Source organism: Ziziphus jujuba, chromosome 6 (genome assembly GCF_031755915.1).
Source record: "Ziziphus jujuba cultivar Dongzao chromosome 6, ASM3175591v1".
NCBI classification, from domain to species: Eukaryota; Viridiplantae; Streptophyta; class Magnoliopsida; order Rosales; family Rhamnaceae; genus Ziziphus; species Ziziphus jujuba.
In genome coordinates, this window is record NC_083384.1 from 9,466,629 (window position 1) to 9,595,828 (window position 129,200).

Sequence of the window (129,200 nt, forward strand, 5' to 3'; positions counted from 1 at the left end):
ATTTATTTTATAGTCCAAAAATATTAAACATATTTCAGATTTATTTTATATATATATATATATATATATAAAATAAAGGTGGAGAAATTGAATCGAAGACCGGTCTAAAGAACCCAGAAAATTCCAGGCTAGTAAGGTAAAACAAGGTTTAAAATAAGAATAACCAACTATTTCCGCGTACGAAAAGCATCATCGTCATCATCTTCCTCGCACATGCATAAACGAGGCTCACCCCCATTTTCTCCGCATATAAAATGTCTCTCTACTCTCTACTCTCTTAGCTCCTCTTAATCTTATAAATAATAAACTACCCATTTGAGAAAAACACGCAAACAAAAATGGAGGGTTTTTGGCCTGAAAACCTAGTCAGTACCAATTTCATTCAAAAAAAGGTGAATGATGAGCTTGTCGCAGGCCAAGAACTCGCGAAGCAGCTCCGAAATGTTCTTGCTAAATCTGATGATGATCCAAGATCTGCGGAAGATCTAATGATGCAGATAGTGAAATCTTTCTCCAACACCCTTTCCATATTGAATTTCGAAGAGGGTCATGATGTTGCCTCTGTGATATCTCAAATCCAAACTGATTTACCATGTTTGGATGCTCGGAAAATGAAAGATCATTCTCGAGAAAGTTTTAGGAGGAGTACTACCACTCCCACTAAAAAGGATCGAAGGGCTTTCTATGATAGAAGGTTGATATATTTTAAAAATTACTCTTCTTTATCTTCTTCTTTGTTGATTAGTAGAGGTAGCAAGATGTTTATTATACAGAGTGCACCTGCTAAATCCCAATTAGTCAAAAATTAGTATAAATGGATTAAACATGAAGAGAAGTGCTTGATCTTTAGCATTATTATTTGAATTTAGACATTTATTACTTTTTGTGGAGCCCAATTTAATTTATATATACATAAACATAGTTAATAAGCTCCTTAAGTACTTATAATTACAATTTTGTTCCTTGCAGAAGAACCAGTTCCTTAAGGACATGGAATATAGATACTCCAACTCTCATCAACGATGGTCAAACGTGGAGGAAGTATGGACAAAAAGTGATTCTCAACGCCAAATACCCCAGGTATATATTTTTAATTATTTCTTTGAATGATAAATTTTTAGTCATCTGTTCTGCATATAAGAAAGTGACACACAAAAGTAGTACTATATATGGTTAAACATCTAATTTTTGCCAAAAGAGTAATATTATTAAGTTTATTGGTAATATATAATTAATCAAAACGAAATCCTTAAAGCTTCATAATTGCTTCAAAATTTCCGAAACAAGATTTATGTTTACTACTGATCATTTCAATCTTAATAGATAATTTTACCAAAACTCGGGGAGGATTCGTTGTATAAAGGGATTTAACAAATTTTTTTGACAAATCATTCTAGTCTTTAATTTTTTTATCCAATGGGGTAATCCTCTATTTATGGTGGATTTAAATCCTCGATCTCCATATTCCATGAATAAAACCGAGAATCTCAAGTTGTGTTAACTATTTTATATTTTATTATATTGATATCCTATCGATGGTATTTTAGAATTGAGCAAAATTTTTTGTTCAAATATTAAAAATAAATTTGTGATTGTATTAACTGATGAATTAAGTTCATATTATATGTGATACATGCAGGCACTATTTCAGGTGCACATACAAGTATGATCAAGGCTGCAAAGCCACGAAACAAATTCAGAGAATTCAAGTGAATCCCCCACTATACAGGACAACATATTTTGGGAATCACACATGTAGGAATCTCCATCAGGATCCTGAATTGATCTTGGATTGTACCAGTCCTAGTGACACTTCTATTTTCATCAGCTTCGACAGTACCAATCTTATAAACAAACAAGACCATGTTCCCTTTCTGTCATCCTTGTCTTCAATCAAACAGGAAATAAAGGAGGATATCATAACATGTGATGCCAACCATAGCTTCCAAACATTCTCATCGTCGGATAATTTCATGTTCCCTGATCTGGCGGCTTTTCCATCGCCTGCAGAGGCCATGGCGGTTTTGTCATCGACTCTGGATCAGTCTGATTATGGGGATGCAATGTATGGGATGACGGAGTATGATAACTTTTTATCTTGATATTTTCCAGTTTTGATGATGAGTACGTACGTATATGGATTACCGTTGTAAAACACTTTGATATACAAGAGATTTTGTATTGACTTTGGTTCTTGTAATCAAGAAGCTCTGTTTTGGCTAGTAAATTTTGCAAGTGTAGATTTCAATAATTATCCGCTTATCTCATTAATCAGGCTGAATTTTTAATTGAAAAAATAAAATTTAATTTATTTTTAATTTTTATAAAATTTGACACCCACCACGTGGAGAAAAACGACACCCACGCCACCTTACTCACACCTTCTAAACTATAATTAAAGTAATAAATAATTAAAAATGCAATTAATTAATTAAGGGCTTATTTAATTAATCAGAATCAATCAATTACAAAAAAGGAGGAGGAGGAGGAGATACCCTGCTGTTGGAACCATCAAACTGATTCTCACCTCCTAATAAACCTCTCCAAAAATTCAAACAACAAAGAGAAGTGTAAGCTCATTGGCATCCTTGAATCATATAACAAAATGATGGAGCCAAACGCACCAAAATAACACTGTAGCTAGGACACCAATGATATATATTTATATAATTAAAAAAAAAAAAAGGCGATATAAATTTTAAATTTTAAACACCTTACTTCCGATCAAAAATGACTGGCTATCGAAGGTGATTTGTATGGTGGGTGGCATGGTTGTTCTTATGGGAGGTTCGGTGCAGACGAACCGCCACTTCATTCGGATGTTCTGGAAGGTGTCTGAGATCTGTTCGCCCTTGTCGATGAAGAAGGGTTTGGCTGACCCGGTTACAAATCATCGACGAGGAGGGTCATGAAGAGGGAACGGACGTTTCCGCACGTTATTGTCCATGGAGCGAATCAGCATCATGGAGGCCCAGAAGAGGCATAGGACTAAGCGGCCAACACTGCCTGAGCAGTGAGGTGGGAATATCAGAAAGAGAAGGTGGGGATGACGTGTTGTTTTTCCCCACGTGAGACTGCACGTGAGTCTCAAATTTTATATAAATTTGCAATAAATTAAATTAAATATATATATACATATATATATATATATATATATATATATATATTTTTTTTTTTAATTCAAAATTCAGCCTGATCAATGAGATAAGTGGATCGCGTGCAAATCGCGTGGGTATATATATATATATTTTTTTTTTTAATTCAAAATTCAGCCTGATCAATGAGATAAGTGGATCGCGTGCAAATCGCGTGGAGACCCACTAAGCTCAGTTAAAAATTGGATTAAATCGTAGTAAATTAGAAAGTTTAGGTTTAATTCATTCAAATTAAAAATTTAATGTCAAAATCATACAATTTTAAAAGTTTAAATATCAAAATACAATTTATCCTAAATTTTAAAATTTTTTTTTAAAAAATAAAAGGTCACCATTTTAACTTTAGAAATTCAATTTTAGAGGATAATTCAAAGACCGAATGGTTATTCATCCATATAATTTGCTATATAATGTAGAATAAACCAACATAAAAATAATGATTTATACCAAATATGAAAGGGTTGATACTTTTACATTTTTTTATTTTTTTATTTGTTTATTTTTTTTATTTTTTATTTTTGGGCAAGAAAGGATCGACACATGAAGCACAATATTATTGGTTGTTTTCGACATCATCCTACCATCGGAAGTTTGACCCTTTATATTATATTTACTTACCATTTTTTTCTCTGATGTATCCACACTTTTATGCTACACACGTAAACCACAGATAACGAGAGCCGCTCCGATTGTTGGTCTCCTGTCGACCTCAAGCTGTTTGCTTTTCAGTTTTATCTTTTACGAGTTTTGAAGTCTTATTTATTTTCTCACCATCTTAGCTAGAAAAGGGTGCTAACATAAACCAATTGTAAAGTTTCTAGTTGGATCTTGATCTATCAATAAGCTATATGCACAAAGACAAAATAAAGATCACCAATTTCCATCTAGCAGAAAATACTTAGCCAGAAAAACTTTTAGCTACAAGTGAAAAACCGTTACTATAGCTGGGTTCTCATTGATTTTTGTGATATTTTTCCATTTGTAGTTTAGGAGTTTTAGCACTATAGTTTAAATTTTTTTTTTTTTTTTTCTAGTGTTCACTTCATTCCCATCTTTCCTTATTCTATATTTTAATTAGACTGCAATGCTAATGGTATAGAATTAATGCTAACTAATCTTCAGCTTTATGGGCTTTTCATAATCTACAATTTAAATATGATTTTCTTCCCCAAAAAAAATTTGCTGCCGTTGTAGTTATATATATTTGAAGAATTTAATCTCTTATTAGAGATCCATGTTTAAATAGTTTATGCAACAAGTACTTAGCATTTGATATTTGTTATTTGAATTAAAATTTAAACACCTAGATGGATATGGTCCTATATATATAACACTTGCCGCATAAATATATTTACATATTTTTCCTTTTTGTTTCGAAAAGAGGGAAAAAAAAAAAAAAAGACTTGGGCCCTCATTTTGTCAATAAAATAAAAATCAATTTCTTGACTCATTTTCATTTTTATTTCATTTTTAAGCCCATATAGCAATTCCATAGATATTATGTGAATTCATTAAACATTTATATTATATGCAATATTGCACCACCCTCGGAAGAAAGAATATGCAATCAGTTGCTTTTGTTTCTTATTTGAATTGTCTTGGTCCGTATTATATATAATTTTTTGTATGTTTGTCAATAGATATGCATATTATACATTTTGATATGGCGAAAGACTTCTTAAAGATCTTATGGCGAAACTTCCTATGTATCAATCAATGGTAATCCTTATCATTTACGTAGTATCATATTATTTCAATATCTTTTTTAAATAAAATCTAAATAAAAAAATGAACACCCTATAAAATTTGCATAAGACGTGGTTAATTAAGTAACAAGTTTTATACCTCGTCGGAAACATTTTTTTCCTATATAGAACTGTCACGGTTAGTTTCCTCATCCAATCCTCACTATATATATATATATATATATATAGTTTTTACCGTGGATTTTTAATTATATAATCTTATAGGCCTTGTAGAGATGAAGGGAGGAAAGGACAAAGCAAGGTTTCGTCAAGTGAAACCCAACTGAGGAAAGTACGAAAATTGGCATTAAAAAATAAAGATTAAAAATGTAATACAATAAGCAACAACGGACTCTGACGAACTCAATTGAAAATGAAGACAAAGTTACGACCATTTTTTATCCTCAAAATATAGTCATGCACAAATATTGAAAAAAACGAAAATAAATAAATAAATAAATAAATATGTGCTCAAAATTGTTTAACATATCTGCTGCATGTTGAGAAATATATATTCTTTTTTTTTGGGGGGGTTCAACTATACCCTGTAGTTTGAACTTCAAAATTGTTCAAATTTGGATAAGTTTGAACTTTCAAAAACATGATCTATATATTGATTCCTAATTATCGACCGTATCCTTAGATAATACATGTTCTTACTAAATTTGTTGATTTATTTTTATAACAACCATATAGATAACATATATATATATATATATATATATATATATATATATATAATATTATCAATTTCTTATCAGGATGTTTTGATAGTTTTTCTATCAAAATTTTATTTATTAATTTTTAAATTTTTTAAAAAATTAAAATTTAAAAATATATTTTAAATTTATATAAATTTTGATAAAGTTTATTTTCCCTACTAAGATTTTAATATTTTACTAAATTTATATAAAAATTTAAATTTATATTTAAATATCAACTTTAAAAAAAAAAATTAAACATGATAAGTGAAGCCCTAATAAAAATTCTATCAAGAGATACTGAGGAAAGGAATGTTATTTAGATCAGCTTCGCTAGTAAAATTTTTTTTTTTTCTTAATCTTTATTGAAGTTTGCAATTGATGAGAGAATGGAAAATTAAATTTTCTTTTTTTGCCGAAATAAAATGAAGAAAAAAAAAAGTAGAAAAGAGAAAATGTGTAGATCATTAACAAAACAAATCCTCATGATTGCATGAATATTATTAATAACAATGATTAAGAGCGAAACAAATATAATCTAGAAATTAAGTACTGTAATTATATGGAGGCATGGCTGCAAGTTTTTAGGAAAAAGTACTTCAAATCATGCTTTTTTCTTTCAAAAGAAAAAAGAAAAGAAAAGAAAAGAAAAGAAAAACCTTAAAAATGGGGTGTTTTGAATTTGAAACTCCATGAAAATTAGTGGATTTAATTTATGATTAATCTATTCCGAAAGAACTTTAAACATGCACTTCTTCTCTTCCATCGTTCATTGTAGAATTTCTTGTTTATGCTAGATGCCTTTTTTTTCTTTTTTCTTTTTTTTTTCTTTTTTTCTTTTTTTTTTTTGGCCTTTTTTTGGTGCTCTTTGCCTAGCTATTTGAGGAAGAGTACCATGCTCAGTATGATGTTTCCCGTTTAAAGGTAGAACAGAAACCAACAAAAACTTTGGAGATCTAACAACTCACCTCTTGTCGCATTACAAACATTTGTCACCATAAACACGCCTCTTATTCACCTTATTCACAATACAACCCGAGACCGAACACTCCAAACATCATCCATTACCAAGGATATTACAGTCATTTCAAGGATAAGTCATGTGTCTTTAGGATAAGATAAATTATATGAACCACAACTTGGATATATCCAACAATTTTTTTTTTTTTTTGGCTGAAATTGGATATATCCAACAATTAAACTTAAAAAATGAGACGTGGAAATATTTAATTTACAAGCCAGATGGTGACGTCATAGATATGACATAGTACCCTGACTTCATCATATTTATTTTTGTTTTATTTGTTCTTTACAGACGAGAAATTTGACCACTCATCATGTTAACCCAGTCGATATTTTTTTTTTTTTTTGTTAGGGTTATTTATACTATTGCCCCTTGAATTGTATTCCCTTTTGCATTTTATTCCTGAACTTCGTGCTCACCACTAAAACACGGTCCCCAAACTGTACAAATAATGAGTTAAGGACTCGTAGTGTAGCAACAATTTACACAATTTGGGGGTTATAGTGATGTACACAAAGTTGAGGAGGTTTAATGCAAATGCAAAAAATGATAAAATTCAAAGGTGAAATGCAAAATAGTTTAGTTCAGAGGGTAGTGGTGTAAATAATCCTATTTAGTTATAGATTTTTTTTTTTTTTTTTGCCCTTTTTATGGAACAGGCTATCTAGTTATAGATTGGGAATTGAAAGTATATACTATTTCCGCTTGCCAAGTCAAAATAAAATAACGCCGTCATTATTAGAACTTGGATCCTTTTTATTTTTTTTTCCCCCTTGAAGGTAGAAAGAGTGGACAACCACAGCAAGATCCAACAATTTGAGTACAAGGTAAGATCCAGTTTAATTCGTGATAAAGTTTAGTTATAGAGATTTAAGTTTTTATTGGAATTAGTTTAATGGCAACTAATTAGTTTCTAGAAGAACTAGTTTTTCTTTCTAATTTTTGCTTAAAGAAGTTTTATAGGATTTAAATGTAATTAGGAAACCATGGGCATTAAAAATAAGGGCACACGCACACACACACACACACACACACACACACACACACACACACACACATATATTCTGATCAAACCTTTTATAATATTCAAAATCCAAGTTTATATTTAAAATCCAAGTTTCTCATAGCCCACATTTTTCTCTTACAATAATATCTCCAAAAACAAAGAAATGCTTACTGTGATTATTGGTGATTATTATGGAATTTATATAGATATAGATGTCATTTAACAATTTAAATGGTTGTATAAAAATATTTATTTCCTCTATTACAACTTTAAAATGTAAAATTAATGTATAATTAAATATTATTAATTAATAATTATTATATCAATAGTGATCTTACTGATGATCAGTATCGTTGATAACATATAGTAGTGCTTTTTATCCAAACATTTAAAAATTGAATTTTTTGAAAATATTATCATATTTTTGTGAAAATTGGATGTGAATAATAATAAAAAAAATACTAATTTTACATTTGATACGTAATCTATGTTTTCTTTAACTAAAAGAAAAATATTTGGCAAAACAAAATAATTCGACTTTAGTATATTTTGGACAACTTTTAAATCTCCAAATTTTAAAACGTTGCAATTAATTAAAAAAAGGAATTGCAAACAAATAAGTAAAAGCTTTTGTATAAGAATGGCATTCAAGACAAAATATATTAGGATACCTGGCACAACATCAACTCGCGGAGATGATACACCATGGTTGAATATTTCCCACTTAAAACACATCAGCAGCATTCCTAAGGAGGAAAAACACAAAAAAATAAAAATAATAAAATAAAATAAAATTGAAATTACTATTTCCACCCATGAAATACATTTTATTTTCTGCCACAAGCAACAAACTGTTTTTCTATCCTCTTCTCATGTACTAATATAAAAAGCACTAAGTATCATGCCAATCTATAATAATTACCCAATCCATTCACAAAAACACACACACAAAGACAAACAAAACATGGAGGTGGCTTGGCCTGAAAACCTTTCCACCATTAGAGAAAGAATGATTGAGGAGCTGATGATAGGCCTAGAGCTCGCAAACTTGCTTCCGAATGTTGTCGCTGAATCGGATGGTGGGTTCGGATCCGCCAAAGATTTAGCGTCAAAGATAATCAAATCGTTCTCCAACATATTTACCCTTTTGAATATTGTTAGAGAGGGTGATGATGACCAGGTCTCTGTGCTCTCTCAAATCCAAGTTGAAGATTCTTCACCATGTTTGGTTGCTTGGAAATCTGAAGATTATTCTCCAGAAAGTTGTAGGCCTCCTAATAATACTCCCACTAAAAAGAGTCGTCGGGGATGTCATCAGAGAAGGTAAAAATAATACGCATGTATATATTTTTTTTTTTTCACTCTATCATCTTCATCGTCTATTTTAATTTTTTTTCTCCTTAATTAATAAGGTTTTAATTATCAGTTGAAAGAGTAACTGTACAAATGTAGCAAAAATTGCAACTTTAAGATCCTGCATACCCTTTTCCTAAAATCTCAAGTCAAACTGGATTAAGCATGTAGATAAAGCTTTTAGTCTCAGCTATTAAATTTAAATTTCATACTTACAAATGAAATTTTCTTACTTAGAAATTTTCTTACTTAATTGCAGAAGATCCTCACGAACATGGAAAAGAGACACACCAATTCTCATCAATGACGGTCAAGCATGGAGGCAGTATGGACAGAAATCGATTCTCAATTCCAAATTTCCAAGGTTTGAAATGAAAATATTTTCCTTTTTCTTGTGTAAATAAAGTTATATTATTGGTTTCGATTACAAAGCTAATCCATACCTTTTTATTGCTAGCTAGCTCATGACTCTTAGTCACACAACAATTAACAATTTATATATTTACATATATACATTACATTACTAATTAAGCTTTCAATTATAGTAATTTGGTGATCAGTAATATTTTATGGGTAATATGCAGGTACTACTACAGGTGCGCATACAAGTATGATCAAGGCTGCGAAGCAACAAAACAAGTACAAAGAATTCAAGTGAAACCCCCACTTTACCGGACCACATATTTTGGGAATCACACATGCAGCGATCACGATTTAATCTTGGAAGGTACTGGTAATTCTAGTGACACTTCCATGTTAATCAGCTTCGACGGTTCCAACCTCACAAGCAAAAAAGATCAATATCCATTAATTGTCTCTTCAACCAAACAAAAAGTTAACGACGAGATCATAACAAGTGGTCTTGTGAACCATAACGAGTACTCATCGTCGTCGGATTATTTCGTGTCACTTAATCAAGAGGCGATTCCATCATCGAGACCCATGTGCTTGTCAACATCTCATGAGTCTGATTTTGATGATGTAATAAATGGGTTGATGGATTATGTTGACTTGAATCCTGATGTTTTCTAATTTTATTGTTGATGGGTATTATGTATATTTTGAAATTCCTTGCAATTTGAATTCAATAATGGGGCATCCATGTAATGTTGGATTTTCCTGTTTCTTGTAAGATTCATAATTAGGCTATTTTTGAGAGTGCGCATTTAAGAGGAAAAGGTAAAAAAAATCTATATATATAAATAAATAAATATATATATATATATATATTTGGTTAGTAATATGATTTTATTTCTTTTACGGGGTGTTTGGGAACTGTTAAAATTGAGAGGAAAATTGATTTCCGGGAATTAGTTTTCTAGGATTTAGTTTTCTGAAAATTATTTTTTTTCTTGATCTATTTGATGAGTAATGAAAAAGTTGAAATTGATAAGTAATTAAATTTAATATTATATAGTAAATTAAAGGTAAATATGTATTTTAAAAAAATTTAAAACTATTTTTTTTAAGATTTTCAAAATAACACCTATATAGATGGAATAACTTTCCCACATATATTTCTACATTTGTGGGAAACTAATTTTCTGAGCCTACACTTTTCTATTTCACAGTAAATATCCAAACAAAAAAAAATTATCACTTTCGCAAAAAAATTAGATTCCCACTAATTTTATTTTTACCCAAACATACCGTTAGTAGATTTTATTATTACCGACACACAGGGGTAAATTTCTTCGTTTAAAATCACCAAAAACTATAATAGAAAATAATGTAACCTTCCTTTTTTTTTTCTTTTTTTTTTAATCTCAGGTATTATTATTATTATTATTATTTTGCTGGTATAAAGTCAAAAATTTGTTTAATTCTTGTTAGCCGAACATATTTATATTGTTTGATGGATGTACACTAATCAAATTAATATTGTTTAACCAAAATCTAACAAACAATTTAATATTATTTAGTCGGAATCGAACGAATATTTTTGAAACTTTATGTAATGGTCGGTGAAATAAAAATAAAAAAAATGAAACACCCAGAATCTAAACTCGGCCTATTTCCTCAGTAGGTAATCGGATTATGTTCACAAGCCCATTTCCGAAGATGGGCTTGGAGTGGATTTTCACTACCATTAGAGGCCTTAGCTTTTCACTACCCAGAAGTTTCCTTGAAGAAGCCTCTCAACCTTCCTAACCTTAAGACATACTACAGAGTTTCTTTGTTGCTCAAACGCTCAAACGCCTCTGCTTCTTCATCTATGTCATTCACCATCCGATCTTCTTCTTCGTCTCCTTTTAGCAGTTTTTCGGAAATTCAGAGCACGACAAAAATTCGCGAGAAAATCTGTATTTTGCTTCACTCTTCAAGTTCCAAATTTTCTATTTTGTTCAAAGCAGTTTGGAATATTTTTTTATTTAATTTTTGTGGATTCAGTTGAGCGACTTACTTGGGTTTGAAGCTTTGATATTGAAACATTGGGTTATTAAGTTTGGCCTTTAGTGTTCAGAGGGTGTAAAGGTTACGTTTTCAATTGTTTCAGAAAGGATTTTATATCTGGGATTGGCTTACAACGAACAAAACCAAGACTAATCCTTAACAGAATTTGATGCTTGTACTACTACTGATTCACTAATTATTGAAAACCAAAATCTTTAGTAACTTTACCTTCATATTTAATCTACCAATACTAATCCAAAATATCAAACATGCATTTGAATATGATATTCATGTTTCAGAGAAAATCATCATTGATCTCTCCTGTTTTGAGTCCAACTTCTGATATAAAATACTAGCAAAAACACCTTAAAAGGGATAAGGAAGTCTTTAGATGAAGAGGAGAGAATTAATTGTTAATGTAAAGAAAAGAAAAATTATGATAAGGATTAGTCTTTTTAAGACTTTTTCCGATCGTAGAAATAAAAATTCCTCCACCATGCTTTCTGAAACAATTAAACGACCGACCGAGGTGGCAAATGAGAGAGGTTTTCTTTAACCATTATACAAAGCTAATTTATTAACAAATCATACAAGTTTCTTTTTTTGCTTTTTTTGTTTTATTTAATACAGACTAATATATTTATACGCGTATGAATCTGTGTAATTTACCCAAAAAAATCGTACGTGGTTCTGTGGAATTACTCTGTACACGCAGCTACAGTTCTCTAGGAGCCAAAGTACCGTGGACGCGGGATCACGTGTTTCCTACTCACTAAAATAGTGAAATGAGTGGAACGCATGAATGTCACATGTGGATCCCACTTTGTCAATGCTACTTTTCCCATCAGGAAACCCATACTCATAATCCACTTACTTTCCTGGAAAACAATTCTCATCTTCCTTTTTATTATAGTAATTTATTTTTCTTGTTGACCCACACGTTATATCTTTATCAAGCCAACTCGGTACCCAAGAAAAAAAAAAAAATTGACTCGGTCACAGTCTTAATCAAATTTGGCGTTAAGTACAACAGACACGTTTGCTGACCATTTATAATAAGATCGGGATGATGAGGAGAATCGAATAATTCATTCTATCAGACACTATCTTTGAGTGCAAAAAACTAGTAAAGGAAGTTTTACACATATGGCTCTTGTAGCAGCATTCGGATTGCTATTTGATGCAGTTAGAGACGTGAACAACAACACTTCGAAGTTCAAATTCCAGTTGAAGAGAATCAAAGGAAAGCTAGAAGCTTTAGATCCACTGATCAAGCAGATTAAAGAGTTTGACAGTGAATTGGATTTGCAAAAATGGGAAGCAAGAGATTTTGAAGAACAAATGACGGAAGGAGAGAGAGTGGTTCGTTTTTGCCCTCAGCTTCATCTATGGAACATCCGCAAAAAGCACCATTGTACAGAAAAGCTACTTGAATTGGATGAGAGCTTGAAGAGGTTGATGCAGATATTGCAGATCTAGATCATAAGGGATTTGAAGGAGACTCTGATTTTGACAAATGATATCCACAGAAAAATCATGGGAATTAGGAAATAAGGAAAGAAAAAAAAAAAAAAAATGGAGATTCCATCGAAGGAATTATTGATAAGGCTAACCATTGACTGTAGCAGTCTAGCTCAACAGCTTCTGTAGTAATGATGTACATATATTTTAAAAAATTTGTTTTAATGTCAAATTACAATAATACCCTTGCTTTTAAAGATTGTAGTTGGTGTCTCTAGAAAATTTCGATTCGTACATGATTTTATCTTTTTGTGTGAAAGTTCAGTACACATGTCTCAATGATCTTTATTTTTACCCCAAAAAAAAAAAAAAATGTTTTAATCATCTTTGACGGACAGTTTTCTTTAATTTTTTAAATATATTTGACTGATAACGTTCTCTATTTTTTATATATAATATATATATGTATATATTTTATAAGTGTTTTATATATATATATATATATACATATATTTGAATTTTGAATTGAATAGAAAAATTCAACGGGAACCAGATACGTAATCTCTAAATGAACATGATTTGTTGTGAGCAAAATTTTGTGCCACGCGATGCTTAATTACTAATATTATAGAAGGCAAACAAGTGTAAGGATGAAGTTTACGTAAAAAAACAAAACAATTAATCAAGAAAAAAAAACTAAAATTAAGATAAACGAAAACGTGTAACATTTAGCTCATTCTACTGAGAATGACTCATATGCAATGCCGTGGAAGCAATAACCAGGAAACCCTGACGAACTCAACCGAAAGAATCAGACAAAAGTCATTATACATGTTTCTTGTTTATATGACATCCCCCTTGTGTCCCAAAAGATTTTTAAACAAAAATTTTAACCAGATTAATCTTAAGGGGTTCTAAGGCTTTAAAAATATACAAGTAGAATCTATGTTCAGTTTGATACTATTTAATCATGAAAACACATAGGTCCATTTGAAACGCAGAATTTGATTTTCATTACCAAAAAAAGTATTCTGACTTTCATCCCTATCACTTTTTGGAGCACTATGGGCTGCACATAAAATAGCCCTAATCCAATTTATCTCTATATTTCAAAGGGCTCGATTCAAAATAAGGTCTCGATCCAAGTTAGTTCTAGCAAGTACTCGTATTCCAACTTCTTAGCAAAACAACTTTGCCCAAACCAATAGATGGTATGAATTTTGAGAAGTTTAGAAGCATTTTTTAAGGTTTAAAAGAAGTTTTTGAAAATATTGGAATAATTTTTTAAAATACTTCGGCTCTTTAAAAGGATTTTTGACTAAAATTAGCAACGAATGATTTTTTTCAGAAAGCATTTTTAAAAAATAAAAACAAAAACAAAAGCTATGAAAGAGAGTTTTAATATCTCAAACTCGGACATCTTTAGCAAAGGGTATAATATAACAGTCCTTTAAGAAAGTGGGTTTTTATTATTGTTTTTGTGAGCCAACTTGGAAATATCAAAAAATTGAGCTACATACAAGATGCTAGCTTGCAGTAGGGATGCATAATTCCAACTATATATTTAACTTTTTTTTACATATTATTTATAATTTCTTTTATGATGTGCGGACGCCCACAGGACCAATTATGTATAATTACTTACATATATATATATATATATTCAACAGGTTTGATCTTCTATGAATTTTCATTTTTTAAAAATTTCTTATGCACCAAAGACTTCAAACTTCAAATCCTCATTAGATATAAGAATGGTAGACAATCTCCTATAAATATGATGACTTATACAAACTATATCATGTCACCACGTAAGCTTGACATCAGTGGGAAGAAAGTTCCAAAAATATGAAATTTGTATTATATATGTATATATAGACTTAGGTGAGATGTTTTAGGTTTATATTTTTTAGAAACAAATTATTTAATTATAAATTATTTAAATTTTTTTCATATTTTGTATGATTCGAATTTGTATTTTTGTTGGCACAAATAAAAATGTTTAACTACTAAAACTAATTTTTTTAATATATTTTAGGTTTATATTGAATTTCTTGGTCAAAATCCAAACTTCTTTTACCAGTCCAAAAAATGTTGATACCTGCATTCTAGTGGAAGTAATGTTTATGCCTCTACTAATCCAAACTTCTTTTACCAGTCCAAAAAATGTTGATACCTGCATTCTATTGGAAGTAATGTTTATGCCACTTGGTAGAGGTGCTGTATACGTAACGTAGGTAAGGAGTAAAATATGCTTACCAACTCTATATTTTCATTTTTAATTGATACACACGTTTCCAAAAATTTATTATATTTTTTGACGAAATAAATTTATTAATTAAAGAAAATCAAATTTTCACGCGACCTCATATAGTTCTACATCTAGCAATCCTTATTCAAATATCCATATCCATTTGAATTCTCATATTTCTGCTGTACATATCCCGAAACGCACTTCATATATAAAAAGACTAGAAAATACCCTTCAAAAGGATTTAGGAAGTGTTCAGATGATGGTCATTGGTCAGGAAGGAATTTATCAAAATATTGAAAAATTTTGATTTTAAGAACATGTCTAATTCTATGACGACTTTCCGACCATAGAACTTATAAATTTCCCCTACCATACTCTCTGAAACGTCAAAAGACGTAGAGATTATATATTTGAATTAAATATATATAATGTAAGGAATTTTGTGTGTGTGGGAAAATTGTGAAAATGGGAGGTTTTCTCGGCTCTAATTGATAGCTAGACTATATAGTTTTTGAGTCTCTGATCTCAAATTTTTAATTGAGGCTCAATGTCAATGGCTCATCTTTATACGTGTTTGAATGCATGTGATTTTTGATGTGTATATATAGGTAAACCTTTCTAGGAAACACAATGGCTGATAACCCACTCACTTAATTTCCCGGAAAATAATTCTCTTTTTCCATTTTACAAGTTTTATATATTTATGACTCGTTGGTTTTACCAAGAAATTACTCGGTACTAGGAACCCAAAAAAAAAAAAAATTGAAATTACTCGGTGCCCTTGACAAAAGTTTGAATTAAATATAAGACTTGCTTTTTAGTCTAACACGCTGCTGGATACATTAATATACCGGTCCACCTAAGCCTATGAGGCTTATTCTATATAAGATGGCGATAATGAGGTAAGCTGATAGATTCTTTATTTTTGAGCGAGTGCAAGTTAGTAAAGTTCTTTTTCTACACATATGGCTCTTGTAGCAGCGTTCAGATTGCTCTTCGATGCAGTTAAAGAAATAATCGACCACACTTCGATGTTCAAATTCAACTTGAAGAAAATCGAAGGAAAGCTAGAAGCATTAGAGCCACTGATCAAAGAGAGAAAGCAGTTTGATAGTGAATTGGATCTGCAAAAATGGGAAGCAAGCGAATTCGAGGAAAAGATGCTGGAGGGAGAGAAAGTGGTTCGTATTTGCTCTCAGATTCATCCATGGAACATCCGCAAAAAGCATTCTTGCACAGAAAAGCTACAGGAATTGGATGAGACTTTAAAGAGGTTGATGCAGATCTTACAGATCCAGATTGTTAGGGATATGAAGGAGACTCTGGTTTTGACCAAGGATGTGCACAGAAAAATCATGGCTAACAAGGGGAAAATTGGGGATTTTGATCAAGTTTTCGATCCGACCGTATCGACGTTTTGGTACCATGGACCTGATTATGATCATCATCAACTTCCAGAGTTCATCGTTGGATTGGAGACGCCTTTGAAAGAATTGAAGATAAGGTTGATCAAGAACGGATCACCGTTGATTGTAGTGACTGGTCCTGGTGGATGTGGGAAGACCCTCTTAGCACACAGATTCTGTCGGGATAAGCATGTTAAAGGTACATATTTATTTTTTTATTTATTGATTACAACGTTTTTTGTTTTTGTTTGGTTTGTGGTTTACAGCTGGCTTTTGGCAATTTCGCTATCAAAGGTCCCACATAAAAAGATAAAATTACAATACTACCCCTTCTGTTTAAATATTGGTCAAGATATCCATTTTATTTAAATCTCTTCGATTTTCTCCTAAAAAATAGTTAGATTTTATAATTTTTAAAAATTATTATTTAAATTTTATCTGTTAATTTTTAGCAATTAAATATCATAATTATATTTTTGCTATATTATTCAAAATGTTAATTTTTAATTTTTTATTGGTGGCCTTTTAACTGTAAAAATAAACTAATGTGTTAATTTTGATAAATATATATTTCTTTTAAAAGTTATTGGTATTTTCCAAAAATATAGAAGGAAATGATCTAAATAAAATTTGCGCTATATAGAAAATCTGTTAATAATTGTATCTTTTTGTTTAAGAGTTGAACACATGTTTTTATTGATCTTTGACTGACATTTTTCCATTTTTTGGGGGGAAATTTCATTTAGATGAAATATCATTTAGACCCGGAAGTTTAAAAAGTCATCCCTTGCAAACTTGTTAGGTTTGAATAATTATTATTTAGCAACTCCAAAATTGATTTTTGACTAAATTGAATTATGTAATGTCTATTTTACCCTACTATATTAAGATAAACGTGACATTATTAATTTTTCATTTATTCATAATAAGATATATTTAAAAAACATCATTTACGGAAAATTATCACATCAATCCGAATACTGTGTGTGTTGCTGCTCAACATTAGCCCGGCTGCTATGTCACCCAGCAGAAGCAGAAGATTGATTAGACAAATAAATTATATTTTTAATATATTATTGTTATATAATAAAAATAACAAAGTTTTGATATTTATTTTAACACAGAAGGTAAAATAGATTTTTCGTAAATTTATTTGGTTAAAAATCAATTCTAAAAATGGTAAATAATAATTATTCAAATTTTAAAGGGGTTAATAATGATTTTTCAAGCCTCTTGAGGGTCTAAATGATTTTTCATCAAACTCGAGAAGTAATGAAATTTTCCCTTTCTGTCTTTTGCTATATGAATAGAAAAATTCAAGAAGAACATCTACTTTATTCCTGTTACGAAAACGCCACCTAGTCTGAGTCTTATCGTACAAGAACTGTATAAACAAAGGAGGTACGAGATACCTGTTATTATAAACCAAGCAGATGCAGTCAAACTTTTGGAACAATGGTTGAATAAACTAAGACCAAATCCTATATTACTGGTTCTGGATGATGTTTGGCCCGGATCAGAGTCCCTTGTCGAGAAGTTCCTATTCCCAATACCAGAGTACAAGATTTTAGTGACATCAAGATCTCAATTACCTAGATTTGGCCCACCAAAATTTGCCCCTCCATACCATTTGAACCCCCTGAATGATAAAGATGCAATGACTCTCTTCCGTCACTGGGCACCCTTGGAAGATGGGAAATCTCAAATACCTGATGATACTGTGAAAAGGGTATAAAAGTCTACTACATATATATACTATATCCATATATTTGAGTGACAAGAAACGTTGATTAAGATGATGAGTTAGATAACCATAGTGATTGAAATCGCAAATCCTAATTGATAATTTGGTACTTATTCTTGATTGCAGATAGTGAATTACTATAAGGTATTCCCACATGCCCTTATAATAGTGGCCAAGTCATTAGGTGGGAAGCAATCAGACATTTGGCTAAGAAGACTGACAGAATATTCAAGAGGTTCATGTTGTCGTGGTTCTGACATTGATGATGAACTGCTTGAGTATGGCTTAAAATGCAGCTTGGATGATCTAAACGTAACTATCAAAGAGTGTTTTATGGACCTTGGTTCATTTCCTGAAGGCCAAAGAATTCCTGCTCTTGCTCTTATTGATATGTGGTCAGAATTATATGAGCTAGAAGATGATAGTATGGCCATTGCTAACCTTATCGATCTCACTGTTTGGAATCTGGCTAATCTTGTAGTCACAAGGTGTGCTGGTTTTTTGGTTTTTGTTGGTCTGATTTAATCTTTGTTATCTTGAAATGCAGTAAACACAATGATGGCTAATTTGACATGCAATGGCTAAAATATTTCATTCATATATAAGGATGTTGATATAGATGCTAAATTATTTGAAAGAAGTAGCATACAAGTATTATCAAACATTTATTTATTTCCAAGTATTGCTAAGCTTTAACTTTTGGTCTCTCAAATATAAATTTGAATTCCATAAAGATGAAGAATTTGTTCTAAGCAAAATATTCTCTTCTCATGATCAGAAAGGATGTGAAGGAGGTGGATGGCTACTACAGTGAACACTTTGTTACTCAGCATGATCTGCTTAGAGATCTTGCTATCCATCAAAGTAGCTTGGATCCAATCGGGCAGCGGAAAAGAGTGATTGTGGAGTTTAGTGGAGATAATCTTCCAAAGTGGTGGAAAGAACACAAAGAGAAACCAACTAATGCCCGCCTATTGTCTATCTCAACTGGTTTGACCTTCTCTCTCTCTGTCTCTCTGTCTCTAAAAAAACTTGGTTGGAATTTTCCTTCAGGTAGTAACACCATAAATGTTATTGTTTACAGATGAAAAATTCTCGTCAAAATGGTGTGACATGCAACTACCTGAAGCTGAGGTTCTAGTTCTGAATTTTCGGACACGGGATTATGCCTTACCTAAGTTTGTGAAAACCATGGACAAACTAAAGGTTATAATACTTACAAATTACAGCTACTTCCCTGCTGAACTAAGTAATTTTCAATTTCTTGGTCATTTAACCAATTTGAAGAGACTAAGAATGGAGCGCATCTCAATTCCTTCACTAATCACCAAAACCTCCATACCATTGAAGAATCTGCAGAAAATATCTTTGTATATGTGCAACGTTGGTGAGTCTTTCAGCAACAGTAATGTCCAAATTTCTTATCTATTTCCAAATCTAAGAGAGATGAATATAGACTTTTGCAATGATCTTTTGGAACTGCCTATCGGACTCTCTGATATCATTCACCTGAGGAAGCTAAGCATCACATATTGTCCTAAGCTATCTTCAATACCCAAAGAAATTGGAAAGTTGGTGAATCTAGAAGTGCTAAGACTTAGGTCCTGTATTAGTTTGATAGAATTACCGGACTCTATTAGAAACCTACCTAAGTTAAAATTTCTTGATATATCAGACTGTATCAGCATTGAGAACTTGCCTGAACATATGGGTGAGTTAAGCAGTTTGAGAAAGCTCAACATGAATCACTGCTCAAGATTGCAGGAGTTGCCAAAATCTGTTTTGGAGCTTGAGAAGTTGAAAGATCTGATATGTGATGAAGAGGTTAAAGAAATGTGGGAGCCATTTCTTCCATTTCTTACCAACATAGTTTTAAGGTTTCCCAAAGAAGATATAAACTTAAATTGGCTTCCAGAATTTCCAGCATAGATATGCCTGTTTCTCTCCCCGGTGCATGAAACTGAATATAATATTTGTGTGTATGTTTGTTTATATTTAACATTTGCTTTCCTGTGTGTTGGTCCCAGTGAATTGTTTGATTTGTTGTAATAAGTGAAACCGTAGTTAAAATAAGCTTGATATATATAGTTGGATTCACTTTCTATTAGTTTAGGCTTTGGACTAGAAAGTGATTCAACATGGTATCAGAACTTTGGAAACCGACATGTTAAAGGAGTTGTTTGGTATGTGTAAGACCTGATTTCTTGTGAACTACCCTGTACAAATTCTGTTTTTAGAGATAGAAAGTGCAACTAGTATTGATCAGAACTCCGCAAACTGAAAAAAAAATATAAGAAGATTAATGGTTCTATTGATAGTAAGAAGTCATTCTGCAAAGCTGTGTATATTGCAAGAAGAAGATACAGCAAGAATTTCTCAAAACTCCTTCCGTTTGAATAGTGGATGTATGCAAAGCGAATAATCTTGCTTGTAGATTGACTGTCCCGGCCAATTGCCAATTAGCAGTTCTTGGCAACCAACTTTGGAAGGGTCAAAATATCAAATTTTGACTTTCCTTCTAAATGACCAAAAGTGTACATCCACCACGAGTATACATTTGAAAGGTAAAAGTAATTTTTTTGAAAGAAAATGAAAGTAATTAAATATATAATGTTTTTTTAATTAGTAAGGGAAATACTAAAAGAATAGAGAATCATTCAATAGCAACCAAGCCTATTTTAATCAATCTCTTGTTATTTTATTTCTTTTTATTTATATATGCAAGAAAAATAACGGTGTAATGTATATTTCAGGACCACCGGCCGTATACAGACAGAAATACATATATGATATATCTTATACTAAATAGTTATATTATATATAGCATGGACTTTATTGTCTTTATATATTCACCAAGTCCATCAATGCCTCGCATCTTTTGCTTGCCAGAAAAGGACAGATTCTCTCCTCTTCTGACTTTAATTACTATTTTGTTTTCTTAAAAATAACTTTTATATTTTTAGAAAAGTGGAAAAAAACGAAAGGAAAGAAAAGAGAAGAAAAATCCTGTCTCATGGGTAGCTGAAGGGGTTTATTTTGCCCCATCTGGCTTGAGGTTTTTTGGAGTTCGATTTCAATATTACCATTTATATATATTAATATAATAAACTTTTTCTGATATTTTTATTTATTTTTAATATTTCAGCACATGTGGGTTGATCCCACAAAATAGCTACACATGACCCATCCTCGGAAGGATTAAAATTTGTTTCGTTTGCATATGAATTGTTTGATTAAAACTACATTTTTTTAATTGGGTTAATGTTTGATTACAACTACATTAATTATATATTATTGTTCTAAATTTATAAATCATATTGATTCCTATTGTTTATTTATTTATTTATTTTGGGTGAAAGTATAGATTCCTATTGTTTGTGAAACATTCATTGAGGACGGCCATATTCAGTGATGTAGAAGCAACAACAGACCCTGAAGGCCTCGATTGGAAGATTAGAACTAAGTACACGAATTTTTAATGTCATCCCAAAGAATAGATCATTTTCATATTAAAAAAAAAAATACAAAAATAAAAAAATAAAAAAGCATCTAGGTGCCTATTCTTCGTTCATTTATTTTTTAAACTTTTGAAACATTTATTTATTTGATTTTTTATTTATATTTTAAACTTCTCTAGGTGCCTATTCACTTCTTGGAATGTGGATAAGTAGGGAACAATAACCTTGGAGATCTAACTACCACCATCCTGTAACGCATTAGGAAGATCGCTGGTCAGAAATATCCCTAATCTTGTACCTTATTTACAAAATAATTCTTACCGCAAACCCCCCAAATAATATCCTTCCTAAGGGTATTACCGTTCTTTCGCCACAGTTTTAGTGATTGATAAGATAAAACAGTGAGACAAGAAGTTGAAATTTTCTTAAAAATTTGCAACATGGAAATATTAAACCAAATCCAGATGGCATGCAACTAGTAGATGATGTCACGCCAATGACATAATACTATGACATCACCAACTTTTTTATTCTTTTGGTGTTAAATAATACAAATTATTGGGTGTACCGTGGTTTTTTTTTTTTTTGGGGCTAATAATATGGGGTGTACCTTCTAATAATGTTTAATGGGTACAAAATGCGATTGCAGTTTACATTAATATTTGGTTTATATTATATTATCAAAAAAACAAAGTTTATACTGCTTCCCAAAATAATAATAATAATTTGTTTATACCAATCTAAAGAAAATAATAATTGGTTTCTAAAATTTCAAAATTAAAAAAATAACAATTCATAACATCAAAATGTTATTTTACATACATAAGTGGTGATTATCTCTGTGATAATTATAAAAAAATTATTTTTCTTTAATAAGAATATGTATACTATTATGTTAGCTAAAAAATCACATAACAATTTGTTATTATCGTTTTTACTATTACTATCTTTTCAAAATGAATTAACAAAACCAAACTTTTACATTAACAATGGTATGCATACTACTATGCATCCAAATCCACTTTGGTTCTAAAATATTAGCAAACAATGCCTCATAGAAATTAGGAAGCTTTAGTTGAGGAAAGAATTTACCATGATTTGTGGGAATTGAGGTCCTATTGCACCTAAAAAAAACTGAGCGCAGTAAAATAAAATTCTATAACATATATTTCCATTAATGGGTACAATGATGCATTTCCGATAACGTGTATGGTAGCAGATGAGCTTGATGAGATGGTAGACCATTTTATTGAACAATTTCTAACGAACACAGCTCACCAGCAATCGTATTGTAATTATGGACAATTAGAAAGTACATTATCTTCCTCCAAAAATTAGGGAAAAAAGAAAAAAGAAAAAAGAAGAAGCTATTTATTAAACTAGAGAGACCTATATCTCATTTGGTAATTCAAATAACCATAAAAAAATATTTATTTTTTCAAATTAAACTTTTAAATAAAAAATTAACACATATAATTAAAATGTCAGTAATAATCCCACCCATCACAAATAGTGATGTGCTCCTAATTCTATATTAATTTCCTTTTTTTTTAAAAAAAAAAATTACTTTATATTTCTTTACTGAAATCAAATAATAATTATCTCATTAAGACACACACACACAAACACATAATGGACGGTTCTTGGCCTGAAAACCTAGACGCCATTCGGAAAATGGCCATTGAGGAGCTGATGAAAGGCCGGGAACTCGCAAACCAGCTTCGATGTGTTCTCTCCAAGTCTGATGATTCAGCTGGATCTGTGAAAAATCTACTCATGAAGATAATGAAATCGTTTTCCACAACCCTTTCCATTTTGAATGTGAAATCCTCGGTGATCTCTCAAACTCAAGCTGATTTCCAAGTGGGTTTACCGTGTTTGGTTGCTCGGAATTCTGAAGATTCCCAAGAAAGTTGCAAGAGTAATACTATTACTATCCCAAGTAAAAAGAACCGCAGGGGTTGCTATGAGAGAAGGTTAGTTAATATATAGTATATAGCAATTTTTTTAACATCTTCATCTTCTTGATTGTTTCTTATATTAGTATGTAGATCTTTGTTTGAATGATTGTTGGTACATTTCTTTTCCAGTTTCAAGAAAGAATTAGACAAAACGGCAGCGCAACTTGAAACTAATTACTAAGATCGGCATATACGTCAATACCCACTTGCTAATAAATTAATTGAATCCCAAGTCAAACATTAAAATGAAGAAATTAGTTTCTTCATCTTTTGCACGATTTTGAATTTACTCATGGAGGAAATTTTTTGTGTAGTTAAAGCTTTTTAATTTCCTTTATTTGAAATTTACAGAACAAGCCTAAGGACATGGAAAAGAGATACTCCAACTCTCATTAATGATGGTCAAGCATGGAGGAAGTACGGACAAAAAGCGATTCTCAATGCCAAGTATCCCAGGTATGTTATCAGCTATGTATATAATTTCAAGGTTTTTCTACCAGAAAGCGAAAATATACAATATGTTAACTTAATTGGAAAGGAAAATGAAGGTAATCCTTAAAAGTTTCATGTTCCTTTCAGAAAATTTTGAGACATATTTATCCTATCTTCAGTATTTATTATTCTTCTGGTTCTTAATTAGTGAAAAGTACCAAAACTCAATTTTGGTGGATTTGGACTGTTTCTTCAACGATGGGAATCTTAAGTTGTTCTCACAATTTCATATGATGTCAAATATTACGATGAATCCAACATTCAGAATATTGTGTGGAAAAAAAAAATTTATGATTAATTAGCAACAATGTCATATTCTTTATCCCTATTGCAAATTTTACAAGGATACATTTGATATTCGAAATCTGTGTTATTGCGAGTTTGTGTGCCCTGCAGCTAAGCATGGCCTATAGACATTTAAGCACACATACTTAAGGTTTAGAACGGGCTATCTACAGTGACTTGAGCAAATATATTGCTGAAAGAATAAAGATGTTGCGTCTGATCTATTTCTTTTGACAATGCTATTTCTATTAATATATATATATATATATACATATATATTGGTGGAAAATATAAAAAAGATAAAATCCTTTGATAAGGTAAAGAATCAATGAAATAAACTCATTAATTAAAGCTTGCTTAATGGTTTCAACACTAACATCTATAGATTATGGAACTGTAATTGATGATCGTCTTTTGTAATACTACCTAGAATATTCAGGATTGCAATAGATATTTTATATATATATATATATATATATTTTTTTTTTTAACTTTTATTTTTATTCTTTAAAACGTAAAAATATTGAATCTTTACCTTTAGAACAAGTTAAATAACCTTATAAAATAAGGTATTGAAAAACCATGTCAGATAAAGACACCTACTTTTACAACTCCTAAGTCCTAGCTACAATTAGGATAGTTTTCTGGTACATAGCTATCACTAGTAGTTTTATATTTAAGGTTCAACCTAAAGAAAGAACAATTCTCCAGGCAGAAATCCAGTCAAGTAGCAAAGTCTGTCTGTCAATTGGTTAAAAATCCAGCATTTTAAGGTTAAGAACGAAAAAAATTTAGAACCAAGAAGTAAGAAAGGACCAGGAAAAGAATCCATGCAAAAGAAAATAACACGTCGTTTATTATGTGTATATTATATTCTTTCAATTTTAAGCAGTAGGAACAATTGTAAGTTGTAATTGATCAAGTTCATGATGGTTTCAATTGCAGGCACTACTTCAGGTGCGAGTACAAGAATGATCAAGGCTGCAAAGCAACCAAACAAGTTCAAAGAATCCAAATGAATCCCCCACTGTACCGGACCATATATTATGGGCATCACACATGCGAGGACCTCAAAAACCCTGAAATGATCTTGGAATGCAACACTAGTACTAATCCTACTGAGAACACTTCCTCGATTTTCATCAGCTTTGACACTTCTAGCCTCACAAACCTCAAAAACGTACAACACCATCCATTTTTCTCATCGATCAAACAAGAGTGTAAGGAAGAGAAAACATCATGTGACAATGAGGATCACAACCAGCCACCGTCATTGTCGTCGTCTGATTATTTTGTGTCTCCTGATTTGATGGCGGCAGCTGGATCGCCTGAGCAGCCAATGAAGGTGTTGCCATCGACTCAGGACTTTGATCATGAGGGTTTAGTAAGTGGGATGATGGAGTATGTTGGCTTGGATCTCGATGATCTCCATGTTGAATGTTGATATCGGTACGTATATGCATCTTTGTAATTTCCATTTAGTAAAGAAATGTGCCTTTACTTTAATTTTTTTTTTCTTTTTTTAATTTTTAAAAAGGAAATACTTAGACTATATAGCTAAGATAATTTGGGATGGTGGATCTTAGTCGAAATGGAAAAAAAAAAAAATTTGTGAAAAATTATTGCTTTTTATTGTTTACGATAAAATTATGTAAACACATATAAAAAAAAATAAAAATGTAAATGTTCTCTAGAAATGGAAGGATTAAATTTCTGTTTTCTATCTTAATTATTATCATATCTTTAATAGATAGAGTTAAGAAATTACTAGTGTTACTAATATTATATGTGGTGACAGCATTATTCATTAATTTCACTATTATATCACTGGACTTTTTGTTCTACACATATACAATAGCGATGAAAATTAGATGAAGGTGAAAATCAATGAGTACTGAAATGTTGGTGAAACTGAGAAGAATTAATTGGAAAATGAGACCTAATACGTGGATTAGAAAGACTTTTTAGGAGTTGGCAAAGTAAGAATTTGAAAACAGTACCTAAACAGGGATACCATATATGTTAAAGTCTAATTTGCAGATCTTTAACTAAGTTAATATTCATATTTACTTTATCAAATAAAATTTCTAAGAATATGTTCTATTTATAAAATCAGAAGTCACCTAAACTTAGAAATTTAACTTTGGATGAGTACTAGAGATAGTTATAGTAACATTTTTTACTTTTAATTAAAACCTATGTTAATTTAACACACAAATTTTAAAATTATTTTATTTATAAATTCAGAATCAGAAATTACACCTGTATTTAGAAATTTGTTCATAAAAAAAATAATAAAATAAAAATTTATATGATCTTAAAAGTACATTTTAAGAATAAAGGACTAATAAAATGTTGAATGCGTAGAGATTTAATCAATATCTTTAAGTAAAATAACTTTTAAAATAAAATTTCAGTGCAAATAAATTTTATATATGCAAGACAAAGATATACTTAAAACTTTTATTTGTTTTTGTTTTTGTTTTTGTTTTCCTATTTTGTTGGGGGCTTTGTTAGACTACTCTAATTGATGCAAGGCAATTGCTGATAGAAAGTTTATGCTTGCTTAATCAAAGATTTTAGGAAGTTAATTAATTTTCAAATGACGTAGGAAATGTTAATTAAATTATAATGACTTTGGAAAATTAATTACTGACCACATTTGTTGAGAATTCCCTCATTCATTGATGGGAAAACAACAACCACCCTTACGAAATCAATTGGAAGAAGATGACGAGTTAAACTGACAGGATTTTTGTTTTCATCCTGTGTCCCCAAAAAATTTTCATAAACAAATATAAAAGGGGGGAAAAAAAGTCTAATTGACTAGCCAACATTGACAAATATTGAATTCCAAAATTGTTCAAAATTGGGAAAGTTTGAACTTTAAATGCATGTTCCATTGTACTTCTAACTTTACAATTATTGGCTTATTCAAATATATATATATATACACATATATACATACTATTCTTAAAAGTATAACTATATATCACCAATGATGATTATCATCATCCTACATAGCAGTTGATCCAATGTTTATATGGCTTTTTAATATAAATAGGATCTATTATCTGTAAACTATTTTTATTTATACATATATATGGGATTCACTACCACATAGAATAGTAATAATCACCACTAGTGATAAACATCATTTTTCTATTCTTCATCATTAAATAATCTTATGTATTTATATTGATTAGCAACAAGCCAACAACCACCTCTTTAGCACAAACATTAGCTAGTGTTAAAGTTCTAACCCCATTTCCATACTTTCAAAAATCCATAAGTAAAAGTTTTACCCTAAGCTTGATCCCATATTAAATTACCCCTATCGACAAAGGCTTTAGGTATATGTTATATATGGATGCACAAATCATATATTAGTTCCCATGAACAAAGCTAGCTTTGGAAGATGGATTCTGAAACATGATTGAATAATATATTACTTAGTTCCTAATTAATCACGCTTTTCTCATGATCCTCAAGGTTGTTTGTGAATTTTTCAGCAAAACTGAGCTTATATAACCCATAAACCAATGCCATGGAAGACAACCAATCCGACAAAGGACCAAGAATCCATAATATAGCTTGGAAAGGCCATGCATAGCACCCGACCGCCAATAAGAGACAGAACGAGTAAAACAATTTTCATAAAGAAAGAAAAGAAATTAAAATAACAATTTCCCAATTCAGCGATACAGAAATACTATTAGTTTGAAAGATTAAACTTTGAAGAACCGTGTGATTAAATTTTATATATATATATATATATATACATATGTACGAATTATGAAACTTTGGCTAGGGCCTAAATGCATATATGTATTGTAACTTCCTTCTTTATATATAGAAACCATGCCTTGCGCCTGACTGAAAAAATACTCGATTTATAAGAAGTATTTTTGTTGAAGAAATGCCACAGAATTTAGAAATATGTGCACGTTAACCATATGTTAATAAAGGGATTAAAATGGGGTCAAAATTGTCAAAAGCTCCCATCTCAAATTCTTAATCCATCTCTTAGCTTGTATTACATGGTAGTTTCACAATTGCCTCTTTTATAATAAGATCCAATCCTTTGTTCCTTTTTACCCCCTTTAAAGATGCTCGCCTACATATTATACATAAGCCTAGCAAGAATTCATTTAGACTATAGCTCTACGAGGGAAAAGAACAAAATATTAAGGGAGTTCATTCTTTCACCGATTTGCCTCTGGAAGGATCTCGAAATAGCAGAGTGGTGGAAGTTTTAGGTAACAAATTCTATTAATATCCTTTTCATTGTAATTTAGTGTCTAGTAAGTTATAAGAATCATATATGTGGAATAAATGCAAATTAAAGACGATGAATTGAATTTGGGCTGAAATTTTTGATACGACACTATTAATGGGTGGTGTCCTATCTACCTTTACAATTTTTATTAATTTAATTATTATTCTATTCTATCAGATCAGAGTATCAACTCCACGTGTATGCTAATACTTGAGAAGATTAATGTATTATGTAATATTCGTTCTTTTGGCAGAAGAAATAAGCAAGTATTGGAGGAAAAGAAATCAAAAAAAGAACGTTAATGTACTCTTCTAGTAATTAAAAAAGAAAGTGTATCGTCATTCAAAAATAAAACTATTCTAAGTTCTTATTTTGATGATGGTAATCTTTTTTTACTTTTATTTATTTGTTTTTTGTTATTAGATGAAAAGAATTTGAATTCAGATTATTATTTAAGAAAATAGTAGCTTTTATTGCTGAACAGTTTTGGACTTGATGTTGGTAATTTGAGCTTTACTTTTTTTTCTTTTTTTTTTTTAAGAAATATAATTTTCTAAGCTCTACTTTTATTATTATTATTATTATTTTTTCTTTCCTTGATGCCAAAACGAAGAACAGGCTTGCATTGTTCAAAGAATCGAGGAGAAAAATGAATCCAAAGTAGAAACGTAGGCTATCGCAGGAAGACAACGGTCCAGCTCGCTGAAGCTTGAAGCCCAATTTCTTTTGGATGACCGACATACCTTACATTTCTTCCAGTAAATGGTGGTGTAAAAAGAATCCCTCGAATTTTTTGGTTTTTTTTTTTTTTTTTTTTTTTTTTTTGTTTTTGTGGTAAATAAAGAATCCCTCGAATTGTTAATTATATGTCTTAGATTTTAAATTTGTTTATTTTGATACAACTAATATTAAAAGATAGATTGATTTTTCACCTTTAAGCTTCGATCGTGTTTAACTTTCGGATTTTTTTCTCTTTGTTGGGTAACAAATCAACTAAAATATGTTGTGGTTCTCTGACCACCTTAGAGAAGAAATATGAAAAGAAAAATAAAAAGAATTCTATTAATCTTTTAGAAATAGAATACAAAAATAAAAACTTCTCTCATGGAGGATTCTCACGTGGAACCTCTCTCTACACTTTCCAATTCTCTCTGGAATTGCTCACTCTTCTCTCAAGCTCTCTCTGGAACTTAAACACTCTCTCTCTCGGAGTTTTCTCTCAATATTCCTCACTTGGGATAATATTGAACTTGCTCTCTTAGCTTGGTTTGCATACAACGGGATGGAGCCTATTTATAGGCTTACAACAGCCTCTGCAGAGCCCACAATTGTTGAACAATCCATTTTCCAATGACCATTGTCAAAATTGATGGCTGTGGTTGGTGCGGCTGGACTTCACAAAATATACTAGTAATTTTCAATCCTTTTACCCCATACGTTGAAACATTTTTTAATTAATTATTTGAAAAATCCTTAAATATTGTTTCACATCTATTATTTGAAAAAAGAAAGGACAAAATTCAGTGGTATGATTAGAATTTTCAATATTCATTGCCTCCACTAGCTTGACTAGGCCTAACCTTTACGAATGGTTTTATATTTTCTGGAAAACATGTCATCCATCATTCAATTTTGATAAGATCGAATAACCTTCTCTGCCTTTTTACCTCAGGCACACAGATTAGGCAACACATGGACCTGTTTGAAATCAACCATTGATATTCTTTTCTTATTTATTTTTGATTTGTTTTCTTTTTATTTTTTTTAATTTCTTTTCTTGCATACGAAGAGACAATTCTTTTTTCTTTTATCATATCTTCTATATGTTTACCTTTTCCATTCTCTTAAAACATTTTTTTTTTCACTCTTCTTTGAATGTAATTAAAAATGCCTGCACCATTTTTATGTCCAAGTTATATTTTCAAAAGTGAAAGAATCTGGATGAATATAACTTTTTACAATATTACTATTATACATATTAAAATTACACTAATTACCTTTAAAAGTTACCAAATAAAAGGAAAAAAAAATTACACACAAACATTTATAAATAGTCCTTAGGGCCTAATGGATTAACTTTTTTACTTTCTTATTTCAGCCGGCCAAGATGCCCTGCACTTTTTCTTTTTTTTCTAATCATAATCTCTTCAACTAAGACTTTGCTTATTACATTTTGTGAATTTTCCAGCAAAATCAATCTGGTAAAGACCCCAAACAAGTGCGAGAGAGGATAACCAAACAGGAATTGGACCAAGCATCCATAGCAGCAATGGAAAGGTGATGCAGAGCATCCTATTGCTAATGAGAGCTAAGATGAATCCCTTCTCAAACACAGTTTGTGTATATTCAGGTAATGATGAGAATTCCCCACAAGAATTTATCAAGAAATTTGCATCGATCAAGAATCCCATAGCCAAAGAACCACAAAAGAAGCTTATAGATAGAAATAGTGCTGCAGATCCGAACTTCAGAGCAAAGATTTTTGTAGATTGAGAACCAAAAAATGCATTGTTGAGGATGAGATGGGCTGCGTTGAATGCATTGTTTACAAGAGCCGCCAATGCCAATACAATAAGAATTGCTATGGTGGCTGTAAGTGTTGTCCCCATGAGAGTGTTTCGTAAGCTTTGCACAGCCAACATACCTTTCTTATCATCACCCTACACAAAAAAATAATTAAAAAAAAAAGCTATATGACATTAATATTAGGAGATAAATTTAACTTAGATTGTGTAATGAGGTTACGGCAGATTTTTGTTGAATCTTGTTCGAAAATCCAATATGTCCGCTACTTACCCCTTTTATATCGAGAAACCATGTTTTCCTCCTTAGAGTGTCGATCCCTATGGTGGTGTTTGAAGGTTTGTTCTTGAAATTATGCCATAGATAGGTATGGTAACCAACTGTGAGGAAAAGGCTCAAAGGAACTAATATGGTATCCAAATAAACAATCAAACCCATATTTTTAATTCAGAAGAAAAAGAGTAATAATTAGGGTGTTCGGTGGACACGGTGAGAGATTTATAACATGGAAGAGAGGAAGCTGCCTAATTCGGTGTTACTTCCTAAAAGGACATTATATATAACATCATGAGGTAGTGGATTTTACACCAAGAAATGCAATATATGCGCTTTTTTATTTTTCATTCTTTGTACGTAATTGGTTTTTCTGGTTTGTGGAGTATTAATAATGGACATTAGTGATGCTTTTTTATTTTTATTTTTATTTTTTGGAAAAAAAAACTGGACATTATTGATGGTGTGGGGCTTTGCTTTATCGGCAAAAGTTGAAGATGGTTGGATTGAGTGACATATCCACTAATGCTTTTGCCCTTTTTTTTTTTTTTTTTTTTTTGGGTATATAATGCTTTTTCTATTACAGTGCTATTTCACTTTGTTTGTTTGCATAATGCCATATCATAAATATAAAGCATAGTCCACCATCACTTTAAATCAACATAAGCAACTATCATATATTTGGATAGGTCACACGAATTGGACTTTGCGTTACAAAACCTATTATTCTTTTCTTTCTTTTCAATTTTTGATTTTTTTTCCCAAAAAAAAGGTAGGGAATATATATATATATATATATTTACCTAAAAAAGGTAGGGTTTTTTTGTTTTTTTGTTTTTTTTTTCTTTTATTTTGGAAAATAAAGGTGGGGAAATTATAACTTGACCCCGAGTGAAGAATGGATGTCTTGTAATGCCCAAGAGCCCAGTATCTGTATTAGGTCCACTACTCTACCAGCCCGACTAAGCAAATGTAAATAAATGGGCCTAAACTATGAACTTCCAGTCCACAAAGCCCAGTTTCCAATTGAAGTTCAAATTTCCAACATGGTTTTCATTGCTTTTCCTCTGTTGATGTGCACGTATATATTCTTTGTTTACAAGTCAATTAAGAAAATAACACGTATAATTTGCAACTAAGCCTCCAATATTCCCCTCTCATGCCTTATTCTAACAGAATTCAGTTATGCAAATTGCAACTACGCCTCTTATATTCCCCTCTTATGCCTTATTCTAACAGAATGCAGTCATGCAAATTGCAACTACGCCTCTTATATTCCCCTCTTATGCCTTATTCTAACAGAATTCAGTTGTGCAACGCAAAGATTTTTAATATTCCACCCTCTGTAAATTTAGCCTATACGATCAGTTTAATTAGCCACTTACATCTAGCAGAGAGCAAAATAATGTGCAATTTTTTATGGCTCACCCCCACTTGATAATTTTCCTTTTCTATAAGTTTTACATAGTTATAAATTTAGAATTAATATATAATATTGCTTTCAAATGGGTCTTTTCTTTTGGAAATCAGTGATTTTGGCTGCAAAATCAAGCTCATAAAACCACCAAACCAAGGCCACAGAAGACACAGCCACAGGGACTGGACCAAACATCCACAGGACCATTGGGAAGGCTATGCAGAGCAGCCGATTCCCAATAAGAGCCAAAGTGTTTCCTGTTTCAAGCACTTTCTTTGTATGCCCAGCATATGTGAACTCAACAGAAGCATTGATTAGAAAAACGGCATCGATAAGATATGCAACGGCCATGGAACTGCACATGAAGCTGGACAACAAGAGGACTGAGGCAGAGCCAAACTTGAGAGCAAAGGTGGCTCCTGAGATGGAACCGAAAAGCTCCAAGTTAAAGACATGGCTTGCGTTGTAGGCGTTGTTTGTCAGAGCTGCCAATGAGATGTTGAAAATGATTGCAATTGAAGCTGTTAAGATTATCACCATTTGGGAGTTCCTCAAGCTTTGGACTGCCAACATGCCCTTCTTACCGTCTCCTAGCTGGAATTGATGAAAGCCCCATAATTATTATGTTTTAGCAAACTTATATAATAATATATATAGATATATATATATGTTCACATATATGTGTATAATTATGTACCGTACGTCTACCATTCTGTTATATATAATTCTGACAATATAATCTACGAAATGTAATCGAACGTTAGTTAGATGCCAACGTATGAATTTTGTATGTATATAAACTTACCTTCTTTATGTCTGAAAACCATGTTCTTCTATGGGACTCTATTCCAACATTGATGGTGGTACGAGAGGGCTTGGTCTTGAAGGTATACCATAAATATGCATGGTAACCCACAGTAAGCAAGAGGCTAAATGGCACTAAAATTGTGTCTAGATAACCAACCAAAACTCCCATCTTCCACTTAACGCAATGCAATGTTTAGAAGCTATTTCAAATAGTGATTAATTTGGCAAACCTATTTTTTCTATTTTATAGGAATAGATTTTTTTTTTCTTGGCATTCTCAATTTGAATAGGAGAAACCGTGTAAAATTCAGATTCAGTAGTTGAAAAATGCAATAGATATATGAATAGGATAGCTAATTATATAGAAGAGCCGAGAAAGGTGATGGACCAATTTAAGGGAAATTTCTTGTATAAATATATATATATATATATATACATATATATGATCATATATAATAAAGAGTAGTGGAGTTTAGGTAAGGAGGCTCTGGCTCAGTTGTGGAACAATGCATGATGGACATTAAAGATATTTGTGGGGTTTGATTTTCGAGTTAAATACTAATTTATTTATATATGCATAAATAAATTAACGAAACACTACTCATCTTCTTATTGTTTATATATTTGTGTGAAAGATACGTTAGTGGTTGTGGACTACGACATCTTTTTTCTTATTTCTTTTTAATTTTTTAAAGCAAGGGAAAAAGAAGGGTCATCTTCAACATTAATGTTTCTTGGAAAACAAAAAAATAAAATAAAACAAAATGTAAGGCTAAAAACAAAAGCAGAATCTCACATTCCCACTTAACCGAAAAGCTGTAGAATGTTTTATAGTTTATGTTAAGAAATGAGTTTTTGGCATTTTAGCAATATTAAGTTAGTCCAATTAATGCTTCAAATCTAATCACTAGGCCAGAGGATCCAAAGGATGCCATGCATTGCATTCCCACTCAGATTACTAACACTGCTTATTGGTCAAATATAATAGTATTAAAGAATAATTTTCTGATTTTTATAAAATAAAATTTATTATTTTAAAGAAACAAACTTTAATCTTTAAACAGATAACTGAACAACTTTTTTAAGTTTTAGAATCGAAAAATTATGGTCCATTCATTTCGTTGTTAGCACTTTTTTAGAACTCCAACCTAATAGAAATTCAGCCCAATACTTATTAGTTTATACCCAATATTTGTTAAGCCCATTATGTAATTTGATCTAGCAAGCCCATTCTAAGGATATCCAATCCTAAAGCCCATCTAGACACCACCTTTTGTCCGGAAGTCGACACGACCCGAAAAAGAAGCAACCGAGAAGAATTCGAAGACCCAAACGACGACGTCGGCGTTGAAACGACAACAAAGGCAGTTGAGGCTGTCGGGTCGTTGTCAGTTGGGTGTCTGCGGCTTTAGTTAGCATCCGTTGAGAGAGAAAGAGAGAGGGTCGGAGGAGAAAGAAAGAGAAAGAAAAGGGTTGAGAAATGGAAGGGAGAAGAACTGGGATAATCGTACGGCTGCTGTTGATTATAAGCGTAAGCAACTTTTTCATCCAACAGTGTAAAGCTTCCATTCACGATTACAGAAGAGAAAGTTTCAGTCCTCAGTCAAATGCTTTCTTCTTCCATGGCGGAAGTGAAGGCCTTTACGCTTCTAAGGTCCACGATTCCAACAATGACTTGTCCAAAGACAAGCCCCTTAAGGGCAAGTCCTTCATCAGGTTATTTACCTTTTTTGGTTCGACTTCTAAAGCTTCAATTTTTCTTACATAAGTTAAATCAAATACTCTCTTTGTTGGTTTTTTTTTTTTTTTTGGGTTAATATTTTTTAGTCGGTTTGTGGGGAAAATTTTTCTCCTTGATTTTTGAACTAGATTCTGTCACCAATTTATTGGTTAGCACAAACCCTAGAGTCTAAACGGTATAATGGGGATTTTATCTTGGGTTCTGAGATTTTTTTTTTTTTTTTTTTGGGATAATATGTTGTAAACTAGTTAGTGATTTTGTAATTAAAGTGGTTTTTATCTATTTACAAAATGCAAGCGAGAGAACACGCACTTAGTTGTTTTAAGAGTTTTGTAAGCCAAACTGCTAGTTAAATTGTAGAATTTGTTAGTTCTGAAATTGATAGAAGCTTCTGGCTCAATGCTTTGTTTCATGTTTAGATTAGAGTTGATAGAGGAGGTGGATCTCACTGATGGAATTTCAGGTTTGAAACTGTGTCTTTTGTGAGGACGAAAGAGTCAGCAAGTAAGCAACACGAAATGCAGCAGAATACTGGTTTGGTGGAAGCTATAATATTTGAGGTCAAAGACAGGGAAAGAATTGGAGGTTCTTATCTGAAATCTGAAATGATATGCTGCAATGAAAGTCTTTCCAACTCTGGAGCCTGCACCTTAGGAGAGGTTATTATCCATAAAAACCCTGACAACCCCGAGTGGCCAAAGCGCATCAAAACGTTCTTTCAGGGGAAGCATGAAGAGGTTAAAATGTCTCCTCTGACAGTTGATATTGATAGTACCGGAATGTATTACCTTTATTTTATGTTCTGTGAACCAGAACTGCAGGGAACCGTAATCAGAGGTAGGACTGTATGGAGGAACCCAGATGGTTATTTGCCTGGAAAGATGGCTCCTTTAATGACATTCTATGGCTTTATGTCTTTAGCCTATCTGCTACTCGGCCTAATCTGGTTTCTAAGGTTTGTTCAGTTTTGGAAGGATATTATACAGTTACACTACCATATTACTGCAGTAATTGCCCTTGGAATGTGTGAAATGGCTGTTTGGTACTTCGAATATGTCAATTTTAACTCAACTGGAACTAGACCAATGGGCATTACATTGTGGGCGGTAACTTTTAGCTCTGTTAAGAAGACACTTTCTCGCCTTCTGCTTTTGGTGGTTTCCATGGGCTTTGGTGTGGTGAAGCCTACGCTTGGTGGTATAACCTCGAAAGTACTTCTTCTTGGATTAATATACTTTGTGGCATCAGAGGCACTTGAGCTTGTTGAGCATTTAGGGAACATAAATGACTTCTCAGGAAAAACAAAGATATTTTTGGTCCTGCCTGTTGCCTTCTTAGATGCCTGGTTTATTTTATGGATTTTCTCATCTTTATCAAAAACTCTAGAGAAGCTTCAGGTAGTTTTCCAGATTTATCCTCTACATTTTTCTTGCTTTTATAGCTTCTTAATCTTGGTTTGGTTTAGTTTTAATATATTTTGTATAGCTTCTTCTTGTTGTTGGTGTTGGTGGCTTTGTTTTTTTTTTTTTTTTTTTTTTTTTTTTTTTTTTTTGGGGGGGGGGGGGGGGGGGGGGTTTGGAAAAGCTTATTGTAGTTTATCTGTCCAACAATTGTAATTTGATGAAGTTCATGTTTTTGTGTCTCTGATATGTTTGTTTTAGGATGGATGTATCATGTATGCGTTTGGCACTAGATGTGAGATTTATGATTTTCTAGGGCAACTTAATTATTGCTGCTGTCTTTGAAATGTTCGAAACTCAATGTGGCTTTTGTTTATTTTATATGCAGATGAGGAGAAACATGGCTAAGTTGGAGCTGTACCGAAAATTTACCAATTCACTTGCAGTTTCTGTGCTACTCTCGATAGCTTGGATTGGCTTTGAGGTATTGCTTCACAAAATATTTATAGGGATTAATAATTTCATGGGTTGCAATCATGGATGAAATTTGGTCAAATGGTTGTGAGTCATACCAGTTTGTATAGTTATTTTGGTGCAAACCTGATAACTAAGTCTCCTCTGACTCGCTTTTTAATGCTTAGCTGTACTTCAATGCTACTGATCCGTTGAGTGAGCTGTGGAAAATTGCCTGGATCATTCCAGCTTTCTGGACTTTGCTTGCATACTCTCTACTGGTAGTGATTTGCGTCCTTTGGGCTCCTTCACGTAACCCAACTAGGTATTTACTCTGACATTGCACTTTTACTGTTTCTTGGTGCCTGCTTGGTATTTATTTTGAAATTGCCTTTGTTTCTTTGTGCACTTGCTTATGTTTATTACAAAAGTATAGTTATGTATTTCTTTCTTTCTTGTTTCCTCTTTCCTCTTTTTATTTTTTATTTTTATTTATTTTTATTTATTTTTTATTTTTTAATTGTTATTATTATTATTTTTTTCCCCCCTGATGTATGGAATAGGAGCTGCTGCTTAAAACAATTTCCGTTTGTTGATGGAAACTGATAATTCATCTGATAAATGTAAACTTTTTGGTTTCTTACATTGACTTTGCATAACGTTTATTTATTGGTGTGGAATATGTAGATATGCATACTCAGAGGAGGCAGGGGATGAACTAGATGAGGAGGGCATTGCATTAACAAGCAGCAGTGCTACTAATTTGAGTGGCATGGCAGCTAAAGGAGATTCACACATTGGACTTGGTGAAGATCTGGAGGAGGATAAGCGAGAATAGGTTAGTTGTTGTTGTATAAAAGAGAAGACAATATTGAATCTCCAGTTGCTTATCCAATTCTGTAAATCTCAATATCTTGTTGTATGTAGAAATCTTTGGAGATGTTATGGTACTAGAGTATGCGAGGAATTGAAATCAAGAAGAGAAGAATGGTACCTTATATAAAACAAAATCAGAGTTGAACCATAATGGTGAAGCTAATCATGCTTTTCATGGAGGCTTACTTCATCTCATTGGCAAATGTAACTATTTTGCTGGTTTTAATTGGGGCTGATGGTTCTTCATGTACCACATTGTAAATGTTATTTGTTGACAGGGTTTCGTATTCGAATTATATTTTTCACTCAATTAATGCACCTTTTGTTGACGGCGTCGTTTGCCTTTGCTTGTCATTATGCCCACTCACTCGGTTATTGGATCATGTTATATTTGGGTAAATCATGTTAGGGATCTATATAATATATGCTTGAATGCTATCAAATGTAATATTTAACTATAATGGTAGGAGTACGAACTTGTCATTAAAAGACAAAGGTAAATAGTCAACATAAGTTGGGCAAAACAACAATTAACAAAAAATAGTCAATGCACGTACAAATTCGGTGCTCAAATATGTTGAAGAATGAAAATAGCTTAATGCATTAATGAGTAATTAACAAAGTAATAAGACTCATGAAAAGGGGAGCTCAACCATGCATCGACCTTGTTTTGACCAGTTGATCACCTCTTCCAACTTCACAGTTCGGATATAGCCTTGTGGCAAAGTATATCCAATGTTTTTCATGCAACAACTCAGAAATTTGAAACCCCACCTTCACAAAAACAAAAAAACAAAAATAAAATATATTTCATAAGTCGGAAGGGTTTCATCGTGGCCAAATGACTCGTAAACCACATAACCAGAGTCTTATTGAAAAATTTCGAAATTGACCAAATATGGACGTATGGTGTGCTTACCCTCATCTCATTTTATGGTCTTGTATGCTTGAGCACTGCCACATCTTTATTTCTTCTCATTCATCATACATTATATACTGAACATGTCATCAGTAAATTAGAAAAAAAAAAAAAAAAACATTATCAGGAAATATGAAAAACCTTAATAATAATAATAAAAGAGCTGAGAGCAAAAACTGTTTTGAAAAAACAAAATACTTAAATTCCTTACATACTGTTATCATCATCATCTTCATTGTCATTGTTCTGATCATCACCACCACCACCATGACGGCTATCATCATCATCATCATCATAATCATCACCATCGTTGTTGTCATCATCATCATCATCATCATAATCATCACCATCGTTGTTGTCATCATCATCATCATCTTCTTCTATTATTTGAACTCTTTCTCGTTTTGAATCATCTAGGAGTACTCCATCAAAAGAAATCTTCATCTGTATGCAGCGGGACACAGATATAGTCATAAAGAATGGGAATCTGACATGATAATTCCTGGAGCAAAAGCCTTTCAGATTTGGTAGGTCAGAAAGTTCCATATATTCCAACCGACTGAAAGTAATTTCGTTTTCTCCGTCAATAATATCCCCTTGGTCGTCATCACTTGCAACAATTTCTATCATTCTTCGACAGTTTTCGACTGTCATTTTTTCAAGATTGATCAAGCTTTTAGCCACTGAATATGTGATCAAATGCTTCATTCCATCACAGTTGGTTACTTGCAATTCCACAATATTATGGAAGGATATAGCAGGTGAAACTATATTCTTTAGTCTTGGGCAGTCATCCACTGTTAGAGTTTCCAAATTAGGGAAAACTGGTGCTGCAAGATGGGACTTGTCTTTCCCTACATGCTTCAGCTTGTTCATTCCAGTAATGTCGAGATATTTTAAGCGTGTCAGAGTCCAACCTAGATGTTCTTCCCCACCCAAAGATCCTTCGTGGATAAATATTTCTTCAAAATTTCCATAGAACATACCAAGTGTTTCAAGATTGTGACATTTCCGAAATAAAACAGATGGAGGAACTGCTGATGTAATGCGTTGGCAGCGAATGAAGAGTTGCTTTATTTTGAAGAAGTCTACTACTGGGAGTGAACCATACAATGTCTCCTTTATGTCCAACCCTAAGATTTCCAAATTGGAGAACGAATCCTGTCATATATATTACCGACATGTTAAAGATAAGCTTTTTGACCAAAGTTAAAAAGTAAGCTTAATTACCACATGTAATTATTCTCCTTAAAGTTTTAGACAATCTTTATTTTTAATTATTTGAGTTAATTATAATGAGCCTTCTCTTTTTTTTTTTTTTTATTTAGTCATTTATTTATTTATTTAGCTAGGTCTGATCATGTAATTCCTTAGTTAACTATATAATGCATATGTTTTGATCACGTTAATTACCAAATGAAATAATTTTTAATTTGAAAAGAATCAACGACCAAAAAAAGAAACAAAAAAAAGAGAGAGAAGGAATTAGGTTTAGGAGTGAGAGTAAAAGGGTTTTCTTTTGTATTTACCTTTTCGTATAAAAAGAATACCTGATTATAGGTTGGCATACCCAACTGATGATGTTGTCGCTGATAACATGAAGATTCCGCGGCCAGCATCTCTAGTTTGTCACAGTTAAATAGCACTAATTCAATGACTGACGGCCACTTGGACGTATGCATCCCCGGATAGAAACTGTTCAGCTGTGGCAGATTGATGAGGAGTACCATCTTTGCACTTGGAAACACAAACTTAGGCATGATTGCTTCTACTTCTACTCCCACTTCTTCACCAACGATTTGCTCCAACATCTTACAATTCTTAATCCACAATTTCTGTAGCTTCTCAAGATTTCTATTTCTGGCCACGGAGGCTGGGAATACATTTTTCAGACATCTACAGTTGACTATTTGAACTTCACAAAGATTTCGACAGCTGAAAATTACTGCCGACTGAGGTAATAATAGTGCATCATCTGTTTCTTTGACGTTAAATACCGCTTCCAATGAATCACAATTCCTTATATTTAAAACTTTCACACTACTTCCCAATCTTTTTAGTATACGGGGCACAAGAACATGTATTAAATTTTCGCAATCCTCAACAAAGATTTCAGTGAGTCTGCAAAATGAATTTGGATCAAGTTGGGTGTGCCATAAGGTCGTCAGTTTATGCAGGCCTTTGATAACCAATTTCTCCAAGCCAGGAAAACCAACCTAAGTACATCCATATAACGAGTTTTATTGGTTGAGAAACATCCACTTATACATTCAAATTTATAATAATATATATAATGTATATATATATATATATATATATTCTAACCTTTTCGTCAAACAAATAGTGAACGGCAGCATCTCTAATACTTTTGCTCATGTGGTCGAGGATAAATGGCCCTAGCTTTGTGCAGTCCTTTATAATCAAGGAATTCAAACATGAAAATTTGAGATAAGTTGGTGATGAGCAGAATGTTTCCAAGTTTGTAAGAATATCTAGCTCCAGAGATTCTAGTTTGGGAAACATGTTATCCAATATCTTTTCTTCAATGCCATTATATTCTTCTGTTGATATTATCTCCACCATATTTTGGCATCTGCTTATCCGAAGCTTTTTGAGTTGCACAAAGTTATGGCCATGGTAGACGAGGACAAGAATCTTAAACCACCACAGCCATCCACGATCAAACTCGTTAAGTTCGCAACAAGCATGGGGAACGCAACCTGTTCCTGGTTTTTGTATATAAAACAATTCATGTTAAGAAATTAAAATAATTCGATGTGTGTAATATATATTGACGATGCTATGTTGTTTATTTAAGCTAACAGTGACAATTCCATGTAATATCGCAAACATAAATCATTTAATATTCTAATAACTACAAGAGAGGGGTTTTGGTTCATAAAAACATGTTCTTTTTTACCATTTTAAAAAGTTACTCTTTTCCAACTTCTTCTCTGCCTTTCTCTATTTTAAAATTAAGTTTTAATTCAAATATATATTATCTTTTTTACTTTTTTTTTGGTAAAGCCAAATGTATATTATTTATGTGAACGCTAGTCGGGGAATTTCATAAAGCTCCAACAAATCATATATATACAACGTAAACAACCAACTTGAAATTTTATCAAAGCTCAGTGAAAAAATTGCTTCAAAATAAAAAAGCTAGGTACATAACTGTCCATTTGCGAGTGATTTTAAACTTGTTAAATCATTCGCAAGGAGAAAAAAAATTTTAGCGTTTGGTAAAAAAATGTAAAAAATACTTTACTTACAGTTGATTAAAGAAATCACTTCCTCTACAAGAGGAATCATATCTTATAATTCAAAATAAATTATTATTATTATTAGTAGTTGTTATTGTTGACATAACTGGATAGACTTGGTAAACAATTTGGTGATTATAGTATTGTTTTTCTATGCTAAAAAAAAATAAATAAAGAGCCATGTCTATGCATTTAACAAATGTAATTACACCATACACTTACATGACCGTGTATATGAGAAATGACAGTCAAGTAGAAACATAACAGGTTGAAATAAAAAATCATACCTGATGACCGAAGAGTTCCATGGGATCAATGGTCTCATTACGGAATGATCTCTTCGAATCTTACTGTATTTCTATTATTACTTGAGGCGAAACAAGTAAGATTTGGTAGACTTTGTAGTGTCAAAGATTGTAATTGAAAAGATTCAATGCGATCATTTACTAGTGCCTCAAAATTTTCTTCTTTTTTATCAACAATCACTTTCATGTCATTGCAATCAACCACTTTTATTTCTTGAAGCTGCAAAAAGTGTAGGACATTAGAAAACGAAAATAGGTTCTTCAATTTGGGACACTTTTCCACTTCTATGGTTGTTAAGTGTTTAAAAGACCCACGTGGTAGTTGGCCAGAGCATAGACTTTCCAAACTCACAAGGTTGCTTAGAAATAATGCCTCTAAGTTAGGGAATGCAATATGAGAAGAACTCCAGCAGTTCACAATCTGTAAAATTTCAAGATTATTTTGGACGTGGAGATATTTCAGTCGAGGAAAACCATCCGCATCAAGTTGATCAACAATATCTGTAACTCCCTCCAATACATCCAAGTACAATTTTTCAGACTTTTTCATTAGTTTTTGAAGACCTTGGTCCAATTGATTGGTTTGAGAGAGCTTAAGTTTCAGCGTCTTTGAAGTTGCATATTTTACAGACCAATTCCAAACATCACCAATACATATCTTGAAATTTACCAACTTTTCAGAGAAACAGTTAATTGATAACTGAAAAGCATCCTTAACATTTACGTCTACTGTAGTCAGGTTAGACAAGTGCTCTAGCTCTGCAAGGCTAGCATTGCTTCTTTCACTGATATTACTGACATCTTCAATCTCCCACTTGATGAAGTTGTTATTCATCCCCAATTCTTCTAATTTTATCAAGCTTGATATGACATTCGGATGAATCACTTCAAGTTGAGAGCAACCACTCAAATTCAATACCCGTAGTCGAGTCAACTGACCTATTTCATTGGGTAACAGTTTAAACTTGGATGCCACAAAGCTAAGAATTTCCAAGCTCCTTAGTTCACCAACCATGGCTATATTCTTCAATTCGCACTGATCTAGACACAATGTTTGCAGATTTTTTAAAAAATGAATAGATGGAGGAAGTGATGGCATACGGATTTTGGTTAAATCTAAAACTTTGAGTTCTTTCATCTCCTTAAAAAAGTTCTCTGGAATTGGCAGTGATTTTTTTGCAGAATGCAAATGGAATAATTGTAAGTTTGGGCATTCCAACTGTTCAGGAAGCTTGGGAATATTGATCCGAATGAAAGATATCAAGGTGCACTTTTCAAGGAATTCTTTGTTCTGCCATTCCTTGAATTCATCTCCATCTATTAATGATAAAAAATGCCGATTTCTAGATGCAATTTTTCTTGCAACATCAAGAATAAGATCATGCATTTTGAGCCCTTCTTTATTAGTAGTGTCTAGCAACAAACAAGAGTCTTTGAGTTTATCAACCAATGAATGCAATCTACTGCGTGCTTCTTCCATTGTATTGATGCCTTCAAACAAACTCAAACCCAAGCCCTTTGTACATTTCAACAAGTCGTCAAAGAAGTGGAATTTCCCAAGCATACCGCAGATCAAAAACAATGACTTCACTTCCTCACCTTCCAACTGATTGTAACACCATTCAATGCCCGAGTATGCTTTTTCTTGTATCTCTTTTCCTTCACCCATTTTTTGAAGTCTCAAAGCATCCTTCCATGAGTGCAGGCTTTTACCTCTCAATGCTTTTACTGTTAGAGTTAGTGACCCGAATTCTTGTTGACTCGATCCAAAAAGCTCGCGGTGCGACCCATTTGGTGAAACTAATTTTGGAGAAAAATTTGGAGCTTTGTGGTGGAAGCGGAGGTCGTAGCCCACCATTGAGCTCGACGGGGGTGCGGGGGCAGCGCCCCCGCGGTATGGACCTGTTCGACTTTAGGGTTTCTTCTGTACTATATATTTTAGTTTTTAGCCGTCATTGGGGTTTTAGGGGTATCTCGATTTCGGCTCACCTTTGTACCAATCTTTCGATATTGGATTTGCTTCTCCCTGCCCGTGGTTTTTCCCGTCAAGCGTTTCCACATAAATTATGTGTTTGTTCTTCGTTTTTTCTTTGTTTCCGTTGCTATTTGTTTTTCTCCCAATTCCGTAACATTTGCAAATGCCACGACTAAAATTGGCAATCCTGCACATCTTTTGGATACTTGAATTGCTGTTTCTTGAATACCAGGATCTTTAACATCATCAGCTACTATATTCTTAAACAAACTCCAACTTTCTTCTTCGTCTAAAACTTTGAGTCGGAACTCTTTCTGTGTGCCAATCTCAGAGGACAATATATCTCGTTTTCTTGAAGTCAACAGAAGTTTACAGATCCCAAATGGAAGTCCCAAAGTTTTCAAGTCGAGCATTTCCCAAACATCATCCAGAATTACAAGAATATTCTTGTTTTTCTTAATGTAGTCGGTTAGAAAGCGCGCTCGTCCTGCTATAGTGAGATTTTCATTAAGCTCCAGACCAAACTTCTGAGCAATTTCTTTTTGAATTCTTTTCAAATCTGTATCTTGTTTCACTTCAACTTTGGCCACTTTAAATAACTTCTGCTCCTCTGCTCGCATAGCAATTTCTTCGACGAGTGTGGACTTTCCAACACCAGGCATTCCATATACCCCAATCCTGTGGTTGTTAGAATCCTTGAGTTCCTTCATAATTTCAGTGACAATTAATAACCTTGATTCAAAAGCCTGGTAGTACCCAACACCACTTGTCCATATATCCTCTGGGGGAGTGGTATATGAAACACCATTGGGAAACGCTCCTCCTTTTTGGATTTCAACAACCTTTTGTGCCAATTTTGTTGCTTTCCTGCTTGGACAATAACGGGACGAAATCAAACTTGGACACAACCCGAAAAGACACTTCTTCTTTACTTGATTTTCATCTTTCAAGAATTCATTTGCCTCTGCAATCGTCTCATCCACCTTTTTCAGCCACTTCTCAACATCAGCTTCGATTTTGTGGCATTTTCTTAATGCTTCATCAACAGAGTGTTGAACCCTTCCTTTAGCATCAACCAACTTCTCAACTTCACTATTTAGATTATCAACATTCCTTTTCAAGTATATTACATAACCCACTTGCCGTGCAACCGGTTCTATTGTATAGTCAGCAATTTTTTCAACAATTATGGAAAAAAATTCCATGCTTACTTTCTGTACTCTTCAACAATAACTTTTTTTTTTCTTTTTTCGTTTTTCGGACAACTCAAATATGAGCAAATAAACCAAAACAAATACGAAGATGACAACTGGAATGAGAAAAATCAACTCAACGGACAAATTATAACAACCAACAAAACTGACACGCGAGAGAGAAAAATATATTAAAGGAGGAAATCAAATAAGTAATCAATTAATCAAAGATCTTACTTTTGTGGCTTTCAGTCACAAATCAAGCGAGTTGCTCTTCCAAGTCCTCCTCGCAGAATACGTGCAGATCAAAATATGTAATCTCTCTCGTAAAAGTCGACACAAATGCTTATCAATTAAACACTAAACAGTAACTGAATTTCTTTTTCCTTTTTTTTTTTTTCCTTTTCTTTTTTGTTTTTTCGCCTTTTTTTTTTCTTTTCTTTTTTACGCTTTTTTTTTTTTTATAATGTTTTTTTAGTGCACAAAATATTTTCAGGAAGTAGAAATGATGCAACGTTAAAGTAAATAATAAGAAAAAAAAAAAAAAAAAGAAGAAGAGAAACAAACAAAATCAAAACGAGGAACAAGAGGAAATGAAAGGACCAAATGGAAACAAGATCGAGACGATCGAAGTAGCTAGAAACAAAGTAAACGAGACTAAGAAATCAATGAGACTTGAAGAAGATGGAGATCAATTACTGCGTAGCTCTGTTTTGGTATCACAGACAGAGAGTTTTTTGCAGCTTGTAAAGATAAATCAAAGAGAGACCCACAGATTCTCAAACCCTAGTCAACTTACAGACACAGCTCAGATAGTGGACAATTAACAAATCCATAGTATATATATTTTTTTTCAATTTATAATGTTAGGTGGTATGCAAAGGTTTTGTACCATGTCAAATTTTAGAAATTAAAGAAATCTATCTGCCAAACATGTGGGTTAGCTTTTTAGACAACGGACAGAATATAATAATAACCAGTAGAGATCAAATATTTTAGGAGTTTTCAATCAGGAACTGTTCTCATTGTTTTCTATTGGGATTTTATTCATCAGAAATTTGGATTGCAATAGCCAATGCATACTAATAAAAGACATTTAATGAGATTATAAGAAAAAAAAACAAAGACATTGAGTAGTTTTGAATGAGAAAAACAAAGAGACTGAATTAGAATATTGTTGGATAATTGGATAAATTCACAAACAATATAGAAACAAAGGATAACTATTCAATAAATAAGGAAGAAAGAGAAGGAAAAATGATATACAGGAAATTAAATAAGTTATAAAAACCTGTACAGCAAGATAAAACAAAATAAATTAGGAAACCTGTATTGAAGAGTTGATGATAGAGTCCTAGTAGCAATGTCCTAAAGATAGTATTTTTTCCCTTCTTTGTGCTTGAAGTTCTATAGAAGACTGTCTTCCAGGATTAAACTATTAGATGTTTGAAATTGAGCACTCAATCCCAAACCCAATACTAGAATAAAAATATTTTTCCTCTCTGTATGTTTCTGCAGATTGTGTAATTTAATTGTTCTCTATCTAATGAATGAAATCAATCCTCTCTATATAAGTTATTTTGTACTCTTTCATGGAAAAATGCAATTCCACATAAAGATGGAAGTTGTAGCAGCAAAAATAACTTCTATTTTTTCATAAAGTCTTCTAACAGATTTCTAAAAAATAAAAATAAAATAATATTTTATTAAATAAAAAAAAAAAATATATATATATATATATATATATATATATATAAATATATAATGGATAATTAGGTAGGCCCCTTTGTTCCTGCCGTTGAAGTCTTGTTCAATTCTAATATGCATTATGATGGTAATTAGGTAGGAGAGTCTATGTTCAAGTTTAGCCCATATCACTTATGCTTAGAAAGTATAACAGCTTCTTTTAAACTTTTGGGACTATGTGTTTTTGTTTCAAAACATTCATAACTTCAACAAATATGAGATTATTCAGTTCAATCTTTTTTTTTTTATAATTTTTTTTAATTTTTTAAAGGGTGACCAAGAGTGAGAGAGAGACTGTAGTACCGAGAATAAGCGTGAGATCGACGCATTATTGTATGTGGGCTTCGACTTGAATGAGAGGGGACAGGGTATTTCCAAAAATAAATTTATAAATATTATATATAAACTAACAAAAAGTTGATTTCAGTCCTATTTGGTTCAATTTCTCGGTTTACTAGATTGGTCGGATAGTATGCTTAATCCTACTCATAAGAATAAGATATCACATCATTTAAAAACAACAAAACATTAGTAAATAAAAATAAAAAATTAACCAAGAAAAAACAATAAAACTAAAACACCTCCACCAAGTTGAAAAAAAGAAAAAATGAAAAAACTACTAATGAGTTGGTAAAGTTCTCTTTCTTTGATAATCACATTGTATCAAAAGTTGGATACAAATGAAGTCAGGAAGATACGGACAAATAAATCCTCATCGCATTTTTAATATTTTATTGATAACATAGTCCACTAATATTTTTAAATTATGAATTGGCATGTTTCACCGAATAAAAACAAAAAATTCAGTTCACATATTTTCACCTCTTTAGATTATGAAACGACATTCACTGCATAGGCTTATTCATACCAAACCGCTCAAAAATTTTGCCAATCAAATTTTGTTTCCTTTTCTTCTTCTTTTTCTCTCTCTCTCTTTTTTTTTTTTTTTCCCTCTATTTTCTATTTTTCTTTTCTTTTTTGAAAAAAAGTAGCTTTTATATGCCCTTATGATGTGAACTGTCATCACAAATTTTTCTTTTCCACGCCTAAAATGGGCAACAAAGTAATATATTGTATTAATCTCTATATTTCTACACGTAAAATGCTTTTTGGAAGCAAAAGTGGATAGAAAAGTAGTATATAAAATTAATAAGTTTATTTTTCAAAGATATATAAATATAGATTTAGCTTTAACACAAACTAATATAGGATTAAGCAACTATTTGTTTCAAAAGTTTACAATTGATAAGAGGGCCCACAGTCAATACCGAACGATCAGGTCGGTTCATGCCCAAAAGCATATTCTTCAGACTCTACCAGTTTAAATTAAATCCACCTTTTCAAGTTAATCTCATTAAATAATGAACAACTTTACAAATTTGTGCTGAGCTCTTCTTTGAAATGACCAATTCGGAGTGAAACATAAGCCCAACCTCATCTTTGATAATGCTTCTGCAGCGTCTATTTATATCATAAAATTACATCTATCTCTTGCTTTTTCACATACAAATTTTGAAATTTCATATATAAAATTATGTAGAAGGGATATTAGTATAATAAAATTAAATTGTGGAGAGTGGTGTTAATAATTTCTTTAAACATAGAGGAAGATTTGCTAAAATTCCAAAATAGATGACCAATGAGTTTAATAATTACCATTTTTTGTGGGGAGCTTATTAAAAAAAAAAATACCATTTTTTTTTTTGTTAAACTTGACCATTTGGAGTGCTGTGAATTTTGCTGCCTTTCTTGGTCAATAGATATGTGGAGTCAAAGCAGGAGACAATGCGATTGGGCAAACCTTTGGGCCAATGAAGATTGGGGTATTATTTGGACTTAGATGTGGTACCGCAGCCCGACTGCCTAGTGAACAACAAATTCTGTTGTGGTTTTTTCTTAGGGTAACCTCTAATTTTATTTATTATTTCATTTTTATTCCATAAATTTGTGAAAATTACAAAGGGATCTTCGTGTTAGGTTAGTAGAAATCAGGTTATTTGCTCCTTGGTAAAAGAAGGTGAGTGAGGAGGGTATGGAGGGAAGCGAGACTTATGTTAATTTCTGATCTAATTGGATCCATGTTCATGAAAATAAGGGGAATTTAGTCCATTACCCCTTTTGAAAGGGGGTTAACGATAGATGCCACCGATTCATGATTTATTTTTGTTTTGCCCTCTTCTTTTTGAATATTCTTAAAGTACCCTTGATATCAAATTTTACTTTTTGCCTGTCATTCTTTCACTTCCTTCGAAGTGCTTTTCTTCTCTTCTCCTTCCTCACCCTTCTCCAAAAAACCCCAGAGCCGGCTCCTATCTTCTCCTTCCTAGAGTCGGCTCTTCTCTTCTCCTTCCTCACACTTCCCCCAAAAAACCCAGAGCCTGCTCCTCTCTCACACAGCCTCCTCTTCAGGTACTCTTTCTTCTTTATTATTTGTATGTTGTTGGTTTTCTTAATCGACTGAGATCCAATTTTTAATACGGTGCCGGAAATATTCTGATTAGATGTGGGATTTTTCCTTCTCCTTTTTGGGTGCTTTCAACATTGTTTGATGCACTGCTGGAGTTTTGCCTCTTTTGCTGCTTCCGGTTCTTGCCAAGAACACTTACATATCTGAAAATGCCCTCATGCCAGGTCAATTTCAATTCCTTGTAAAAACCATAAAATAAAAATCAAAGTGTAGTTAAAGTTAGTTTGCTTAACTGTGGTGATTGTTTCGAATTATTTTTAATGTTAACTTGAACATGTTCTGGGAATCCCATGCTCTCCAGTCAGGATGTATCGGAGGCAAATAAATGGGTGAAGGACGTAATTGCTCTCAATTCCAAATCTCGAGGTGCAGGAATGTATGTGCTTCCTTATTCGGTTTAATTCTGTGAATTCTAATTTAACCGCTTCAATTTTGCATCTGCAGTATGAAACAATGCTAGTTCCTTTTTTTAGAAAATTACTTTAAAATAGTTTTATAGCTCTAGCACTGAATAATCCTCTATACTATGTTAGCAAATTTTCTAAATCTTTATATGATTATTACTGGACATGCATATATATATATATATATATATATAAGGGTACCCACCTCTAAGATTGTTGAACAATAAGATTGAAGTTAGCTTGGTTTTCTAAGTATCTAGATCAACTTGTCGTAGCCAAGCTCATGTATCTAGGGGATTTGATGTGAGTTAAACTGTGTTTCTCTTTACATGCTTTGGAAATTTGGTTAAACAAATTTAATGTTTCTTTTTAATTCTTTCTCTGTGTTGCTGATGTATATTAAAGGTGTTATTGCTGTAACTTAGTGCATTAGAGATTCCAATACGTTGTTATTCAACTTTCTCAAGACATTTAGCAAAACAGTTGCAGGAAATTATATGCACTTTGCACTATGGGACCTCTCCTATTTCGTGGGATATTTTTTGTGTTCTCTGTTGCAAATGCGTTTTTATTGCTTCCCTTAGCTTGACTTAATAATGTAGATAACCTAGGAAAAAAAGAAATCCTATGCAAGTGTGTTCTTACTTGGTTCTCTCTTAAATCTTTTGATTCAGAGAGAGGTAAAGACTGATAGCACAGTATATGTCAGACTTGGGTGCCGAAGTTAACTATCACAAGTTCCGGCCTCAGGCTGTTCAGTTTCGTCTGCTGCATTTTTTTTTCTGGTCCAGATTCTGGAAAAACTGAACAGAATATCAGTTGTTCAGTACCAATGTTGGAATAATAAGAGCACCACGTGGTGATGGGAAGGAAGCAATTGTCCTTGTAACACCTTACAATTCATCGAAAATTAATCAGGGCGAGGCTTTGTCTTTGGGCATTGCATACTCGGTATTTTCCTTGCTCACCCGTGTCACTTGGCTGGCCAAGGATCTTATTTGGCTGGGTGCTGATTCCCAGCATGGAGAATATGCAGCAGTTGCTGCATGGCTAAGAGAATATCACACACCACTATTTACCAGATTGCGCACAGCAGATGTGGAAATATGTCTTGAAATTGATAATGTGCATGAAGTGGAAGAGAGCCCAATTGCTGAAAGGAAGATATACGATGAATTTTGACGTGTTGGGACTATGGCTGCAGCCCTTGTCATTAAGGTTGTGGATAAAAAGGAACAATCTGAGGACAGCCTTAGCATCTATGCCGAGGCATCAAATGGGTAGATGCCAAACCTTGACCTCATCAATATTGTGAACTATTTAGCTGTACATAGGCAAGGGTTGTGGGCAAAGGTGGACAAGATGTGGTCTGTACTTGACTCCAAATGGCTAAAGATTTTGAGAGAATAATTCGAATCAGCAGGACAAGTGGCTAGATCCTTAAACCCCCAATGGAAATTTGGTATTCCAGCAGCTGATTATGTTGAAATCAGTGACTATCTCAGTTGCCTTCATTGGTTTATGTCTCATGTTAGTCATTAACTTTGCTACAGCAGAAATTTGGGTTTTACTTATTGTCCCAATGTGTTTACTGCCTCATCCCTTGAAGCTTGATCTTAGAGTTCCGAGTTTGAGAAACTTTTCAAGAGTATCTCGTAATCTTGTTTTGGGATTTATGGGATTTCCACCAGCAACATTTATGGTTTCCAAAGGTGCATTTGAAGGTTTTAGCAGCATTGATGTGGGTGTTTTCTGGAATTGGTTGGAGTCTCTTTGGGCTTGGAACAGTGCTGCTGACCTTTTTATAGGTATGGTTCACCTGCCATGCTGGTTATTATGCATTGTCATTTTATTTCATCATTGTTGACACGTCTTAGTCGATTTTTCCGTGTACTATTTGTTGGTTGGACCTGCAAATCAGAGGATCAGTAGCACTATTTTTGTATGTCGATGCTATGTCTTATCTGATTTTCAATCTGAGTATTGGCTAGTACTAGAATGATACGTCTTGAAGCCTATGGTGGTTTTTGATTTTTATAATCTTTGGAAGCGTTTTATCAACTTATACTTAAATTCTCCAACAAGTGTGAGGTCGTAAAGTTACTGCGTATCTTTTTCTATGTTATATGGTTACGCAGACACTTTCTATGGAGGGAATAAAAAGAGAAGTTCTATGGAGGGAATAAAAAGAGAAGTTCCCTTGGCATATAGAAAAGGCAATTGCTTGTAGCAGCAAATATAAAAATAAAAATAAAAAGATGATTGAAGTAAAAGAGACCGACGAGGACAGGTTGCCTTGTTGACGTAATTCATGCCCCTATCAGAATAATTTATTTTTCTCTCTAACATTATCAAAGAAGATGCTATAAATTTGGACGTTATATTCCCACATCCACTCAAAAGGTTAAGGAACCTAAAGCCTTATGGAAGTTATATGGCTGTGATTGAAAAATTTGTACAAAAAATTTATGGTTTTTAGGTTTTATCATCCTCTTGTATTGATTGGTGAAGTATTAAAGCAGCTAGTTGGACACTCCCAGCTTCTTTTGTGGTTGTGGTGCTTTAAGCGTGACCTTACCATTTGCTTTCTAAATCAAAGTTTTTATTTTTATTTTTATCATTATTGTATAATTAAGAAAACTGAGGATGAATCTAATCATGATAATTATGAATATATTATCATCGAATTATTAGAAAGTATCTCTTGATATTTGCCTTTCCCATTGTTTTGTTTTATGCATAAATAGATATAAAGAAGTACCTAGAAAGGAAAATAAACATATAATTTATTTATATATAAAAAAATGGTTAATTAATGCGATGGCTAGGTACATGTGATCAAACCAACACCAGAAACAATAAATAACAAGGTGCAATCCAATTCCAATGTCATACACAAAGAAAGTTCATGATCGAGCACTAGAAATATTCAATAAAAACTTTATTAATCCACGAAAAAAAAAAAAAAACGCTGTTGGATGACCCCACACCAACATGATGGATACCTAATTTTTGTTACTAATATAATCTGAACCATTCTCAAGAATTTTATAACTTCTTAAACAAAATAAAATAATAATACCCCAATGTTTTGTACACTTTTGAGACTGTCAAGTACAAGCAAAAAAACCAAAATTCCTAGGCTAATTCCTTTATTAACCAAATACTGAAAAAATTACAATGTTTCTAAAACTACATAACATACCATACCATAAATAAACCTCTATGGCAATCACATTTTACCAATTTGATTACCGTAGGGCTTTTGGTAATTATCGATGCAACCTGTGATAATCAATTTGTCTATGCTTGAAAAATTACCGTAGGTTTTATTGGTAATTACCGAAACTCCTGTGGTAATCACATAACATTACTGTAGGTTGTATCGGTAATTACCGAAGGTTCGATGGTAATAATTTTTTTTTGCCAGTTTGAGACTTTTTTCTGAACTTTGGAGTTTTTTCTCCTTAGGATCATTGAAGAAAGTATATTTTGCATGTTGTTGCATATAACACACATTAGGAGACTTGTGGGGACCAAAAAATTGGTAAAATGTGATAACTATAGGGATTTCGGTAATTACCTAAATTTGCAAGTGAAATAACCTAAATTTGCAAAATGATTAACCCATTGAACAAGTATGGGAGGGATGGAGATAGGTGCACACAGAGGAGTCGCCAAATTCACTATCAGTCACCCTCTGGATCACCTAAGAATAAGCTAAATACGATAAGGACAACAGACCATGACATGGAGATGAGTTAGTATTTGAACCCTTTTGTCCTCATATACATAAATACAGGTTGTAACAACAAAATAGATCCTGAATGTTTAAGTCAGCATCGTTTGAAGACTTTACATAAAAGGCAGAAAAAGTAACAAGAAAACATTCATAAAAAAGGCACAGCTCCAAGTTGATTACTTAAAATTTCCTTATGAAGAGACACAAAAATTACAAAAACAGAAAAGAATATGTAGGATATAACTATTACATACAACCCTATTATCTGGAGTAGGGTATGAACTATGGTACAACTGCTATGTTAGCATCTTTGCATTTGCAAATCATCAAACTTCCAAACACAAAATGGTTTCATTAAGTAAGACATTATTCTCAACTAACAGCAAAAATTCTGTACCCAGTTCACACTATTTCAATTCAAAGAATCAACCCTATAATGCATCTATCTTAATCTTTACAATGAGAGATGCAAAGTCTAGACTCAAAGAACCCTGCAGTGTAAGCCAAGAACCAAACAAAGGGTAAGCATAAAAATTAGTGGAGAGTGAAACAAACACCACCAATTTATCTCTCACGTCAAGTTATACAAACCTCGACTTCCAATATTGGAGCCTGAACTTGCCCGTTTCTACTGTGATAGCTCTTCTACTAGGGAACCTAAAGTTCGTCTTTCTTCCTTGAGTTCCAAAGAGCGATCACTTTCATATGTATATGAACTATAACCTCTACGACTCACGAGCGTACCCAAGCCGCTAGTGCTCACAGATCTTTCAATGTCACTAAGCTTAGCTACCAGAGGAATTGGCCGTTCTGGAGTGGAGGGAATTGACATGTCCGTTTCCAACATTTTCACAGCCTGATCCATTGTTGGCCTAGCATACAACTGCAGATGAGAACAAAGAATTACAACTAATACATACTTCTCTAAAACCTGAGGTGGACTTTTGTCTGGCATATCATCTTCAATGACATCTAAAGCTCTGCCATCACGCACTAATGACCAAGCCCAATCAGTCACAAGGGAGGGTTGATCCTCATTACCAACAAGAAGAGCTTTCTTTCAACTTAGAAGCTCAAGAAGCACAACACCAAAGCTATATACATCACTTGTCTCTGTCAACTGTCCATACAAGGCGTACTCTGGGGCAACATATCCCATAGTTCCAGCAACCCTGGTGCTCAAATGTGTCATTCCCTCAGGTGTGAACTTTGCAAGTCCAAAATCCACCACCTTGGCTTCAAACATCTCATCCAAAAGTATATTATTAGCTTTTATGTCTCTGTGGATAATTCCAGGTTGAGCCCCATAATGCAAATAAGCCAATCCTCTTGCGGTCCCCAGTGCAATCTTCTGACAAATTGTCCAACTAAGTTTCTTTGTACACCATCGTAAAAGAATCACCACAATTCCATCCGACAACTTCAATCATATGTGTTCCAACCAATAACATGCTAAATGTAGCATTATTAATGATAAATTCTGACAAAGTAAGCGATCAAATGGCATTAAAAAATGACAACATTCAATTTGTTTTTGCTCCAAAAATTACTAAAGTTTTCGTCGGTAATTACTGAAACCCCTATGGCAATCACATTTTACCAATTTTTTGGGCCCCAAAAGTCCCCTTACGTGTGTTAAATGAAAAAACATGCAACATATGGATTATAAAATGATCTTAAGGAGAGAAAATCCCAAAATCTCTGAAAAATTTCTCAAATTGGCCAAAAAAATACGATGACTGTAAACCTTCGGTTATCCCCGATGAAACCTTCGGTAACCAACATATACTCTTTGGAAAAATTACCGTAGATGTCATCGGTAATTACCGAAACCCCAGTGGTAATCACATTTTACAAATGTTATGGACCCCACAAGTCCCATAATGTGTGTTAAATGCAAAAACATGCAAAATATGGATTCTAAAATTATCCTAAGGAGAGAAAATCCCAAAATTGCTTAAAAATTACTCAAATTGGCCAAAAAAATACGATGACTGTAGACTTTTGGTAATTCCCAATGAAACCCTCGGTAACTAAAAATACCCTCTGGAAAAATTACCGAAGGTTTCGTCGGTAATTACCGAAACCCCTATGGCAATCATATTTTACCAATTTTTTGGGCCCCAAAAGTCCCCTTACGTGTGTTAAATGAAAAAACATGCAACATATGGATTATAAAATGATCTTAAGGAGAGAAAATCCCAAAATCTCTGAAAAATTTCTCAAATTGGCCAAAAAAATACGATGACTGTAGACCTTCGGTAATTCCCGATGAAACCTTCAGTAACCAACATATACTCTCTGGAAATATTACCGTAGGTGTCATCGGTAATTACCGAAACCCCAGTGGTAATCACATTTTACAAATGTTATGGACCCCACAAGTCCCATAATGTGTGTTAAATGCAAAAACATGCAAAATATGGATTCTAAAATTATCCTAAGGAGAGAAAATCCCAAAATTGCTTAAAAATTTCTCAAATTAGCCAAAAAAATACTATGACTGTAGACCTTCGGTAATTCCCGATGAAACCTTCGGTAACTTTTCCAGAGGGTATATATTGGCTACCGACGATTTCATCAATAATTACCGAATGTCTACAGTCATCGTAATTTTTTGGCCAATTTGAGAATTTTTCAGAGATTTTGGGGTTTTCCCTTCTTAGGATAATTTTAGAATCCATATTTTGCATGCTTTTTCATTTAACACACATTATGGGACTTGTGGGGGCCATAACATTGGTAAAATGTGATTACCACTGGGGTTTTGGTAATTATCGATGACACTTACGGTAATTTTTCCATAGAGTATATGTTGGTTACCGAAGGTTTCATCGCAAATTATCGAAAGTCTACAGTCATCGTATTGTTTTTGGCCAATTTGAGAGCTTTTTAAGCAATTTTGGGATTTTCTCTCATTACGATTATTTGATAATCCATATGTTGCATGGTTTTTCATTTAACACGTAAGGGGACTTATGGGGCCCAAAAAATGGGTAAAATGTGATTACCATAGGGGTTTCGGTAATTACCGACAAAACCTTCGGTAATTTTTTCAGAGCGTATATGTTGGTTACCGAGGGTTTCATCGGGAATTACCGAAGGTCTACAATCATCATATTTTTTTCACTTTAACCAGCCAAGGTAGTCAAGTTGTTGCTAATGGATCATTCATTTGTGCAGGTGACCTTTTAGACTTTTAACCTTCTAAGACCTGGGCATAAAAGATTTCTTTTCTGGTTTTCTATGAAGTTGAACTAGGTTTGTGTATGTTTTTATACGATTGTGCAGGAGTCTTTTTGGCATTGTTTGCTAGGTCTATGCAGAGGGTGAAGAAACTTGATAAATTTGAGAAGATGATATGATCTTCCAATATTCAAGTGTATAAAAAAAAAATTATTTTTATTCCATTTCAAAAATGTAATTTTATCCAACAATATAGTATAATATTTTACTTATAGATCCATTGTAGATATACCCATAATCTTTTATCCAACAAATATAATGTTTTACTTATAGATCCATAGTAGATATACCCATAATCTTTTATCCAACAAATAAATGATTGAATTGAGAATGGCTTCATAACCAATTTTTTTTCTGGGAAAATAAATGATTTGAGTTGAGAATGGCTTCATAACCAATTTTTTAGTGGGAAATTGCTTTTCAGTGCAAGAGAAGGAAGATGGCATTTTCACATCACTATGTATATTGACCCACATCGACATTACAAACCATCCAGTTATTTGACTTGTTCTTATTTTTTCTCTCTCCTTTTTCGTCAGTTCCTTTCTCTTTTTTCTTTAACAGATTGATAATAGAAATTGCTCGTTAGACATAAAGACCTAGTTCTAGATGTATTACCAGTAAACGCTGAAGAATCAAATTGAAATTTAAGCAATAATTCAAGAGTAATCTAGTACGTACAATGACTAGAGAAAGGATATAGAGCATGCAAGGCTTATGGTTTTTGATATAAAATGGCAGAATAAAAGAATGAAATACAAACTACATCTATATATTACTTTGCTTTGGGGCCTTCGCCACTTGGGCGCTTCGCCTCTATTTTCATTTTTGAATTAGAAAGAACGGGGCCTTACTTATTCTGTTCAGGGGGGATGAAAGACAAAGGAAGGGGTCAGGGGGCTTTATGATCGAAGAAAGAGTCCAATCATTCCAATTTTGGAAGGAAAGTTTTTGCATGGCCACGGGACGTTCCACCATGCTTCTACACCAATCAAGGATCAACTCTTCATTCTTCATCGCCCATCCTTGTACCAAACACATAGAAAATGTGCCTTGAAAGTGATGGAAGTTGGAGGGGTGAAAGGGTTACCAACAATTGCCAAATATGCAATTTGAGGCATATGATTATCTGACAGTTACCCTTACAAAGCTTGCGACTGCATTCAGCTCTAACATGCTCAAACAAATTTTTGTTTTGTTTCAAATATAACAGGATATGTAAATAATTTTTTTTTTGTTTTAAGGTTAAAATAGATATTGAGGAGTAGAAAAAAAAAGATATCAAATGAGGGGGCAAAAATCATTAACCTTGTTCCTATAAGGGTATTGGGCCAAATTCCCCTGAAAATAAAAGAAAACTTAAAGGTTGAATGGGCTTCTAAGGTTCATACTCTTTGACGGACGGACATGTACTGGTAAGAACAAAAAGACAGCAACTCTTTGGGCTTAAGCCATCTGAACCCAATCGTTTTGAATGGGCTACACCAGTCGGCCTAGTTGACAGCTGACTGTTAGTGGAATCTCTTTGCACTTTGCAGTCGGTAAATAAAGTATCATGAGTGAAAATTTCATAATTCATCAATCAGTAGCCCCACTTCTTCAAATCTTCAAGAACAACAGATAAATAAAAGCAAATCATTGCTTGAGACTCCTTCAAAGATTTTGGATTCGATAAACCCCTAATAATGAAATAAAAATTAAATAAATTCCACGAGACTTAAAAAATAGATTCTGATTAGATAGTCAATCAATAAATAGTGAAAATTGATTGACAAAAGATTTTAGGTGAACAAAATACTCAATTTGTTTAGTCTACAATTGGCACGTCTCAATGTCTCCTTTTCTAGGTTTGAGCAACGCAAAATATTTATTCCTTCTTTTTAGAACATATATGCTGAACAAGCCGATAGTAAAAAAATTTCAATATCAACGAATTAAGAAAAAAATCAAGGCATGAATTCAAATATAAGCTCCACCTTACAATTATTGATGGAGAAAATGAAATTACTTTCAGTTGGTTGGAATATTTGGAACTTTCTGACATATCAAATCTGAAAGGCTTTTGCTTTCGGAATGACAATGTCAGATTCCCATTCTTTATTAGTGTCCAGCTGCATAGAGTTGAAAATTTCTTTTGCCGGAGTACTCCTTGATGAATCCAAACGCGAAAGAGTACCAATAATAGAAGATGAAGATGATGACGATAACAGTACCTAAGGATTTTAAGTATTTTGTTTTTCCAAAAAGAGTTTTTACTCTCAACTCTTTTATAATATTATTAAGGTTTTTCGTATTTCCTAATAATGTTATTCATTTTTCAATTTACCGATGATATATTCAGCATATACGACGAACAAAGAGATAAAGATGTGGCACTCAAGCGTACAAAACGATAAATTGAGATGGGGTAAGCACACCGTACTTGCATATTTGGTCAATTTCAGAATTTTTCAACACACTGTGGTTATGTGGGTTTAGGGGTTATTTGGCTACGATGAAACCCGTTTGGCTTATGAGATTTGTTTTATTTTTTATTATTGATTATTGATTATTGATTTTTTGTTTTTGTGAATATATATGGGGATTCAAATTTAGAATTGTTGCATGAAAAACAGTGGATATACTTTGCCACAAGACCATCTCCGAACTTCGAAGTTGGATGATCACAAGTGGTCAAAACAAAGTCAATGCGTGGTTGAGCTCCCATTTTTTAATGTATATACAGCATTCATATGTATTGTACTAATTGCGATAAGAGGGGTTTTATCCAGGAAAACATGTTCGTTTTTGCCGTTTTAAAAGTTATTCTTTTCTAATTTTATTTCTGTCATTCTCTATTTTAAAATTAAGTTTTAATCCAAATATATATATTTATGTATGCATTATTAATGTGAATGCTAGTCCGTCAATTTTATAAAACACCAACAAATTATATAGGCTATGGAAATGACCAACTTGACATTTTGTCGAAGCTCAGTGGAAAAATTTCTTCAAAATAAAAAAGTTAGATACATAACTCAATGCGTCAATGTTGAAAATAAAATTATAAATATAGATAGCCAAAAGCTTAAATAGATAAGAAAAACTCAGGACAAGCTATTATTTGTCACATCATTTGGTAGATTTGGTAAACAATTTCGTGATCATGGTATAGGTTTTTTTTATGATCAAGATCCACGTCAATGTAAATATCAAATTTACCTTAATTGCATTACATACTAAAATGACTGTGCATATGAGAAATGCTAGTCAAATAAAAACATATTAGATTGAAAAGTCCCATGGAATTAACTGTCTTTTTATTCGGAATGATCCTTTCATATCCTGTTATATTGCTATTAATATTTGACACGAAACAAGTAAGTTCTGACAGACATTGTAGTGTCAAAGATTGTAATTTGAAAAATTCAATACCATCATTTACTTGAGCCTCAAAATATTCTTTTTATTCAACAACAATCTCTTGCATCTTGATGCAGTCAACCACTTTAATTTCTTGAAGCTGCAAAAAGTGTAGGACCGTCGAAAAAGAAAAGAGGTTCTTCAATTTGGGACACTTTTATACTTCTATGATTGTCAAGTGCTTAAAAAAACCATGTGGCAGTTGGCCAGAGCATAGAATTTCCAAACTGACAAGGCTGCATAGAAATAATGCCACTAAGTTGGGGAATGCAATATCAGAAGTTCAGCACTTCACAATATGTAAAATTTCGGGATTATTTTGGACATGGAGATATTTCAGTCGTGGAAAACCATCCGCATCTAGTTGATCAACAATATCAGTAACTCCCTCCAATACATCCAAGTACAATTCTTCAATGTTTTAAGACCTTGGTCTTTGTCCAATTGATTGGTTTGAGAGAGCTTAAGTTTCAGTGTCCTTGAACTTGCATATTTTACATGCCAATTCCAAATATCGCCAATAGATACCTTGAAATTTACCAACTTTTTAGAGAAACAGTTATTTGATAACTGGTTAGAATCCTTAGCATTTGTATCTAATGTGGTCAGGTTAGATAAGTCCTTTAGCTCTGAAAGGTGAGCATTACTTCTTTCACTGATATTATTGACTTCCTAAATCTCCCACTTGACGAAGTTGCTTTTCATCCTCAATTCATCTAATCTTGTCAAGCTTGATATGACATTTGGACGAATCACTTCAAGTTGAGAGCAACCCGTCAAATCCAACACCCGTAGTCGAGTCAGCTGCCCTATTTCTTTGGGTAACAATTTAAACTTGGATTTCAGAGAGCTTAGAATTTCCAAGCTCCTTAGCTCACCAACCATGGCTAGATTTCACAATTCACACTGATCTAGGCATAATGTTTGCAGATCTGTTAAAAAATGAAGAGATGGAGGTAGTGAAGGAATACAGATTCTGTTTAAATGTAAAACTTTGAGTTCTTTCATCTCCTTAAAAAAGTTCTCTGGAATTGGCAGTGATTTTTTTGTGGCATGCAAGTTGAAGAGTTGTACTTTTGGGCATTCCAGCTGTTCAGGAGGTTTAGGAATATTGACTTGACTCAGAGATACTAAAGCGCACTTTTCAAGGAATACTTTGTTTGGCCATTCCTTGAATTCATCTCAATCTACTAATATGATAAGAAATGCTGATCTCTAGATGCAAGTTTTATAGCAACGTCACGTGTGAGATCATGTATTGTAAACCGGTCTTCATTAGTGTGTAGCATTAAGAGACAAGAGTCATTTTCCCAACCAATGCATGAAATCTACTCCGTGCTTCTTCCATTGTATTGATGCCTTCAAACAAACTCAAACCCAAACCTTTTGTATATTTGAACAAGTCGTCAAGGAAACAGTCGCCCCCCAGCATACCACAGATCCGAAACAATGATTTCACCTCCTCGTCTTCCAACCTATCGTAACTCCACTCGATGCCCGAGTATGCTTTTTCTTGCATTTCTTTTCCTTCACACCTTTTTTGAAGTCTCAAAGCCTCTTTCCATGTGTGTATATTTCCACCTTTTAATGCTTTTGCAAGTGTCACAACCCAAATGGGCAAACCTGCACGTCTTTTGGCTACTTCAATTGCTACTTCTTGAATATCAAGGTCTTTAACATCATCTGCTACTATATTCCCAAACAAACTCCAAGTTTCTTCTTTCGTTAAAACTTCCAGTAGGAACTCTTTCTGCGTGCCAAACTCAGAGGATAACAAGTCTCGTTTTCTTGAAGTTAACAGAACTTTACATATCCCAAATGGAAGTCCCAAATTTTCCAAGTCAATCAGTTCCCAAACGTCATCCAGAATTACAAGAATATTCTTCTTGTTTTTAATGTAGGCACTTAGGCTGCATGCTCGTCCTGAGATAGACATACTTTCATCGAGCTTCAGACCAACCTTTTCGGCAATTTGTTTTTGAATTGTTTCCACATCTGCATTCTGTTTAACTTCTATACTGGCCACATCAAGCAATAACTTCTCTTTTGCTAGCCTAGCAACTTGTTTGGTAAGTGTGCTTTTCCCGACAACAGGCAACCCGTATATCCCAATGACGTAGATATTAGAATCTGCGAGTTCCTCCATAATTTGATTTGCAAAAGAAATCCTCGATTCGAAAGCTCGGTACCCTGGTTTAGTCCATGTATCTTGTGGGGGATTGCTGTATGACACACTGCGAAATTGGTTTCCTTTTTCAATTTCTTCAATGATTGTGGGTGCCAATTCTGTTGCTCGCTTACTTGGACTATAACAGGCTATGAAATTTTTAGGACAGAAGCCGTAGAAACACATCTCTGCCTGGCATTCATCGTTCACCAGTTTGTTTGCCTCTTCGATGATCTTCTCCACTTTAATCAGCCACTCTTCCACATCAGCTTCGATTTTTCTGCATTTTCTTTCTGCAGAATCTAGTGGCGTTAGAATAAGTTGGGGCTTTAATCACATAACACACTTGCCGTACAACCCATTTAGCTGTGTCGCCACCAATTTGTCTAGCAATTGCCTCCACGCCCACTTTCACTACTTTTCAACATTCTTCTTCTTCTTTTTTAAAATAAATTTGAGGAATTAGTGAACCAAATAAAAAAGAAGATATGATATAACTCAAAAGGACAAATTGAAACAACGAACTAAAATGAAATCTAAAATGAAATTAGGAATGATATGAAAGTTCTTACTTTTTTTGTCACTTTCGGCTGTTAATCAAACTGGTTACTCCCCAAATTCCTTCACTTACCGCACGTGTGTGCAACTCAAGTATACGACCGATCTTGTAATTAACGACACAGCGTATAAATTGAACTGCTAAACGCACGTGACCTTTTTTAAAAAAAAAATTTTGGACTTTTTCTTTATTTTTCTTTTTTTGTCTGTTAAGGAGGTACAGTACGAGTAGAAAGACCGGAAACCACAAATCAAATCAAAGGACAACAGACAATTTGGACACGTACTGCATTTTTTTACTTTTATTTTTATTTTTTTCTGGGTTTGCCTTTTGTGTTATAATGCAGATAACGAATTAAAAAGCAACAAGGAAGGGTAAACGACAAACGAACAAAATAAAAGGAGACTTGGAGGAAAGAGGCAAAGTACGAGTAGAAAGACTGGAAAAAAACAAATCAAATTAAAGGACAACAGAAAATTTTGGAAAAGAACTGAAATTTTTTTTTTTTTTTTCCCCTTTTCTTTTGGGTTTGCCTTTTGTGTTACAAATTATAATGTAGAAAACGAACTAGAAAGCAACAAAAAATGCTAAACGACAAACGAACAAAATAAAAGGAAACTTAAAGCAAAGAGTGGACAAAGAAAGCAAAATGGAGACGCAGTACCTAATTCACTTTTGAAACCAATGCTGGATTGGTTTTTGGTTTTCCCTGCTGCAGCTTTGGGTTAATCACATAGATCTCAGATTGCTCTCTTTGAGTTAATCACAGAGTCACAGATCTCAGATTGCACTCTTTTAGTTGACCTTTGCAGACAGTGGACAAACAATTTACCGGCATATATGGTATACTCCCACCATCCTCAACCATTATTGCCAAAAAAAATAAATTAATCGAGCCTCAACCACCATATTTTATCAACATTATAGGGTTCTTTTTTTTTTTTTTTTTGTCATACATATTATAGAGTTTATCTTATGAAAAATAATATTGACTATTTTATGCGACAAATCCCAATCATTTTTGCATTAAGTTTTACTTTTTCATACACTTTTGGATTTTGCCCAGATACCTTAATATAGGCTTCTAAGGTTGACAAGAAGTGGGTATAAATCAAACTGGGCCGATCAAATAATTGAAAAATGTATAATTTTTGAAAAAAAAAAAAGAAAAAAAGATTTTAGATCAATTTTGAACTCATAAAACCGAAAAGAGGGCTCACAACACAGAGGAAAGATAAAAGACCTAAAACGTACAGAATTTCCACGAGCCCGTATGCTACAAAGTCAACACACTGATTTGCTACCGTGGAGATCCAAGTAAGAGATCAATTCATGCCAGAGAATCTCGACCTCTAGCTCAAGAATTTCGAAGCGAGATTCCCAGACACAAGGACCATCATCCCCATTGACCTGTTTCACCACAGCTTCAGCGTCAGAGCACCAATCAATTCCTGTACAGCCTCGCTCTTTAGCCAGCTCCGATGCCCATACCAGAGCCTTGAGCTCTACCAGCTTCGCAGAAGGGGCATCAAAGCCCTTAGTAGCTATAAACTATCAAAATTTCATTCCAAAATTCATCCCTCACCACTATGGCCTCAGCACAATGCCCCTCTTTGGCAGCTGCATCAACTTGAATAAAATTGAATTGAAAATGGTCGATTAGTTTTATTTTTACCTCTATACTCGGTTTGTCAAAAAATAATAAAAGTGGACATTCACGCATTTGGAGGACAGGTTTGGACTGGTAACAAAAAGAGGCCGAATTTTTGGCTTTAGCTCATACGTCATCCTGAATCACAAATGTTTGGTATGGGCCATACAAAGTAGGCTCAGTTGATAACACCTGACGATAAAATCCAATCCAATCTATTTAATCCGTCCAATTTAATCCAATTTTAACGGTTTAGATTGAATTTTTACATTAATTGGATTGAATTTGGTTCAAAATATTATAAATTGTATGGATTGGAAATATAAATCCAATCCAATCCAATCCAAATAATATATTATATAATTAAAAAATTATATATATTTTTTATTTTTATATATTAATTTTAATATTTTTTTTTCATTTTTATATATCAATTTTTAACTTTTTTTTTCCATTTTTATATATTAAATTTTAATATATATATATATATATTTTTTTTTTACCATCCCAAATTCCAAATCGAATTGTAAGTTGTAACACTAAACAAAACATTTACCTCCGTTGCTGCCCACCACCAATCCATCACCATAACCATTAACCACGCCAAGTTTCGATTCAACCATCTGCTCTTTTGCTTTAAGACTCATGGCTTCAAGATTCATGGCAGCTTCAGCATCTGTTCTTCTACTTCAAGACTCACGGCAGCTTTAGGATCTGTTCCTAAATTATATTTATATTTTATATTTGGAAAATTTTTTATTTGTATTATATATTTATAAATTAGTAAATTTCAAACCGATTAACCAATCCAAACCAATCCGATTATAAATGGTTTGGTTTGGTTTGGATTTAACGCTTTAATGATTTAGTTTGGATTCTATATTAGTGAAACCGATAAGTATGGATTGGGTTGTATTTTGGTCCAAAACCGAACCAACCCAATCCATGTCTACCCCTAACTGTTAGTGAAATCTCTTTGCAATTTACCATTTAGATTGGTTTAATAATTATTTACTATTTTTAGGAGTGCGTGTGAATTTTGGTCCCTTTCATGGTAAAAAAGAATGGGGGAATTTGGCCCAATGTCCCTTTTAGAAGGGCTATGATGATATATACCCTTTCATCGGTTAACTTTTTTTTTTTGCCCTTTAATATCCATTACATCCTTAAAAAAATTTTAAAAGATCTGTATGTCCTTTATTTTAGATTCAATATAAGAAAACCTTTTGTGGCTCCTTTGATTTGGCTTCTAGGTTCTCATAATAAACCAATGCTGAGATTAGAAAGAGAACCAAATCTAAAGACAACAAGCTTGAGTTCGAAGAAAGCAATGCTCAGATCTTCAGGCTAATGCTCGACGATGCCCATCTTCAATCCCGCCTTTATTTCTATGAGTATCGGAATGCTTTTACCTTCTCACTTGTGGTTGTTTCTTCTCTGTTGCTTCATAAATACTTGAATTGTGGATCGGAAGAATCTGGGTCTTTAGCAAATGGTGGTTTTGTTCCGGTTCTACTAGGATTTGTGGGTGTTTTTAAGTTTCTAACGTTGCTCGCTAAGGTTTTTTTTGAAAAATCAGCATCAAGGAGGCCGGAGAAGCCGTGAATAGAATCACCAAAAATTCTGAAAACGTTATCAAATTGGCAAAAAAATTTGATTACTATAGGACCTTTGGTAATTACCGATGAAACCTACGGTAATCAATTTGTCCTTGCTGGAAACATTACTGTAGGTTTCATCGGTAATTACCAAAACCCCTGTGGTAATCACATTTTACCCTTTTTTTTTTGCCTCCACAAGCCCCATAATGTGTGTTAAATGCAACAGCATGCAAAATATACATTCTTTAATGATCCTAAGGAGAAAAAATTCCAAAAGTTCGGAAAAAATTCTCAAATTACCCAAAAAAAATTATTATCATGGGGTCTTCGGTAATTACCGATGCAACCTAAGGTAATCAATTTGTCCTTGCTGGAAAAATTACCGTAGGTTTCATCAATAATTACCGAAACCCCTGTGGTAATCACATTTTACCACTTTTTTGACTCCCACAAGTCCCCTAATGTGTGTTAAATGCAACAACATGCAAAATATACTTTCTTCAATGATCCTAAAGAGAAAGAACCCCAAAAGTTATGAAAAAGTTCTTAAATGGGCACAAAAATTTGATTACAGTAGGGTCTTCGGTAATTACCAATGAAACCTACGATAATCAATTTGTAGTTGCTGGAAAAATTACCGTAGGTTTCATCGGTAATTATCGAAACCTCTATGGTTATCACATTTTACCAATTTTTTGGCCCCTACAAGTCCCCTAATATGTGTTAAATGCAACAACATGCAAAATATACTTTCTTCAATGATCCTAAGGAGAAGAAATCCCAAAAGTTCTGAAAAAGTTCTCAAATTGGCACAAAAATTTGATTACCGTAGGGCCTTCGGTAATTACTGATGAAACCTACGATAATCAATTTGTCCTTGCTTAAAAAATTACCGTAGGTTTCATCAGTAATTACCAAAACCCCTATAGTAATCACATTTTACCAATTTTTTGGCCCCCACAAGTCCCCTAATGTGTGTTAAATGCAATAACATGCAAAATATACATTCTTCAATGATCCTAAAGAGAAAAAACTCCAAAATTTTTGAAAAAGTTCTCAAATTGGCACAAAAATTTGATTACCGTAGGGCCTTCGGTAATTACCAATGAAACCTATGGTAATCAATTTGTAGTTACTGGAAAAATTATCTTAGGTTTCATCGGTAATTACCGAAACCCCTATGGTTATCACATTTTATCAATTTTTTGGCCCCCACAGGTCCCTTAATGTGTGTTAAATGCAACAACATGCAAAATATTTTCCACTTTATTCAACAGTTAATGGGAAATGAGGGTAGATGAGAAATGGAAGATGGTTCCATTTATTCGACACTTTCATATCCATTTATTTAAATATTTTCCACAACTGCACAATTAATTCCCTCCTGACTACTCTCTTTTGGACATACTACCATGAAGCCGCATTTTAAAAGAGATTGGAAGAAGCTTTCAAGCAGAAAATAGTCTCCAATTTAAAACTAACTAAATTTCAATGCATACCATTCAAACAAGTTCAAATGGTCCCAAACTAGAAAGCCAATATTTGAGAACTCAATTACCATCCATTTAAATTCTCATATCCTTGTTATTTCTTGCTTTTCCACATCTCAAACAATATGGAGAATTTAATAATGAAATTGGGTCCTTACACTTCATCTTGACATGAGAATCATGTAGAAAAACTAAAAACTAAATCTGAATTAGGAAGAGAAAAAAGTGTTTTATGAATAAAATCTAGAGAATATTACAACTCCTACAAAAGGTTCTGTTGGTATCAATCCTAACTTGACCCAAAGTTTCCCATTAATGTCAAAATCTCGAACACCAATTGGCACCAAAATTGGTATAATGCCAAACTTTAGTGACAGCATTAAAAGCATACGAGGCACCTCAACTATAAAAAGACCGATTTGATACCTGGATGAAATCAAATGAAATATCTGCGGTTAGTTACAATATTTAGCATACAAGTTTCAAAGAAAATAATTAAATACCTAGAGTATCTATAAAGAAGTATAAAGGTTCAAATCTAACAATTGAGGCAATAGCTCATACCCAGTAATAATAGAGGAAAGTAGTAAAACACACTTGCCTTCATGAACATTAAGGTAAGATCCAATTCCGTGGCATGTACCATGCCGATAATCAAGACCATTTTTCTATAGTGGAACTCAAGCAAGAATGTCTAGGGCATTACCTGTAGGAAAATGAACATGTACCTTCCTATCACACAATCTTACAAGAATATGGTCAACACATTTCACTTAAAATGAAATACATAATTTAAAAAATAAAATAAAATACCGTTGGTTCCATTAGGAAATTGAGCATTCCCAAGTGCAATATAACCCTTGAGGACCTGCAAAGAAAAAATATAATAATAATAATGATAATAAAAAGGAAAAATAAAATAGATTAGCACTTACTGCAGTATAGTGTTTTCAACTATATCACTTTTTAACAAGAACATTTGAAAGTAGTTGATAAAGTAGGAATTAACATATCCATATCAAAGTTCATTTTAAAAGGGAAAACCCTTTATTTCTCTTGATATATTGGAATTTCTTATGCATAGAATGTCATGCTAGCTTTTGAAAGTGGTTGCTAAAGTAGGAATTAGCATATCCATGTCAAAGTTCATTTGAAATTGGAAAACACTTTATTTATCTTTATATGGTGAAATTTGCAATGCTTGCTTCAAAAGCAAGTTGTGCCCATGTAATACAACTTAAGAACCATTACCACTCATGTGCATAAATGACAATGTCAGAGATACCTCTTTTGAAGTTCACAGATATCATATAGAATTTTCAACCATTACCACTTATTATCATATAGAATTTTCATTTGAAGTTCACAGTACTTTTTTTACTGCACAAAAACTCTCCAGCTTATCGCTTGCAATCACCTTTGTCAGTTTAAGTGTTTGCCTGCAATCATTGCATCATTATTTGTTTAGTGTGTATTGAAACTGCACAAGCAGAGCATTGCATGCAGACACATAGAAATATACACAAGCTGTGTACTGACAAGTTGTCTGATACGGTTTATGTCCTTTTACATTTCTCTTCCAGGCAATATTTAGACCACAATACATCTTAACTAGTATTTCAATCAAATATTAGATGTTGCATAACAACCTAAAAAAACAAAAAAACAAAAAACAAAAAATGAACTTACAATTGTTTTTTCTTAGTCACTTCGTCTCCTTCCAAGAAGTAACCAGAAACCTCATATATCTCCTGCATCTGTATATGCACTAAAAGCTTAGACATATTTTTATTTATTTATTTATTTTTTAGTTTTATTGTTTTCATAAAAAGCTTTTCCTCCAAAAATGGTATATTGACTACTTGTCCAAGAAATAAACAGATTCACAAGTTTCACGAACTACCTGCTTATCCAACCAGACAAGATATTGCACCACTACAATGCCATCTCGAATGTTTGCTTTTTTCAAACCTTCCAACTCCACTGGGTTCTAAGTTTTTAAATTATCAGTTGTAAATAAAATAAGGAAAAATCAGAATTCAAACCAAATAAATTGATTGCAAAAAATTTATTCATTCTAAGATATCAAATTGCAGACAGAAAATCAAACGTGACATGTTTTTACTGGAAAATGAACAAAAGTCAAATCCTTGGATAAAATCATAGGTTTAATTATATCAAGTTTTTAAACATTTTAAATTTCCTCATTGTAAAGGGTTGTCTGACTATTTGAGGGCTATTTCTAATTTGCGTTGCCACCTTGTCGTTTAAAAGGCAAGGTATAAAGTTCAATAAAGCATCTAGGATAAGAAGTAACCATCCCTTGAAAAGAACAAACTTGTAAGAACTACTAAATTTAAAAATAACTTCTTGTCTTCTACATATTGTCTAAGAAATATGAAATGGACATTTTACATATTACATCTTGACATATGTCCAACTTTAGCACCAATCAAAATATGTATCTTAAATATGAACAGAAATCCATGACAAGAAATGCACAGTCAAGTTTAACATACCTATCATACATGCTCTGTAGTATGCACCAATTTAAGGTCCACTCAAGGGTTTTAGTCAGTATCAAACGATGGTGCTTTCCCTTTGAACTAGATTTGACAGTTGGACCAGCACCAGGAGTATAGAAACCTCAAATTTTCCTTGTTTTTGAAAAATTGAACACATGGTGTACCCATAATACCAGCTGCTTCTGCTATTTCCGGATTTTCTTCAATATCAGTTTCAACAAAGTGTACATTTTGATCAAACTCGTCAATCACTTGCCATAAAAGAAAGTTATTAAAAAGAGGTTACTGCATTCTATATGAGGCATCAACACTAAAATAGACAGATACAGTAAAGCATGTGTTTCTTCACACAATGAGATGTTACCACAAAAAATTGGTTTTTCATAATGTCATCCCAAATATTTCTGGCCACCTCAAAATCACATTAGACGTCAATCATTGTAAGAGTTGATGCTGGCATTAAGATTGAACGTCATGCAAAAGTGAAACATTTTTTTATTTGCATACCTTACTAAGAATTGGCTTCAAAGTCCTACATGGACCATATGTTGGAGCTGTATATAGTACGCATATACGCCTTGGACTTTCATGGTACAACTTACTTAAAAAAAGGGGGGGAAAAAAAGGAAAGAAATTTTACAAGATTTGAACTGATAAAATATATCAAACTCTCAATAAATAATAGAACACAATATTCATTATATAAATGTAACATCAAGGACAAAGAAAATACACCTACCCCTTATGTTTTGTAAGAGTAATGTCAAAACCCTCCTGAACGTCCCTGTCTGTGAGTTCCTTCTTAACCTCCTAAGTTTTGGGCTGTCAAAAGTAAAACTTATGAGGCCAAATTTTAAGGACATTCACAAAGCTCAGAATATAACACAGCTTTGAATTGAAACTAAAAAATAAAGTTTCTATAATGATTCATATGCATTTAACATTATTGGAGGAGAATAATTGAAAACCAAACTGCTGGTTAAATTGTAGAATTTGTTAGTTCTGAAATTGATAGAAGCTTCTGGCTCAATGCTTTGTTTCATGTTTAGATTAGAGTTGATAGAGGAGGTGGATCTCACTGATGGAATTTCAGGTTTGAAACTATGTCTTTTGTGAGGACAAAAGAGTCAGCAAGTAAGCAACACGAAATGCAGCAGAATACTGGTTTGGTGGAAGCTATAATATTTGAGGTCAAAGACAGGGAAAGAATTGGAGGTTCTTATCTGAAATCTGAAATGATATGCTACAATGAAAGTCTTTCCAACTCTGGAGCACTTTAGGAGAGGTTATTATCCATAAAAACCCTAACAACCCCGAGTGGCCAAAGCGCATCAAAACGTTCTTTCAGGGGAAGCATGAAAAGGTTAAAATGTCTCCTCTGACAGTTGATATTGATAGTACCGGAATGTATTACCTTTATTTTATGTTCTGTGAACCAGAACTGCAGGGAACCGTAATCAGAGGTAGGACTGTATGGAGGAACCCAGATGGTTATTTGCCTGGAAAGATGGCTCCTTTAATGACATTCTATGGCTTATGTCTTTAGCCTATCTGCTACTCGGCCTAATCTAGTTTCTAAGGTTTGTTTAGTTTTGGAAGGATATTATACAGTTACACTACCATATTACTGCAGCAATTGCCCTTGGAATGTGTGAAATGGCTGTGTGGTACTTCGCATATGTCAATTTTAACTCAACTGGAACTAGACCAATGGGCATTACATTGTGGGCGGTAACTTTTAGCTCTGTTAAGAAGACACTTTCTCGCCTTTTGCTTTTGGTGGTTTCCATGGGCTTTGGTGTGGTGAAGCCTACGCTTGGTGGTATAACCTCGAAAGTACTTCTTCTTGGATTAATATACTTTGTGGCATCAGAGGCACTTGAGCTTGTTGAGCATTTAGGGAACATAAATGAATTCCCAGGAAAAACAAAGATATTTTTGGTCCTGCCTGTTGCCTTCTTAGATGCCTGGTTTATTTTATGGATTTTCTCATCTTTATCAAAAACTCTAGAGAAGCTTCAGGTAGTTTTCCAGATTTATCCTCTACATTTTTCTTGCTTTTATAGCTTCTTAAACGATGGTTTGGTTTAGTTTTAATATATTTTATATAGCTTCTTGTTGTTGTTGGTGTTGCTGGCTTTTTTTTTTTTTTGGGTTTTTTTTGTTTGGGGGGGGAGGGGTGAAAAGCTTATTGTAGTTTATCTGTCCAACAATTGTAGTTTGATGAAGTTCATGTTTTTGTGTCTCTGATATGTTTGTTTTAGGATGGATGTATCATGTATGCGTTTGGCACTAGATGTGAGATTTATGATTTTCTAGGCCAACTTCATTATTGCTGCTGTCTTTGAAATGTTCAAAACTGTCAGGACCCGTCCAGAATTCCTTCCCCGGAACCCTAGACAAGCCCTGATCCCAGGGAAACCCTACCGGACCCTCCAATGGAAAATCCGGCAGAGCCTCCCCTAAGGGATTTACTTACCACAAATTACCTGCACTGAAAACACACTTCAAAAAAAAAACATCCCCTTATTCCTCCCGCAACTACAAATTGTTCCACAAATTTCAACACTTCTAAAAAACAACAACAGTCCAGTGCATAAAGAACAACTACACATCCAATACAGTATACAGAGCATTATACAACAAATGTGAAATTAAAAAAAATGACAAATAAGAAGTAATACATGACAGAGAGGAAAAAAGGGAAGAAAAACTTCTTGAACCTTCGGCAACGAACTGAGACGTTGGGCTCGCCCCGGACAATCAACGTCTCCAACCTGGACCTAGGGGAACGGAATTTAAGAGTGTGAGATGCTAATCATCTCAGTGAGTGACCCTATCTACTGTACACCTTTAATAATAATAATATAAAAATAAAGGAATTTAATTAACCAGTACCGAACAATTAAATAATAAATAAACAAACAATTGAAGTAATACTTTCTCTCAAAACCCTCACTAGTCACTCCGTTGGAAAAGTTCCCCTTTTAAAACCTTTTCACAAAACCCGATATACGTACTTCCCGAAAACCAATGAACCAAATAATTTAATAAACAACAAAAAAAAATAAATAAATAAATACCCCAAATATAAATAAACTGCAATAAATTATAATAAATAATTTTGTACCATTTGGGGTTTGAAACTTTATTTGAAAATTACACCTGACAATTACACTTGACGCACCACACCATATACCGGTGATGCCCTCTGATACCCAGCGTCCCGAGCACCGACTGGCGGGGAGGTTAAAGAGAGAAATCTGCAACGGCACTTCGGCGTCCCGACAGTACCGCTGCCAAAACCATCTCCCGGCCAAGGGAGGGGCGGCTGTGGCCAATATCAAACTTGCCTGCCCAATCCAATGGCAACCACGGGAGAAATAATAACCGCGCGCTAAACCACATAATAACCGCGCGCTACCACGTGTCTATACACCATACACCAGAACACCAATACTGTATGAGTGCGTCTAAAAATAAACATTAATAACCAACCGTACCGTTTTCCAAAATTATCGTGGGAAATACATTAAATTCTCACACTTACCATCCCACATATTTTTATTTAAAATACGCCACATAAGCACAATTTACAGATATCAATTTAACACCACATAAATATAATTAATTACCCCAAAAATATTTTTAAAGGTGGGTCACTCACCTGGAGCACGCAATTAACCCATGATCCACTATGGGATCAATTCCACGACTCACCGGTGCTCCTAGAACAAAATTCACAGACAGTCAAATAAATTAATATTTTATTCGGATAAATAATACCCGGTATCCGGGGGGTCAAACACAAACGTTAACCAAAATAGGCGAATAATATACCGAATCGAAGCTTGAACGACGAGGATTACCAATCCGGTCTCCATCGACCCCAATTCCGCCGGAGGTGGCCGGAATTTGGTCGGGAAGCTTCGGCCGGTTTTAAACTTGAAGGATCTTTCAAACGGTGGGGATTTTGGGCAATCTAACCCCGGAAATGGACTCAGAGGGGTCGAAAATAGTGGGATAAAGGTATGGGACGGGCTGGTTTGGTCGGAAACGGCGATAATCGCCGGAAAAATTTCACCTCGCCGCCGCGACTTCGCCGGCCCGATCTGGGCGCGTCCGGCGGCGGCTGGCCGGGAGATTTGGTGGCTGAGTTCGCGAGGTGGCGGGCTACACCGGTGGCAGGCGCGTGTAGCGTATGGGTGGTCGGAAAAGATAAACACGGGAGAGAGAGAGAGAGACGGTCGGAGGGAGAGAAAAACTGTGCATTTTGTTTTGATGGGCTCGGGGAAGAAGAAGGAAAAAAAAGGAAAAAAACGAAACAGAAAAAGAAAAAGAAAAAAAAAAGAAATGGTGTTTTCCCACGTGGGGAAAAGAAAAGAAAAAGAAAAAGAAAAGAAAAAGGAAAAGAAAAAGAAAAAGGAAAAAGGAAAAGTAAAAATAATTAAATAAAAAATATTATTATTTAAAATAATAATACAAATAATTTGATTTTACACATGGTTGACATGTGCCATTTCACCATGGTGACACATGGTCACCTTCATTAAGTCACACGTGGCACATCGTTACGCGTTTAAAAAAATAATATTAAAATAATACGGTATTTGAAGAACTCTACAGATCCATAACTTTCAAACCACATGTCCAAATCGGACGTGCTGCCAGTCTACAGACTCGTATCGACGAGCACTTCACAACCATGCATGAGTCAAAGCTCAACCTTGCATGAATAAAAAGTCAACTTCGGCACCCCTTGGACAGTTTGGACATCAACTTGTTTTGCTCATAACTTTCAAACCGTAGCTCCGTTTTTGACATGCTACTAGTCTACAAACCCGTGCCAACGTGTACTTTATAACAGTACCTCAGTCAACCTAGAATTCCAACCGGGTCAAAAAGTCAACTTTTGACCCATTCGGTCAACGGTCAACGGTCAACCTCGGTCAACGTGCGAAAATTTCTGACATGATTCGGGACGGGGTGTTACAAAAACTCTATGTGGCTTTTGTTTATTTTATATGCAAATGAGGAGAAACATGGCTAAGTTGGAGCTGTATCGAAAATTTACCAATTCACTTGCAGTTTCTATGCTACTCTCGATAGCTTGGATTGGCTTTGAGGTATTGCTTCACAAAATATTTATAGGGATTAATAATTTCATGGGTTGCAATCATGGATGAAATTTGGTCAAATGGTTGTGAGTCAAAAAGTTTGTATAGTTATTTTGGTGCAAACCTAATAATTAAGTCTCCTCTGACTCGCTTTTTAATGTTTAGCTGTACTTCAATGCTACTGATCCGTTGAGTGAGCTGTGGAAAATTGCCTGGGTCATTCCAGCTTTCTGGACTTTGCTTGCGTACTCTCTACTGGTAGTGATTTGCGTCCTTTGGGCTCCTTCAAGTAATCCAACTAGGTATTTACTCTGACATTGCACTTTTACTGTTTCTTGGTGCCTGCTTGGTATTTATTTTGAAATTGCCTTTGTTTCTTTGTGCACTTGCTTATGTTTATTACAAAAGTATAGTTATGTATTTCTTTCTTTCTTCTTTCCTCTTTTTTTTTTCTTTTTTTAATTGTTATTATTATTATTTTTTTCCCCCTGATGTATGGAATAAGAGCTGCTGCTTAAAACAATTTCCGTTTGTTGATGGAAACTGATAATTCATCTGATAAATGTAAACTTTTTACATTGACTTTGCATAACGTTTATTTATTGGTGTGGAATATGTAGATATACATACTCAGAGGAGGCAGGGGATGAACTAGATGAGGAGGGCATTGCATTAACAGGCAGCAGTGCGACTAATTTGAGTGGCATGGCAGCTAAAGGAGATTCACACATTGGACTTGGTGAAGATCTGGAGGAGGATAAGCGAGAATAGGTTAGTTGTTGATGTATAAAAGAGAAGACAATATTGAATCTCCAGTTGCTTATCCAATTCTGTAAATCTCAATATCTTGTTGTATGTAGAAATCTTTGGAGATGTTATGGTACGAGAGTATGCAAGGAATTGAAATCAAGAAGAGAAAAAAACAAACTTGTGGTACCTTATATAAAACAAAATCAGAGTTGAACCATAATGGTGAAGTTAATCATGCTTTTCATGGAGGCTTACTTCATCTCATTGGCAAATGTAACCATTTTGCTGGTTTTAATTGGGGCAGATGGTTCTTCTTCATGTACCACATTGTAAATGTTATTTCTTGACAGGGTTTCGTATTCGAATTATATTTTTCACTCAATCAATGCACGTTTTGTTGACGGCGTCTTTTGCCTTTGCTTGTCATTATGCCCACTCACTCGGTTATTGGATCATGTTATATTTGGGTAAATCATGTTTGGGATCTATATAATATATGCTTGAATGCTATCAAATGTAATATTTAACAATAATGGTAGGAGTACGAACTTGTCATTAAAAAACAAAGGTAAATAGTCAACATAAGTTGGGCAAAACAATAATTAACAACAAATAGTCAATGCATGTACAAATTCGGTGCTCAAATATGTTGTAGAATGAAAATAGCTTAATGCATTAATGAGTAATTAACGAAGTAATAAGACTCATGAAAAGGGGAGCTCAACCATGCATCGACTTTGTTTTGACCAGTTGATCACCTCTTCTAACTTCAAAGTTTGGATATAGCCTTGTGGCAAAGTATATCCAATGTTTTTCATGCAACAACTCAGAAATTTGAAACCCCAGCTTCACAAAAACAAAAAATCAAAAATAAAATATATTTCATAAGTCGGAAGGGTTTCATCGTGGCCAAATAACTCGTAAACCACATAACCAGAGTCTTATTGAAAAATTTCGAAATTGACCAAATATGGACGTATGGTGTGCTTACCCTCATCTCATTTTATGGTCTTGTATGCTTGAGCACCGCCACATCTTTATTTCTTCTCATTCATCATACATTATATACTGAGCATGTCATCAGTAAATCGGAAAAAAAAAAACATTATCAGGAAATATGAAAAACCTTAACAATAATAATAATAAAAGAGCTGAGAGTAAAAACTGTTTTGAAAAAACAAAATACTTAAATTCCTTACATACTGTTATCATCATCATCTTCATTGTCATTGTTATGATCATCACCACCACCACCACCACCGCCACCACCATGACGGCTATCATCATCATCATCATAATCATCACGATCGCTGTTGTCATCATCATCATCATCATCTTCTTCTATTATTTGAACTTTTTCTCGTTTTGAATCATCTAGGAGTACTCCATCAAAAGAAATCTTCATCTCCATATAGTGGGACGCTACTATGGTTATAAAAATAGGGAATCTGACATTGTAATTTCGAGAGCAAAAGCCCTTTAAATTTGGTAGGTCAGAAAGTTCCAAATATTCCAACCGACTAAAAGTAATTTCATTTTCTCCATCGCCTTGGTCGTCATCAGTTGAAACAATTTCTATCATTCTTTGACAGTTTCGGACTGTCATTTTTTCAAGATTGATGAAGCTTTTAGCCACTGAGTATGTGAGTAAATGCTTCATTCCATCATAGTTGGCTACTTCCAATTCCATAATTTTACGGAAGGATATAGCAGATGAAACTATATTCTTTAGTCTTGGGCAGTCACCCACCGCTAGAGTTTCCAAATTAGGAAAAACTGGTTCTGCAAGATAGGAGTTGCCTTTCCATACATGCATCAAATTCACCCATCTTTTGATCCGGAGAGTTTTTACGTGCGTTAGAGTCCAACCTTGATGTTCTTCCCCATCCAAAGATCCTTCGTGGATAAATATTTCTTCAAAATTTCCATCGTACATACCAAGTGTTTCAAGATTGTGACATTTCCGAAATAAAACAGATGGAGTAACTGCTGATGTAATGCGTTGGCAGAAAATGAAGAGATGCTTCATTTTGAAGAAGTCTACTACTGGGAGTGAACCATACAATTTCTGTAGCTTCTCAAGATTTCTATTTCTGGCCACGGAGGCTGGGAACACATTTTTTAGACATCTCCAGTTGACTATTTCAACTTCACAAAGATTTGGACAGCTGAAAATTAATGCCGACTGAGGTAATAATAGTGCATCATCTGTTTCTTTGACGTTAAATACCGCTTCCAATGAATCACAATTCCTTATATCTAAAACTTACACACTACTTCCCAATCTTTTTAGTATACGGGGCACAAGAACATGTATTAAACTTTCGCAATCCTCAACAAAGATTTCAGTGAGTTTGCAAAATGAATTTGGATCAAGTTGGGTGTGCCATAAGGTCGTCAGTTTATGCAGGCCTTTGATAACCAATTTCTCCAAGCCAGGAAAACCAACCTAAGTACATCCATATAACGAGTTTTATTGGTTGAGAAACATCCACTTATACATTCAAATCTATAATAATATATATGTATGTATATATATATATATATTCTCACCTTTTCGTCAAACAAATAGTGAACGGCAGCATCTCTAATACTTTTGCTCATGTGGTCGAGGATAAATGGCCCTAGCTTTGTGCAGTCCTTTATAATCAAGGAATTCAAACATGAAAATTTGAGATAAGTTGGTGATGAGCAGAATGTTTCCAAGTTTGGAAGAATATCTAGCTCCAGAGATTCTAGTTTGGGAAACATGTTATCCAATATCTTTTCTTCAATGCCATTATATTCTTCTGTTGATATTATCTCCACCATATTTTGGCATCTGCTTATCCGAAGCTTTTTGAGTTGCACAAAGTTTATGGCCATGGAAGACGAGGACAAGAATCTTAAACCACCACAGCCATCCACGATCAAACTCGTTAAGTTCGCAACAAGCATGGGGAACGCAACCTGTTCCTGGTTTTTGTATATAAAACAATTCATGTTAAGAAATTAAAATAATTCGATGTATGTAATATATATTGATGATGCTATGTTGGTTATTCAAGCTAATAGTGACAATTCCATGTGATTTCGCAAACATAAACCATTTAATATTCTAACAACTACAAGAGAGCGGTTTTTGTTCAGAAAAACATGTTCATTTTTACCGCTTTAAAAGTTACTCTTTTCCAACTTCTCTACCGTTTTCTTTTTAAAATTAAGTTTTAATTCAAATATATATTATCTTTTTTACTCTTTTTTTTTTTTTTTTTTTTTTTGGGTAAAGCCAAATGTATGTTATTTATGTGAATGCTGGTCGGTGAATTTCATAAAACTCCAACAAATCATATATTAAACAACCAACTTGAAATCTTACCAAAGTTCGGTGAATTAATTGCTTCAAAATAAAAAAGTTAGGTACATAACTGTCCATTTGCGAGTGATTTAAAATTGTTAAATCATTTGCAAGTAGACAAAAATACTTTTCTAGTGTTTGGCAAAAAAATGTAAAAAATAAGGTGATTATTAAGAAATCACTTCCTCTACAAGAGGAATCATCTCTTATAATTTAAAATAAGTTACCATTATTAGTAGTGGTTATTATTGTGACATCATTGTGATAGACTTGGTAAACAATTTGGTGATTATAGTATTGTTTTTCTATGCCTAAAAAAAAATAAGAGCCATGTCTATGCACTAATCAAATGTACTTTAATTACACTATACACTTAAATGTGTACTTTAATTACACTATACACTTAAATGACCGTGTATATGAGAAATGCTATTCAGGTAAAAACATAACAGGTTGAAATAAAAAATCATACCTTATGATTGAAAAGTTCCATGGGATCAACGGTCTCATTATTCCGAATGATCTCTTCGAATCTTATTGTATTTCTATTATTACTTGAGGCAAAACAAGTAAGATTTGGTAGACTTTGCAGTGTCAAAGATTGTAATTGAAAAGATTCAATGCGATCATTTACTAGTGCCTCAAAATTTTCTTCTTGTTTATCAACAATCACTTTCATGTCATTGCAATCAACCACTTTTATTTCTTGAAGCTGCAAAAAGTGTAGGACAGTAGAAAACGAAAATAGGTTCTTCAATTTGGGACACTTTTCCACTTCTATGATTGTTAAGTGTTTAAAAGACCCACGTGGTAGTTGGCCAGAGCATAGACTTTCCAAACTTACAAGGTTGCATAGAAATAATGCCTCGAAGTTGGGAAATAATGCAATATGAGAAGAACTCCAGCAGTTCACAATCTGTGAAATGTTACCATTACTTTGGACGAGGAGATATTTCAGTCGTGGAAAACCATCCACATCTAGTTGATCTACAATATCAGTAACTCCCTCCAATACATCCAAGTACAATTCTTCAGACTTTTTCACTAGTGTTTGAAGACCTTGGTCCAATTGATTGGTTGAGAGAGCTTAAGTTTCAGCGTCCTTGAAGTTGCATATTTTACAGACCAATTCCATACATCGCCATACATATCTTGAAATTTACCAACTTTTCAGAGAAACAGTTCACTGATAACTGAAAAGCACCCTTAACATTTACCTCTAATGTGGTCAGGTTAGACAAGTGCTTTAGCTCTGAAAGGCTAGCATTGCTTCTTTCACTGATATTACTGACATCTTCAATCTCCCACTCGGTGAAGTTGTTATTCATCAGCAATTCTTCTAATTTTGTCAAGCTTGATAAAACATTCGGATGAATCACTTCAAGTTGAGAGCAAACTCTCAAATCCAATACCCGTAGTCGAGTCAACTGGCCTATTTCTTTGGGTAACAGCTTAAACTTGGATCCCACAAAGCTAAGAATTTCCAAGCTCCTTAGTTCACCAACCATGGCTATATTCCTCAATTCACAATGATCTAGACACAATGTTTGCAGATTTTTTAAAAAATGAATAGATGGAGGGAGTGATTGCATACAGATTTTGGTTAAATCTAAAACTTTGAGTTCTTTCATCTCCTTAAAAAAGTTATGTGGAATTGGCAGTAATTTTTTAGTGGCACACAATTTGAAGAGTTGTAGCTTTGGGCATTCCAACTGTTCAGGAAGCTTGGGAATATTGATCCAATGGAAAGATATTAAGGTGCACTTTTCAAGGAATTCTTTGTTCGGCCATTCCTTGAATTCATCTCCATTTATTAAGGATAAGAATTGCTGATCTCTAGATGCAATTTTTCTAGCAACGTCATGTGTAAGATCATGCATTTCGAGCCATTCTTTATCAGTAGTATCTAGCAACAAACAGGAGTCTTTGAGTTTATCAACCAATGACTGCAATCTACTGTGTGCTTCTTCCATTGTATTGATGCCTTCAAACAAACTCAAACCCAAGCCCTTTGTATATTTCAACAAGTCGACAAAGGCGTGGAATTTCCCAAGCATACCACAAATCAAAAGCAATGACTTCACTTCCTCACCTTCCAACTGATTGTAACTCCATTCAATGCCCGAGTATGCTTTTTCATGCATCTCTTTTCCTTCACACATTTTTTGAAGTCTCAAAGCCTCCCCCCATGAGTGTAAGCTTTTACCTCTTAATGCTTTTGCAAGTGTCACGACTAAAATTGGCAATCCTCCACATCTTTTGGATACTTGAATTCCTGTGTCTCGAATATCAAGGTCCTTAACATTATCAGCTACTATATTCTCAAACAAACTCCAACTTTCTTCTTCCTCTAAAACTTCGAGTCGTAACTCTTTCTGCGTGCCAATCTCAGAGGATAACAAATCTCGTTTTCTAGAAGTTAACAGAACTTTACATATCCCAAATGGAAGTCCCAAAGTTTCCAAGTCGAGCATTTCCCAAACATCATCCAGAATTACAAGAATGTTCTTGTTTTTCTTAATATAGTCGGTTAGAAGGCGCGCTCGTCCTGCCATAGTGAGATCTCCATTAAGCTCCAGACCAAACTTCTCTGCAATTTCTTTTTGAATTCTGTTCAAATCTGTGTTTTGTCTCACTTCCACTTTGGCCACTTTAAATAACTTCTGCTTCTCAGCTCGCCTAGCAATTTCTTTGACGAGCGTGGTCTTTCCAACACCAGCCATTCCATATATCCCAATCATGTGGATATTAGAATCCGTGAGTTCCTTCATAATTTCAGTGACAATTGAAAACCTTGATTCAAAAGCGTGGTACCCAACTCTACTTGTCCATATATCCTCTGGGGGAGTGGTATATGAAACGCTGGGAAACGCTCCTGCTTTTTGGATTTCAACAACCTTTTGTGCCAGTTTTGTTGCTTTCCTGCTTGGACGATAACGGGACGAAATCAAACTTGGACACAACCCGAAAAGACACTTCTTCTTTACTTGATTTTCATCTTTCAAGAATTCATTTGCCTCTGCAATCATCTCATCCACCTTTTTCAGCCACTTCTCAACATCAGCTTCGATTTTGTGGCATTTTCTTAATGCTTCATCAACAGAGTGTTGGACCCTTCCTTTAGCATCGACCAACTTCTCAACTTCACTATTTAGATTATCAACATTCCTTTTCAAGTATATTACACAACCCACTTGCCGTGCAACGGGTTCTATTGTATAGTCAGCAATTTTTTCAACAATTATGGAAAAAAATTCCATGCTTACTTTCTGTACTCTTCAACTATATATATTTTTTTTTCTTTTTTCTTTTTTTGAACAACTCAAATATGAGCAAATAAACCAAACAAATACAAAGATGACAACTGGAATGAGAAAAGTCAACTCAAAGGACAAATTACAACAACCAACAAAGCTGACATGCGAGAGAGCAAAATATATTATACTAGGAAATCAAATAAGTAATCAATTAATCAAAGATCTTACTTTTGTCGCTTTCAGTCACAAATCAAGCTACTTGCTCTTCCAAGTCCTCCTCGTAGAACACTTTCAGATCAAAATATGTAATCTCTCTCGTAAAGTCGACACAGAAGCTTATCAATTAAACACCAAACAGTAATTGATTTTTTTTTTTTTTTTTTTGGGGGTGGGGGGGGGGGGGGGGGGCGCACAAAATATTTTCAGGAAGTAGAAATGATGCAACGTAAAAGTAAATGAAAAAACAAACAAACAAACAAAATAAAACCGAGGGACAAGAGGAAATGATAGGACCAAATGGAAACGAGATCGAGACGATGGAAGTAGCTAGAAACGAAGTAAACGAGACTGCGAAATCAATGAGACTTGAAGAAGATGGAATCAAGTACTGCGTAGCTTTGTTTTTGGTATCACAGACAGACAGCTGTTAGTGGGGCTTTTTTCTTTTCTTTTTCTTTTTTTCATTTTTTCTTTTTTTTCTTTTGCAGGTTCTAAACATAAATCAAAGAGAGACCAAAGATTCTCACACCCTAGTCAGCTTAAAGTCACAGCTCAAACAGAGCACAATTAAGTGTTTTTTTTTTTTTTTCCCAATTAAAATGCAAGATAATATGCAATAACCTAGAAAGTTCAAAACATAAAAATTTATATAAAAATATCAAAAAATAACAAATATGGATAATAATTTATTAAAAATTATAAAAATTTATTTAAAAAAATAAAAAATTTTATTAAAATTTTAGTATTAATTTATTTAGTTAATTAAATATTAAATTGATTATAAAAATTATAAAAATATTAAATATATATTATATTTTTCTTAATCAATTCAATATATAGTGAGTGGTAAATATTATAAATAAATTATTATTGATAAAAATATACAAAAAAATATATATTTGATAAAAATATTTATTAATTAAGATAAAATAATTATTACAATTATATTATATTTCATAAATATCATCTCAATACTTCTAGAATTCTTAGATAATTAAAATGTATTAGTCTATTCTTTATTTTCATTTTAAAATGTGAAATGTAAAAAATAATTATTAAAAAATGTTTCTCTTTAATAATTTTTTATTGTTAATATATTAACCATAAAGATCTTATATTAAATGTAGTTGTCATTAATGTGTAGTATAATATATTTTATCATTTTTATTTGCTTAATATTATTAATTTAAATGCTATTAGTATCAATTCTACAAAATATTGTATTTCCATATTATTATTTTATGTTATTATTGTTCATTTTTATATAATCAACTATTAGCTTGTAATTAGGAGATTCTAATAACTCCATTTTATATAAAATGTATGACAAACATATATATATACATATTTTATTAATGAATAGAACCTATCAAGGTTATTTAATTTAATTCAATATGTTTTATTTATATTATTGAATATTTAAAAGATAATTAAAAGATTAAAAAAGCTATCATTAAAGTTAATTTGTAAAATAATTTACTAAACATCAATAATATTTATAAATTTTTTAATAAAACATGTAAAAAAATTTCATAAATGCTTTCAAAATTTTCATAGAATTTCCAAAATTTATATGGATATTTTTGAAATTTCAATGAATATTATAGATTTTTTAATCACATTATTAAATATTTTGATATAGATATTTTAACAGAAATTTATATAAAAATTTTGATAAAATTTCAAAAACTGTAATAAATATTATAAAAATTTTATCTATTTCCATTTGAAATTTAAATTTTTATCTAATCCCTTAAACAATTAAAATTTTAAAAAAATTTCGATAAAAATTTTGATACTTAAAACTTTAACATGCGCAAGTTTTGCACCATGCCATGTCGAATCTTAAGAATTAAAGAATTCTAACCGCCAAACATGTGGGATAGCTTGTAGACAACGGACAAAATATAATAATTGTCAGTAGAGATCGATTATTGTGGGAATTTTCATTCAGGAACTGTTTTCATTATTTTCCATTAGGATTTTATTTATCAGAAATTTGGATTGCAATACCAATGCATATTGATAAAAGAAATTGAATGAGATCATGAGAGAGAGAGAGAGAGAGAGAGAGAGAGAGAGAGAGATTGAATAGTTTTGAATGAGAAAAACAAAGAGATTGAATTATAATACGAGAGCACTCAGTTCACTTTCGTTTTTATTTTTTTTATTATTATTTTTGTTTAGTGTGACGAGAGACTGTCTTACCGAGAATAAGCGTGAGATCGACGCACTGTACGTCTGTACGTGGGCTTTGCGTGGGAGGGGATGGAATATTGGGTGGTTTCAAAAATAAATTTATAAATATTATATATAAACTAGCAAAAAGGCTTAAACGTGTGTATCCAGTTGATTTTCGTCCGGTTTAATTCAATTTCTCAATTTACTAGATTTGGTTGGGTATTATGCTCAATCCTACTTATAAAAATAAGATATTACATCATTTAAAAACAACAAAACATTAATAAATAAATATAAATAAATTAACCGAGAAAAAACAATAAAACAAAAAACACCTCCACGAAGCTGTAATAATATATATATATATATTAGTGAGATGATAAAGTTCTCTTTTTTGGATGATAATCATATTCTATCAAAAGTTAGATACAAATGAACTAAGGAAAATATGGGCAAATAAATTCTCGTCCCATTTTTAATATTTTATTAATAATATAGTCCACTAATATTTTTAAATTATGAATTGACATATTTCAGCAAATAAAAACAAAAAATTATCAATTTACATGTTTCCACCTCTTTAGATTGTGAAATGACATTCGGAGAATAGGCTTATTCATACCAAACCGCTCAAAAATTCTGCCAGCCAAATTTTGTTTCCGTTTTTCTTTTTCATTTTTTGTTTTTCTTTCTCCTGTTTTTCTTTACTTTTTTCAACAAAAGTATCTTTTATATACCATTATGAGCTGTCATCACAAATTTTCTTTTCCACGCCCAAAAAGCTTTGTTGGCTACACAAGCGGGCAAAAAAGTGGTATATTATACTAATCTCTATATTCCTACAGCTAAAATGCTTTGTTGGACACACAAGTGGATAAAAAAGTAGCATATAAAATTAATCACTTTATTTTTCAAAGATATAGATTTATATATATAAATATATGTAGATTTAGTTTTAACACCGACATAGGATTATACAACTATTTGTTTCAAAAGTTTACAATGATAAAAGAAGGCACAATACCGATCAATCATTTAGTATCATGTCCAAAGGCATATTCTTAGTTTAATTAAATCTACCTTTTCATGTTAATCTAATTAGATAATGGATCAACTTTACAAATTTCTATCGAGCTCTTATTTGAAAAGGCCAATTCGGAGCATGTCATGTTTGACAATGCTCCTGCACCATCTATTTCATATCATAAAATTACATTTATCTCTTACTAAAATTTTGAAATTTCATATATAAAATTAAATAGAAGGGATATTAGCGTAATAAAATTATACTGTGGAGGGTGGAATTAATAATTTCTTTAAACGTAGAGAAAGATTTGCAAAAATTACATAATAGATGACAGCTTAGTTTAATAATTACCACTTTTTTGGGGTGGTGTATTAAAAAAAAAAAATGACCTTTTTTTGGGAAAACTTGAACTTTTGGAGTGGTGCGAATTATGCTGCCTTTCTTGGTCAGTAAATCAGGGCCGTCTCAACAATTTTTGAGGCCCTAGGCCCAAAAAAATATTTAGGATCATAATTAAATATTATTTTTCATAAAATAAATTTTTTTGATATAAATTTTTATTTTTATTTTTATTTTTTTAGATGGAAAATTACTAATTAAATTTTATATTCAAGATTCAATAATAAATATTTTTTCAATTAATAAAATTACTAATTATTTAATTCTTTTGAGATATAATTCAACATAAATAATTTTTTATTAATTTCAATATTGAAAAACTTCTTTCTACTAAAATTGCACTAATAAAAAATAATAAATTTATGCACACAAAAAATAATTTAATTTTTTTTTAAGTTTTAGTTTTCAAAATAAATCTAATTAATTTATTTGAATTAATATATAAAAAAAATCAAAGCAAAAACTAGAGGAATACAAAATTTAATTTTTTACAAACAGTAAGAACAATTAGTAAATAACTAAAATCATGAATTCATAAAAAAAAATTAAAACTAATATGAGATGAACAATACAAATTCATTAAAATAAATTATCACTTACGAATTTATTTTTTATTTTAAAATCATTTGCATCAAAGTTGCAAATGATATAGGTTGGATACTAAAATTAAACAAATATAAAAGATAAGTGAATGATAAGGAATAAAAATAAATGAGTAAAAGGAGAAAAATGCATAAATAAATGAAAAAAAAGCCTAATGAGAGGAATATTTAACATATTTTTATTATTATTAAAATATAATCAATTATAAAATATAAAATATTTAATTAAACTTAATTGGTGTTATTTTTTAAAAATAAAATTAATTAAAAATAATTATTGCAATAAATAATCAATTAAAATTCATCAAAAAATAAATAATTAATTAGATAATTTAAATTTTTTTAAGTCAAAATTTTTATAACTTTTAAAATAAATTAATAATTATATTCTATTTAATATATATATATATATATTATGATTTTTTTTTTTTTGAGGTGCCCCTAGAAAATGGGGCTAGGCATGGGCCTTAGTGGCCTATACCTTAAGCCGGCGAAATATGTGGACTCAAGGCAGGAGATAGTGCGATTGGGCAAAAATTTGGGCCAATGGAGATTAAGTATTATTTGGACTTAGATATGGTACCGCATCCCAACTGCCTAATGCACAACAAATTTTGTTGTGGTTTTTTTCAGGGTAATCTGTCAGGACCCGTCTAGAATTCCTTCCCCGGAACCCTAGACAGCCCTGATCCCAGGAAAACCCTACCGGACCCTCCAACGGAAAATCCGACAGAGCCTCCTCTAAGTGATTTACTTACCACAAACTACCTGCACTGAAAACACACTTCTAAAAACATCCCCCTTATTCCTCCCACAAACTACAAATGGTTCCACAAATTCCAGCACTTCTCAAAAGCAACAACAGTCCAGTGCATAAATAAAACAGAAGTATCCCAATAGTATACAGAGCTTTAAGAAGTGCTAAACAACAGAAATACAACAGGGCTGAAAGAAATAATACACTGAAATGAAAGAGTACAGAAGTATTTCTCGAAACACAACAGCAGCGGAAAACTTGGTTCGCTCCGGAAGAACGTCTACCACCACTTGCACCTAAGGGAACGGAATTTAAGAGTGTGAGATGCTAATCATCTCCGTGAGTAACCCGAACTACTGAACACTTTTTAATAATAAAAATAATAGTAATAACAATTAAGGAATAGAACAAATACCAACAATTAATAAATAAATAATAATAACTGTTGGAAAATAATAATTTCCCTCAAAACTCTCACTAATCGCTCCGTTTGAAATGTTCCCTTTTTAAAACCTTTTCGCAAAACCCAATGTTCATACCTCCCAAAAACCAAGGGATTAAACCATTTGATAAACAATAAATAAATAGAAACATACCACAAATATATAATAAACATATAATAAATTATAGTAAATAATTTGAACACCTTTAGGGTTTAAACCATTATTTGCAATTTACACCGACAATTACACCTGACGCACCACACCATATACCGGTGATGCCCTCCGATACCCAGCGTCCCGAGCACCGACTGGCGGGGGGGTTAAAGAGAGAAACCTGCAGCGGTCACTTCGGCGTCCCGACAGTACCAACTGCTAAAAAACCATCACACGGCCAAGGAGGGGGGCGGCTGTGGCCAATAACAACTTGCCTGCCCACGGTCCAATGGCAACTCACGGGTGAAGTAAAAACCGTGCGCTAAACCAGATAATAACCGCGCACTACCACGTGTCCATACACCATACACCAGAACACCAATACTGTATGAGTGCGTCTAAAAATAAACAATAATAACCAACCGTACCGTTTTTCCAAAAACCACCGTGGGAAGTATACCATATTTTCACAAAACACCATCCCACATATTTTTATTTAAACAACCCGGTACGAAACAACGATAATCAACAAACCACAATTTTTCTCGAAATACGAGATGCAACCATAAAAATACCGCGGGCATAATTTATAAAATTTAACCAAATATTTTCATAAAATATTTAACCCAATTATGCCCGAGAAATCACATTTGAAACCACGTAAAATTAATACCGAAACATACCTTGCTCATGCATAACAAATAAATTAAATTAAACCGCATTAAAACCATAATTAAACCACACCACATGAGCATAATTTAAATACTAAATTAAATACCAATTAAATATAATTAATTGCCCAAAATAATTTTTGAAGGTGGGTCACTCACCTGGAGCGTGCAAATCAACTAAGATCCTCCTCGGGATCAACTCCACTACTCACGCGTGCACCTAAGCAACCACAGTGCACAAACCAAAAATATTAATATTTTATTTGGGTAATTCCCAAATGGATACCCGGGGAGCGAACACCAAGCGATATCTAAAGGCTTACGAGTTATATACCGAATCGAAGCTCGCGTGATGAGGATCACGAATTCGGTCTTACTTTCCGGTGATCGGACCCGACGGGGTCGGAATCTCGCCGGAAAACTTTTCGCGTTTCGGCTCCGAAATTCTCCCAAAACGTCGCGAATTAGCGGAAACGGAAGCCGGATTCGGGTTCAGGAGGTCGAACACAGTTGACTGGAGCTGGCCGGAAAACTGGGTACTCGCCGGAACAGTACTTTCCGGCAACCGTCGCCGGCGGCGTCGCGTGCGGTGGCCGTTGGTCGTGAAATTTTGCAGACTTGTAGATCGTGATGAGAGCAATCCAACGGGACCGGCGGTGAGCAAAACGGAGGTCGGACGGCGGAGAAATCACCGTTTGAAGATTTCCGGCCCCTCGCCGGAAAACGCTCCGATCCCGGCGCATCGGTGGTCCGATGGCCGTGATTTTTGGTGGGTCGGTCGGACTTGAGGAGAGGATGATGGGTGTACGGCGCGTGTGGCCGGAAATGGGTCGATTTGCGGTGGCCGGCGGTGGAGGGGTAAAATTCGCCGCCGAACTTCGGAGGTCCGATCCGGGCGCGTCCGGCGGCCATTCGCCGTGAAATTTGGAGGTTTTGCCGGAAATGAGGAGGGCAAGCTTTCTGGCCGGCGCGTGCACAGTAACTCGGCCGGAACAATGGAAAAATTCCGGTGGCCGGCGGTCCTCACTCTCTCTCTTTCTCTCTCCTCTCTCTCTTTCTCTCTCTTCCCCGAGAATTTTATCAAATAAAAACCCCTGTGTGACACTGTTCATGCCACATGGACCAATCAGAAGCTGACACATGGCGTTTCACTGTTCACGACCCAAAAACATTAAAATAATACGGTATCCGGTAAACTTCAAACGTCCATAACTTTTTAACCGGATGTCCGTTTTGAGCGTGCCGCTAGTCTGTGAACTCGTATCGACGAGCACTTCACAACATGCACGGGTCAAAGCTCAATTCCCCATAAACAAAAAGTCAACTCCGGCACCCCTTGGACAGTTTGGACCGCAACTTGTTTCGTCCATAACTTTCAACCCGTAGCTCCGTTTTCGACGTGCTACCAGTCTACGAACTCGTGGCATCGTGCACTTCGCCACAGTACCCTGGTCAACTTGAAATTCCCACCGAGTCAAAAAGTCAACTTTTGACCCCTTCGGTCAACGGTCAACAGTCAACATCGGTCAACGTGCACGGATTCCGGTGCGATTTGGGACGGGGTGTTACAAACCTCTAATATTATTTATTATTTAATTTTTATTCCATAAATTTTTGACAATTACAAAGGGGTGGGTCTTCGTGTAAGGTTAGTAGAAATCAGGTTAGTTGCTCTTTGGTAAAAGAAGGCGAGGGAGTAGGGCATTGAGGGAAGCTAGACTTATGTTGATTTTTAATCTAATTGGATTGATGTTCATGAAAATAAAAGTAAAATTAGAGCTTGAATGGGCTTTTAAGATCCACATTCATATTTTTTGACGGATGGACATGTACTAGTGACAAAAAAAGAGGAATTTGGCCCAATATCCTTTTTAGAAGGGCTATGATGATATATACTCTTGTATTGGTAAATTTTTTTGTTTTTCTCTTTAATATCTATTATACCTTTAAAAAATTTTTTAAAAGATCTGACTGTCCTTTATTTTAAATCTAATACAAGAAAATCTTCTGTGACTCTTTCGATTCAGCTTCTGGGTTTTCATCCAAAACCAATGTAGAGATTAGAAAGAGGACCAAATCCAAGGACAACGAGTTTGAGTTCGATGAAAGCAATGCGAAGATCTTCAGGCTAATGCTCGACGATGCCCATCTTCAATCTCACCTTTATTTCTACAAGTATCGGAATGCTTATACCTTCTCGCTTGTGGTTATTTTTTCTTTATTGCTTCAGAAATACTTGAATGGTGGATCGGAAGAATCTGGGTCTTTAGCAAATGGCGATTTTGTTCCGATTCTACTCGGATTTGTGGGTATTTTTGAGTTTTTGACGTTGCTCTCCAAGGTTTCTTTTGAAAATCTGCATCAAGTTGGAGAAGCAATTGAATGTTCTCTTTGGGGCTTTGGGAGCCATAGCTGGGAATATGGTTTGCTTCCTAATTAGTTCTTTGGTTCTGGATTTCAATTTTGGTCCACTTGATCGTTTTGGTAGATCGTCAATTGCTGTTTTAATGGCAAGCAACTTCCTTTGGTTCTGGATTACTGTAGGGTTTTCGATAATTACCGATGAAACCTACAGTAATCAATTTATAATTGCTGGAAAAATTATCGTAGGTTTTATCAGTAATTACCAAAACCCGTATGGTTATCACATTTTACCAATTTTTTGGCCTCCACAAGTCCCCTAATGTGTGTTAAATGCAAAAACATTCAAAATATATGTTCTTCAATGATCCTAAAGAGAAAAAACCCCAAAAGTTCTCAAATTGGCACAAAAATTATATTACGATAGGGCCTTCGGTAATTACCGATGAAACATATGGTAATCAATTTGTACTTGCTGGAAAAATTACCGAAGGTTTCATTGGTAATTACCGAAGGTTTTACGGTAATAAAATTTTTTTGCCAATTTGAAATTTTTTTCAGAACTTTTATGGTTTTTTCTCCTTAGGATCATTGAAGAATGTATATTTTGTATGTTTTTGCATTTAACATACATTAGAGGACTTGTGGGGGCCAAAAAATTGGTAAAATATGATTATCACAGGGGTTTCGATAATTACCGATGACACCTTTGGTAATTTTTCTAGCAAGTATAAATTGATTGTCGTAGGTTTCATCGGTAATTACCGCAAACCCCATGGTAATCAAATTTTTGTGCCAATTTGAAAACGCTTTTAGAACTTTTGGGATTTTTTCTCCTTAGAATCATTGAAGAATGTATATTTTGCATGTTGTTGCATTTAACACACATTAGGAGACTTGTGGGGCCAATCGGTAATTACCGATGATTTCTACGGTAATTTTTCTAGCAAGTATAAATTGATTACCGTAGATTTCATCAGTAATTATCGAAGGTCCTACGGTAATCAAATTTTTGTGCCAATTTAAGAACTTTTTCAGAATTTTTAGGGTTTTTTCTCCTTAGGATCATTGAAGAATGTATATTTTGTATGTTTTTGCATTTAACACACATTAGAGGACTTGTGGGGGCCAAAAAATTGGTAAAATATGATTACCACAGGGGTTTCGGTAATTACCAATGAAACTTTTGGTAATTTTTCCAGCAAGTATAAATTGATTACCTTAGGTTTCATCTGTAATTACCGAAGACCCTATGGTAATCAAATTTTTGTGCCAATTTGAAAATGTTTTCAGAACTTTTGGGATTTTTTCTCCTTAGAATCATTGAAGAATGTATATTTTGCATGTTGTTGCATTTAACACACATTAGGAGACTTGTGGGGGCCAAAAAATTTGTCGAATGTTAGTACCATAGGGGTTTCGATAATTATCGATGATTTCTATGGTAATTTTTCTAGCAAGTATAAATTGATTACCGTAGATTTCATCGGTAATTACCGAAGGTCCTACGGTAATCAAATTTTTGTGCCAATTTAAGAACTTTTTCAGAATTTTTAGGGTTTTTTCTCCTTAGGATCATTGAAGAATGTATATTTTGCATGTTTTTCATTTAATACACATTAGGGGACTTGTGGGGGCCAAAAAAGTTGTCGAATATGATTACCATAGGGGTTTCGGTAATTATTGATGATTTCTATGGTAATTTTTCCAGCAAGTATAAATTGATTACTGTAGGTTTCATCGGTAATTACCGAAGGCCCTACGGTAATCAAATTTTTATGCCAATTTGAGAACTTTTTTAGAAATTTTGGGATTTTTTCTCCTTAGGATTATTGAAGAATGTATATTTTGCATGTTGTTGCATTTAACACACATTAGGGGACTTATGGGGGCCAAAAAAGTTGTCGAATGTCATTACCATAGGGGTTTCAATAATTACAGATGATTTCTATGGTAATTTTTCCAGCAAGTATAAATTGATTACCATGGGTTTCATCGGTAATTATCGAAGGCCCTATGGTAATCTAATTTTTGTGCCAATTTGAGAACTTTTTCAGAAATTTTGGGATTTTTTCTCTTTAGGATCATTGAAAAATGTATATTTTATATGTTGTTGTATTTAACACACATTAGGGAAATTGTGGGGGCCAAAAAATTGAAAAAATATGATTACCACAAGGGTTTCGATAATTACCGATGAAACCTATGGTAACCAAATATTTTTACCAATTTGAGAACTTTTTTCTAAACTTTTGGAGTTTTTTCTATTTAGGGTCATTGATATTTTATCAACACAATACAACAGATGACTTTTCCAACAAAACAACATATAAAACCAACATCTATTATGCCAAAACACACGTTGCGCGATTGAGCTACTAATTGCATTCCTTACTACATTGCATAACACACGCATACCACATAACATGCCCTCATTGTCTTAATACAGCGTAGAGCGACTTATGGTCCTTTAGTGAAATGGTGCTGTTGGTTGGCAGTGCTATTAAGAGGTATGGCGGCTGAGCATGATCAGCTGTTATGCACCTCCCGCATCTATATTGATGACGCTCCTCTCTTTGAGATTAAATCCTCTCCTTTCTTGGTCTTCCTAACTGTTTGCCAATCTTAGGTGGAAGTACAAGCTGGTTTATGACATCATCTAAAGCATGCCACTGACATTTATCTCCAAGTGGATATATGGTTTTCGAATATGCATCACGGAGTGAGTCAACTGAGTAATGCACTGAGCAAAGGATATATGGAGAAATATGTTGATGCTTACATGCTGCAATTGCATGGATACAAGGAAAGCCAGGTTTCTCTATACGGCATGTGCATTATCTGTCAAATTTAAATGAGTAATATGCTTCAGTGACTACCAAATAAGGGTGCTTATGAAATGAATGATGCAATCTAGAGAAAATCAACTCTAATAAATTGAAAAGTGTGCAAAGACTTTCAGACAGAAATTTTACCAGCCTAATCAAGTACACTCCTCATTCCCAAAACTATGATAAAGAAAGGTTGTAAACATGTCCCCAAAGAAAAAAGGGTGTATCCATGTTCCCAAAGAAAAGTTTACAGTATATGGTTAGATAACATAAAAGAAAAGCTCTTTAGGTAAACAAATCAAACACTGATAACATACAAAGCTACATGGTAATAATTTAGAGAATGTCATATAAAAAAATAAAGCAAAAGGTCATCAAGTTATTTTCTCTCATGGACATAATAAAATCCATTTCCTCCAAATCATAGTGAACATAAGAGAGCTGCATTAGGAGGATAAAATGCTTTAAATTATTATTATTATTTTTTTTTAAAAGTAAACAACCAAGATATAGTAGTATATTTAGACTTTAAATATATGAAACAACTTACATAATATATTAAACAATATGCGAACAAAACTATGATGCACATTATATGTGAGTCTACATAAATATGAATTTTGGGGACAAAGATATTGTACACGTGATATACACTATGAGCTAATTCACTTAGAATTTTGCTTTAGCTAGTTGATGGAGAATATGTTAATGTCGCCATTCATATGACCTTGTAATGCAAATAAACAAAATAAAACTTCAAGTTAAATAGAATATACAATTAAAAAACCAAACAAAACATAGAATTCTTCCAAAACTTCAATTTCTATTCTCTACAATTCAGTCTTCAATCTCCATACTTCCAGCATACAAAAAAACACAACATATAATTCTTTCAGCATACAAAATCCACATTCCTCAGCATAAAAAATTCACATTCTTCCATACTTCATCAAAAATAAAGACAAAATTAGGAAGAAACATTTAGGCTATGTACCTTTGAAAATTTATGCTAGTGCCCAAATTTAGTCAATCCTTCAATTAACTGGTTCTTCATTTCTTCATATGTGAGCTTCTTTAAGTTGAACCTGTCAAACAAAGAAAGATAGCAACTATCGTCAGATTCTTTGTTTATAAAAGGAAAAACAAACAAAGAAAGTCATCCATGTAACCAAGTAACTATCGTAAGGAATGGCTAATGCAGCTATGTATCGAAATTATTATTATCATATGGCAAATACACCTTCCTTTTCCAAATTTGTTTTAGGTATATTATCACCGAGAAATATAACCGCTATCAGAATTCTTCTGGTGAATTACCTGCTCTATGCAGAATTTAAATAATCCACTCACAAGAGTTTACTGCAGTTGATAAAAGACCTTCAATATTCTTCAACTGAGGTGCAGGCATTTTGCAGAATTTGTTAGGAGTCAAATTTCAAATGTACAAAACTAGTATCTCAACCTAACCACAAAAATATTAAATGTTTTTCAATGTACAAAACATATGAATATTAATTTGAGCAACAAATGGAATCTAATGTCTGACTCTTATCCAATACCACAAGGCAAAGAATATTAACTCCAAAATATATAATCTTCTTGTTGATTATTGGAGAAATTTCCAATTGGATCATCAAAATTTGAAAGTGGGATAGTTTGAGTATGCTTAATGTAGAAAAATTAAATAGACCTTAAAATTTTCTAATATGTGATCATCATATTCTCCCATCGATATGTATTTGCAACAACCCAAGAACTAAAATTATGATTTAATATATACCTTTTTTATATACCTTTTTTCTTGAAAGAATCATAACTAAAAAGTATGTAAATGTGAATAAAATAGAAATATATTTCAAATATTTACGTCTTTAATTGATAATAAAGTTGTATAAAATTCATTGAAATATACTTTTGGTTTAATATTATACCTCCTTTTTTGAGCCACCAATCTCTACAGTAACTTAATTTTCCATGGCAAGATGAAAAATGTAATCCTAAGATAAACCAAGCTCATGAGTTAACCCATTGTTACCGATGCATGTAATATATATATATATATATATAGTCTATGCATGAAAGAAATAAAAAACAGGGGCATAAATTTACTTTTTTATCAATTAAAATACAAGATGAAAGAATAGGTTTATATGTCACCTTTAGGCAATCCTATCCATAATTGTTATTGCAATTATTTCATAATATATATGAGACCATTGTATTGTACTAATACATTTCTTCAATGCATCTATGTTAATATTTTTTGCAACGGACTACTAAGATAGCGTAAGCAAAATATAAAAGCACACCGTCACCAATAAGACTACTAATAACATGTATAGAACATTGCATAGTTGTTATATAGCATGATTAAGTGGATAAACTAAATATACATCCAGCTTAAGATTTAAGCTATAACATACCCCCAGCTAGTAAGATTTAGTACATGTAAATTGTTTTTAGTACTAAGATCCTTAGCATATCATGAAATTTCTTTCTGTATGCATATGCTAAAAGTCATGCTGGTGATCCATGAGGATCTTCAACAACATTATTCCTTGAAGTCACTCACTCCATAGTTCAGTTTGCCACTTCTAGTAGGTACACTAGTTATCATTGTGATCCTTCTGGTAGGTAAGAACATCAAATGGAAGAAAAGTATATCAGAATTAGAATAGATATATCTTGAATTTCAACTAGAAACGTAAAATGATAAATGTTTCTTGCACTTTACTTCATTTAATATGATATATAAGCTGTTGTAACTTCTAATAAGAAAAGGAAAATTGTGATTAAAAAAACAAAACAGCTAGAAAAGGGAAAAACAAAATACAAAAAACAAAGGTAAGAATTATTGCTCAAGCCTTGTAATATAATGTTTTCAGCAATCCTAAGATCCTTGAAAGGGTACTCAAGAGAGACGTTGACAACCCTACAGCAAATAAACAAGAACACTATGGTAAACCTCATGCACAGAATAAGTTTATATTAAAAGGCTTGAAAGGTTGCGTCTGAAGAAAAAAGTAACAAGGACTTGAGATTTGTAATTATATCATGTATCCTGTAATAAATATTATGCAGTACTACCTCTTACTTTAATATTGAAATTAAATTAAAAAAGCTCAAAGCAAAACAGAGCATGCTATCTTATTGCTAGAGTAAGTTGTATTCGAGATGGTAACCAAAAAAAATTGTCCCAAGACAAGCAACACCAACATAAATTGTTTGTTTAGTTTTCAATAACTATCAGAGGCAGTTCATGACTTCAAACACAAGCAAGTTTTTCTTGTTAAAATCTTCTCAAATAGATAGGGAGCAAGAAAATTTATGGTCATTTACATTCATTATCAATTTTTTTTTTTTTTTGGGTGCTCCATTGGTTGTAAATTTAATTTCCATGTATAGAAGAAAACAACCAAAGATTGTTTTAATGCTTGTATTACAATAATAGAGAATTTGTATTTAACTTTAAATTATTGTTTGAGAGACTAAATCCTCTCAAGGCTAGGATATTTTAGGTTCATTAAGTTTGCATAATATTTGAAGTTGGGCATCTTTCCTCAAGGTAACATCTAGCAACATATTAGGACCCATTGATGGTAATGTTTTCATACTTTTATTTGTTGTATGAACTATAAGATGAACATGCCAAACATTTATGGAAAATAAACAAAAACCTCAAGCCCTAGTTTTTATCATTATAAATTCTGAAAACAAATTAGCAAGCATTTTATCTAGAAAGTTATGTAAAACTTAATATAAATCATTATTAGCATTGTAACTTTTTATTTATTATTAATTTAAGGTATATAATCACAACATGGTCCACATTAACATTTAGCTGTCTTCCATGATCTAGTCAAGATTTTAGAGCCATAAAAATTATGGGTCAAGGACAAAGAAATGTCCTTTTAACTTTCCATTTCCAATTTAGAAACCTTCAAATGGTTGAAACCAGTCTATTCAAATAATCCATAAGAAATTTAAATAAAAGATATATTGCCTAGAGATAAACATCCAAACTCTAAGCACTTTAATTTACAACACAAGAATGATAAATAATTCACTCCATTAGAATTTTTTTTTTTTTTAGTAGTCCAATAAGCAATCTTAAGGAAAATGTTTTCCTTGTATGAATAACACACTAAAATATTTATTACATTATTTCAATGAGGAATCATTTTCCAGAAATTGATTTTGAAAATTCTTTAGTATTTGGTGCATGGAAAATATAAGAAGGAACAAAAATTTTAGAAATCTAGGATAATGAAACTTGGATTTCTTTTTTTTTTTTTTTTTTATGGGGACAAGTTTGAATTAAAAAATACTTCTCTCAACATGTCCCAAATAGCTTCCCAAAAAAAAAAAAATAAAAAAAAGACATTATAATTTACAAAGTCATATTCCTTTATAAAGTTTTTTCCTTGGGAATTATCGGCCAACCAAATAAGGAAGTGAATAATTCAAGCAAAAACCAGATACTGCCATTATCTTTTGTCTAAGTGTGACAAACTATGAATGACGGAGTAATTTAGAAGTTCCAAAATGTTGAATCTTGATGTGAAATTAATTATTTTTAGAAAAATAAAATAAAATTAAGAATATAAGTTATATAAACATATTTCACAGCAATTTAGCTCTGGAGTTTGATGGTTTGGTTCTTCTAATCCTTTAGCATCCATGCACTCAGCATGATATTTTGAAATAGCCAGATTTGACTTGTCCAGCGACAAAGCATATATCACCTGTAAATTCCTCGATAGGCTTTCAGTTCCATGCTTTAATCCCTGCACTTTCATCTTAGATTCGACAAGGAAGAAACCATCTAAACCATGATTATTGACTTCCGTCCCTCCTCCTGAAGAACTCTTTGGTCATCCCAAGCTGTTTTGTCATTCTTTCTCACTTTTTCTTCCTCTCCATTGTCATGCTCCATTTAGGCCTTGATTTTTTCTTTTTGATATTTGAAAAGGGTAATTTGGGAATACATGAAAATGAAAGGGTAAAACAAAAAAAAATCAATCAAGATGGGTAGATTTCATTAGCACGTTTCAAATAACGGTATTAGACCAAATTCCCCAGAAAAAACTTCAACTTTGGGCTGAAGCCCAATTGTCATCCTGAACCCAATCGTTTTGAATTGGCTACACCAGCCGGCCTAGTTAACAGCAGACTGTTAGTGGAATCTCTTTTCACTTTACAGGCGGTAAATAAAGTATCATGAGTGAAATTTTCATAATTCACCAATCAGTAGCCCCACTTCTTCAAATCTTTAAGACACAACAGATAAATAAAAGCAAATCGTTGCTTGAGACTCCTTCATAGATTTTGGATTCGATAAACCCCTAATAATGAAATAAAAATTAAAAAAAATCCCACGAGACTTAAAAAATAGATTCTGATTAGATAGTCAATCAATATATAGTAAAAATTGATCTTGTTTACAAAAGACTTTATTCAATTTGTTTAGTCGACAATTGGCACGTCTCAATGTCTCCTCTTCTAGGTTTGAGCAATGCAAAATCTTTATTCCTTCTGACCAGAATATATATGCTGAACAAGCCAATAGTAATTTACCAAAAAAAAGCCAATAGTAAAAAAATTCAATATCAACGAATTAAGAAAAAAATCAAGGCATGAATTCAAATATAAGCTCCACCCTACTATTGTGTTTTTTCAAAAAAAAAGAAAAGTAAATTAATATTTCCAGCGTCCTGCACCTTGCTTGCGTACACTCTGTTGGCAGTGATTTGTGTCCTTTGGGCTCCTTCACGTAACCCAACTCTGACGTTGCACTCTTGCTGTTTCTTGGTGCCTGCTTGGTATTTATTTTGAAATTTACCTTTGTTTCTTTGTGAACTTGCTTAGAGAGTAATGGTTTATTTCAAAAGTATAGTTATGTTTATTTATTTTTTTAATTTTTCCCCTCATGTATGTAATAGGAGCTGCCGCTTAAAACAATTTTCTTTTGTTGATGGAAATTGATCATTTATGTAAACTTTTGGGTATATTGACTTTGAAAAATGTTTACCTTATTGGCGTGGAACATGTGGATATGCATACTCGGAGGAGGCAGGGGATTAATTAGACAAGAAGGGCATTGCATTAACAAGCAGCGGTGCTACTAATTTGAGTGGTATGGCAGCCACAGGAGATTCACAAATTGGTCTTGGTGAAGATCTAGAGGAGGATAAGTGAGAATAGGTTAGTTTCGTTGTTGATGTATAAAAAAGAAGACTAATGAATCTCCAGTTGCTAATCCAACTCTATAAATTCAATATCTTGTTGTATGTAGAAATCTGAGAAGAGTTGTTGTGGTATGGGAATATGCGAGGAAATGAAACCAAGAATAGAAAACCAAACGTGTGATACCTTTTATGAAACAAAATCAGAGTTGAACCATAATGGTGAAGCTAATCATGCTTTTCATGGAGGCTTACTTCATCTCATTGGCAAATGTAACTTTTTTGCTGGTTTTAAATGGGGCAGATGGTTCTTCTTCATGTACCACATGTAGATGTTAATTTCTTGACTGGGTTTCGTATTCCAATTATATTTTTCGCTCAATCAATGCACCTTTTGTTAACGACGTCTTTTGCCTTTGCTTGTCATTTTGCCCACTCACGTGTAATATTTTTCTGTTGAAGACATAGGACTAAAGAGTAAACCAAAATATTGATTTTTATTAATTAATAGAAAATTAGTACACTCACACAGATGAGCAACACACACTTAATTTTTGATGGCCCAGGACACAACACAAAACACTTTTTACACTCTTCTCGCTTAGAGGACACACACTCACACGTAAAACACTCTCCCCTCTTTTTCTCTTATTGTTGGACAAGACAAAAAATCATACGTCATCACCTTTTTATAGTAGTGAAAATTGGTGGCTTGGATAATTCTAGATTTAGTATATTAATATTTTAATTATAGATTTTTTTCTCATAGCTGCCTAACGCATTCTTAAGAAAAATCAAGACGATTTTAGATTAATAATGAGTCGGCATTGATATTTATCATTTTCATATAACAATAATGGTAGGAGTACGAACTTGTCATTGAAAGACAAAGGTAAATAGCCAACATAAGTTGGGACAAACAACAATTAACGACAAATAAGCAATGCACGTACAAATTCGGTACACAAATATGTTGAAGAATGATAACAGCGTAATGCATTAATGATAACACCGTAATACGTTGTTGAGTAACAATACTCAACCACGCATTGACTTTGTTTTGACTAATTGATCACCTCTTCCAACTTCAAAGTCCGGAGATAGTCTTGTGGCAAAGTATATCCAATGTTTTTCATGGAACAACTCGAAATTTGAAACCCCACCTTCACAAAAACAAAAAATAAAATATAAAATATATCTCATAAGCCAGAAGGATTTCATCGTGGCCAAATAGCCTTTAAACCACATAACCTGAGTCTATTGAAAAATTTTGAAATTGACCAAATATGCACGTACAGTGTCCTTACCATCATCTCAGTTTATGGTCTTGTACGCTTGAGCACGCCACATCTTTATCTCTTCTCGTTCATCGTACATTATATACTGAACAGGTCATCAATAAATTCAGAAAAAAAAATTGAAAAAACAAGAGAAAAGAATAATATTATCAGCAAATATGAAAAACGAAGATCTCAGAGTAAAATTTTTTTTGAAAAACTTAGAATCCTTACGTAGCATTATCATCAACATCTTCATTGTTACTGTTATGATCATCACCACCACCACCACCATGGTTATCATCGTTGTTGTCATCATCATCATCATCATCTTCATCTTCTATTATTGGAACTTTTTCTCATTTTGAATCATCTAGTAGTACTCCATCAAAAGAAATTTTTATCTCCATACAGTGGGACGCTGATATGGTTATAAAAATTGGGAATCTGACATTGTAATTTCGAGAGCAAAAGCCCTTTAAATTTTGTAGGTCAGAAAGTTCCAAATATTCCAACCGACTGAAAGTAATTTCATTTTCTCCATCCCTTTGGTCGTTGTCAGTTGCAATAATTTCTATCATTCTTTGACAGTTCTGGACTGTCATTTTTTCAAGATTGATGAAGCTTTTAGCCACTGAGTATGTGAGTAAATGCTTCATTCCATCACAGTTGGCTACTTCCAATTCCACAATTTTACGGAAGGATAGAGCAGATGAAACTATATTCTTTAGTCTTGGGCAGTCACCCACATCTAGAGTTTCCAAATTAGGGAAAACTGGTTCTGCAAGATAGGAGTTGCCTTTCCATACATGCATCAAATTCACGGAGAGTTTTTACGTGCGTTAGAGTCCAACCTTGATGTTCTTCCCCATCCAAAGATCCTTCGTGGATATATATTTCTTCAAAATTTCCGTCGTTCACATCAAGTGTTTCAAGATTGCGACATTTGCGAAATAAAACAGACGAAGGAACAGCTGATGTAATGTTTTGGCAGTAAAGGACAAGATACTTTATTTTGAAGAAGTCTACTACTGGGAGTGAACCACACGATGTCTCCTTTATATCCAACACTAGGGCTTCCAACTTGGAGAACGAATCCTGTCGTATGCATATTACCAACATGTTAAAAGATAAGCTTTTTCACCAAAGTTAACGATAAGCTTAATTAGCACATGTAATTATTCTTCTTAAAGTTTTACACAATCTTTATTTTTAATTATTTATTATAATGAGTCATCTTTTTTTATTTTTTATTTAGTCATTTATTTATTTATTTATTGAACAAATTGGAGAGAGAGATTTTAGCAGTAGTTAGATTTGATAATGTAATTCCTTAGTTAACTATATAATGCGTATGTTTTGATCATTAATTACCAAATGACATAATTTTTAATTTGAAAAGAATCAACTACCAAAAAGACAAAAAAAGAGTGAGAAGGAATTAGGTTTAGGAGCCAGAGTAAAAGGGTTCTCTTTCGTATTTACCTTTTCGTATAAAAAGAATACTTGATTATAGGTTGGCATACCCAACTGATGATGTCGCTGAAAACATGAAGATTCCGCAGCCAGCATCTCTAGTTTGTCACATCTATATACCCCAAAGTGAATGAGTGACGGCCACTTGGAAGTATGAATCCCCCGATAGAAATTCCTGAGGTGCGGCAGATTGTAGAGGAGTACATACTTTGCACTTGGAAACACAAACTTAGGCATGATTGCTTCTACTTCTACCCCCACTTCTTCACCAACGATTTGCTCCAACATCTCACAATTCTCAATCTTCAACTTCTGTAGCTTCTCAAGATTTCTATTTCTGGCAACGATGGCTGGGAATACATTTTTCAGACTTCTACAGGCGACTATTTGAACTTCACAAAGATTTCGACAGCTGAAAATTAATGCCGACTGAGGCGATGATAGTGCATCATCTGTTTCTTTGACATTAAATACCGCTTCCAATGAATCACAATTGCTTATATTTAAAACCTCCACGCTACTTTCCAATCTTTTTAGTATACGGGGCACGAGAACATGTATTAAACTTTGGCAATCCTCAACAAAGATTTCTCTGAGTTTGCAAAATGAATTTGGATCCAGTTGGGTGTGCCATAAGGTCGTCAATTTACGCACGCCTTTGATAACCAATTCCTCCAAGCCAGGAAAACTAACCTAAGTACATCCATAAAACAAAGATTTATTGGTTGAGATCATCCAGTTATACATTCAAACCTATAATAATATATATGCATGTATATATATACATATATATATTCTCACCTTTTCGTCAAACAAATAGTGAACAGCAGCATCTCCAGTACTTTTGCTCATGCGGTCGAGTATAAATGGCCCCAGCTCTTTGCAGTCCTTTATAATCAAGGAATTCAAACATAAAAATTTGAGATAAGTTGCTGATGAGCAGAATGTTTTCAAGTTTTCAAGAGTATCTAGCTCCATAGATTCTAGTTTGGGAAACGTATTATCCAATATGTTTTCTTCAATGCCATTATTTTTTTCTGTTGATATTATCTCCACCATATTTTGGCATCTGCATATCCGAAGCTTTTTGAGTTGCACAAAGTTTATGGAAGAGGAAGACAAGGATCTTAAACCACCACAGCCATCCACGGTCAAACTCGTTAAATTTTCAACAAGCTTGGGGAACGCAACCTGTTCCTGTTTTTTGTATATAAAAACAATTCATGTTAAGAAATTCAAGTAATTCGATGTATGTAATATATATCGATGATGCTATATTGAGTATTCAAGCTAACACTGAAAATTCCATGTGATTTCGCAAACATACATTATCCATATTTATTATTCTACTAATTATGAGAAGGTTTTATTTCAAAAAAACATATTCCTTTTTTTCGATTTAAAAGTTATTCTTTTTCCAACTTTTTTTACGTCATTCTCTATTTGTGTGCTTGATATCAAAAACACAAATCAGATCGGCTACTGGGATTTTGTGCAGCTTGCAATAATAATAATAAATCAAAGAGACCGAAGACTCTAAGTCAACTCAGAGTCGTTGTTCAAGTGGTAGACAGTCTTATCCTTGTTAGACACGTGGGACAGTTCAATAAATAGTTACTTTTTTATAGTTTGTAAAATGGACTTAGTCAACTAATAGAATATTCACATTTCTTAGTCAAAATAATTATATTTAAAGAGTTGACAATAATAATTATTTACTTTTTCTTTTCTTTAATTATTATGAAATTCAGTCCCGAAACAGTAGATCAGAAGAGAATGCTGAAGAGGCTGTTACAGCAACAAAATTATTGGCGATTTGAACTCTTGGGTCAGCGAAGTGGGTGTTACGCTCATGCCTTAGCAAAGTAATTTGCATTGCATCAAAAACCATAGCCAGTTGCTTTTTCAAGAAAATTTCATTGTTAAGATGACACTCGCTTAAAAGAACCTGAACTGTGGCTAAAAACTGTGGCTAAACTTGGACTTCTTTTTATAGCAAAAAATGGTATTATTTTTTAACAATCTATTTTGGGTCTTTTAATTTATAGGCTGTGAGTAGAGAGAGAGAGAGAGAGAGAGAGAGAGAGAGAGAGAAGGATTTGGGAAACAAAGGGGTATTTGTGTCTGGTTAGTAGAAGTCAAGTTGGTTGCTCTTTGGCAAAAGAAGGCGAGTGAGGAGGCTATGGAGGGAAGCAAGGCTTACATTAATTTCTAATCTAATTGGATCAATGTTCATGAAAATAAAAGTAAAAGTTAGAGGTTGAATGGGCTTGTCAGGTCAACATTCATACTTTTTGATGGACGGACATGTAGTGACAAAAGACTCCAACTCTTTGGGCTCAAGCCCAAATGGCATCCTGCACCCAAGCGTTTTTAAGGAGCTACACTAGAGATGGCCTAGTTGACAACCAAGTGTTAGTGGAATCGCTTTTCGCTTTGCCATAGGTAAATAAAGTGTCAAGAGTGAAATTTGCGAATTTCATCAACCAGTAGCCCAACTTTTTCAAATCCTTAAGACATAACAGATAAATACAAGCAAATCATTCTATAATACTCCTTCTGTGAGATTTTGGATTCGATAAACCCCCCATTAATGAAATAAAAATTAAAAAATTCCAAGAGACTTAAAAGAATAGAATCTTCAATCCATAAATAAATAGTGAAAATTGATCCATGTTGCTTACAAAAGATTTTAGGTGAACAAAAATATTCAATTTGTTTAGTCCACAATTGGCACGTCTCAGTGTCTCCTCTTCCAGTTTTGAGCAAGGCAAAATCTTTATTCCTTCCGATTATAATATATATATTTTCCGAACAAGCCAATAGTAAAAATATTCAATATCAATGAATCAAGAAAAAAAATCAAGGCATGAATTAAAATATAAGCTCCACCCTACTACTTTTTTTTAAAGAAAAAAAAAAGGGTAAATTAATTTTTCCAGCTTCTTGGAATCTGATTGCATACTGACAGTTATTTGTGTCCTTTGGGCTCCTTAACGTAACCCAACTAGATATTTGCTTTGACATTGCACTCTTGCTGTTTCTTGATGCCTGCTTGATATTTATTTTGAAATTTGCCTTCGTTTCTTTTTGCACTTGCTTAGAGAGTAATGGTTTATTTCAAAAGTATAGTTGTATTGTTTTAGGATGTATCCAATAGGAGTTGCTGCATGCTTAAAAAATTAAAATTTCCCTTTGTTGATGAAACTGATAATTCATCTGACAAAAATGTAAAGTTTTGGGTTTCTTATATGACTTCGCATAACGTTTGTGTTGTTGGTGTGGAACATGTAGATATGCATACTTAGAGGAGGCAGTGGATGAACTAGAAGAGCAGGCATTGCATTAACAAGCAGCAGTGCTACCAATTTGAGTGTTATGGCACCTAATGGAGATTCACACATTGGTTTTGATGAAGATATAGAGGAAGATAAGCGAGAGTAGGTTAGTTGTTCATGTATAAAAGAGAAGACAATATTGAATCTTCAGTTGCTTATTCAATTCTGTAAATCTCAATATCTTGCTGTATGTAGAATTCTTAGGCGAATTGTTGTGGTGCAAGAATATGCGAGGAAATGAAACCAAGAAGAGAAAAATCAAACTTGTGGTACCCTATATAAAATAAAATCAGAGTTGAACCATAATGGTGAAGCTAATCATGCTTTTCATGGAGGCTTACTTCTCTCATTGGCAAATGTAACAATTTTGCCGGTTTTAATCGGGGCAGATGGTTCTTCTTCATGTACCACGTTGTAGTTGTTAATTTCTTGACGGGGCTTCGTATTCCAATTATATTTTTCACTCAATCAATGCACCTTTTGTTAACGATGTCTTTTGCCTTTGTCATTATGCCCACTCGGTTATTGGATCATGTTATATTTGGGTAAACCATAGTACATGCTTGAATGCTATCAAATGTAATATTTCTCTTATAACAACAATGCCAGGAGTACGAACTTGTCATTAAAAAACAAAGGTAAACAGTCAACTTAAGTTGGGAAAAATAACAATTAATAACAAATAAGCAATGCACGTACAAACTCCATATGAAAATATGTTGAAAACAGCTTAATGCATTAATATGTAATTAACGGAGTAACAATACTCACGAAAAGGGGAGCTCAACCGCGCGTCGACTTTATTTTGACTGCTTGATCACCTCTTCCATCTTCAAACTTCGGAGATAGTCTTGTGACATAGTATATCCAATGTTTTTCATGCAACAACTCGAAATTTGAAACCCCACCTTCACAAAAACAAAAAATAAAAAACAAAATATATCTCATAAGCCAGAAGGGTTTCATCGTGGCCAAATAGCCCTTAAACCACATAACCTGATTCTATTTAAAATTTTCGAAATTGACCAAATATGCAGGTACAATGTCCTTACCATCATCTCAGTTTATGGTCTTGTACGCTTGAGCATGCCACATCTTTATTTCTTCTCGTTCATCATACATGATATACTGAACAGTTCATCAGTAAATTGAAAGCAAAAAAATAAAAAAATAAAAAAAATAAAAAAAAAAGAAGAAGAATAACATTATCAGCAAATATGAAAAATATTAATGATAATAATAAAAGAGCTGAGGGTAAAAAGACTTTTGAAAAAACAAAATACTTAAAATCCTTACGTAGCATTATCATCATCATCATCATTGTCACTGTTATGATCATCACCACCACCACTACCACGACAGTTATCATCGTTGTTGTCATCATCATTACCTTCATTTTCTATTATTTGAACTTTTTCTCGTTTTGAATCATTTAGAAGTACTCCATCAAAAGAAATCTTCATCTTTATGCAGCGTGACACTGATACGGTCATAAAGAATGGGAATATGACATTGTAATTCCGAGAGCAAAAGCCCTTCAGATTTGGTAGGTCAGAAAGTTCCAAATATTCCAACCGACTAAAAGTAATTTCATTTTCTCCATCCCCTTGGTCGTCATCACTTGCAACAATTTCTATCATTCTTTGACAGTTTTGGACTGTCATTTTTTTAAGATTGATGACGCTTTTAGCCACTGAATATGTGATCAAATGCTTCATTCCATCGCAGTTGGTTACTTGCAATTCCACAATATTACGGAAGGATATAGCAGGTGAAACTATATTCTTTAGTCTTGGGCAGTCATCCACTGCTAGAGTTTCCAAATTAGGGAAAACTGGTCCTGCAAGATGGGAGTTGTCTTTCCATACATGCTTCAGCTTGTTCATTCCAAAAATCTTGAGATGTTTTAAGCTTGTCAGAGTCCCATCTAGATGTTTCTCCCCATCCAAAGATCCTTCGTGGATATATATTTCTTCAAAATTTCCATCGTTCACATCAAGTGTTTCAAGATTGCGACATTTCCGAAATAAAACAGACGGAGGAACAGCCGATGTAATGTGTTGGTAGTAAAGGACAAGATACTTTATTTTGAAGAAGTCTACTACTGGGAGTGAACCACACGATGTCTCCTTTATATCCAATACTAGGGCTTCCAAATTGGAGAACGAATCCTGTCATATGTATATTACCAACATGTTAAAATAAGATTTTCCACCAAAGTTAAGGATAAGCTTAATTAGCACATGTAATTATTCTTCTTAAAGTTTTACACAATCCTTATTTTTAATTATTTATTATAAAGAGTCCTCTTTTTTTATTTTTTATTTAGTCATTTATTTATTGAACAAATTGAAGAGAGAGATTTTAGCAGTAGTTAGACCTAGGTCTGATAATGTAATTCCTTAGTTAACTATATAATGCATATGTTTTGATCATTAATTACCAAATGACATAATTTTTACTTTGAAAAGAATCAACTACCAAAAAGACAAAAAAAGAGTGAGAAGGAATTAGGTTTAGGAGCCAGAGTAAAAGGGTTCTCTTTCGTATTTACCTTTTCGTATAAAAAGAATACTTGATTATAGGTTGGCATATCCAATTGATGATGTCGCTGAAAACATGAAGATTCCGCAGCCAGCATCTCTAGTTTGTCACACTTATATACCCCAAAGTGAATGAGTGACGGCCACTTGGAAGTATGAATCCCCGGATAGAAACTCCTGAGCTGTGGCAGATTGTAGAGGAATACATACTTTGCACTTGGAAATACAAACTTAGGCGTGATTGCTTCTCCTTCTACTCCCACTTCTTCACCAACGATTTGCTCCAACATCTCACAATTCTGAATCTTCAACTTCTGCAGCTTCTCAAGATTTCTATGTCTGGCAATGAAGGCTGGGAATACATTTTTCAGACTTCTACAATTGACTATTTGAACTTCACAAGGATTTCGACAGCTGAAAATTAATGCCAACTGAGGCGATAATAGTGCATCATCTGTTTCTTTGACATTAAATACCGCTTCCAATGAATCACAATTCCTTATATTTAAAACCTGTACACTACTTTCCAATCTTTTTAGTATACGGGGCACGAGAACATGTATTAAACTTTGGCAATCCTCAACAAAGATTTCTCTGAGTTTGCAAAATGAATTTGGATCAAGTTGCGTGTGCCATAAGGTCGTCAATTTATGCAGGCCTTTGATAACCAATTCCTCCAAGCAAGGAAAACCAACCTAAGTACATCCATAAAACAAGTTTTATCGGTTGAGAAGATCCACTTATACATTCAAACCTATAATAATATTTATGCATGTCTATACATATACATATATATATATATATTCTCACCTTTTCGTCAAACAAATAGTGAACAGAAGCATCTCTAATACTTTTGCTCATGCGGTCGAGGATAAATGGCCCCAGCTTTGTGCAGTCCTTTATAATCAAGGAATTCAAACATGAAAATTTGAGATAAGTTGCTGATGAGCAGAATGTTTCCAAGTTTGCAAGAGTGTCGAGCTCCAGAGATTCTAGTTTGGGAAACGTATTATCCAATATCTTTTCTTCAATGCCATTATATTCTTCTGTTGATATTATCTCCACCATATTTTGGCATCTGCATATCCGAAGCTTTTTGAGTTGCACAAAGTTTATTGCCATGGAAAACGAGGACAAGAATCTTAAACCACCACAGCCATCCACGATCAAACTCGTTAAGTTTTCAACAAGCTTGGGGAACGCAACCTGTTCCTAATTTTTGTTCATAAAAACAATTCATGTTATGAAATTCAAGTAATTCGATGTATGTAATATATGCTGATGATGATATGCTGTTTATTCAAGCTAAAACTGAAAATTCCATGTGATTTTGCAAACATACATCATTCATGTTTATTATTCTAATAACTATGAGAGGGTTTTATTTCAGAAAAACATGTTCGTTTTTACCGTTTTATAAGTTATTCTTTTCCAACTTCTTTTATGTCATTCTCTATTTTATTAAGTTTTAATTCAAATATATATCATCATTTTTCTTTTCCTTTTTTGTAAAGTCAAATGTATATTATTTATGTGAATGCTACTCGGTCAATTTCATAAAACTCCCAATTATATATATATATATTATGGAAGCCACCAACTTGAAATTTTATCAAAGCTCGGTGAAAAAATTGCTTCAAAATATATAAAAATGTTAGGTACATAACTCAATGTCCATTTGTGAGTGATTTCAAAATTGCTAAATTTATTCTCAAAGAGACAAAAATACTTTTTACAGTGTTTGGTAAAAATATGTAAAACTACTTCTAGTATCTTTTGTTATTAAGAAATACCTTACTTTACAATTAGGTGATTATTAAGAAATAATTTCCACTTTAAGAGGAATCATCTCTTATAATTTAAAATAAATTATTATTATCAGTAGTAGTAGTTGTTGTTGTTAACATAGCTTGATAGACTTGGTAAACAATTTATTGATTCTAGTATTGTTTTTCTATGCTCATAAAAAATTAAGAGCCACGTGTTTGTATTTATCAAATGTACCTTACTTACATTATATACTTAAAATGATTGTGTATATGAGAAATGCGAATAAATAAAAGCAAATCAGGTTGAAATAAAAATCCATACCTTATGATTGAAAAGTTCCATGGCATCAGCGGTCTCATCATTCGGAATGATCTCTTTGAATCTTGTGATATTTCTATTATTATTTGAGACAAAACAAGTAAAGTTTGGTAGACTTTGCAGTGTTAAAGATTGTAATTGAAAATATTCAATGCAATCATTTACTTGAGCCTCAAAATGTTCTTCCTTTTTATCAACAATCACTTTCATGTTGTTGCAATCAACCACTTTTATTTCTTGAAGCTGCAGAAAGTGTAGGACAGTAGAAAACGAAAATAGGTTCTTCAATTTGGGACACTTTTTCACTTCTATGTTTGTTAAGTGTTTAAAAGACCCGCATGGTAGTTGGCCAGAGCATATACTTTCCAAACTCACAAGGTTGCATAGAGATAATGACCCTAAGTTGGGGAATGCAATAGGAGAAGAACTCCAGCAGTTCACAATCTGTAAAATTTCAGGATTATTTTGGACGTGGAGATATTTCAGTCGTGGAAAACCATCCGCATCTAGTTGATCAACAATATCAGTAGCTCCATCCAATACATCCAAGTACAATTCTTCAGACTTTTTCATCAGTGTTTGAAGACCTTTGTCCAATTGATTGGTTTGAGAGAGCTTAAGCTTCAGCGTATTTGAAGTTTCATATTTTACAAACCAATTCCAAACATCGCCAATACATATCTTGAAATTTACCAACTTTTCAGAGAAACAGTTAATTGATAACTCCTTAACATTTGCATCTAACCTGGTCAGGTTAGACAAGTGCTTTAGCTCTGAAAGGCTAGCATTGCTTCTTTCACTGATATTACTGACATCTTCAATCTCCCACTCGATGAAGTTGTTATTCATCCGCAATTCTTCTAATTTTGTCAAGCTTGATAAAACATTCGGATGAATCACTTCAAGTTGAGAGCAAACTCTCAAATCCAATACCCGTAGTCGAGTCAACTGGCCTATTTCTTTGGGTAACAGCTTAAACTTGGATCCCACAAAGCTAAGAATTTCCAAGCTCCTTAGTTCACCAACCATGGCTATATTCCTCAATTCACACTGATCTAGACACAATGTTTGCAGATTTTTTAAAAAATGAATAGATGGAGGGAGTGATTGCATACAGATTTTGGTTAAATCTAAAACTTTGAGTTCTTTCATCTCCTTAAAAAAGTTATGTGGAATTGGCAGTAATTTTTTAGTGGGACACAATTGGAAGAGTTGTAGCTTTGGGCATTCCAACTGTTCAGGAAGCTTAGGAATATTGATCCTATCGAAAGATATTAAGGTGCACTTTTCAAGGAATACTTTGTTTGGCCAATCATTGAATTCATCTCCATCTACTAATGATAAGAAACACTGATCTCTAGATGCAATTTTTATAGCAACATCACGTATAAGATCATGCATTTCGATCCATTCTCTATCTGCAGTATCTAGCAACAAACAAGAGTCTTTGAGTTTATCAACCAATGAATGCAATCTACTGTGTGCTTCTTCCATTGTATTGATGCCTTCAAACAAACTCAAATCCATTCCCTTTGTATATTTCAACAAGTCGTAAAAGAAGTTGTGTTGCCCAAGCATACCAAAGATCAAAAACAATGACTTTACTTCCTCACCTTCCAAATGATTGTAACTCCATTCAATGCCCGAGTATGCTTTTTCTTGTATCTCTTTTCCTTCACACATTTTTTGAAGTCTCAAAGCATCCTTCCATGAGTGCAGGCTTTTACCTCTCAATGCTTTTGCAAGTGTCACGACTAAAATTGGCAATCCTGCACATCTTTTGGATACTTGAATTGCTGTGTCTCGAATATCAAGGTCCTTAACATCATCAGCTACTATATTCTCAAACAAACTCCAACTTTCTTCTTCCTTTAAAACTTTGAGAAGGAACTCTTTCTGCGTGCCAAACTCAGAGGATAACAAATCTCTTCTTCTGGAAGTTAACAGAACTTTACATATCCCAAATGGAAGTCCCAATTTTTCCAACTCTAGCATTTCCCAAACATCATCCAGAATTACAAGAACGTTCTTGTTTTTCTTAATGTAGTCGGTTAGAAGGCGCGCTCGTCCTGCTATAGTGAGATTTTCATTAAGCTCCAGACCAAACTTCTCAGCAATTTCTTTTTGAATTCTGTTCAAATCTGTATCTTGTCTCACTTCAACTTTGGCCACTTTAAATAACTTCTGCTCCTCTGCTCGCATAGCAATTTCTTTGACGAGTGTGGTCTTTCCAACACCAGCCATTCCATATACCCCAATCCTGTGGTTGTTAGAATCCGTGAGTTCCTTCATAATTTTAGTGACAACTAATAACCTTGATTCAAAAGCCTGGTAGTACCCAACACTACTTGTCCATATATCCTCTGGGGGAGTGGTATATGAAACACTGGAAAACGCTCCTCCTTTTGGGATCTCAACAACCTTTTGTGCCAATTTTATTGCTTTCCTGCTTGGACGATAACGGGAAATCAAATTTGGACACAACCCGAAAAGACACTCCTTCTTTACTTGGTTTTCATCTTCCAGGAATTCGCTTGCCTCTGCAATCATCTCATTTACCTTTTTCAGCCACTTCTCAACGTCAGCATGGATTTTGTGGCATTTTCTTAATGCTTCATCAACAGAGTGTTGGACCCTTTCTTTAGCATCAACCAACTTGTCAACTTCATCCTTTAGATTCTCAACATTCGTTTTCAATTTTCTTACATAACCCACTTGCCGTGCAACCGGTTCTATAGTGTAGTCAGCAATTTTTCCAACAATTATGGACAAAAATTCCATGCTTACTTTCTGTACTCTTCAACTATATATATTTTTTTCTTTTTCCTTTTTTTGAACAACTCAAATATGAGCAAATAAACCAAAACAAATGCAAAGATGACAACTGGAATGAGAAACTTCAACTCAAAGGACAAATTATAACAACCAACACAACTGACATGCGCGAGAGCTAAAAATATTATCGGAGGAAATCAAACTAAAAACTAATCAAAGATCTTACTTTTGTACCTTCCAGTCACAAATCAAGCTAGTTGCTCTGCCAAGTCCTCCTCGTAGAACACGTACAGATCAAAATATGTAATCTCTCTTGTAAAAGTCGGCACAAAAGCTTATCAATTAAACACCAAACAGTCAGTGAATTTTTTTTTCGCTTTTTCTTTTTTTTTTTTTTTTTTTTTTTTTTTTTTTTAAGAGTTTCTTCTTGCACAAAATATTCTCAGGAAGTAGAAATGATGCAGCGTAAAGGTAGAAAAACAAAGAAACGAACAAATCAAAACGAAGGACAAGAATAAATGATAGGACCAAATGGAAACAAGAACGAGACGATCGAAGTAGCTAGAAACAAAGTAAATGAGACTACGAAATCAATGAGACTTGAAGAAGATGGAGATCAAGTACTGCGTAGCTCTGTTTTTGGTATCACAGTCAGAGAGTTTTTTGCTGCTTGTAAAGATAAATCAAAGAGAGACCACAGATTCTTACACCCTAGTCAACTTAAAGTCACCGCTCAAATTAATAAATCCTTGTTTTTTTTTTTTTTCCCAATTAAAATCTGGTGCACAGGTTTTATACCATGTCAAATTTTAAAAATTAAAGAATTCTAGCTGTCAAACAAGTGGGGTAGCGTTTCAGACAACGGACAAAATATAATAACAATCTGTAAAGATCAATTATTGTAGGAACTTTCAATCAGAAACTGTTTTCATTGTTTTCTATTAGGATTTTATTTATTAGAAATTTGGATAGAAATCCCAATGCATGCTAATAAAAGAGATTGAATCAGATTATGAGGGGAAAAAAAAAAACAAAACAAAGAGATTGAATAGTTTTGAACGAGAAAAACAAAGAGATTGAATTAGAATATGAGATAATTCGGTAAATTTTTTTTTTTTTTGGGGGATATTAACAGGAATTCACCTTAAACTATATTGAGGTTTGCATTATGCACTTTTAATTTTTCGTACTGGCATTTTACGTCCTAAACTAGCGTTATTGGTCATTTTTTATCGTTCCGTGCAAATCGGTAACGGCATACACATGTGAACTGCATGCGACTTTAATGAAGGTGTAAACTTGGTCAACCCATGACAATTCAAGATATCATTGTTCAGATTCACTTTTTTATTTTTTCACTGCAAAATTAGGGATTAGATCACGTTATGGGTTTTATCTGACATCTGATGGCTACCATTATCCCCAAACCCATCAAAATAACAAACAATTTGATCTATTTAAACCCCAATATCTCCAACTTGCTACAATACCTGCAAAGAAATTATGGGATAGGTTTAATTGGTTTTTGTTTTCCCTTATTTAGTCGAAGATTTGGGGCTTCAATAAAAAAAAATAAAATAAAAATGGTTGAATATCTAGGGTTTTACTCGACTTGAATTTCATGGATCTAGGGGACTTTTTCAGTGGTATTTAAATCTCAATTGATGTTTCTTTCTAAGGGAGAAGCTGAGAATCGATTCTGAAATCAAGGAAGATGGAGGGCTATGCATGGGTCTGGAGGTGAGAAAGGAAATTGAATCAGTAGTCAACAAATGGTGTCTTCAATGGTATTTCATTCTTAGCTTTTGGATTTTTTGAATTTTTTATCTTTTTATTAAAGGATTTTACGAAATTTGCAGTAATTGGGTATTACAAAATTTGTGAAGTCCAGCCGCACCAACCAACCTCACCAACCACAGCCGCACCAACCTCACCAACCACAGCCACCATTGTTGACAGCCACCATTGTTGACATGCTGCACCGATCAACAATTGTGGGCTAAGATGTTGAAAATTGTGGCCTTGTAAGCCTATAAATAGGCTCCTTACCGTTCCATGATAACCAAGCCAAGAGAGCAATCTCAATCCTCCCAAGTGAGGAGAATTGAGAGAAAACTCCAAGAGAGAGAGTTGTTTAAGTTCCAGAGAGAACTTGAGAGAAGAGTGAGCAATTCCAGAGAGAATTGGAGAGTGCAGAGAGAGGTTCCACGAGAGAATCCTCCATGAGAGAAGTTTTTATTTTTGTATTCTATTTTTAAGAGATTAATAGAATTCTTTTATTTTCTTCTCATATTTCTTCTCTAAAGTGGTCAGAGAACCACAACAAGTGGTATCAGAGCTCCAGGTTGAGAGCTTGGGTCCAAAATTTGAAGAAACAAAGCTACTGTTCTTCAAGTTGGTGTTTCGGAAAGTTGCTCAAATAATTAATTTGACAATCCCAGGTGAAAGTACCCGACGAGAGGAGAACAACGAAGTTCGCCGGAGAGAAAACGGACGTCCCACGCGCCCGCACGCGCCGACTGAAATTTTTCTGCAACTGTTCACGCGCCCACGCGCCGCACGCGCCGTCTGGAGGTTGAAGACGACCACGTCAGCAGCCACGTCAGCAGCCACGTCAGCGAACCCCTGCCACGTCATCTGCCACGCCAGCGACACGTCGTCAGCCACGTCATCTGCCACGTGGTGCCACGTCAGCACCATCTGCCACGTCAGCAATATTGTCTGAAATTACGGAACGGCCCCTGAAGTTTCGGAAATTACGGAACAGCCCCTGAGTTATTGGAAATTACAGATTGACCCCTGTAGTTTTCTGAAATTACGGTGCATCCCCTGAACTATTGGAAATTACAGATTGACCCCTATAGTTTCTGTATTTGCAGGTTGACCCAGAAATTTTGTGAAATTACATTTTTGCCCCAACATTTCTGGTAATTATATTTTGACCCCGGAAGAGTCAAGTCCACCATTTTCGGCCGTTCCGGACGCAACGGTTAACTCCGTTTTGCCAAATTCAGCTCCATTTTTGGTCAAGCCATAATGTCAATGGAAGAATCATCTTCGGGAGCTATGGTTAAGCTCACTGCCACAAATTATACACTTTGGAGACCTCGGATGGAAGATCTCCTCAATTGTAAGGATCTGTTTGATCCTATAGAAGCTAAAGGCGAAAACCCCGATCCCAGCAAAGTAGCAGAATGGAAGAAATTAAACAAGAAAACGATCGGTCAGATCAGGCAATGGATCGACCACAGTGTCTTCCATCATGTAGCGAAGGAAACGGATGCATATGCCCTCTGGACAAAATTGGAGGACATGTACCAGGCCAAGACTGCTCGGAACAAAGCCCTGTTGCTTAAGCGATTGGTACATCTCACATTACAGAGTGGAACTTCTGTAGCCGAGCATACCAGTGAGTTCCAGAGCTTGGTAAATCAACTATCTGCTGTGGATTACCAACTAGGGGATGAGGATCAGGCCCTCCTACTTCTAAGCTCTCTTCCAGACAGTTGGGAGACATTGGTAGTCTCTCTCAGCAATTCGGCCCCGAATGGCAAACTTACTATGGCTATGGTTAAGGATGCCCTATTTAATGAAGAGGCCAGGAGAAAGGACATTGGCATGGATCAGTCACATGCCCTCGTCACAGAGAGAGGAAGACAGCAAAGAGGTGGTCGAGATAGGGGGAGAGGCAGGAGCAAGAGCAGAGGCAGATCTACAGACGGCAGAAAATCATCGTATAAGTGCTATCATTGTGGCCTGGAGGGTCACATGAAGAAGAACTGCAGAAAGTTGTTGAGAGAGCAGAGACTCCAAGGTAATCAGCCGAAGAAGGATGGAGAGACACTAGTCACTTGTACAGGAGAAGTGGCGCTCTGCTCCACCGAAGAAGAGACATGCCTTCATATATCAACCCAAGATGTTGAGTGGGTAGTCGATACTGCAGCATCCTACCATGTCACTCCACACAGAGATTTCTTTAAAACGTACAAAGCAGGAGACTTTGGTACGGTAAAGATGGGAAATTCCAGTTTCGCAAAGATTATGGGAACTGGTGATATTCAGATAAAAACGAATGTTGGTTGTACAATCACTTTGAAGGATGTCCGTCATGTTCCAGACCTTCGGCTTAATCTACTTTCGGGAGCAGCCTTAGACAAGCAAGGCTATGACAACTACTTCAGCAAAGGCACATGGAAAATGACGAAAGGTGCCATAGTTGTCGCCCGAGGACATATTTGTGGAACATTGTACAAGACTCATGTGAAGATATGTGCAGACAGCCTCAATATTGCAGAAGGAGAGGCGTCTCAAAATCTGTGGCACCAGAGACTCGGTCACATGAGTGAAAAAGGATTGTCCACTTTGGCAAGGAAGAAGCTTATCACTGTTTGCAAGGATGCTGTGCTAGATCCTTGTAATCACTGCTTGTTTGGTAAGCAACATAGAGTCTCCTTCAGTTCCTCTGCATCGAGAAGATCAGAGTTGCTTAGTCTGGTGCACTCTGATGTTTGTGGTCCCATGGAGGTGGAATCATTAGGTGGCAACAAGTATTTCCTGACCTTCATTGATGATGCTTCACGGAAGGTGTGGGTATATTTCTTGAAGACAAAGGACCAGGTACTGGATTACTTCAAACTGTTTCATACCATGGTAGAGCGTGAAACAGGAAAGAAGCTGAAATGTCTCCGCTCAGATAATGGAGGCGAGTATACTTCCAAGGAGTTCGATGCCTACTGCAGAAGACACGGCATTCGACATGAGAAGACGGTCCCTCGTACCCCACAACATAATGGAATAGCCGAAAGAATGAACCGAACCATTATGGAAAAGGTCAGAAGTATGATCAGTATGGCTAAGCTGCCAAAGCCATTCTGGGGAGAAGCTGTTCGTGCCGCCTGCTATTTAATCAACAGATCACCGTCAGTACCGTTGAATTTTGAAATTCCGGAGAAAATGTGGTCGGGTAAGATTCCCTCCTACTCTCATTTAAGAGTGTTTGGTTGTTTAGCTTATGTACATGTATCCAAGGAGCTCAGACAGAAGCTCGATGCAAGATCTACTCCATGCATCTTTATAGGATATGGAGATGAAGAATTCGGATACAGGTTATGGGACCCGAAAACAAAGAAGGTTATTAGAAGCAGGGATGTAGTATTCCAAGAAAACCAGAAAATGGAAGACATTGAAAAGCCCAGAATGTCTCCTAATTGTAGTTCTAGTGCCGAGAATTTTTGTCCTAATCCAGCACCAGCCCAAATAGCCACAGAGGATAATGAGGTGCATGAAGATATACCAGAAGCAGACCAGGAGGAAGAAGGGGATAATGAGCAGGGGGAGACTCAATCCTTTCAAGCAGCTGCAGGGCCATCACAGCGGTCAGATGATGGTACACCTCCTGAAACCAGTGGTTTGCAAGTTCGGAGATCTGAGCGAGGCCGAATTCCATCAAAGAGATTTCCAGAATCTGAGTATGTTCTGCTTACTGAAGAGGGGGAGCCAGAGAGTTTCCAGGAAGCTGTTTCTCATCAAGAGAAGGAAAAGTGGCTGCAAGCAATGCAAGATGAGATGGAATCCTTGCAGAAAAATCATACTTATGAGTTGGTTAAGCTTCCAACAGGAAAGAAGGCACTAAAGAATAAATGGGTGTTCAAGCTCAAGAAAGATGGCAGCGGAAGGGTGGTGAAACACAAAGCCCGATTGGTGGTCAAAGGATTTCTTCAGAAGAAAGGAATTGACTTTGATGAGATTTTTTCACCAGTGGTAAAAATGACTTCAATTCGAGTCATTTTTGGTTTAGTAGCAAGTCTAAACCTAGAGCTTGAGCAGATGGATGTGAAGACAGCATTTCTTCACGGTGATTTACATGAAGAAATCTACATGGAGCAGCCAGAAGGATTTGAGGTTTCAGGGAAAGAAAACCTCGTATGCAAGCTAAAGAAGAGCTTGTATGGCCTCAAGCAAGCACCAAGACAATGGTACAAGAAGTTTGACTCGTTTATGGTGAGTCAAGGTTATAAAAGGACTGCAGCAGACCAGTGTGTTTATATTAAAAAATTTTCAGGTGGAAACTTCATTGCACTTTTGCTATATGTGGACGACATGTTGATCGTTGGACAAGATGCAATGAAGATTAGTCAGCTGAAGAAAGAATTGTCTAAGTCTTTTGATATGAAAGACTTAGGATCAGCTCAACAAATTTTGGGAATGCAAATAATCCGAGACAGGAAGAATAGAAGGTTATGGCTATCTCAAGAGAAGTATGTTGAACGGGTGATAAAGAGATTCAACATGGATAAAGCCAAACCGGTCAGCATTCCACTTGCAAATCATTTTAAGTTGAGTAAGAGAATGTGCCCCTCATCCAAAGAAGAGATAGAGGAGATGGCTTCAGTACCATATTCTTCAGCGGTAGGAAGTCTGATGTATGCAATGGTGTGTACCAGACCAGACATTGCTCATGCAGTAGGTGTTGTGAGCAGATTTCTTTCAAATCCTGGAAAGAAACACTGGGAAGCAGTCAAATGGATTCTCAGGTATCTTAAAGGTACATCGAAGCTGTGCTTGTGCTACGGGGGAGGTGATCCAATCTTAGAAGGCTATACAGATGCAGATATGGCCGGAGACCCTGATAATAGAAAGTCTACATCAGGTTATCTCTACACTTTTGCAGGGGGAGCTGTGTCATGGCAGTCAAGATTGCAGAAGTGTGTTGCTTTATCCACTACTGAAGCAGAGTACATTGCCGCAGCGGAAGCGGGTAAGGAAATGTTGTGGTTAAAGCGTTTTCTCACAGAATTGGGCATCAAGCAAGAAGACTACAAGATACATTGTGATAATCAAAGTGCCATGGATTTGAGCAAAAACTCAATGTATCATTCCCGTACAAAGCACATTGACATCCGCTATCATTGGATACGCGAAGTAATAGATCAGCAGTTGCTAAAACTGATGAAGATCCACACAAAAGAGAATCCAGCAGATATGCTAACAAAAGTTGTTGCTCAAGAGAAGCTGAAGCTATGCAGAGACATAGCTGGAATAGATGGCAGATGACCATCAGTTTTAAATGCGACTGGAGGGGGAGAATTGTGAAGTCCAGCCGCACCAACCAACCTCACCAACCACAACCGCACCAACCTCACCAACCACAGCCACCATTGTTGACAGCCACCATTGTTGACATGCTGCACCGATCAACAATTGTGGGCTAAGATGTTGAAAATTGTGGCCTTGTAAGCCTATAAATAGGCTCCTTACCGTTCCATGATAACCAAGCCAAGAGAGCAATCTCAATCCTCCCAAGTGAGGAAAAATTGAGAGAAAACTCCAAGAGAGAGAGTTGTTTAAGTTCCAGAGAGAACTTGAGAGAAGAGTGAGCAATTCCAGAGAGAATTGGAGAGTGCAGAGAGAGGTTCCACGAGAGAATCCTCCATGAGAGAAGTTTTTATTTTTGTATTCTATTTTTAAGAGATTAATAGAATTCTTTTATTTTCTTCTCATATTTCTTCTCTAAAGTGGTCAGAGAACCACAACAAAATTTGCAGTATTGTATTACCTCAAGTTCCTTGAACTTTTGAAAGTTTTTTTATGTTATGGAGTAATTAGGTGATTATGATCGGCTCGTGGAATGGAATTTTTATATACTTGGAGGATTATTTTTTGAGATAATTAATTCACAGAACTTTTATGGGGAAAGAAGGATATGAATGCTCTTTGAATTAAACTATGTCTTTTAGTGATTCAATTTAACAACCCGTACAAAAAGTATACATATTTTAACAAATTTGACCAAGTGAACAATATGTGGGTCTAAGTTGACTTTTTCAATGATCAATATTTTTTGTTTAACTAAGGTACCATTGTGCAAATCTCGTCAATACGAGTTCATAGACTAGCGGCATACCAAATTTCGAGTTACGGATAAAAAGTTATGATTCTGAGAAGTTTCATGTATAAATTTTATATCAGTATCCAAACCAATCCCCAGTTTTTGTCTGTTAGTAACCCAAAGCTCTATATGTGCCTTGGTAAGCATGCCAAATAGGAAACCAATTTTCAAAATATCCATTTCATCCCCAAAACCCAAGAAATTCTCCCCCAGATACATGAGTCCGAACTGGATTGTTCCGACCCGTTTACTCGAACCAGATCATCACCGTTTTGCCCATTCCGGCCACCAACCTATTACATTTGCCAGCCAGGGAGGAAGCCCAATTGGAGGTGAGCTTGGCCGTGAAATTTCACGGCGAACGGCGGCCAAAGAAGACTGTGGCGGCCGACCAGGTGGGTCGCTGGATTTTTTCATGTTTTTCAGTCATTTTAGGCCAACCCATAGACTTTTCCTACCACTTTTGATCCTCTGAACTCATTTCTGCAGTTATTTTGCCCAAATTTCTCACCGTTTGAGAGACACAACCATGGGAAGTTCAGCCGAAGCTTCAACTGATTTTTTCAGCCACCAGAGGAACCTTTGGACCAAGGTGAGCTTATTGATGCGTTCCTTGTCTCTTGGGCTTTCTGTAGATATAAATTTTGTGAATTTTGGAGGTCGTTTGATAATTTTTCTATTTTTGGATCAATTAGTTAATTATCGGATAAGTTGGACTATGTTTGGACAATATTGGTCAAATTGGAATTAAATTAGTGAAATTGGATCTTATTAGGACCCATTAGGAGGTTCAATTTCAAAAGATTAAACTTCGGGGGGAAAATCTCCAATTTTGGGTATCGGGCCCTAAGGACAGATGGTATAATTGGACCGTTCGGTATCCAATTTATGTAATTTTATAGTAGTATAAATTATTTTAAGGCATTTGGATCATACAAGTGTCTTTGGTTTAGTCATTGAAACCTAAGAAATATTTTATTATATTAAAGGCACTTGAATTGAGCCTGAAGGTGATCCTGCAGAGGAGCAAAATTTAGCATTTACAGTACAGTGAATGGTTATAATTTTTAAAATGTTTTGGATATATAGAATAATATATATGTGATTTAGATATTTTACTTATATACCAATTAATTAAAATGTTTGTTTTATGCATATATAAATATCTACTTTTACCTATATGTGTTATCATTTTATGTGGATTCTAATAAGATTTTTAATAGTTTCTAACTTTGATGAGTTCATAGTGAACTTGTGAATTCTGTTTATTATATATTCCAGTATTTGAATTGAGATTTTAAATCATTTCGAAAAAATAATTTATTTGAGAAAGCAGATTGTAAACTTTATAATTTTAAGCATGTTCAAGTATTTCAAAATTTTATATGTTTAAATTGATTTATGATGAATATATTTCACTGTGATATTTTTGGTTTAATAGAAAATGATGATTTGAAATTTTTTGAAATATTTAAATAAACAGATAAATTTGGAAATTAAATAAGGACTTATGATACAGTATTGTTCGAAAAAGTATTCGAGATATTACAAAATTGTTTTAAGGATACTGTATCGATTATTTTTAATTGATGTACTATATAGTACCAGAGTTTCGATTTAGTATTATATTACAGCGTGCTGGGTTTGCCACGGTGCCATGAGGTTAGTCTCACCCAACGATTTATTATTGTCACGGACCGTGAGGTTAGGTTTATCCTACGGTTTATTATTATTGCCATAGACCTTGAGGTTGGATACGTCCCAACGGTTATTTATTATTTCCATGACACCTTTCGTATATTAAGGGTTGTGAGGTGGGTGTATCCCACGGTTTACAGATTGGTATATCGCATTGTATACGTTTGAATATATTGTTGATTTGCAAATATTGTGGTTATTTCTGCATTTTCATAATTATCTCATGGAACTGTGTTTATAAGATTTTATGCTCATAATTTACATCATATTTATGGTATTTTGTAATATTGTATCGATTTTTCATTTTATATCTTTGAGCATCGAATTTTTATAAGATTAAATTGGGATACAAGTTTGGATTTTGTGAAATGATTTTTTAACGAGGAACTTTTTAAAAGAGCGGAACAAGAGACCATGGCAAAAAGATTTTTAGGGAAATAAATTATTATTTTTATATTATACTATGTCACTCACTGAGAATCCCTTATCTCAAGTTTTATTATTTTAAATTCGTTCCCCTAAGCCAAAGCAGCTAGTAGCAGTTTACCTCGTGCACAGCTTATTGCTTTATTCCTTCCACGACAGCAACTGTATTTATCCTTTATTTATTTATCATTATCTTCTGGACTTATTTATTACTTATTTGTACTCCTAAACTTCGTTGACACTCTTAGAATGCTCTGATTTTAAATATGGGACTCAGTAGAGACCAAAATACTTATGTGTGTAGTTATGACCTATGGTATAATATGTCAGGACCCGTCCAAAATTCCTCACCGGAACCCTAGACAAATCCTGATCCCAGGGAAATACCACCGAATCTTCCAATGGAAAATCCTGCAATATCTCCCCTAAGGGTAGGATTTACCGCAAATTTTCCTGCACAGAAAACACACTTCTATATATACCGCCTTATTTCTCCTACCTTACTACAATTTAATTCCACAAATTTGCAAAACTTCAAATAAATGACAGGCAACCAGTGCATAATTAAATAAATAATCGTCCAAATAGTATACAGAGCGTTATTAGATACAATTGAATATGAAATTTAATACAATATAAGATAAAAAGAAATAATACAAGATAGAAAGGAAAGGAAAAGCCTCGTGAACTTTCGGCAACGAACCAAGACGTCGAGCTCGCTCCCGAATGATCAACATCGACTAACCTGGGCCTAAAGGAATGAAATTTAAAAATGTGATATGCTAATCATATCAATGAGTAACCCAATCTACTATACAATAATAATAATAATAAAAGGGTAAATAACTTAGTTAATTGATTAATAAAAAATAAGTAAATAAATAATAGGTAGTTAAAAATAATATTTTCCTTCAAAACCCTCACAATTTATTCAGTTGGAAAAGTTTCATTTTTAAAACATTTTCGCAAAACCCAACATTTTATACCCCAAAAATCCAAAAAATATTTAAATAATAATTTGCAAATAAAAGACAATAAATTAATAATCCAAAATTTTAGTGAGAAATAATTATAAAAAAATAAGAATAATGACAAATATTAAATTAGGAATAAAGTATGTAACCAATTAATACGAAAACACAATAAAATTTACATTAACAAAAATGATCTAAGAAATACTTAAATAAATAAAATCAAATCAAATAATTAACAATAGAACTCAATTTAGAATATCAAAACAAATTAATTTATAAAACACTATTAAATACACTTTAATTTAAATAAATTTCTAAAATATTTTATGATCAAAAGCACATCGCGAAAACCATCTGATGCACCCACTATATATCAATGGCGCCAATGGTACCCAGCATCCTAAGCACCGCCAGACAGGAGGTTAAAGAGAGAAACCGGCTTACGGTCGCGTGGCGTCCCACCGCACCGCTGCAAACAGGCGTCCCGGCCATGGAGGGGTTGTCTACCTTCATCCGATGCAACCACAGAACAACCTCATAAATCATCTATGCGCTAATCACAACCATATGCGCACTCACCACATCCACCTATGCGCTAATCATATCCATGTATACTGAACACCAGTATGTGTATGGTGCATCTAAAAATCATAAAATTCATACATTTTCAAAATCTCAAAAATTTCATAAGTACCACCGGGTTTATTCCATCCAATTAAACCCGTAAATTTTCCACAATTTCTTTATAAATCATCGTCATAAATTCATCGCATAAATTCCATCAATTTCAAATCCATCAATAAAATTAACAATAATTTAAAATAAATATTCCTTCCATTTCTCAAAATTCAAAATATAATTAAATCACATAAAAATTCCAAAATTCGTAAATCCATATAAATGCATTTTTATTGCTTGAAATAAACTCACAATAATTTCAACAATAAATCAAAAATGTTAAAATCATAATTTCTTTAAATATCAAATTTTCATAAAATGAATTTCTATAATTTATCAAAATCAAAATATGCTTTAATGCACATATACATTTCAATTTATTCAAATTGTGCCATCAAAATTCCAAATATAATTTTAATAAACAATTAACACATGAAATATCACATTTTTAAATAATCAATTATCACAAAATACATATAATTAAACACCCAAAATTAAGTTTGAAGGTGGTTCACTCACCTTGAGCATGCAATCCAACCAAGATCCTCCATAGGATCAATTCTACAACTCACACGTGCTCCTAGAATAACAACATTATATAGATCAAATAAATTAATATTTTATTCAGGTAAATTATACTCGGTACCCGGAGGTTTAACACAAACAGTGTCCAAACTTCATAAATAAGGTATCCATGGAAAGTTGAGGGGACGAGGAATACGTTACCGATCTCCGTTGGACTCAACTCGACCGGAGGTGGCCGGAAAGTGGACGGAAGGTTACGGCCGAACTTCCCTTTCTTCTATCTCACAAACGGCTCGGAATTTGGGAAAATGGAGGTTATTTTTGGAATCAGGGGGTCAAATTCGAGGGAGAAGGATCGGTCTCATGGCCAAGAACTGCCGAAAAATGGCTGACTGGGGAACAGCCAGCCGTCGGCTTTGGGGCACCGATCTCGGCGCGTCCGCCGGCCATTTGGCCATCCAAGTGGCCCAGCCATGGGCTGTGATGCTGGCCAACGCGTGCCTCATTTTGATGGTCGGAGAAAACAGAAACGGGAAGGCCCGAGAGGGACAGGGAGACGGAGAAAGAGGGAAGAGAGAGAGAGAGAGGGAGAGGGAGGGGTGATGAATAGTGTTCCCTTTTTCCCCCTTTTTCTTCACGTGCCCAAAAGAAAAGAAAAAGAAAGAAAAAATAAAGGAAAAAGAAAAGGAAAAGAAATTAATAAAACAATGTAAAATAAAATAATAATATAATAATGATATATTAGAAAACTTTGCAGATCCATAACTTTTAAACTACATATACATTTCGAGTGTGCCACTAGTCTATGAACTCATATCAATGAGTACTTCAAAACTGTACGAGTCAAAGCTCAACTTTGCACGAATAAAAAGTCAACTCTTACACCCCTTGGACAGTTCGGACCTCAACTTAATTTACTCATAACTTTCAAACTGTATTTCCGTTTTTTACGTGCTACTAGTCTATGGACTCGGGTTGATGCATAGTTTGCAACGATACCCCGATCAAAGAGAAATTCCATCCGGATCAAAAAGTTAAATTTTGACCCTCTCAGTCAATGGTCAACCTCGGTCAACGTGAAAGAACTTTTCGATGTACTTCGAGACGGGATGTTACATAATAGGCCGGATGTGAACGTTTATGCTGTTGTAGTTATATATATATATATATATATATATATTGAGGTATTATTGATAATGCTTGTAATCGATTGTCCATGTTTTAAATGAGGTTCCATTGGATGCTTTTTAGAGATTTTCCAATGGGATTTCACCATGTGGGACCACCAAGAAGATCCTAGGGGTTCCCAAGGTGGGTCCTATTATTCAATTGGATATTTTCATCTTTGACTTTTCGAATTTTTATTTTATTTTTTGCTGAGCTAAAATTTAGGTTTAGCTTGTTGGGTTGGGATAATAAAGTAGGTAAGAGAATTATAATGGATTTTCCCTTTAAAAAACAAAAAAAGGATTAAAAGACATTGCTTACCCCTGAAATTTCATCATGTGACATGCATGGAACTCAATTCTGTTTGTTTTTGACAGACGACCAACTCAAAGTGAAATCCCCTTTAGGAGTATTCTTAAAATAGTTAAAATCATTTTCAAAGAGATAAACACATTTTGTAGTGTTTGGAAAATGAAAATGTAAAAGTACTTTATAGTTTTTTTTATTATTATTATTAGAAAATAACCTCGGTACCAATTAAGTGTTGGAAGAGTCATCTCTTATAATTTAAAATAAATTACCAGTAATAGTTGTTCTTTTTCTTTAAATATTATTATTATCAAATTACGTGTCAATATATCAGGTGTTAAAAGCTAAGATTGCAGCATTTTTTTTGTGCTCATATAAAACTAAGACCCACGTCAAAGTATTTGTCAAATGTACCTTAATTAATAATTGTGGATAGGAGAAACGCTAGCTATTCATAAAAACATATCAGATTGAAATAAAAAATCATATCTTATGGCTAAAATGTCCAACGGAACTAATAATCTCATTATTATTTGAAACGAAATAAATAAACTTTAGTAAACTTTGCAATATCAAATATGGTAAGTAAAAAAAAATTCAATGAGCCCAGTTACTTGAGTCTCAAAATTTTATTCTTTTCCATTAATAACAATCTCTTTCGTGTTATTGTAATCCACCACTTTAATTTCTTGAAGGTGCAAAAAGTGCAGGATAGTTGAAAACGAAAAGAGATTCTTCAATTTGGGACACTTTTCCACTTCTATCATTGTCAAGTACTGAAAAGATTCATGTGGCAGTTGGCCGGGGCATAGACCTTCCAAACTAACGAAGTTGAATAGAAATAATGCCTCTTAAGCTGGGGAATGCAATATGAGAGGAACTCCA

General features: G+C 33.7%; 14 protein-coding genes, 1 long non-coding RNA gene and 3 pseudogenes across 18 annotated transcripts; 7 read left to right on the forward strand and 11 right to left on the reverse strand.

The window, feature by feature from the left end:
• The first annotated feature begins 274 nt into the window (after positions 1–274).
• On the forward strand, positions 275–2,330 carry LOC107430931 (WRKY DNA-binding transcription factor 70). The gene is made up of 3 exons (XM_016041806.3): positions 275–694; positions 970–1,080; positions 1,640–2,330. The coding sequence occupies exons 1-3, from the start codon at positions 339–341 to the stop codon at positions 2,100–2,102; spliced, it is 930 nt and encodes a 309-aa protein (XP_015897292.3). The 5' UTR covers positions 275–338; the 3' UTR covers positions 2,103–2,330.
• LOC132804285 (uncharacterized) lies at positions 1,573–2,991 on the reverse strand. The gene is made up of 2 exons (XR_009639418.1): positions 2,496–2,991; positions 1,573–2,004 (listed from the first exon to the last, which is right to left on the reverse strand). It is a non-coding gene; the product is annotated as an uncharacterized LOC132804285 (long non-coding RNA).
• A 5,567-nt stretch (positions 2,992–8,558) lies between these two features.
• LOC112493324 (WRKY DNA-binding transcription factor 70) lies at positions 8,559–10,141 on the forward strand. The gene is made up of 3 exons (XM_048464479.2): positions 8,559–8,954; positions 9,244–9,348; positions 9,569–10,141. The coding sequence occupies exons 1-3, from the start codon at positions 8,596–8,598 to the stop codon at positions 10,014–10,016; spliced, it is 912 nt and encodes a 303-aa protein (XP_048320436.2). The 5' UTR covers positions 8,559–8,595; the 3' UTR covers positions 10,017–10,141.
• Positions 10,142–15,718: 5,577 nt separating this feature from the next.
• On the forward strand, positions 15,719–20,481 carry LOC107430932 (probable disease resistance protein At5g66900). Its single transcript, XM_048463587.2, has 5 exons — positions 15,719–16,698; positions 17,810–18,228; positions 18,370–18,731; positions 19,022–19,233; positions 19,328–20,481. The coding sequence occupies exons 1-5, from the start codon at positions 16,059–16,061 to the stop codon at positions 20,170–20,172; spliced, it is 2,478 nt and encodes an 825-aa protein (XP_048319544.2). The 5' UTR covers positions 15,719–16,058; the 3' UTR covers positions 20,173–20,481.
• A 2,852-nt stretch (positions 20,482–23,333) lies between these two features.
• Positions 23,334–25,901, forward strand: LOC107430925 (WRKY DNA-binding transcription factor 70). Its single transcript, XM_016041801.3, has 3 exons — positions 23,334–23,677; positions 24,014–24,118; positions 25,385–25,901. The coding sequence occupies exons 1-3, from the start codon at positions 23,334–23,336 to the stop codon at positions 25,881–25,883; spliced, it is 948 nt and encodes a 315-aa protein (XP_015897287.1). The 3' UTR covers positions 25,884–25,901.
• A 4,759-nt stretch (positions 25,902–30,660) lies between these two features.
• On the reverse strand, positions 30,661–31,817 carry LOC132804092 (uncharacterized). The gene is made up of 2 exons (XM_060818022.1): positions 31,515–31,817; positions 30,661–31,378 (listed from the first exon to the last, which is right to left on the reverse strand). The coding sequence occupies exons 1-2, from the start codon at positions 31,677–31,679 to the stop codon at positions 30,866–30,868; spliced, it is 678 nt and encodes a 225-aa protein (XP_060674005.1). The 5' UTR covers positions 31,680–31,817; the 3' UTR covers positions 30,661–30,865.
• A 1,131-nt stretch (positions 31,818–32,948) lies between these two features.
• Positions 32,949–34,049, reverse strand: LOC132804309 (uncharacterized). The gene is made up of 2 exons (XM_060818520.1): positions 33,737–34,049; positions 32,949–33,525 (listed from the first exon to the last, which is right to left on the reverse strand). The coding sequence occupies exons 1-2, from the start codon at positions 33,905–33,907 to the stop codon at positions 33,016–33,018; spliced, it is 681 nt and encodes a 226-aa protein (XP_060674503.1). The 5' UTR covers positions 33,908–34,049; the 3' UTR covers positions 32,949–33,015.
• Positions 34,050–35,073: 1,024 nt separating this feature from the next.
• On the forward strand, positions 35,074–38,537 carry LOC107430929 (uncharacterized). The gene is made up of 6 exons (XM_060818246.1): positions 35,074–35,454; positions 35,943–36,876; positions 37,268–37,363; positions 37,521–37,657; positions 38,020–38,170; positions 38,260–38,537. The coding sequence occupies exons 1-5, from the start codon at positions 35,219–35,221 to the stop codon at positions 38,168–38,170; spliced, it is 1,554 nt and encodes a 517-aa protein (XP_060674229.1). The 5' UTR covers positions 35,074–35,218; the 3' UTR covers positions 38,260–38,537.
• Positions 38,538–38,705: 168 nt separating this feature from the next.
• Positions 38,706–41,847, reverse strand: LOC132799284 (uncharacterized). 2 transcript variants are annotated; one of them, XM_060818242.1, is made up of 5 exons: positions 41,453–41,847; positions 40,657–41,343; positions 39,343–40,288; positions 39,128–39,204; positions 38,706–38,982 (listed from the first exon to the last, which is right to left on the reverse strand). In XM_060818242.1, the coding sequence occupies exons 1-4, from the start codon at positions 41,708–41,710 to the stop codon at positions 39,191–39,193; spliced, it is 1,905 nt and encodes a 634-aa protein (XP_060674225.1). In that variant the 5' UTR covers positions 41,711–41,847; the 3' UTR covers positions 38,706–38,982; positions 39,128–39,190. The 2 variants fall into 2 exon arrangements, with proteins under 2 accessions (XP_060674225.1, XP_060674226.1); XM_060818243.1 differs by having other exon boundaries at positions 39,339–40,288.
• Positions 41,725–44,628, reverse strand: LOC132804165 (probable disease resistance protein At4g27220). The gene is made up of 2 exons (XM_060818245.1): positions 42,678–44,628; positions 41,725–41,853 (listed from the first exon to the last, which is right to left on the reverse strand). Exon 1 carries the CDS (start codon positions 44,551–44,553, stop codon positions 42,715–42,717), a length of 1,839 nt encoding a protein of 612 aa, XP_060674228.1. The 5' UTR covers positions 44,554–44,628; the 3' UTR covers positions 41,725–41,853; positions 42,678–42,714.
• A 5,738-nt stretch (positions 44,629–50,366) lies between these two features.
• On the forward strand, positions 50,367–52,545 carry LOC107430935 (uncharacterized; annotated as a pseudogene).
• Positions 52,546–54,850: 2,305 nt separating this feature from the next.
• On the reverse strand, positions 54,851–60,175 carry LOC132799317 (probable LRR receptor-like serine/threonine-protein kinase RKF3; annotated as a pseudogene).
• Positions 60,176–62,119: 1,944 nt separating this feature from the next.
• On the reverse strand, positions 62,120–63,444 carry LOC132804357 (disease resistance protein UNI-like). Its single transcript, XM_060818650.1, has one exon. The coding sequence runs from the start codon at positions 63,221–63,223 to the stop codon at positions 62,159–62,161; it is 1,065 nt and encodes a 354-aa protein (XP_060674633.1). The 5' UTR covers positions 63,224–63,444; the 3' UTR covers positions 62,120–62,158.
• An 8,448-nt stretch (positions 63,445–71,892) lies between these two features.
• LOC107430933 (uncharacterized) lies at positions 71,893–73,009 on the forward strand (annotated as a pseudogene).
• Positions 73,010–77,266: 4,257 nt separating this feature from the next.
• LOC107430936 (disease resistance protein At4g27190-like) lies at positions 77,267–84,022 on the reverse strand. 2 transcript variants are annotated; one of them, XM_060818241.1, is made up of 5 exons: positions 80,540–84,022; positions 79,284–79,685; positions 77,934–79,179; positions 77,722–77,798; positions 77,267–77,576 (listed from the first exon to the last, which is right to left on the reverse strand). In XM_060818241.1, exon 1 carries the CDS (start codon positions 83,325–83,327, stop codon positions 81,186–81,188), a length of 2,142 nt encoding a protein of 713 aa, XP_060674224.1. In that variant the 5' UTR covers positions 83,328–84,022; the 3' UTR covers positions 77,267–77,576; positions 77,722–77,798; positions 77,934–79,179; positions 79,284–79,685; positions 80,540–81,185. The 2 variants fall into 2 exon arrangements, with proteins under 2 accessions (XP_060674224.1, XP_060674223.1); XM_060818240.1 differs by having other exon boundaries at positions 77,930–79,179.
• LOC132803984 (uncharacterized) lies at positions 77,557–80,746 on the reverse strand. Its single transcript, XM_060817863.1, has 5 exons — positions 80,540–80,746; positions 79,284–79,685; positions 79,001–79,179; positions 77,976–78,898; positions 77,557–77,576 (listed from the first exon to the last, which is right to left on the reverse strand). The coding sequence occupies exons 1-5, from the start codon at positions 80,744–80,746 to the stop codon at positions 77,557–77,559; spliced, it is 1,731 nt and encodes a 576-aa protein (XP_060673846.1).
• An 18,638-nt stretch (positions 84,023–102,660) lies between the features above and the next one.
• LOC132803985 (uncharacterized) lies at positions 102,661–104,884 on the reverse strand. Its single transcript, XM_060817864.1, has 5 exons — positions 104,708–104,884; positions 103,916–104,599; positions 103,285–103,528; positions 102,951–103,181; positions 102,661–102,770 (listed from the first exon to the last, which is right to left on the reverse strand). The coding sequence occupies exons 1-5, from the start codon at positions 104,882–104,884 to the stop codon at positions 102,661–102,663; spliced, it is 1,446 nt and encodes a 481-aa protein (XP_060673847.1).
• Positions 104,885–107,812: 2,928 nt separating this feature from the next.
• LOC107431028 (disease resistance protein At4g27190) lies at positions 107,813–115,437 on the reverse strand. 2 transcript variants are annotated; one of them, XM_048463968.2, is made up of 6 exons: positions 111,879–115,437; positions 110,598–110,993; positions 109,799–110,482; positions 108,541–109,415; positions 108,297–108,372; positions 107,813–108,152 (listed from the first exon to the last, which is right to left on the reverse strand). In XM_048463968.2, the coding sequence occupies exons 1-5, from the start codon at positions 114,654–114,656 to the stop codon at positions 108,342–108,344; spliced, it is 4,764 nt and encodes a 1,587-aa protein (XP_048319925.2). In that variant the 5' UTR covers positions 114,657–115,437; the 3' UTR covers positions 107,813–108,152; positions 108,297–108,341. The 2 variants fall into 2 exon arrangements, with proteins under 2 accessions (XP_048319925.2, XP_048319924.2); XM_048463967.2 differs by having other exon boundaries at positions 110,598–110,999; positions 111,879–115,436.
• Positions 115,438–129,200: the final 13,763 nt, after the last annotated feature.

Coding starts and splice junctions, on each gene's coding strand:
- LOC107430931 (XM_016041806.3), top strand. CDS start 339: ATGGAGGGTTTTTGGCCTGAAAACCTAGTCAGTACCAATTTCATTCAA. Junction 695..969: donor AGGGCTTTCTATGATAGAAG/GTTGATATATTT, acceptor TGTTCCTTGCAG/AAGAACCAGTTCCTTAAGGA. Junction 1,081..1,639: donor CTCAACGCCAAATACCCCAG/GTATATATTTTT, acceptor TGATACATGCAG/GCACTATTTCAGGTGCACAT.
- LOC112493324 (XM_048464479.2), top strand. CDS start 8,596: ATGGAGGTGGCTTGGCCTGAAAACCTTTCCACCATTAGAGAAAGAATG. Junction 8,955..9,243: donor CGGGGATGTCATCAGAGAAG/GTAAAAATAATA, acceptor ACTTAATTGCAG/AAGATCCTCACGAACATGGA. Junction 9,349..9,568: donor CTCAATTCCAAATTTCCAAG/GTTTGAAATGAA, acceptor GGTAATATGCAG/GTACTACTACAGGTGCGCAT.
- LOC107430932 (XM_048463587.2), top strand. CDS start 16,059: ATGGCTCTTGTAGCAGCGTTCAGATTGCTCTTCGATGCAGTTAAAGAA. Junction 16,699..17,809: donor TCGGGATAAGCATGTTAAAG/GTACATATTTAT, acceptor CTATATGAATAG/AAAAATTCAAGAAGAACATC. Junction 18,732..19,021: donor GCTAATCTTGTAGTCACAAG/GTGTGCTGGTTT, acceptor TCTCATGATCAG/AAAGGATGTGAAGGAGGTGG.
- LOC107430925 (XM_016041801.3), top strand. CDS start 23,334: ATGGACGGTTCTTGGCCTGAAAACCTAGACGCCATTCGGAAAATGGCC. Junction 23,678..24,013: donor AGGGGTTGCTATGAGAGAAG/GTTAGTTAATAT, acceptor TGAAATTTACAG/AACAAGCCTAAGGACATGGA. Junction 24,119..25,384: donor CTCAATGCCAAGTATCCCAG/GTATGTTATCAG, acceptor TTTCAATTGCAG/GCACTACTTCAGGTGCGAGT.
- LOC132804092 (XM_060818022.1), bottom strand. CDS start 31,679: ATGGGTTTGATTGTTTATTTGGATACCATATTAGTTCCTTTGAGCCTT. Junction 31,379..31,514: donor GGTTTCTCGATATAAAAGGG/GTAAGTAGCGGA, acceptor TTTTTTGTGTAG/GGTGATGATAAGAAAGGTAT.
- LOC132804309 (XM_060818520.1), bottom strand. CDS start 33,907: ATGGGAGTTTTGGTTGGTTATCTAGACACAATTTTAGTGCCATTTAGC. Junction 33,526..33,736: donor GGTTTTCAGACATAAAGAAG/GTAAGTTTATAT, acceptor CATCAATTCCAG/CTAGGAGACGGTAAGAAGGG.
- LOC107430929 (XM_060818246.1), top strand. CDS start 35,219: ATGGAAGGGAGAAGAACTGGGATAATCGTACGGCTGCTGTTGATTATA. Junction 36,877..37,267: donor AAACTCTAGAGAAGCTTCAG/GTAGTTTTCCAG, acceptor TTTTATATGCAG/ATGAGGAGAAACATGGCTAA. Junction 37,364..37,520: donor TAGCTTGGATTGGCTTTGAG/GTATTGCTTCAC, acceptor TTTAATGCTTAG/CTGTACTTCAATGCTACTGA.
- LOC132799284 (XM_060818242.1), bottom strand. CDS start 41,710: ATGGTGGAGATAATATCAACAGAAGAATATAATGGCATTGAAGAAAAG. Junction 41,344..41,452: donor ACTATTTGTTTGACGAAAAG/GTTAGAATATAT, acceptor GGATGTACTTAG/GTTGGTTTTCCTGGCTTGGA. Junction 40,289..40,656: donor TATTCTTTTTATACGAAAAG/GTAAATACAAAA, acceptor TATATATGACAG/GATTCGTTCTCCAATTTGGA.
- LOC132804165 (XM_060818245.1), bottom strand. CDS start 44,553: ATGGTGGGCTACGACCTCCGCTTCCACCACAAAGCTCCAAATTTTTCT.
- LOC132804357 (XM_060818650.1), bottom strand. CDS start 63,223: ATGTGTTTCTACGGCTTCTGTCCTAAAAATTTCATAGCCTGTTATAGT.
- LOC132803984 (XM_060817863.1), bottom strand. CDS start 80,746: ATGAAAGTGATTGTTGATAAACAAGAAGAAAATTTTGAGGCACTAGTA. Junction 79,180..79,283: donor ACTATTTGTTTGACGAAAAG/GTGAGAATATAT, acceptor GGATGTACTTAG/GTTGGTTTTCCTGGCTTGGA. Junction 78,899..79,000: donor AAAAGATTGGGAAGTAGTGT/GTAAGTTTTAGA, acceptor ATTAATTTTCAG/CTGTCCAAATCTTTGTGAAG.
- LOC107430936 (XM_060818241.1), bottom strand. CDS start 83,327: ATGGAATTTTTTTCCATAATTGTTGAAAAAATTGCTGACTATACAATA.
- LOC132803985 (XM_060817864.1), bottom strand. CDS start 104,884: ATGGAGCTAGATACTCTTGAAAACTTGAAAACATTCTGCTCATCAGCA. Junction 104,600..104,707: donor ACTATTTGTTTGACGAAAAG/GTGAGAATATAT, acceptor GGATGTACTTAG/GTTAGTTTTCCTGGCTTGGA. Junction 102,771..102,950: donor AGAAAATGAAATTACTTTCA/GTCGGTTGGAAT, acceptor TTCCAATAATAG/AAGATGAAGATGATGATGAT.
- LOC107431028 (XM_048463967.2), bottom strand. CDS start 114,656: ATGGAATTTTTGTCCATAATTGTTGGAAAAATTGCTGACTACACTATA. Junction 109,416..109,798: donor TATTCTTTTTATACGAAAAG/GTAAATACGAAA, acceptor TACATATGACAG/GATTCGTTCTCCAATTTGGA. Junction 108,373..108,540: donor GATGATGATGATAATGCTAC/GTAAGGATTTTA, acceptor TGAACTGTTCAG/TATATCATGTATGATGAACG.